Raw genomic sequence first — 126,716 nt, 5'->3', positions numbered from 1 at the left:
TTGTGTGAGTGGTTGGTTTGGTGACAAGCGACAAGGATATGTTTCACATCTCAGTCTGTGCTCTTGGATAAGGAACTACACCCGTGGGATGGTGGGAGAGTCCCTGAAGTAAACCAGTTCATGGGAACCAGAAGCAACCGTGAGAACATATGATCCTGCAAAGAAGTCTTCTTCTTCTTTTTTTTTTTTTTTCTGAGACAGTCTCGCTCTGTTGCCCAGGCTGGAGTGCAATGGTGCGATCTCGGCTCACTGCAACCTCCGTTTCCCAGGTTCAAGCAATTCTGCTGCCTCAGCCTCTTGAATAGTGGGGATTACAGGCACCTGCCACCATGCCTGGCTAATTTTTGTATTTTTAGTAAAGGTAGGGTTTCACCATGTTGGTCAGGCTGGTCTCGAACTCCTGACCTCAAGTGATCCACCCACCTTGTCCTGCGAAAGTGCTGGGCTTACAAGTGTGCACCACTGCACCCAGCCTCAAAGAAGTCTTTCAAACAGGGTTTAAGTAACAGTGTCTAGATCTATAAGGGCCAAAGAAGCCCCCTGCTGTATCTAAACCATATTTACATAGTTGCCTCTGGGGTTCTCTAAAACTGAGTTGGTTCAATCTGGGAGGTACACCAATGGGAGGAGGTAGCTGGGTTCCTCCAGTCCAATAGAACACTGGGTCATCTACAGAGGGAGACACATTATTTGGAACAGGATGGAGAGTATTCAAGAGGCAGTCAACCATTGTGCAGAGAAGCACTCTTTGTCACTGAATGGTCAGGGCCTTGTAGGGTAACAAAACATGCTTCCTGAAACAGTTACAGCTATTTTTGGCCCACCCTTCTCTGTCTTAGAAATACTTTCTTCTGAGAGGCTGAGGCAGGAAGATTGCTTGAGGGCAGGAGTTGGAGGCCTCAGTGAGCTATGACAGCTTCAATACACTCCAGCCCGGACAACAGAGTAAGACCCTGTCTTTAAAATAAAAAACAGCCGGGTGTGGTGGAGGGTACCTGTAATCCCAGCTGCCTCCCCTTGGCAGGAAATGGCACTGCTGAATACCTAGTTGCTTCAGTCAAAACCTGGCATGTTTGATTTCTTCCCTTGCCTCCTTTACCATATTCATCTGTCAGCAAGTTCTATGGGTTCTAACTCCAATTACAACTCTAATATATCCACTTCTGTCATTTCCAACTCTACGACCTGGGTCCAGGCCATCATCAACACCTGCTGTACTAGTTTAATCGCTCCTAACGCCAGGTGTGGTGGCTCACACCTGTAATCCCAGCATTTTGGGAAGCCGAAGCAGGGGGATCACAAGGTCAAGAGATCGAGACCATCCTGGCCAACATGGTGAAACCCCATCTCTACTAAAAATACAAAAATTAGCTGGGCATTGTGGCACGTGACTGTAGTCCCAGCTACGTGGGAGGCTGAGGCAGGAGAATTGCTTGAACCCAGGAGGCGGAGGTTGCAGTGAGCCGAGATCATGCCACTGCACTTCAGCCTGGCGACAGAGCGAGACTCTGTCTCAAAACAAACAAACAAACTGAAACAAAAACAACCACAAAGGCTGGGCACAGTGGCTCATGCCTGTAATCCCAGCACTTTGGTAGGCCAAGGCAGGTGGATCATGAGGTCAGGAGTTCAAGACCAGCCTGGCTGAGATGGTGAAACGCCGTCTCTACTAAAAATCCAAAAATTAGCCAGGCATCGTGGTGGGCGCCTGTAATCCCAGCTACTCGGGAGGCTGAGGCAGGAGAATCACTTGAACCCAGGAGGTGGAGGTTGCAGTGAGCCAAGATCGTGCCATTGCACTCCAGCCTGGGCGACAGACCAAGACTCCATCTAAAAAAAAAAAATAGCTCCTAACTAGACCCCTGCTTCTTCTCTAGCTCCCTATTATCCAGATTCCACCTCGTAGCCAGAAGGTCTTTCCACACCAGAAGTCAGGTCATGACCTTCCCCTGCATGAACTCCTTAAATGGCATTCCATCATACTTCAACTAAAATCCCACGTCACTGTGGTATACTGGTAGTCTATTACTGCATAATAAACTGACTGGGAATTTGGTGCTCTAAACAATACAAATCTGGGCCAGGCACGATGGTTCATGCCTGTAATCCCAGCACTTTGGGAGGCTGAGGCGGGTGGATTATCTGAGGTCAGGAGTTCCAGACCACCCTGGCAAACATGATGAAACCTCATCTCTACAAAAAATACAAAAATTAGCTGGGCGTGGTGGCACATGCCTGTAGTCCCAGCTACTTGGGAGGTTGAAGTTGGAGGATTGTTTGGGCCGGGAGGTGGAAGTTACAGTGAACCTACATTGCGCCACTGCATTCCAGCCTGGGTAACAGAGTGAGATCCTGTCTAAAACAAAAACAAAAACAAAAAACAACACGTATCTTTGTTTCCTGACTTACAGGAAAAGCAAAGGGAAAAAAAAATTTAAAGAGAGAGAGTTAAAAAAAAAAATTATACATCTATTATTTCAGACCGTTTCTGTAGGTCAGGAATCTGGGAGCAGCTCCGATGGCCTGGCTCTGGGGTCATGAGGTTAAAGTCAAGATCTCAGCTCAGTCATCGGAAGGCTTAGCTGGGGCTAGGACACCCAAGGTGCCTCACTCACATGAAAAGTTAATGCTGGGTGTTGACAGGAGGGCTCAGTTCCCCACCACGTGGACTCTCCACTGGGCTGTTTGTCCTCAGGACATGGCTTCCGGCTTCCTCCAGAGCAAATGATCCAAGCAAGAACAAGGAGGAGGCCTCAATGTTTCCTAGGATCTATCCCTGGAAGTCACACCCCATTATCTCTTTTTTTTTTTTTTAAACAGAGTCTCGCTCTGTCACCCAGACTGAAGTGCAGTGACGCAGTCTCGGCTCACTGCAAGCTGCGCCTCCTGGGTTCACGCCATTCTCCTGCCTCAGCCTCCTGAATAGCTGGGACTACAGCTGCAAGCTCTGCCTCCTGGGTTCACGCCATTCTTCTGCCTCAGCCTCCCAAGTAGCTGGGACTACAGGCGCCCGCCAACACACCCAGCTAATTTTTTTGTATTTTTAGTAGAGATGGGGTTTCCCCGTGGTGGCCAGGATGGTCTTGATCTCCTGACCTCGTGATCCGCCCACCTCCGCCTCCCAAAGTGCTGGGATTACAGGCGTAAGCCACCGCACCTGGCCACACCCCATCATTTCTCTAATATCCTATTGGACACAGGACAGCCCTGTTCAATGTGGAGGGACCACGCAGGGAGTTAACACCAAGAGGCAGGGATTGGCTGGGCATGGTGGCTCATGCCTGTAATCCCAGCACTTTGGGAGGCCGAGACGGGTGGATCATTTGAGATCAGGAGATCGAGACCAGCCTGGCCAACATAGTGAAACACCATCTCTACTAAAAATACAAAAATTAGCTGGGCGGTAGTGGCGCGCACCTGTATTCCCAGCTACTTGGGAAGCTGAGGCAGAAGAATTGCTTGAACCCGGGAGGCAGAAGTTGCAGTGAGCCGAGATCACTCCACTGCACTCCAGCCTGGGTGACAAAGTGAGATTCTGTCTTCAAAAAACAAATAAACAAATAATTAAAATAAGGCAGGGATCACCGGAGGCCCTCGTGGAATCAGCTGTCACATATGACCTGCAGGCCCTTCCTATGTTTTCATCCTTACTTCCCACCACTCCTTGCCTCCAAGCTCAACACATTCTAGCCACACTGGCCTTCTCTCTTTTCCTGCCACATACCTGGTGTGTTCCTGCTTCAGGACCTTTGCAGCAGCTATTCCCACAGCCAGAATGCCCTTCCCCAAGAGGTTTTCAGGACCAGAATGTCCCCTTCTCTGAGGGGACTTCCTCGACTCTCAACCTAATGTGCTCCCCGGTTTCCATCATACTAACTTTTTGTTTTTTCAGAATACTGATCCCTGCCTGCTCCAATTTTTTGTTTGTTTATTTGTTCATTTCCAGTCTTCCTCTACTAAGATAAAAGCTTCATACCAGCAGGAAATTGTGTCTATTTTAGTCATTGTTGTTTTCCCAGCACTGAGAGCAGTGCCTGGCACATATTCATATAACTGATGGATAAGCAAATGAAGGGCTTTCCAAGGTCTAATGCAGTATCCCACAAGGACATCCACGTACTTCTGACTTCATGCTTTCTAAGCATTCTTTTGACTCAGCTTCTTGAGTGCCTTAAAACCAGCTAAGGGGTGTCCTAGGAGACACATATTAGTAAAAATAATATCAGTAATACTTAACCCTTATGTAGGGCTTACTATGTACTACACACTGTTCTGAGTGCTTTACATAACAACTATCATCTCCATTTCAGAGATTAAAAAACTGAGGCCAGAATCTTTTTCTTTTTTTTTTTGAGACGGAGTCTCGCTCTGTCACCCAGGCTGGAGTGCAGTGGCTGGATCTCAGCTCACTGCAAGCTCCGCCTCCCGGATTTATGCCATTCTCCTGCCTCAGCCTCCCGAGTAGCTGGGACTACAGGCGCCCGCCACCTCGCCCAGCTAGTTTTTTTTGTTTTTGTATTTTTTAGTAGAGATGGGGTTTCACCGGGTTAGCCAGGATGGTCTCGATCTCCTGAGCTCGTGATCCGCCCGTCTTGGCCTCCCAAAGTGCTGGGATTACAGGCTTGAGCCACCGCGCCCAGCCCAGAATCTTTTTTTTTTTTTTTTTTTTGAGACAGAGTCTTGCTCTGTGGCCCAGGCTGGAGTGCAGTGGCCGGATCTCAGCTCACTGCAAGCTCCGCCTCCCGGGTTTACGCCATTCTCCTGCCTCAGCCTCCCGAGTAGCTGGGACTACAGGCACCCGCCACCTCACCGGGCTAGTTTTTTGTATTTTTTAGTAGAGATGGGGTTTCACAGGGTTAGCCAGGATGGTCTTGATCTCCTGACCTCGTGATCCGCCCGTCTCGGCCTCCCAAAGTGCTGGGATTACAGGCTTGAGCCACCGCGCCCGGCCCAGAATCTTTTTTTTTTTTAACCCTTTTCCCGTTTAGTAGAAAAAAGTGCAGCTCGCCGCCAGCGCTCATTTAATTTTACATAAACATGATCTTTGAGGCTGAAGGAAATCTGAATTTTTTTTTTTTTTTTTTTTTTTTTTTTTTTGAGATGGAGTCTAGCTCTGTCGCCCAGGCTGGAGTGCAGTGGCGCAATCTCAGCTCACTGCAACCTCCACCTCCCAGGTTCAAGTGATTCTCCTGCCTCAGCCTCCCGAGTAGCTGGGATTACAGGCACCCACCACCACGCCCAGCTGATTTTTGTATTTTTAATAGAGACAGAGTTTCACTATGTTGGCCAGGCTGGTCTCAAACTCCTGAACTTGTGATCCGCCTGCCTCGGCCTCCCAAAGTGCTGGGATTACAAGCGTGAGCCACCGTGCCCAGCCATCTGATTGATTTTCAATGTGAAAATAAAATATAAAAACTGTTCTTGGATTTATTTCTAAACAGAACTAGCATCAGAACTGTCTGAATCATCCGAATCATCTATTTCAGAAAAATCAAATCCATCAAATGAATCTTTGGCCAACAACTGTTTGAGAACATGTTAACATCACTTGTAGGAATGCTGTTTTCTAGGATTTGACATTTTCAGCGATCGAGTATTACTATATTTTGTAAAGGAAATACCACTACTAAAACCAGAATGCTGTAAATAGAACGATGGCTTTTGTTTCTAATGTCAATATACTAGAGTGATATGAAAATAATAATAAAAGTGAGATATTTCATTGTAACATTGTCTCAGGGTAAACACTACAGCTGCAAACATCACCAAGTATTCTCTAGGCAAACGGGAAAAGGGTTAAACAGCTTTGTTGAAATACAATCCACATACCATACAACTCATCCATTTAAAGTGTGCCCGTCTGGCCAGGTGCAGTGGCTCACACTTGTAATCCTAGCGCTTCAGTAGGCCAACGTGGGTAGATTGCATGAACTCAAGGGTTTGAGACCAGCCCGAGCAACATGGCAAAACCCCGTCTCTACCAAAAATACAAAAAAACTAGCCAGGCATGGTGGTACACGCCTGAAGTCCCAGCTCTCAGGAGGCTGAGGTGGGAGGATCGCTTGAGCCCAGGAGGCAGAGGTTGCAGTGAGCCAAGGTTACGCCACTGCACTTCTTGTCTCAAATAAAATAAAATAAAGTATACCAGTCAATGAGACTTAGTATATTCACAAAGTTAGGCAACCATCACCACAACCAATTTCAGAATGTATCACCTCAAAAAAGAAACCCTGCGCCCCTAAGCAGTCATTTCTATTTCCCGTCACTGCCTCCCCTAGCCCAGGCCATCACTAGTCTACTTTCTGTCTTTGTGGATGTTTCTATTTATTTATTTACTTTTCGAGATGGAGTTTCTCTCTTCTTGTCCATGCTGGAGTGCAATGGCGCGACGTCAGCTCACTGCAACCTCTGCCTCCCAGGTTCAAGCAATCCTCCTGCCTCAGCCTCCCAAGTAGCTGGGATTACAGGCACCTGCCACCAAGCCTGGCTAATTTTTTGTATTTAGTAGAGACAAGGTTTTGCCATGTTGGCGAGGCTGGTCTCGAACTCCTTACCTCAGGTGATTCGCCTACCTCGGCCTCCCAAAGCGCTGGGATTACAGGCATGAGATACCATGCCCAGCCATGGATTTTTCTATTTAGGACATTTCATGTAAATTGAATCATATACTATGTGGACTTTTGCACCTGGCTTCTGTCACTTAGCATGATGTTTTCAAGGTTCATCCATGTTGTAACATGTATCAGTATTCCATTCCTCTTTAGGGCTGAACACTATTCTAGTATATGGATATACCACACTTGTTTTCCCATTCTTCAGTTAGTTGATGAACATTTAGATTGTTTCCTTTTGTTTTTTCTTTTTGGCTATTATGAGTAATGCTGCTATGAACATTCATGGAAGAGCTTTTGTGTGGACATGTATTTTCCATTCTCTTGGATAGATGCCCAGGAGTGCCACTGATGGGTCATGTGGGTACAGAGCTGGGTTCTTCACTGCTTTGCTATACCTCCTCCTCTAGTGAGGGAATTCATCATCCATTTAGTTCATACATCAGTATTTATTTATTTATTTATTTATTTATTTATTTATTTTATTGAGAGGCAGTCTCATTCTGTTGCCCAGGCTGGAGTGCAACAGCGCAATCTCTGCTCACTGCAACCTCCGCCTCCCAGGTTCAAGAGATTCTCCTGCCTCAGCCTCCCGAGCGGCTGGGATTACAAGCATGTGCCACAACGCCTGGCTAATGTTTGTATTTTTAAGGTGGAGACGGGGTTTCGCCATGTTGGCCATCCTGCTCTCCAACTCCTAACCTCAGGCGATTTGCCAGTCTCAGCCTCTCGAGTAGCTGGGATTACAGGTGCCCACCATCATACCCAGCTAATTTTTGTATTTTTAGTAGAGACAGGGTTTCACCATGTTGGTTAGGCTGGTCTTGAACTCCTGACCTCAGGTGATTTGCCTGCCTCGGCCTCCCAAAGTACTGGGATTACAGGCATGAACCACCATGCCTGACATAGTATTGTTTTGTTTTTGAGACAGGGTTTTGGCTCTGTCACTCAGGCTGGAGTGTAGTGACACAATTGTGACTCCACAGCAGCCTCCAGCTCCTGGGCTCAAGCAATCCTCCCACCTCAGCCTCCCCAGTAACTGGGACTACAGGGAGGTGCCACCATGCCCGGCTAATTTTTTAATGTTTTATTATTTATTTATTTAGAGACAAAGTCTTGCTCTGTTGCCCAGGCTAGAGTGCAGTGGCACAATTATGGCTCACTGCAGCCTTAACCGTCCAGGCTCAGGTGCTCCTCCTACCTCAGCCTCCCAAGTAGTTGGGATTACAGGTGCAAGCCGCCACACTCAACTAACTCTTCTTTTAGTTTTTGTAAGAGATGGGGTTTCACCACATTGCCCAGACTGGTCTCAAACTCCTGGCCTCAAGCAATACGCCCTCCTTAGCCTCCCGAAGTGCTGGGATTACAGGCATGAGCCCTTGTGCCCAGCCTCGTGCATCAGTCTTAAGATTCCTGGTTAGCACAGTTAGCACCTGCCTGACCCAGTGGCCTGATCACTTCTGAGTACACACAAATCTGAGAGGTGATGAGTTGCCCCTGAGAAGGAAGATGCCCCCAGAGGAATAACTGTTGCCTTTGCACTTCCTTATGGAAGGTCATTTCCCCATATGGTTGCTCCTCCTTGTGTAAGGGGAGTGATGTGTTTGTATCAATTCACCTGCAACTTTTTGCCCAGGATCCTTTCTGATCAAGGGCAGGAATTTGCAGTGTGGCTGGTTGGTATCTGGCGGTGCTGTCACTATCTGGGAATATAATATTCCTATTCAAAACAATTGGTCAGGCCAGGTGCGGTGGCTCACACCTGTGGATCACCTGAGGTCAGGAGTTCAAGACCAGCCTGGCCAACATGGTGAAACCCTGTCTCTACTAAAACATTTTTTTAGGCCGGGTGCGGTGGCTTATGCACTTTGGGAGGCTGAGGCAGCAGAATCACTTGAACCTGAGAGGCGGATATCGCAGTCAGCTGAGATCGTGCTATTGTACTCCAGCCTAGGCAAAAAGAGCGGACCTGTCTCAAAAATAATAATAATAATAATAAATAATTTTTTTAATGTAGAGGTTTAGTAGCTTTTGTTTGTTTGTTTTTTGAGACAGAGTCTTGCTCTGTTGTCCAGGCTGGAATGCAGTGGTGCTATCTCGGCTCACTGCAACCTCCACCTCCTGGGTTCAAGAGATTCTCCTGCCTCAGCCTCCCGAGTAGCTGGGACTACAGGCGCCCACCACCATGCCTGGCTAATTTTGTATTTTTAGTAGAGACGGGGTTTCACCATTTTGGCCAGGCTGGTCTCCAACTCCTGATCTCAGGTGATACGCCCACCTTAGCCTCACAAAGTGCTGGGATTACAGGTGGGAGCCACCACACCCGGCCACTGCTTAGCTTTTGACAGTCCCTTGCCAGGTTGGTGGTGTCAGATATCCAAGTTGTCACTATTCCTTTTTTACCACTTTCTCCGGGTGAGGGGATGGGGTCAGGGGCCAGTTGGCACAGCAATGACTGTGAGCGATGTCAGCTAATAAATGCAGATGCTCTCTCTGGGAAAGCAGTCCTCTTGTTCTCAGGAAGAGACAACCCTGTGGCTGGGCAGTTTGTCTTGGAAGAGAAGGCCAAGGGACACAAGTTGTTGCCTTGGTTTTGTTTTGATTTTATCATGGGGTGCGGTTAGCATGTGGTTTAGAAGCTAATGAACTTTATAACTCCTTGGGGCCAGGCGCCGTGGCTCACGGGCCAGGCACAGTGGCTCATGCCTGTAATCCCAATACTTTGGGACGCCAAGGTGGGTGGATCATCTGAGGTCAGCCTGGTAAACATGGTGAAAACCCGTCTCTACTAAAAAAAAAAACGGGCCGGCCGCGGTGGCTCAAGCCTGTAATCCCAGCACTTTGGGAGGCCGAGGCGGGCGGATCACAAGGTCAGGAGATCGAGACCACAGTGAAACCCCGTCTCTACTAAAAAATACAAAAAATTAGCCGGGCGCGGTGGCGGGCGCCTGTAGTCCCAGCTACTCAGGAGGCTGAGGCAGGAGAATGGCGGGAACCCGGGAGGCGGAGCTTGCAGTGAGCCGAGATCGCGCCACTGCACTCCAGCCTGGGCAACAGCGTGAGACTCCGTCTCAAAAAAAAAAAAAAAAAAAAAAAAAAATACGAACATCATCCAGGCCTGGTGGCATGCACCTGTAATCCTGGCTACTCAGGAGACAGAGGCAGGATAATCTCTTGAACCCAGGAAGTGGAAGTTGCAGGGACCTGAGATGGCACCACTGCACTCCAGCCTGGGTGACAGTGCGATAGTCCATCTCAAAAAAAAAAAAAAAAAAAACTGCCAGGCTCAGTGGCTCACGCCTGTAATCCCAGCACTTTGGGAGGCTGAGGCGGGCAGATTGCAAGGTCAGGAATTCAAGACCAGACTGACCAACGTGGTGAAACCCCGTCTCTATTAAAAATACAAAAAATTAGCCAGGCATGGTGGTGCGTGCCTGTAATCCCAGCTACTCGGGAGGCTGAGGCAGGAGAATCGCTTGAACTCGGGAGGCGGAGGTTGCAGTGAGCTGAGATCACGCCACTACACTCCAGCCTGGGCGACGGAGTGAGAGTCCATTTCAAAGAAAAAAAAAGAAAAAGAAAAAAATAGAACTCCTTGGATGTCTTTTTTTTTTTTTTTTGAGACGGAGTCTCGTTCTGTCGCCCAGGCTGGAGTGTAGTGGCGCGATCTCGGCTCACTGCAAGCTCCGCCTCCCGGGTTCACGCCATTCTCCTGCCTCAGCCTCCTGAGTAGCTGGGACTACAGGCGCCCGCCACCACGCCCATCTAATTTTTTGTATTTTCAGTAGAGACGGGGTTTCACCGTGGTCTCGATCTCCTGACCTTGTGGTCCGCCCGCCTCGGCCTCCCAAAGTGCTGGGATTACAGGCATGAGCCACCGCGCCTGGCCCCTTGGATGTCTTTATTAGACAGAAGTTCAGATCTATTTGCCTTTCTAGTAATAAACCCTTGAATTCCCACACATTTTTTTTGAGTACTCGCAGGGCTTTCTACCACTGACCTCTCTTCCTCTTAAGACATCCCTGCAGATGTATCAACACCATATCCATGTTCTGGAAGGCAGAAATGTGGGACAACCAGGATAAGTGGTTTTACTCAGGATCACACAATAAATGGACTGTGGGTGGACACTGAAAATAAACCCTAAGCTTCTCATTCATCACACCCTTTCCACAGTGGGAGACATTAGGCTGACTTTCCATTGCTGTCTGAGTTTGCAAGAGGATAGGGCACGTTATTTAGGGAGCAGATGCTTGCAGATGCTTGCTTCACACATCCCTGGTGACCCCAGCGAATTTCAACATGTCATTCCAGCTTCTAGACCAAAAGGGAAAATCCGAGCTTAACTTGAAGGTACAGTACGCAACCTTGCTTTCTTTGTCCTTAATAGACAACCTGGTTAGCCAGGCGTGGTGGCTCACGCCTTTGGGAGGCTGAGGCGGGTGGATCATGAGGTCAGGAGTTCAAGACCAGCCTGGCCAAGATGGTGAAATCTCATGGTGGTGGGCACCTGTAATCCCAGCTACTCTGGAGGCTGAGGCAGAGAATTGCTTGAACCCGGGAGGCAGAGTTTGCAGTGAGCTGAAATTGCGCCACTGCACTCCAGCCTGGGTGACAGAGCGAGACACCATCATAAATAAATAAATAAATAAATAAATAAATAAATAAATAAAAACAACCAGGCTATTCAAGGGTTGCAGAGGAACAACTTGGTCAAAGATGTTTTAAAGGCCGGGCGCGGTGGCTCAAGCCTGTAATCCCAGCACTTTGGGAGGCCGAGATGGGCGGATCACGAGGTCAGGAGATCGAGACCATCCTGGCTAACACGGTGAAACCCCGTCTCTACTAAAAAATACAAAAAACTAGCCGGGCGCGGTGGTGGGCGCCTGTAGTCCCAGCTACTCGGGAGGCTGAGGCAGAGCGAGACTCCGTCTCAAAAAAAAAAAAAAAAAAAAGATGTTTTAAAATCTGTGGTCCACAAGTGAGGGTAATGGTGACTCAGTGTCGGCACTGAAGCAAAATGTCAGAGATTTCTCCCACCCTCTCTTTAAAGTTTGCATTCATCATGCTCTTGAAATGAGCCAGGCACAAACATGAGCATCCAGCAGATGATAAAGAGCAAATTTATCTAATTTGAAAAAAAACCCAAATTTTTAAAACATAAAAACATACACAACAGACTTCCTTCCTAGCATTGTAATACCAGCATGTAATACTAGGAAAAACATTACATTCCTAAAAAATAAACATTTGGCCGGGTGCAGTGGCTCACGCCTATAATCCCAGCATTTTGAGAGGCTGAGGTGGGAGGATCACTTGAGCCCAGGAGTTGAATGTCTCTATTTATTTTAAAAATAAAGCTGGGTGCGGTGGCTCACGCCTGCAATCCCAGCACTTTGGGAGGCCGAGGTGAGCGGATCACGAGGTCAACAGATTGAGACCATCCTGGCCAACACAGTGAAACCCTGTCTCTATTAAAAATACAAAAATTAGCTGGGTGTGGTGGTGTGCACCTGTAGTCCCAGCTACTTGGGAGGCTGAGGCAGGATAATTGCTTGAACCCAGGAAGCGGAGGTTGCAGTGAGTCAAGATTGTGCCACTGCACTCCAGCCTGGCAACAGAGTGAGACTCTGCCTCAAAAATAAATAAATAAATAAATAAATAAATAAATAAATAAATAGGCCGGGCACAGTGGCTCACACCTGTAATCCCAACACTTAGGGAGACCGAGGGGGGCGATCACTTGAGGTCAGGAGTTTGAGACCAGCCTGGCCAACATGGTGAAATCCCGTCTCTACTTAAAATACAAAAATTAGCTGGGTTTGGTGATACATGCCTGTAATCCCAGCTATTCCGGAGGCTGAGGCACGAGAATTGCTTGAACCCTGGAGGTGGAGGCTGCAGTGAGCTAAGATTGTGCCACTATACTCTAGCCCAGACAGCAGAGTGAAACTCCATCTCAAAAAAAAAAAGGGCATTATGGATGCAAACTTTGAAGGTGGGAGAAATCTCTCCTACATTTTGTTCTAGTGCCAACACTGAATCGCCATGACCCTCATTGTTTGAAATCAAGTCTATGTCCCCAGATGTTCTACCCTGGTCAGAGCCTACAGACTTAGAACCCTTGCTGCTGCCTTCCAGGGGCTGCTATTCCAAGGCAGCCCACATCACTTGGTTATTTGTTGGGGCATGTAGAGAGAGAGGGTATTGGATACCAGCACTGGAGGAAGACAGGATCCTTGCTCACTCAGATGAAATCATGCACATGGAGACACTTTTTTTTTTTTTTTTTTTTTGAGACGGAGTCTTGCTCTGTCGCCCAGGCTGGAGCTCAGTGGCGCGCCATCTCGGCTCACTGCAAGCTCCACCTCCCGGGTTCATGCCATTCTCCTGTCTCAGCCTCCCGAGTAGCTGGGACTACAGATGCCTGCCACCACGCCTGGCTAATTTTTTTGTATTTTTAGTAGAGATGGGGTTTCACCGTGTTAGCCAGGATGGTCTCGATCTCCTGACATCGGCCTCCCAAAGTGCTGGGATTACAGGCGTGAGCCACTGTGCCCGGCATGGAGATACTTTTGAACTGCAAAGCCTATCAAGAATATGCTTATAAAGCCTCCCTCTATCAGTGGGCATAAGCTCCATAAGGAAGGCAGCTTTATTTAAGAATGATTACCAGATCCCTGCCTTGATTTTCACCACAAAAAGTTGGAGTAATTGATGGCTGTTTGTCAAACCCCTTTTCTATCTTTGGATGACAGTGGCTTTGTACGAGTGTGTGTGTGATATATTATCAGCTGTTATTCCACCTGGCCTTCTGCAGCCTCCTCTTGAATTGCGGGTTGCTTGGTTAGTTTTCATTGCAATCCTGTCCTTTCTTCTTGTGTCCATAGAAACTACTAGTAATGCAGGGGTTTGTCCTTTAATGGGGCCTCTAAGATTCTCGCAGCTTTGCTCTGAACCCAAGAGCATTTCCCCTTAAACCAAGAAATAGGGCTGGTGTGTCTGTTGGTGATGTCTTCTAACTCAAACCAAAATGTTTCCCTTTCTTTTTGTTTTGAGATAGAGTTTCGCTCTTGTTGCCCAGGCTGGAGTGCAGTGGTGTGGACTCAGCTCACTGCAACCTCCGCCTCCCAGGATCAGGCAATTCTCCTGCCTCAGCCCCCAAGTAGCTGGGATTACAGGCACCCTCCACCATGCCCGGCTAATTTTGTATTTTTAGTAGAGATGGGGTTTCACCATGTTGGTCAGGCTGGTCTTGATCCTGATCTGCCTGCCTCGGCCTCCCAAAGTGCTGGGATTCAAGGCATGAGCCACTGCGCCTGGCCAAGGTTTCCCTTTCCATTTGAATGCTGTTTACGATGTGTCCCACTAAGAGGGACCTTGCTCAGGATTTGGTTGTAGGGGACCAGAGAGAGACCTCATACTTTGGTAAACTGGCTAGCCAGTAATCCTGCAGAAATAGTTTATGTCTCCAATATGAAAAGACGTGTACTGAAAACCCAGCTTTGTTGCCAAAGAGCATGCATTAAATGTGCTTCATTACTTTAGTGTCTTTTAGAGCTTGATATTTTATTTTACTTTATTTTATTTTGTTGTTGAGACGGAGTCTCTCTCTTGTTGCCCAGGCTGGAGCGCAGTGGTGTGATCTCGGCTCACTGCAACCTTGGCCTCCCAGGTTCAAGCTTCTCCTGCCACAGCCTCCTGAGTAGCTGGGATTACAGGCACATGCCACGACGCCTGGCTAATTTTTGTGTTTTTAGTAGAGGTGGGGTTTTGCCACGTTGGCCATGCTGGTCTCAAACTCCTGACCTTGGGTGATCTGTCCGCCTCAGCCTCCCAAAGTGCTGGGATTACAGGCATGAGCCACCACACCCAGCCCATTTATTTATTTTTAAAGGTTAGTCAAGTGAAGCAGTGGGATTGGAGAAGGAACATAAAAATCTGTAACTGGTTGTGATCAACTAGCCGTAAACACCACTGCACTGGGACAAGCCAGGAAATTGGTTGACTAAGGAACGTGTGAGAAAATTTCTAATGTGTTTGATGCAGTTTAATACTTCAGTGTTCTTACAGCTACTGAGGCAGTAGGTGTGCGGGTTACAAACTGTGCCTAGTCAGACAGACCCAAGTTTGAATTCTAGATCTGATACTTCACTGACAAAGGAACTTCTTTCTAAGCCTCAGTTTCCTCGTCTGTAGAAATTGAAGAATGATGGAACTTTCTCGTTGGCTTGTTAAATGAGATCATGAACAGAAGATGTGGAGGAAGTGGTCAGCAAAAGGTAGATGAGGTTGTTGTGATGATTAGTTAAATTCAGAGCTAAAAAAAGAGAGAGAAATAAACTCCTGAATTGCAAGAGAAGGAGCTAAGTTAAATTCCACACAGTATTTTACAAGCCTTAGGTTTAAATTTTTTTTCCTTTTTTTTTTTTTTTTGAGATGGAGTCTTGCCCTGTTACCCAGGCTAGAGTACAGTGGCGCGATCTTGGCTCACTGCAACCTCCACCTCCCGGGTTCAAGCGATTCTCCTGCCTTAGCCTCCTGAGTAGCTGGGATTAGAGGTGTGTGCCTCCACGCTCAGCTAATATTTGTATTTTTGGTAGAGATGGGGTTTCACCACATTGGCCAGGCTGGTCTCAAACTCCTGACCTCGTGATCCACCCACCTTGACCTCCCAAAGTGCTGGGATTACAGGCTTGAGCCACCGTGCCTGGCCCAGGTTTAAAATTTATTTTGGAAGGCCAGGTGTTGTGGCTCACGCCTGTAATCCCAGCACTTTGGGAGGCTAAGATGGGTGGATCACGAGGTCAGGTTTTCAAGACCAGCCTGGCCAACATGGTAAAACCCCGTCTCTACAAAAATACAAAAATTAGCCAGGCTTGGTGGTGCGCACCTATAATCCCACCTATTGGGGAGGCTGAGGCAGGAGAATCACTTGAACCCAGGAGGCGGAGGTTGCATTGAGCTGAGATAGCGCCATTGCACTCCAGCCTGGGCGACAGGGCAGGACTGCCTCAAAAAAAAAAAAAAAAAAAAGACATCAAAAGACATAAAGAAGTATACAGTGAAAAATACGTCTCTCTCCCACCCCTGTCTCCTACCTCTTAGGTTTCCTACTCTGAGGCAACTAATATATGAGTATCCTCCCAGAAATTCTCTTTAACTTAAAAACTACCTCCAAGGGAAATTCATGCTGAAGAGCACCGCGATGGGAGCATTCTCACAAATATTTTGCTAAGTATTAAGCAGAACAGTGTGATAATAAAGACAGCTGCCTGTGTGGTCTTGTTGGACCCCGAGTTTAGGGAGTATTTAGACAACATATTTAGTTCTCTGCAGCCTGAGCCAGACTGGATGAAGTCTTTCTAGCTATATTAAGACACGTGGGCTCAGAAAAGCAACATGATTCACAAGCAGAATTTACAGCTCCCAAAGCAGAGAGCCCCTCTCCAGGAGCCGCTTCGCTTCATCTTTCATGAAGGATATCAGGGCGGGGCGAGCCACGCTGGGCTATCTGAACCGTGGACTGTGGTCTCATTCCCGGCATTCCCCGTTTGCCGAGCCCACATTGCCGACATTCCCCTAGGGTTTACATTCTTTTCTTCCCTCCTGGACAGACATACTTGGGGTCACATAGCTTTGCCTTCAGCTGCTAGAGGGTCGCAAGGACAGGGTGGAAGAGACGGTGATCAGAGATTATGTGAAAAGATCAAGGATTCCTTCCTGCATTCTCCCCCTGGCTGCTGGAGTCTAGCTTCTGTTCTGTAAAATGTACAGATCTTATATTTATCTACGATCAACTTGACAAATTTAAACTCGTTGAAGTCCTAGGCACACCTGTTTATTGGATAAACAGGGCTATTTGTGCCACACTGTTAATAGGGTAACTATGTTTATTTATTTATTTTTTGAGACAGGGTCTCACTTTGTCGCCCAGGCTGGAGTCCAGTGACATGATCTCGGCTCACTGAAACCTCTGCCTCCCGGGCTCAAATGATCCTCCTACTTTAGCCTCCCAAGTAGCTAGGACCACAGGCACCACCATGCCTGGCTAATTTTTCTCCTTTTTGTAGAGACAGGATTTCGCCATGTTGCCCAGGCTGGTCTCAAACTCCTGGGCTCAAGCGATCTTCCCGCCTCGGCCTCCCAAAGTGCTGGGATTACAGGCGTGAGCTACCACATCTGGCCACTATGTATTATTATAGATTTACAGAGCTTAGATATAATACATTAAATATATTTAGAGAGCTTAGCGAATTCACTGCCTTGCCTCCGACCTCATGCCAAAAAAACAGGTACCTAATCACCTCAACTGAAAGACATTCTGCAACCTCAGCAACACATTCCAGTATTTAATTCTTACGTCAAAAAGGTCCCACTTGATCTAACCTGAATTTGCTAAGCTAGAATTTGTCTGGTTTCTTTTTTTTTTTTTTCTTTTTTTTTTTTTTTTTTGAGACGGAGTCTCGCTGTGTCGCCCAGGCTGGAGTGCAGTGGCTGGATCTCAGCTCACTGCAAGCTCTGCCTCCCGGGTTTTTACGCCATTCTCCTGCCTCAGCCTCCCGAGTAGCCGGGACTACAGGTGCCCGCCACCTCGCCCGGCTAGTTTTTTGTATTTTTTAGTAGAGACGGTGTTTCACCGTGTTAGCCAGGATGGTCTCGAACTCCTGACCTCGTGATCCGCCCGTCTCGGCCTCCCAAAGTGCTGGGATTACAGGCTTGAGCCACCGCGCCCGGCCCTGGTTTCCAATAAATAGGGAAAGCAACAGTGGTTGTCTTTCATCACAGTTTGTACTTTAAGATGATCACTAAGCCTTTGTCCCTTTAATACTAAATGAAAGTGCATTTAAGTTCTTTCATCTTCTATTTGTGTTTTTTTTTTTTTTTTTGAGACAGTGTCTCGCTCTGTTACCCAGGTTGGAGTGCAGTGGCATGGTCTCGGCTCACTGCAACCTCTGCCTCCCGGGTCCTAGCAATTATCATACCTCAGCCTCCCAAGTAGCTTGAGATTACACATGCGCGCCACCACACCTGGCTAATTTTCGTATTTTTAGTAGATATGGGGTTTTGCCATGTTGGCCAGGCTGATCTCAAACTCCTGGCCTCAAGTGATCTGCCCACCTCAGCCTCCCAAAGTGCTGGGATTACAGGCATGAGCCACCGTGCCCGGCCTCTATTTGTGTTCAATTTCTAAGTCCTCAGTTACACGGAGGCCTGTGGTTCAGGCCCCTCCTTTCATGGCCTCCAAACCAGGACAGAATCTGGTGAAGAATTTTCTCTGCACAGAATATCATGAAGGATCCCTCCTGTCTTTCACTCTATTTTCACTTCCCTTGCATCCTACAGGCATTTGGAGCGGCTTCCCTGATTCATCTTCAGCCTGGGTGTATGTAAGCACAGCTATATAAAGCAAAAGGTTTTCCCCATCTGACACAGCTAAATATCAGAGAGAATGAGTAATGACATCCGTTCTGGTTGCTAGGCAGTTCTGGTATTTATAATGATCTTAGCTCAGGATACTTATAGAGATTTAATTTTCCTAAAGACCAAACGCTCATGCTAATTTGGGAGAGGATGGAGATTCGATTTCTTGAGCTGGGCCAAAGATTCAGGAACGGGTTGATGGTTAGCCCCAGAGAAGCTGCCAGCAGAACTTTGAAGCAAGTTGCTTGATTTCTTTGGAGCTCAGAACAGAACAGAACAGAACAGAACAGAACAGAACAGAGGCGGTATTGGTAAACTTCCGGGGGCTTTGTGACTGAGTGAAGTCTCATAAAACACTCAGCTAGGCCAAAAAAGAGAAGGGATTGGAAAAGCAGAAAGCCTTGGAATTGATTTGCAAGCACTCCTATCTTGTTTGCAAATGAAACAAGCCTCTAGAAAGCAGGAAAATGGACATTCTCAATTACTTCTCACACACCTTACATTATTATAGATGAGGACTCTGAGGTTTGCAGAAGTTAGTTGAGAAATGATGCCAAGTGTCCAGCACAGGGCCCGAAAACATAGTCAGTATTCTGTACGAGTTAGTTCTCCTCCTAATTTAATTGCTTGTAATAAGAAGGGTTAAAGACAGGCTTAATGGAGTGGACATTCTAGTTGCCAATTAAAACCCTTAGCTATACTGTCACATAAAACAGCCAGTAAACAGTGTCTGTTACTACCAAAACTATTGGTTTTCATTATGCCACGCTACTTCACCTTCTCCTGTGGTCAGACTGCTCAGGGAGGGGGTTGTTCCCAGTGACAGCCTGGTTCAGGGTGCCCAGATGCCTTGGGGTTGGGGGCTTGGGGTAGGCTTGCATCCTTGCAACCAATCTTGTTCCTCTAGGTTCTAACTGGCAATTAGTGTCATGATCCAGACATACAATAATAATAGCAGTAGTAGTAGTAACTAACCTTTTTTTTAAATTTGAGACTGAGTCTTGTTCTGTTGCCCAGGCTGGAGTGCAACGCTGCAATCTAGGCTCACTGCAGTCTCCACCTTCTAGGTTCAAGCAATTCTCCTGCCTTAACCTCCCAAGTAGCTGGGATTACAGGTGCCTGCCACCACGCATGGCTAATTTTTGTATTTTTCGTAGAGACGGGGTTTCTTTTTTTTTTTTTTGAGACGGAGTCTCGCTCTGTCGCCCAGGCTGGAGTGCAGTGGTACGATCTCGGCTCACTGCAAGCTCCGCCTCCCGGGTTCCCGCCATTCTCCTGGCTCAGCCTCCCGAGTAGCTGGGACTACAGGCGCCCACAACCGCGCCCGGCTAATTTTTTGTATTTTTAGTAGAGACGGGGTTTCACCGTGGTCTCGATCTCCTGACCTTGTGATCCGCCCACCTCAGCCTCCCAAAGTGCTGGGATTACAAGACGGGGTTTCATCATGGTAGCCAGGCTGGTCTCGAACTCCTGACCTCAAGTGATCCGCCCGCCTTGGCCTCCCAAAGTGCTGGGATTACAGGCATGAGCCACTGTGCCCCACTGTAGCTAACATTTAAGAACTCGCTGAGGGTTAGACTCTGAGCTAAACACACTGTGTGCATTATTTCCTTTTTGCTCTTAAGACAAAATGTCCATACGTTCAGGATCCTAACCAGAGAGGAAGACATCAGACTTTGCCACTGAGCAATCTAAGTCTGAAAACGTTTTAGAAGTGAAAAGAGAATAAATTCCACAACTTTCTGCCCTTGAGCCATAAAACCAAAAAACAGTCTAGCAGAAAGGGAAGATAAGTTTCATAGAAGGCAGAGAAAATGCAGCTTCTGAGTTTATTAAATAAATGGGAAAACATTATTTCTGTTCTCTTGTAACCACAAAGAATTGAAACTTGTGGTTGACCGGGCGCGGTGGCTCACACCTGTAATCCCAGCACTTTGGGAGGCCGAGGTGGGCGGATCACCAGGTCAGGAGATCGAGATCATCCTGGCTAACATGGTGAAACCTTGTCTCTAGTAAAAATACAAAAAATTAGCCGGGCGTGGTGGCAGGCGCCTGTAGTCCCAGCTACTCGGGAGGCTGAGGCAGGAGAATGGCTTGATACCGGGAGGCGGAGCTCCCAGTGAGCCGAGATCGCGCCACTGCACTCCAGCCTGGGCGACAGAGCAAGACTCCATCTAAAAAAAAAAAAAGAAACTTGTGGTTAACAGAGATTTAGGAGTTGGCGGGGGAGGGAGAGAGCAGTCTTGTTGGGTCCTGAATTCTGTTTTGGTTCCAGGGAAATAGGGTTTCCATTGCATTGGTGCAACAGGATATTTCCTCCACGCTCCATCAAACAACGTTTCCTGGCACTCCTAGTGCGGCGAGTCCGGGCAGCAAGGTCGAATCCATTTTTGGAGCCAAAGTACTGCATTCCTTTACAGTTAGTTAGTTTTACAACCGCCTCTGAAGAAGCGCTTGCCTGTCTCGAGTGACATCTAATGGCAACCAAGGGAAGTGCCCGCTTTTCCATCCTATGTAAGGATCACCCTAGAAATGCCACACTCCTCGTCACAACAGAAGCCTCTTGATCCTTTCCCTCACTAATTACCCTGTAGTTGATGACGACACGTAGGGCTGACAACATGAGCAAGTAGAAGTTATTCCACTTGCTAATTAGAACTGTGAAGTATGCTTTCATGTAAAATGCGAAACCACCGACTTACATTTGAAAGCTCCCAAATCCCAGCCTCAGCAGTGATCGTCCTGGGTAAGTCACTTGTCCACCAGGGGTACACCTGCTTAGCTACAGGCTGGAGTGGAATGTTTTCTCTCTAAAGGGGCCTTAAAACATTTTTTTTCTTTTTCTTTTTCTTTTTTTTTTTTTGAGAGAGAGTCCCCCTCTGTCACCCAGGGTGGAGTGCAATGGTGCGATATCAGCTCACTGCAACCTCTGCCTCCCAGGTTCAAGTGATTCTCCTGCCTCAGCCTCCCCAGTAGCTGGGATTACAGGTACCCGCCACAACATCCAGCTAATTTTTGTATTTTTAGTAGAGACGGGGTTTTACCATATTGGCCAGGCTGGTCTTGAACTCCTGACCTTGTGATCCACCCACTTCAGCCTCCCAAAGTGCTGGGATTACAGGCGTGAGCCACTGCTCTGGACCATTACTTTTTCTTTTCTTTTCTTTTTTTGGGGGACAGAGTTTCACTCTTGTTGCCCAGGCTGGAGTGCAGTGGCGCCATCTCAACTCACCGCAACCTCCGCCTCCTGGGTTCAAGTGATTCTCCTGCCTCAGCCTTCCAAGTAGCTGGGATTACAGGCATGTGCCACCACGCCCGGCTGTATTTTTAGTAGAGACAGGGTTTCTCCATGTTGGCCAGGCTGGTCTCGAACTCCTGACCTCAGGTAATCTGCCTGCCTTGGCCTCCCAAAGTGCTGAGATTACAGGTGTGAGCCACTGTGCCTGGCCTGCCATTATTTTTTCCATAAAGCTTTAAGGCACTGGTCACAGTGCCTTAATCCCAACACTGTAATCCCAACATTTTGTGAAGCCAAGGTGGGCAGATCCCTTGAGCCTAGGAGTTCGAGACCAGCCTGGGCAACATGGATAAACCCCGTCTTTAATAAAAATACAAAAATTAGCAGGGCGTGGTCATGAGCACCTGTTGTCCCAGCTACTAAGGAGGGTAAGGCAGGTGACAGAGGGAGACCCTGTCTCAAAAAAATATAAGAAGAAGAATAAAATAAATAATGGCCATAATCTACAAAGTGTTTTGAGATCATTGGGTGACTGGGAACACAGTTACGCTCAGGAGAGAACAGCTAAAAGATACTGTCTGAGAAGCTTTTAATAACTATAAGAATGGTGGATCCAAGTGGAATCGTTAAGACGAAGAAAGGGAAAATTGAGAGAAGAATGTCTAAAAGGTAATAATTAAGAAAAAAAAATTTTCTGAGATGGAGTTTCACTCTTGTTGCCCAGGCTGGGGTGCAATGGCGGGATCTCAGCTCACCGCAACCTCCGCCTCCCGGGTTCAACTTACTCTCCTGCCCCAGTCTCCCAAGTAGCTGGGATTACAGGCATGTGCCACCACACCTGGCTAATTTTGTATTTTTAGTCGAGATGGGGTTTCTCCATGTTGGTCAAGCTGGTCTCGAACTCCCGAACTCAGATGATCTGCCCGCCTCAGCCTCCTAAAGTGCTGGGATTACAGATGTGAGTTACCACACCTGGTCAATTAAGAAACATTTTACACTTTTGATATGCATAATCTTTTTTTTTTTTTTTTTTTGAGAAATGGGATCTCACTGCGTTGCCCAGACTGGTCTCAAATTTTTGGGCTCAAGAGATCCTCCTGCTTTGACCTCCCAAAGTGCAGGGATTACAGGTGTGAGTCACCACGCCCAGCCAATATGCATTGTCTTATTTTGTTTCATTTTCATGTCAACTCTGTTTTGAGATTTATTATTATTATTATTGTTATTATTTTGAGATGAAGTCTCACTCTGTTGCCTAGGCTGGACTGCATTGGCGTGATCTTGGCCCACTGCAATCTCCATCTCCTAGGTTCAAAGGATTCTCCTGCCTCAACCTCCCAAGTAGCTGAAATTACAGGTGCCCACCACCACGCCCAACTAATTTTTTTGTATTTGTAGTAGAGACAGGGCTTCACCATGTTGGCACCACGTTGGCCAGGCTGGTGTCAAACCCCTGACCTCAAGTGATCCACCCTCCTTAGCCTCCCAAAGTGCTGGGATTACAGGCATGAGCCACTGTGCCCGGACTGTTTTGAGATATACTATTATTGACACTTTTCTTTTTTTTTTTGAGACGGAGTCTTGCTCTGTCGCCCAGGCTGGAGTGCAGTGGCCGGATCTCAGTTCACTGCAAGGTCCGCCTCCTGGGTTCACGCCATTCTCCTGCCTCAGCCTCCCAAGTAGCTGGGACTACAGGCGCCCGCCACCTCCCCCGGCTAGTGTTTTGTATTTTTTTTTTTTTTAGTAGAGACGGGGTTTCACCAGGTTAGCCAGGATGGTCTCGATCTCCTGACCTTGTGATCCGCCCATCTCGGCCTCCCAAAGTGCTGGGATTACAGGCTTGAGCCACCACGCCCGGCCATTGACACTTTTCTAGATGAAGAAATTAAGTCACAAACAAGTGACAAGACATGTCACAAATTCCTTAGTCAGCACTGGGAACCAGCTGGCTGGCACTGGAAGCATCTCTCCTACATTAAATCCTGTTCTTATTTCACTGTGTCTCTCTGGTCGGTCCTCCAGTGCTCAAGCTGTAAACCTGGATGTCGTCCTGCTTCTCACTCGCTCCCACTCACCTCTCACTTCCAACCCTGCTGCCTGTGTTTTCTCCCTCCAGTAATATCTCAGGTCCACCCATCCCATGGCATCTCCAATGCCTCCGACGGAGATCAAGGTGGATCTCTAATCCACCTTCTTGGTTCAAGTCCACTTAGATGGTTAAAACAGGCTTCTAAATTTGTAATTAGGCCGAGTGTCGTGACTCACTCCTGTAATCCTATCACTTTGCGAGGCCGAGGTGGGTGGATCACCTGAAGTCAGGAGCTCGAGACCAGACTGGCCAACCTGGTGAAACCCCGTCTCTACTAAAAATACAAAAATTAGCTGGGCATGGTGGTGGGTGCCTGTAGTCCCAGCTACTCAGGAGGCTGAGGCAGGAGAATCACTTGAACCCAGGAGGCAGAGGTTGCAGTGAGCTGAGACTGTGCCATTGCACTCTAGCCTGGGCCACAGAGCGAGACTCCATCTCAAAAAAAAAAAAAAAAAAAAGTCATTAAATCATATTTGTTGGCCGGGCGCGGTGGCTCAAGCCTGTAATTCCAGCACTTTGGGAGGCCAAGGCGGGTGGATCACGAGGTCAGGAGATCGAGACTATCCTGGCTAACATGGTGAAACCCCGTCTCTACTAAAAATACAAAAAACTAGCCGGGCGTGGTGGCGGGCGCCTGTAGTCTCAGCTACTTGGGAGGCTGAGGCGGGAGAATGGCGTGCACCCAGGAGGCGGAGCTTGCAGTGAGCCGAGATCACGCCACTGCACTCCAGCCTGGGAGACACAGAGAGATTCCGTCTCAAAAAAAAAAAAAAAAAAAAAAAATCATATTTGTTTACTAGCTTGTTGTTCACCTTTCCTCATATGATTGTAAGCTCCGAGAGGGCAGGAACCCTGTCCTTTTATTTATTTTTTTATTTATTAGATAGGGTCTCACTCTGTTGCCCAGGCTGGAGTGCAGTGGTGCAATTTTCGCTCACTGCAACCTTGACCTCCAGGGCTCAAGCAGTCCTCCTACCTTGGCCTCCTGAGTAGCTGCAACTACAGGTACGCACCACCATACTTGGCTAATTTTTGTGTTTTTAGTAGAGATGGGGTTTCACCATGTTGCCCAGGCTGGTCTCAAACTCTTGAGCTCAAGGGATCCACCCACCTCGGCCTCCCAAAGTGCTGAGATTACAGGCGGAGTCACTGCGCCCTGGCCCAACTCTGTCCTTTTTAATTCACTCATGCATCCCTAGTGCCTGGTGGTGTGCCTGGCTCATAATGCACATTCAGTATATGTTTGTTGAATGAATGAGTGAGAGAAAATGTACTAATTCAGCAATTCCATAGTCTATTAAAATACTGATGCTGAGGGTGTGATAGCTCATGCCTATAATTTCAGCTACACAGGAAGCTGAGATGGGAGGATTGCAAGACCAGCTTGAGCAACATAGTGAGACCGTGTTTCTAAAAATAAAAATAAAATGAATTAGTTGGGTGTGATGGTGCACTCTTGTAGTCCTAGCTACTCGGGAGGTTAAGATGGGAGGATCATTTGAGCCCAGGAGTTAGAGGCTTCAGTGAGCTATGATTACGCCACTGCACTCCAGCTTGGCTACAGAGCAAGACATTGTCTCCAAAAATAAAAAATAAAATACTGATGTTTAGGCTCCAACCCCAGAGATTCTGATTTATCTGAGATGGGGCCAGATATCAATATTTTTTTAAATTTAATATTGGCTGGTCGTGGTGCCTCACACCTGGAATCCCAGCACTTTGGGAGGCCAAGGCAGGTGGATCATTTGAGCTCAGGAGTTCAAGACTAGCCTGGGAAATATGGCAAAACCTCATTTCTACAAAAATTACAAAATGATGAGCGGGGCATGATGGCATGAGCCTGTAGGAGGCTACTTAGCTACCCAGCTACTTAGGAGGTTAAAATGGAAGGATCACCTGAGCCTAGGAGTTCAAGGCTACATTGAGCCATGATTGCAGCACTAAACTCCAGCACACGCAGTAGAATGAGGCCCTGTCTCAAAAACAATTTTTAGGTTTTTTGGGTTTTTTTGGGCTTTTTTTTGAGACAGAGTTTTGCCCTTGTTGCCCAGGCTGGAGTACAGTGACGTGATCTCGGCTCACTGCAACCTCCACCTCCTTCATTCAAGCGATTCTCCTCCCTCAGCCTCCCAAGTAGCTGGGATTACATCACCCACCACCATGCCCAGCTAATTTTGTGTATTTTTAGTAGAGACAGGGTTTCATCATGTTGGCTAAGCTGGTCTTAAACTCCTAACCTCAGGTGATCCACCTGCCTCGGCCTCTAAAAGTGCTGGGATTATAGGCGTGAGCAACTGCACCTGGCCATCAAAACCAAATTTTTTAAAATTTTAATATTTTTGGGATTTTTTTTGAGACAGAGCCTTGCTGTGTCGCCCAGGCTGAGTGCAGTGACACGATCTCCACTCACTGCAAACTCTGCCACCTGGGTTCAGGAGATTCTCCTGCCTCAGCCTCCTGAGTAGCTGGGATTACAGGCACGTGCCACCACGCCTGGCTAATTTTTTGTATTTTTAGTGGAGACATGCCTGTAATCTCAGCACTTGGGGAGGCTGAGGTGGGCAGATCACTTGAGCCCAGGAGTTTGAGACCTGTAGGAGGCGGCTCCTGAGTTGAGTGGTGAAGGACAGAGAGGAGCCAGCTAAAGATGGGGAAGGCAAGGAGAGGAGGCATTCGAGCCCAAAGGAGTAGTCTACACACAGTAAACGAGTTATAGAGCTATTCGAGAAACTGTAAATAGTTCAAAAGAGCGGGGACAAAGAATTCAAAAGGTGGTTAGGCTAAGAGTTGAGGCCACTTGTAGAAGATATTTACAACTTTTAGAAAAAGGGGTTGAGGCTGGAGTTTTCATCAGGGGCCAGCCATGGAGGGACATATGGGGCATGCTGAGGACTTTGGACCTTATCTGTGACCTCCATCCCCATTCTATTTGTGTTTTAGGAAGTCCGCTCTGGTTCCAATGTAGAGGGGACCAGGATGATTGGAGGGGACCAGGATGATTAGTTAGCAGGTTAGAGCAGCCACCCAAGAAGGATGGTGGCATGGGTTAGGTCAGGTGACGGAAATGGGGCCAGGAGGCCGGGCGCAGTGGCTCCTGTAATCCCAGCACTTTGGGAGACTGAAGTGGGAGGACTGTTTGCGGCCAGGAATTCAAGACCAGCCTGGGCAACATGGCGAAAGCCCATCTCTACAAAAAATACAAAAATTAGCCACATGTGGTGCTGCACACTTGTAGTCCCAGCTATTGTCGGGGGCTTAGGTGGAAGGATCACCTGAGCCCAGGGAAGGTTGAGGATGCAGTGAGGCAAGATTGTCCCACTGTAATCCTGCCTGGGAAACAGCGTGAGGCTATGAGAAAAGAAAGAAGAGAAGAAAAAAAAGAAAGAAAGAAAGAAAGAAAGAAAGAAAGAAAGAAAGAAAGAAAGAAAGAAAGAAAGAAAGAAAGAAAGAAAGAAAGAAAGAGAGAGAGAGAGAGAGAGAGAGAGAGAGAGAGAGAGAGGGAGGGAGGGAGGGAGGGAGGGAAGGAGGGAGGAAGGAAGGAAGGAAGGAGAAAGAAAAAAGAGAGAAGGAAGAAGGGGAAGGGAGGAAGGGAAGGAAGGAAGGAAAAGAAAGAGAAAGAAAAGGGAGGGAAGGAGGGAGGGAAGGAAGGAGGGAGTGGGGGAAGGAAGGAAGGAAGGAAAAGAAACAAAGAAAGAAAAAGAAAGAAGAGAAAAGAAAAGAAAAAAAGAGGTCAAGAAAGAAGGCCAGGTGCAGTGGCTCACGCCTGTAATCCCAGCACTTTGGGCAGCCGAGGCAGGTGGATCACCTGAGGTCAGGAGTTCGAGACCAGCCTGGCCAACACGGCGAAACCTCGTCTCTACCAAAAAATACACAAATTAGGGGCCGGGTGCGGTGGCTCATGCCTGTAATCCCAGCACTTTGGGAGGCCGAGGCAAGTGGATCACCTGAGATTGGGAGTTCGGAATCAGCCTGACCAAAATGGAGAAACCCCGTTTCTACTAAATATAAAAAATTAGCCAGGCATGGTGGTGCATGCCTGTAATCCCAGCTACTCAGGAGGCTGAAGCAGGAGAATCGCTTGAATCCAGGAGGCAGAGATTGTGGCGAAGTGGGTTCAAGCCATTGCACTCCAGCATGGGCAACAAGAGTGAAACTGCATCCCAAAAAATAATAATAATAATACACAAATTAGCTGGGTGTGATGGCGGGCACCTGCAATCCCAGCTACTTGGGAGGCTGAGGCAGGAGAATCACTTGAACCCAGGAGGCAGAAGTTGCAGTGAGCTGAGATTGTGCCATTGCACTCCAGCCTGGGCAACAGAGCAGGACTCTGTCTGACAGAGAGAGAGAGAGAGAAAGATAAAGAGAGAGAGAGGAAGGAAAGAAGGGAAAGAAAGGAAGAAAGGAGAAAAGAGGAAGAGAGAGAGAAAGAAAGAAAAAGAAAGAAAGAGGGAGGGAGGGAAGGAAGGAAGGAAGGGAGGGAGGGAGGGAGGGAGGAAGGAAGGAAGGAAAAGGTGGCCAGGATGTTGAAGAGGGGTCACAGCACTTGGTCTCATTGGTAAGCTCAGCATCAGAGGGAACACTGGAAGCCTGAGAAGAGTACACAGCCTTGGCTCACAACTTAAGTGAAGGAAATTCTAGATGAGAACCTCCAAGATCAATTGGGCAAGGGAGCATAGAATTTCAAATGCCCAATTTTAGGCTGTCACTGGCTGTTACTGGGTACCTAGTGCTTTCCCACTAAAGAGAAGCTTGGAAATATGGGCTCAGGATGACCCTGAGAGGGTCTTGAGCCAGGTTTTAAGGGAGGGAGGCTTACTGTCAGGCCGGGTTTGTATCCAAGGTTAGGTAAATTTCAGGGCAATGTCCAGATTTTACCTGCAGGTGGCAGCCCCGTAACTCACTGAAAACAAAGCCTGACGCCCTTTCCGACGACTAAAAACCCCCAAGGAAAACAGACTTTTTTGGTAATTTTGTGCATTATGAAGCTACTGATGCAGTCCGTTTGTAATTAGCAAGTTTCGCTACAGTGACAACAGGTTTTCATACCAGGGTGTGACTTTCACTTTACAACTTGCCTCTTGTTCCGATTTCTTTCCATTATTTAACACTAGCCATACACATATTCAAAACACTGCTGCCTCTAATATGTTTTTTTCTCGGTGTAGAATGATCTTGGGCAATGTTGTCTCAAGTTTCTGAGTCTGTGTCTGTGAGAAAAAAAATTTATCAAAAAGACAACATAACAAATGTTGACTTCAAAAAAAAAAGTCACCCACGAGCCTACCATTTCAACACATATTATTTTTACATTTAAATGTTCCCTTCCAAATCTGGTTCCCATGCATATGCTTTTACACGGACATACTCAATGTCTGTTTTTATCAATGCTGTATTTTAAAAGGAAATACATAACTTTTTTTTTTTTTCCTGTTCTCTTAGGCATCTACTCTTTTCTGAGATCTCACCCACTTCCTTAGCTTTAAATATCACCATGGCACAGAAAAGCAGCTACATTTCAGTCTCTGGTCAGCCTGTATTATTCATTCATCTGTCCATCCATTTATTCACTGCATACACTGTGCTGGGTACCGGGAATACAAATGTGAAAAAGTGGCCCTGTCTGTTTGGGAGCTTGTAGACCACTGTGGGGAGAAGTGCTGGGGGAGAATGGGTGAATGATTCATGATGCAATGAAATTGGAGGTATGGTGGGAATTTTTTTTTTTTTTTTTTTTTGAGACAGGGTCTTGTTCTGTCACCCAGGCTGAATGCAGTGACACAATCATGCCTCACTGTAGCCGCCACCTCCCAGGCTCAGATGATCCTCCTACCTCAGCCTCCTGAGTAGCTCCCAGCTACAGGTGTTCGCCACCCTGCCCAGCTAATTTTTGTATTTTTAGTAGAGGTGGGGTTTCACCATGTTGCCCAGGTTGGTCTTGAACTCCTGCGCTCAACTGATCCACCTACCTCCACCTCCTAAAGTGAGATGTGAGCCACCGTGCCCAACCTACTGTGGAAATTTTGAAGAAGAAAACTAACTTAGGGACCTAGAGGAAGGGGAGAAGGCCGACTGAACAGAGGAAATTGCATGTGTAAAGATATGGACACTCAAAGGATCATGGTACCTTCCGGAAACCACAAGTGGGTTACTATTGGTGGAGTGTGTGTTGCTGGAGACTGAGAAGGTGGCACTGGCTGGAAGGGCCAGATCTTTAAGGGCCTTGTAAGGGACTTGAGACAGTAGGTGGTAAATGTCTTAGTTCCAATTGGTTTTCTACTCTGCAGCCAGAGTGACGAAATACGTGGAAGATAAATATTTGACCATGGCCGGCTCCTGCTTCAGTGTTCCATAGAGTCAAGTCTCAAGTCTTTAGCAATAATGGAAAGGTAGGCGCAGTGGCTCATGCCTGTAATCCCAGCACTTTAGGATGCTGAGGTGGGAGGATCAAGAGTTCAAGACCAGGCTAGCAACAAAGTGAGACTCCTCTTTTCTACAAAAAATAAAAAAATTAGTCTGGGCACGGTGGCTCATGCCTGTAATCCCAGCACTGTGGGAGGCCAATGTGTGTGGATCACTTGAAGTCAGGAGTTCGAGACCAGCCTGGGCAACATGGTGATACACCATCTCTACTGAAAATATGAAAATTATCCGGGCGTGGTAGCAGGCGCCTGTAGTCCCAGCTACTGGGGAGATTGAGGCAGGAGAATTGCTTCAACCTGGGAGGTGGAGGTTGCAGTGAGCCAAGATGGTGCCACTCCATTCCAGCCTGGGTGACAGCAAGACTCTGTCTCAAACAACAACAACAACAAAAATGAGTCAGGCATGGTGATGGTGCATGCCTATGGTCCCAGCTACATGGGAGGAGGTTTTTTTGTTTTTTTTTTTTGAGACGGAGTCTTGCTCTGTCGCCCAGGCTAGAGTGCGGTGGCACGATCTTGGCTCACTGCAAGCTCTGCCTCCTGGGTTCATGCCATTCTCCTGCCTCAGCCTCCCCAGTAGCTGGGACTACAGGCGCCCGCCACCATGCCTGGCTAATTTTTTGTATTTTTAGTAGAGACGGGGTTTCACTGTGTTAGCCACGATGGTCTCAATCTCCTGACCTTGTGATCCACCCTCCTTGGCCTCCCAAAGTGCTGGGATTATAGGCGTGAGCCACCGCGCCCAGCCGAGGATTGAGTTCAGGAGGTTGAGGCTGGCTGCAGTGAGTTGTGATCACACCACTGTACTTCAGCCTGGACAACACAGCAAGATCTTATCTCAAAAAAAAAAAGAAAGAAAGAAAGAAAGAAAAGCAAAGGCCCTTCATGAGCCTCTTCAGCTGCTTCACCCATATGCCACATCCTTCCTTGTCCCAGCTATTGGCTTCCTTTTGTCCTTGCTTACTGTCTGGCCTTCACACTTGCTGCTCCTTTCTTCCTCTTAGGCTAACCAGGGTCTCAGCTTAAAGTCCACTTCCTCTGCCTTCCCTCATAGTGGATGAGGTCAGGTCCCCTGCTGTACGCTCCCAAAGTCACCAGCACTATCCTGGTCAAATTCTCAGAGACATGTCTTCCCCTTCAGGCTGCAGACTCTGTGAAAGGTTGTCCTCCTCTCTAGAGAGTAGATGCTTTAGGCTGGGCGTGGTGGCTCACACTTGTAATCCTAGCACTTTGGGAGGCCAAGGCGGGCAGACTGCCTGAGCCCAGGAGTATCACCAACCTAAGCAACATGGTGATACCTGTCTCTACTAAAAACACAAAAATTGAGCCAGGCGTGGTGGTGTGTGCCGGGTACTGGGGGGCTGAGGCAGGAGGATCTCCTGAGGCTAGGAGGTTGAGGTTGCAGTGAGCCCTGATCGTGCCACTGCACTCCAGCCTGGGCAACAGAGTGAGACCCTGTCTCAATAAATAAACAAATACATATACACATATATACATACATAACACAAAAAATTAGCTGGGCATGGCGGCACATGCCTGTAGTCCTGGCTACTCGGGAGGCTCAGGTGGGAGTATTACCTGAGCCTGGGAAGTCAAGGCTGCAGTGAGCTGAGGTCACTCACTCCAGCCTGGGTGACAAGAGTGAGACCCTGTCTCAAAAACAATAAAACAAACAAAGACAGTAGAAGCTTAGTTAATATTAGTGAAGAAAAGGAATGAATCCATCAAGCTTTTCTTTTCTTTTTTTGAGACAGAGTCTAGCTCTGTCACCCAGGTTGGAGTACAGTGGCATGATCTTGGCTCACTGCAACCTCTGCCTTCTGGGTTCAAGCGATTCTCCTGCCTCAGCCTCCTGAGTAGCTGGGATTATAGGCACGTGCCACCACGCCCAGCTAATTTTTGTATTTTTAGTAGAGATGAGGTTTCACCATGTTGGCCAGGCTGGTCTCGAACTCCTGACTTCAAGTGATCCACCTGCCTTGGCCTCCCAAAATGCTGGGATTACAGGCGAGAACCACTGCGCCTGGCTTATCAAGCTTTTCAACAGCATACTGGATATTTCCACCTGCATGTCTCCTGGAATGCTGAATTCTGCATTTCCAAAAATGAGTCATCATCATGTTGGGGCTCAGAGAATGATACCCCAAAGTATGCTCCTCTGGCATTCTGAGCACTTTTGAATGAAAAAAAATTGGAAGGACTTACAAGCTGCCTCAGAACCAAGGACTTTTTAAACTCTCGTTTCACCACCCCACGTGCATGCAGGGGCTGAAAGTTCCCTTAACTGACCAAGAAACCAAAAGAAATTCAATTGTGTACTTCTTTGGGAGCACATATACTAAAATTGGAATGATACAGAGATTAGCATAGCCCCTGAGCAAGAAGACATGCAAATCTGTGAAGGAATCCATTTAAAAAAAAAAAAAGAGCGGGTACGGTGGCTCACACCTGTAATCCCAGCAGTTTGGGAGGCCAAGGCGGGCGGATCACCTGAGGTCGGGAGTTCGAGACCAGCCTGACCAACAGGATAAGCCCCATCTTTACTAAAAATACAAAATTAGCCAGGCGTGGTGGCACATGCCTGTAATCCCAGCTACTCAGGAGGCTGAGGCAGGAGCATCACTTGAACCTGGGAGGCGGAGGTTGCGGTGAGCCAAGATCGCGCCATTGCACTCCAGCCTGGGCAACAAGAGCAAAACTCCATCTCAAAAAAAAATAGATGCAACTGTCTTAAAATTTCCTCCCTAGGACTCTCATCAAATAACCAGGAAATATTAACTACCAGAGAATAGACAATACTAAAAGTTGTCACCACATAAAAAGTTGTCACCACATGCAAACAGACATGTCCTCTCCTGAGGACATCTCCTCTCCTGAGGACAGCTGAGATTATCTAGGAGACTTTATCTGCATAGTAAGACAACCTTCAGGAAGGTGCACCTCACCTTCCTGAAATTTGTCACAACCTCCAGCTCCCAGAGCTCAGAGGAACTTTGTCCTAGGCCATTGTCTGGGCTCATTCCTTTTACCTAAAAATCACTGACTACCTCGCAGTATTGCTGACCTCCCCTCATCTCCCTCTCCTCTATAAAGATGGTGCTCTTTAAGCTTCAGTCACCTGGCTCTTCTCTGAGTCTCATATTCTGTATGGCAACCATGCACACTGCATGTCAGTAAATTTGTATGTGCCTTTTCCTGTCAATCTATTTCCAGTTTATTTCAGCAGACTCAAACTGTAAGAGGGGAAGGGAAAAATTCCCTTCACCCCTACAATCATCTCCTCACCTGCCCTTCCCTGTTCTCTGTGCCCGCGCCCTCCAGTCAGCTATGCCTCTTGACTGGCAAATTTCTGTGTTCTGCCCGTTACCCAGGCCCACTCAAAACAAAAAACTGCAACTCTTCCCTCACGTCTTCCTCTCTGCTTAGCAGCCAAGTCCCTCCCTTCCATTTCTATTTTTTTCTGGCTGCTATTTTAGAACAAAGTGGCATAGTGGGGGAAAAAAACATGGATTTTAGAACAAGACAGGCCTTAGTCCAAATCTTAGGTCTACTATATTTTGGTTTCCTTGGGTAAATTACTAACCTCGCTAAGGCTTAGTTTCCAAGTCTATAAAATGGGCATATTGCCCACCCTGTGGAGGTGCTATGATTTAAGTATGCATCAAGTGGTAAATAGAGGGTCCTTTTGTTATTTTCACCTCATATCAGACATCTCCTGCTCACAAACCTTCAGAGGTTGCCCATCACTTGACTATGACACCTGAGCTATAGATTTTGCATTTTGGCCCTCTCTCTCATTACTCTTCCCCCCAGTTCCTGGGCTCAGACTAATCAAAAACATTGGTTGATGGCCAGGAGTGGTGGCTCACACCTGTAATCCTAGCAGTTTGGGAGGCCGAGGCAGGTGGATCACTTGAGGTCAGGAGTCGTAGACCAGCCTGGCCAACATGGCGAAACCCCGTCTCTACTAAAAATACAAAAATTAGCCAGGTGTGGTGGTGGGCTGCTGTAATCTCAGTTACTTGAGAGGCTGAGATGGGAGAAGGTGGAGCTTGCAGTGAGCCAAGATTGCGTGCCATTGCACTCCAGCCTGGGCAACAAGAGCGAAACTCTGTCTCAAAAAAAAAAAAAAAAGTGACTGATTCCATTACTCTTTCCTCTTTCCTCCCCGTTTTCACTTTGCCGTTCAAACCAAATCCTTCTTGATTAGTTCATCACCAAGTACTGGCTCCCTCCTCAGCCATCTCTGTGTAGTTCAGTGGCACTTGGGGCCAAACTACCTGTCTTACAGATTAGGCAACTCCAGATTACAAAGCACTGAAAGCAGGGGCTTTATCTGGTTGGCCTTTTACCCTCGAGCCCCTTGCACACACGTGATGCTCAATAAATACTTGGTGAAAGAACAATTCATTTTCTGTGTTTCAATGGGCTTGTTTTCTCTATAGAATCAGATGCTTGGTTATTCTCATCTCAGCGCTATTTTGTTGGCTTCCAGAAGGCACATTAACACTAGGTGTGTTCTGTTCTATCCTTTAATTGGAAGAGCTTTGGGAACTGAAAAACAAGAATTATTTCTCCAAGCCTCATCTTCTGCCACTCCCCCGTACTCACCGGCCTCATACAGGAATTGAACTACTTAGCACTGCACAGAACACGACTTTCTCTTTCACGCCTCCGTTCCTCTGTACTTAGCCTCTGTACTTACGTGCCATTCCCTTTCCCTGAAATGCCCTTACTCTGGCTTCTCTGCCTGGCAAATTCCTACTCATCCTCCAAGACTCAGCTCAGACATCGCCGCATCACGTCTGTGAAGGCTCTTCTGCAATGGGCAGTGTAGCAGTCCCTCCTCCATCCTTTTAGCTTCCTCAGCAACTCCAAATAATTATAACAGTACTTATGGCATTATTTGTTAATTTTTCTTCGACTTCCCTAGACAGTGAATTCCTTAAGGGCCAAGATTTCTGTTCTATACCCAGCACAGTGTTCAGTCTCTATTAGGCACACGATTCAATCAATGAGCAAACAAACTCACCAATCATTCCACACTGCAGAGTTTGTACGGACCGGATTCTCAAACACTTCAAGACCTGGTCCTCTATGTGGAGCGCTTCATGCTGGAAGATCTCTTCCTCCCCTCAGCCCTTATCCATCCAACTGCCTCGGTTTGGTAGAAGAGGAAAAGAAAGTGATTAGACGGGGGAAGAGTCCTTCAGGGCCAAGTTGTCATTTACCTGTTCTGGCACCGAGAGGGTTACGGCGACCCGGGGGCGGAGCCGTGCCAAGGCCACCTGCTGCGGGGCGGTCTAGCGCATGCGCCCTGGCAGCTAGCTGGTCCCCACCTGTAGGGGCCCGGCCGAGAAGGAGCGCCTGCGCTCTGGGCCTTTTCCGCTGGGGGAAGTCTCGCGGGGGCGGAGCGGGGCGGGGCCTCGTGGAGAAGTTCTCGCGGGATACCGACGGGGAGCGGAAGCGAGAAGGCACTAGTGCTTCGGCGACCGGGCGGCTGCGGCGTCTGTGTCAGAGGCTGTGGCTGTGCCTGTGTCTGTGGCGGTGACGGCGGCGGGAGCAAGCGCTGCCCTCGCGGAGCAGCCTCTGGGTCGCAGGCCGCTCGCAGCGTTGTGGAGGGGCGGGCCGGACGCTGAGCGGAGCAGCTGCGCCACGGTGAGTGCGGGAGGCTGCGCTCGGCGCGGCTCTGGTGCCTCTTCCTCACCGGTCTGCAGCGGGAGTGGGCCCCGGGGGAACCGGGACCGGCCCCGGGGTTCGGGTCGGGGCGGCGAGGCTCGGGACGTGGAGCGGAATCCCCGGGGCTCCGGACTCTACGTTTTCCCTTTTGGGGCGCTTCCTTCCTGGGGACCGTCCTCCTCCGGCTCTCGGCTCTGGGCAGTCCGGGAGTCCAGGGGAAGAGGTCGGGGCTCCCTGGCGAAGTCCCCTGCCTTCATCGGGAGGGTTTGCACGGAAGATGCCCGGGAAGCCCAGGCGGGCAGAACGCCGGCTGAGTCAGTCCGCCCGAGTCCGGTGGCGGGGGACTTGGTGTGGGTTGCAGCTGTGGTGATTGATGTGCTTTCGACCTGCACGGCAACCACGTCACCATCTCTTGGCGTCTTTGGGCTTAATTTTGTGCGGGAATCTACCTTGGGGTAGAACGTTTGCTGCTGGAGCCGGGGGAGATACCTTTATTCTGACACTTAAAAAAAAAAAAACTATTTGAAAAATGTTTGTCAAGAAAAATTCAATAGCAGCAGGTTGGACTGCACCGAGGAAGGATTGCGGCGAGAGCGGGCGCTGGTAATTTTCATTTGCAGCGCGCCGTCTCTGCGATTGTAAGCCACATGTGAGTTATGGCTTGTTTAGAAAGTTTTTCAAGGCTAGCTTCAAACGCTATGAAAGTGCGGTTTTCAGGGGACTGAAGTGCACTTGAGGTCTATCTCCTCTTGATGTTGTTTACTTTCAGAAATGTCAGACACATGAGAGAAATTAGCATTAGTCTCTTTTGACTTTCTTACCTCTCTTTCACTTAGTACTTCTCCTGTTATGTCCTTCCTTCTCTGCTTCTGTCCATTCCAATAGGGACACGAAATGCTTGTGTAATGCAAGTCATTTGTCCCTTCCTCCCCCCATCACCCCCTTTTTTTTTCTCTTATCTACTTCCCCTTCCTCCTTGTAGTCCCCACTCTGGCGTAATTTTCCGAGGTTTCTTCCCTTTCGTGCTGTTCGTTTTCTCTCAATTCAATATTACATCTTTTTTCTCGGGAAGAGACTCTCTTTCCTGTTTTCGTTCCTTTACTTTTGCGCGTTCCCTGCAGTCAGCCAGAAGGGTTGCTAGAGAGCTGTGGGAGGCTGAAGTCCCCTCTCTGAGAACAGGGAGGCTCAAAAGATTGAATTAATCCCTAAGAAATCAATCCTGCCACTAGGTCACAAGTGTGGTTTGCTTGTGTTATTTTTGTCTTTTAGTCTTTTTCTTTTAAGATTATGCTTTTGTGCCTGCTTATGCCTTCTTCTAGTATGTCTTTATAATAGTAAGGAAGATTGGGTCGGCTCAGGGCTTACGTGACTTTTTTTTTTTTTTTTTTTTTTTTTTAAAGGCAGAGTTTCGCTCTGTCTAGGCTGGAGTGCAATGGTGTGATCTCGGCTCACTGCAACCTCCACCACCTGGGTTAAAGTGATTGTCCTGCCTCAGCCCCCTGAGTAGCTGGGATCATAGGCGCTCACCACCACACCCAGCTAATTTTGTATTTTTAGTAGAGATGGGGGTTTCACTATGTTGTCCAGGCTGGTCCTGAACTCCCGACCTCAGGTGATCCACCTGCCTTGGCCTCCCAAAGTGTTGGGATTACAGGCGTGGGTCACTGCGCCTGGCCAGAGTTAATTCTTATAATCAGCTTTCTCCTACTAAACACAAGCATTTATTTATTTATTTTATTTTATTTTATTTTATTTATTTATTTATTTATTTTTTTTGAGATGGAGTCTCGCTCTGTCACCCAGGCTGGAGTGCAGTGGCTGGATCTCAGCTCACTGCAAGCTCCGCCTCCCGGGTTTACGCCATTCTCCCGCCTCAGCCTCCCTAGTAGCTGGGACTACAGGCGCCTGCCACCTCGCCCGGCTAAGTTTTTGTATTTTTAGTAGAGACGGGGTTTCACTGTGTTAGCCAGGATGGTCTCGATCTCCTGACTTCGTGATCCGCCCATCTCGGCCTCCCAAAGTGCTGGGATTACAGGCTTGAGCCACCGCGCCCGGCCTTAATTTTATTTTTTTGAGACGGAGTCTTGCTCTGTCGCCCAGGCTGGAGTGCAGTGGTGCTATTTCGGCTCACTGCAGCCTCCACCTCCTGGGTTCAAGCGATTATCCTGCGTCACCCTCCCGAGTAGCTGGGATTACAGGTGCTCGCCACCAAGCCCGGCTAGTTTTTGTATTTTGGTACAGACAGAGTTTCACCATGTTGGCCGGGCTGGTCTCGAACTCCTGACCTCAAGTGATCTGCCCACCTCAGCCTTGGGATTACAGACGTGAGCCACTGTGCCCTCTATAAACTCAAACATTTAAATGTTTGAGGTACTTTACTCCGTCAGCAAGTTACTCAGATTTGAGAGGCTTGCTGGGTTTTAAATACTACTGGTTGATGGTACTTAGAGATTCTTCTCAGTAATTGCTGTTATCACGTCGCATGTTGTGCATCAGAGTTCTAATTATTACACATACAACAGAAGAGGAATGGATTTTGGAGAAATGAAGTGGTACAGAATAGAGAGTCACCATGCCCTCCGGAGAGAAATTAATACTTACTTGCTTAATTCAGAGGAACTGTCCACCATTACTGAACGGCTTTTGAAAGTCTTTTTTTTTTTTTTTTTTTTTTTTTGGTCAAAGTTGCCTTTTTCCTAGTGGTACCAAGTGAATATGCATTATTTTCTTTTTTTTTTTTTGAGACGGAGTCTTGCTCAGTCGCCCAGGCTGGACTGCAGTGGCGCCATCTTGGCTTACTGCAAGCTCCGCCTCCCGGGTTCACGCCATTCTCCTGCCTCAGCCTTCCAAGTAGCTGGGAATACAGGCGCCCGCCCCTAAGCCCGGCTAATTTTTGCATTTTTAGTAGAGACGGGGTTTCACCGTGTTAGCCAGGATGGTCTCGATCTCCTAACCTCGTGATCCGCCCGCCTCGGCCTCCCAAAGTGCTAGGATTACAGGCGTGAGCCACTGTGCCGGTGCATTATTTTCTTTCTTTTTTTTTTTTTTTTTTTTTTGAGACAGATTCTCGCTCTTGTTGCCCAGGCTGGAGTGCAATGGCACGATCTCGGGTCGCCGCAATTTCCGCCTCCTGGGTTCAAGCAATTCTCCTGCCTCAGCCTCCCAAGTAGCTGGGATTACAGACATGCGCCACCACGCCTGGCTAATTGTGTATTTTTAGTAGAGACAGGATTTCTCCATGTTGGTCAGGCCGCTCTCGAACTCCCGACCTCAGGTGATCCATTCACTTCAGCCTCCCAAAGTGCTGGGATTACAGGTGTGAGCCACCGCACCCTGCCAGTATGCATTATTTTCATTTCATGCAAGGACATTGTACTGCATTATCTGGAATGCAAATTTTAAAATCTGGTTAAGGCATCCTTATGGTATAGCAATGATGTAAAATTTAGTATCCATAAAAATCACTGGGGGATCTTTTTAAAATTAGGTTCTGGTAGAACTCCAGGATGTACCCCACAGTGAATCAGTCTCTGAATGGGCAGATTTTGATACAGATGGTCTAAGGATCAAAACTGTTGTTACCGAATGTAGCCATAAATAATAAGACCGCTGTGTGGTTTTAAGTTATTCAAGCTAAAATTACATTTTTCTGTGTGTACACAAAGTGAGTATTTAGAATAGCCTAATGGAATGAGTGACTATAACCATGATTCATTTTTACATGTGTAAATTTTTTAGCATTCTTAGTACTGTGATGTAGAGTGATTTAACTTGAAATTTATACTTAATAGGGTCATTAATTTGCCTACCAGAGAATTCTTCTGAGTCTGTAGACTCAGACTACAGATTTTCCAACTTTACAGTGGTGTGAAAGCAATAGCACTCAGTAAAAACTGTACTTCTAGTATCCATATAACTGTTTTGTTTTTCACTCAGTACAGTAGTCAGTAAAGTACAGGAGATATTCATCACTTTGTTATAGAATGGGCTTTGTGTTAGATGATTTTGCTCAACTGTAGGCTGATGTGTTTGGAGCACTTTTTTTTTTTTTTTTTTTTTTTTTTTGAGACAGAGTCTTGCTCTGTCGCTCAGGCTGGAGTGCAGTGGCCGGATCTCAGCTCACTGCAAGCTCCGCCTCCCGGATTTACGCCATTCTCCTGCCTCAGCCTCTCGAGTAGCTGGGACCACAGGCGCCAGCCACCTCGCCCGGCTAGTTTTTTTGTATTTTTTCCTAGAGACGGGGTTTCACCGTGTTAGCCGGATGGTCTCGATCTCCTGACCTCGTGATCCGCCCGTCTCAGCCTCCCAAAGTGCTGGGATTACAGACTTGAGCCACCGCGCCCGGCCTTGGAGCACATTTAAGGTAAGGTAGGCTAGGCTAAGCAATGGTGTTTGGTAGGTTAGGTGTATTAAAATGCATTTTCAGTGTTAACGATATTTTCTTTTCTTTCTTTTTTTTTTTTTTTTTTTGAGACAGAGTCTCGCTCTGTCGCCCAGGCCTGAGTGCAGTGGCCGGATCTCAGCTCACTGCAAGCTCCGCCTCCCGGGTTTACGCCATTCTCCTGCCTCAGCCTCTCGAGTAGCTGGGACTACAGGCGCCCGCCATCTTGCCCGGCTAGTTTTTTGTGTTTTTTAGTAGAGACGGGGTTTCACCGTGTTAGCCAGGATGGTCTTGATCTCCTGACCTCGTGATCCGCCCGTCTCGGCCTCCCAAAGTGCTGGGATTACAGGCTTGAGCCACCGCACCCGGCGTTGGAGCACATTTAAGGTAAGATAGGCTAGACTAAGTATGGTGTTTGGTAGGTTAGGTGTATTAAAATGCATTTTCAGTGTTAACGATATTTTCTTTTCTTTCTTTCTTTTTTTTTTTTTTTGAGACAGAGTCTTGCTCTGTCGCCCAGGCTGGAGTGCAGTGGCCGGATCTCAGCTCACTGCAAGCTCCGCCTTCCGGGTTTACGCCATTCTCCTGCCTCAGCCTCTCGAGTAGCTGGGACTACAGGCGCCCGCCATCTTGCCTGGCTAGTTTTTTGTATTTTTTAGTAGAGACGGGGTTTCACCGTGTTAGCCAGGATGGTCTCGATCTCCTGATCTCGTGATCCGCCCGTCTCGGCCTCCCAAAGTGCTGGGATTACAGGCTTGAGCCACCGCGCCCGGCGATATTTTCAATTTATGATGGCTTCATCAGGATATCTGCCTATGCAGATGGACGCTCCAGATTTACTTTAGAACATGTAGGCTAGTATTTGAAAATACTAGTTAATATAGTATAGTATATTAAATAATAATAAATAATAACTAGTACTGAAAATAATATAAACTAGACTGAAAATACTAGTTAAGGTCTCTAGCTTATACGAGATTATAATAATAAAATCATCACAGCCCACACTATAGTGGATAATTAGTTAGCTCAGTCTTTTGGAGAGAGCCAGAGACTTCTGCCAAGCAGTTTACCACCATTATCTCTTTTAATTATCAAAATGACTTTATAAGATAGTTGCTGCTATTATTCCCGTTTTCCAGTTGAGGGATACTAGGGATTACAGAATGTGAGTTATTTCTCCAGTGTCCCCTCGTTATTAAGTGGAAAAGTTACATTTGAATCCAAGTCTAACTCCAGAGCGTCAGTAAACTTTTTGGTTTGTGTTCTAACTACAAAAGTAACATATGCGTATTGTAAGAATAATGAAAATACAATTGAGGTGTATCATGCAGAAAGTAAAAGTGTTCTGTGATCTGGCTAGCAGAGATAAGCATTGTTAGCCTTTTTTTTTTAAGCACATACTGATATATTATTTTGCCTTACAGAAATAGGATAAACTATAATTTTTCTGCAGCTTTAAAAATTTGAGGAGAATGGCTTGAACCTAGGAGGTGGAGGTTGCTTTGAGCAGAGATCACACCACTGCACTCTAGCCTGGGCGACAGAGCAAGACTCCAGTCTCAAAAAAAAAACAAACCAAAATCGATAACATATCGTGGTGTTTATGTAGATACTCCATACACAAGCTCATGGATATTGATCAAGGGTGTGTGTGTATATGTGTATGTTGCACATTGTGTTTTGTCTCATTGTTTCAGTGAGATGAATCTGGGAAGTGGAACTGCTTGGTCAAGAAGATGTATTGGTCGGGCACAGTGGCTCATGCCTGTCACCCCAGAACTTTGGGAGGCTGAGGTGGGCGGATCACTTCGGGTTGGAGACCAGGCTGGCCAACATGGTGAAACCTCATCTCTATTTGAAAATACAAACATTAAAAACACATACACACACAAAAAAAGAAAATACAAAAATTATGTGGTGGTGACACACCTGGAATCCCATCTACTTGGGAGGCTGAGGCAGGAGAATCGCTTGAACCCAGGAGGCGGAGGTTGCAGTGAGATGAGATCATGCCACTGCATTCCAGCCTGGGCAACAGAGCGAGACACTGTCTCAAAAGAAAAAAGGGGCCGGGCGCGGTGGCTCAAGCCTGTAATCCCAGCACTTTGGGAGGCCGAGACGGGCGGATCACGAGGTCAGGAGATCGAGACCATCCTGGTTAATACGGTGAAACCCCGTCTCTACTAAAAAGTACAAAAAACTAGCCGGGCGAGGTGGCGGGCGCCTGTAGTCCCAGCTACTTGGGAGGCTGAGGCAGGAGAATGGCGTGAACCCGGGAGGCGGAGCTTGCAGTGAGCTGAGATCCGGCCACTGCACTCCAGCCTGGGCGACAGAGCGAGACTCTGTCTCAAAAAAAAACAAAAAAAAAGAAAAAAGGGAGCATGAGGCCGAGTATGGTGGTATACATGTAATCCCAGCACTTTGAGAGGCCAAGGCCAGTGGATCACCTGAAGTCAGGAGTTCGAGATCAGCCTAGCCAACATAGCAAAAGCCCGTCTCTACTAATAATACAAAAATTAGTCAGGCATGGTGGTGTACGCCTACAGTCCCAACTACTTGGGAGGCTGAGGCAGGGGAATTGCTGGAACTCAGGAGGCAGAGATTGCAGTGAGCTGAGATTGTGCCATGGCACTCCAGCCTGGGTGACAGAGCGAGATTCCATCTCTAAAAAAGGAGTATGTATTTACAAAAATTAGCCAGGTGTGGTGACACACACCTGTAGTCGCAGCTCCTTGGGAAGCTGAGGTGGGAGGATGGCATGAGCCTGGGAGGTCAAGGCTGCAGTGAGCCAAGATGGCACCCACCACACTCCAGACTGGGTGACAGAGCAAGACCCTGTCTCAAAAAAAGGGTATGTACGAATATTTCAAAATTGTTGGTCAGGGCCGGGCACGGTGGCTCATGCCTGTAATCCCAGCACTTTGGGAGGCCAAGGCGGGCGGATCACAAGGTCAGGAGATCAAGACCATACCGGCTAACACGGTGAAACCACATCTCTACTAAAAATACCAAAAAAATTACCCGGACCTTTAGTGGCAGGCACCTGTAGTCCCAGCTACTCGGGAGGCTGAGGCAGAAGAATGGCGGGAACCTGGGAGGTGGAGCTTGCAGTGAGCCAAGATCGCGTCACTACACTCCAGCCTGGGCGACAGAGCGAGACTCTGTCTCAAAAAATAAATAAATAAATAAATAAATTGTTGGTCGGGCATGGTGGCTCATGCCTGTAATCCCAGCACTTTGGGAGGCCAAGGCGAGTGGATCACAAGGTCAGGAGTTTAAGACCAGCCTGACAAGCATGGTGAAACCCCGTCTCTACTAAAAATACAAAAGTTAGCCGATTGTGGTTGTGGGGGCCTGTAATCCCAGCTACTCAGGAGGCTGAGGCAGGAGAATGGCTTGAACCTGGGAGATGGAGGTTGCGGTGAGCCAAGATCACGCCACTGCATTCCAGCCTGGGTGACAAAGCGAGACACTGTCTCAAAAAAAAAAAAAAAAATTGTCAAAGCCAGGTGTGGTGGCTCACACCTGGAATCCCAGATCCCAGCACTTGGGGAGGCTGAGATGGGGAGGATCACTTGAGGCCAGGAGTTTGAGATCAGCTTGGGCAACATGGTGAGACCCAGTCACTACAAAAAAAAAAAAATGAGCCAGGCATGGTGGTGTGCACATGTACTTGGGAGGCTAAGGCAGGAGGATGGCTTGAGCCAAGAAGTTTGAGGCTGAAATGAACCATGATTGCACCACTGCACTTCAGCCTGGGCAATAGAGCGAGACTCTGTCTCAAATAATATAAGTAAATAGGCCGGGCACCGTGGCTCATGCCTGTAATCTCAGCACTTTGGGAGGGTGAGATGGGTGAATCACCTGAGGTCAGGAGTTCAAGACCAGCCTGGGCAACATGGCGAAACCCTGTCTCTACTAAAAATACAAAAATTAGCTGGTCATGGTTGCAGGCACTTGTAATCCCAGCTACTTGGGAGGCTGAGGCAGGAGAATTGCTTGAACCCAGGATGTGGAGGTTGCAGTGAGCAGAGATCACACCACTGAACTCCAGCCTGGAGGATAGAGCAAGACTGTGTCTCTGAAAAATAAATAAATAAAAATAAATAAAAATTGTCAATAGATTACCAAATAACTCACCAAAAAGATTGAGCTGAGCTCATTAATTCCTTGCTGTAGTGTGGGTTCTGTGGTGATTTTATTGTTATAATGTAACACCAGGCCACATTGTCAGTAACTTCTCAAAATGTTGGATGAATGGACACCTGGTAGGGTAAAAAGTCTGCCTGGTGCGGTGGCTCATACCTGTAATCCCAGCACTTTGGGAGGCCAAGGCAGGCAGATCTGTTGAACTTAGGCGTTTGAGACCAGCCTGGGCAGCATAGGGAGACCCTGTCTCTACAAAAAGAATGAGCAGGGTGTGGTGGCTGGTGTCTGTAGTCCCCACTAAGGAGGCTGAGGTGGGAGGATCCCTTGAGCCCAGGAGGTGGAGGTTGCAGTGAGCCAAGATCACACCACTGCACTCCAGCCTTTGCTGCAGAGTGAGACCCTGTCTGAAAAAATAAAGTCTGTTTAGTCGAAGTATTGCAGATTGGATATTATAAATCTTTTTAAAATTTGCCAATTAGTATATGAGTATATGAAAGAACTCTGTTTTAATTTGCATTTCTTTTCGTATGTTTTAAGTAGAGTAACATTTTAAATTTCTTTTGAAGGCTGGGCGCAGTGGCTCATGCCTATAATCCCAGCACTTTGGGAGGCTGAGGTGGGAGTTTGAGACCAGCCTGGCCAACATGGCGAAACCCAATCTCTACTAAAAATACCAAAATTAGCCAGGCATGGTGGTGCACACCTGTAGTCCCAGCTACTTGGAAGGCTGAGGCAGGAGAATTGCTTGAGCCTGGGAGGCAGAGGTTGCAGTGAGCTGAGATCGTGACACTGCAGTCCAGCCTGGGCGACAGCTAGATGCTGTCTCAAAAAAATAAATAAATAAAAATAAATAAATTTATTTTGAGTCATTATTACATGTCAGGCTCTATCCAAAGCATTTAATGTATATTATCTATGTTGTCTAATTTAATCCTCAGTGGCTCTCATATGGTAGATATTATTCTCATTCTACAGATGAGAAAACTGGAACTTGTTTCACAACTTTGCCCAAAACTGTAGCTGTAAGTGTGAGGGGCCTGCCTCTAGACACCATGAAGATGCAACACTAAGCTATACTGGACTGGGGTCATGTATTTTATTTTCTGTGAATTTGGGGAAGAAGAGAGTTAAATGGAAGAAAGAAAAAAAACTTACAAATACTTTTAGGATAGTAGTTTTTTGGATACAGTTGGTATTGTTTGAAATGAATGATTAAAGCTGTACTTCTTAAAATTCACTGCTTAGGATGGGCTGGTAATAGTTTTGAGGTTACTCTCATTAGGCTTCAGTGTATAGTACACTACACCCCATTTTCTTGGGAAATGAACCGCAACATCTACTCTGTTAAAATCATTATACATTGTGTCTGCTTTCAGATTTCTTCCTTTTAGTAATTAGTGTTGTGTATGTGTTAGAATTTTTTTCTGTCTTTACTGAAACACACCCTTTGGAATTCCTTTAGCGAATACACTCTTTTGGGTGGATAACCTAATAAGCTTTCCTCTTCGAGTTTTCAGTTTTTTAACTCAGCACAGCCTTGGAAGTAGGGATTTAATTTTCTGTCAAGCTGTGCATCTCACAAAGCAATAGTTACTCAAAACACGATTTTCAAGAAGGTTATTCTTTTTAAGCTTTCAGCAGATGAGTTGAGTAGCAGTAGGAAAGCAGGTATGGAGAACTGTCTTGATTTTTTGGTACTGCTATTGAATAACATTGCAGCTGTCTTAAATCCTGAATGACACAGAAGCTTATGGCTGGTCTTACTACATAGCACCTTGATAGTGACAGGGCTTTTCGTTTCTATCTGATTTCTGTTTTTCAAAAATAAAACTCCTTATTTTTTTCCTATCATTTTAAGTATTCTTCAGCTTCCTATCACTAATACGTAGTCTCAGCAATAGAGACCAGTTAAACAGGCTGAGGAAAATGTTGATAGCATGTAGGAGAGATTTTGGAGCATTTGTTAAAAGTAAACGTAGGGCTGGGCATGGTGGCTCACTCTCCCTTGTAACCCCAGCACTTTGGGAGGCCGAGGCAGGCAGATTGCTTGAGGCCAGGAGTTTGAGACCAGCCTGGGTCTTAAAAGGTAGATATTATTCTTGTTTTACATATGAGAAAACCGGAGCTTGTTTCAAAAGTTTGCCCAAAATTGTAGCTGTTAGTGTGAGGGGCCTGCCTCTAGAGACCATGCAAATTCAACACTAAGCTATACTGGACTGGTCTCACATAGTGAGACCCTGTCTCTACAAAAAGTAGAAAAAGTAGCCGGGCATAGTGGCCCACACCTGTAGGTCCAGCTACTTGGGAAGCGGAGGCGTGAGGATTGCTTGAGCCAAGGAGTAAGCCGTGACATGCCACTGCACTTGTGCCTGGACAACAGAGCAAGACCCCGTCTCAAAAAAAAAAAGAAAAGAAAAAGTAAAAGTAGATACACAGGGAACTAGCCAAGTAAAAAATAGAACACTAAGCAGTTACTAATGCTGGGGAAAATTGAAGGATTGTACAAAAAAGTATCATTGGGTCAGGCACAGCCACTGATGCCTGTAATCCCAGCACCTGGGGAGGCCAAGGTGGGCGGATCACTTGAGGCGCCAGGAGTTCAATACCAGCCTAGCCAACATGGCGAAACCCCGTCTCTACTAAAAATATCAAAAGTAGCCAGGCTTGTTGGCATGTGCCTGTAGTCCCAACTACAGGCCAAGGTAGGAGGATTGCTTGAACCTGGGAGGTGGAGGTTGCAATGAGCCGAGATTATGCCACTGCACTCCAGCCTGGGCAATCTTAGACTCTATCTCAAAAAAAAAAAAGTATGATTGGTTTTAGTGCATTATTTAAATTATCAGTGAGTAGTATATCATGATATACTACTGATTAAACCAGAATATGTGATATTATTGGTATAGGGCAGGGGGAAACTAAATCTTCACCTTGCAGACAATAGATAATGGCTGGAATAAACTAAGAAAGCAGTAAAAGCACATTCTTTAGAAATACTGTATCCATTTTGTGCATTGACCACAAGATTTAAAAACAGAAAAATACTCTAAATACAAAGAGAAAGCAAAAAACAAAATTGAGAGTGATCGCCTGTGGGTGTTGGTAGGGAGCTGCTCTTTTTCATAAGCCTTTTAAAACTCTTACTTTTAAAATTATGTACATGGGTTAGTTTGATCAAAATAACTACAGAGAGTGTAAGTGAAGGGCATTTAAGGATACACAAAAATAAATACTCTCAGATCAACCTCTGCATTTTTTAATATTTGCTGGGATTCTTTCTTTACTTCCCCTGTTACAGCCAGCGGCGCCACATGGAATATCTTAGGTATGGCCTGAAGGAATAAACGTTGATTTGGTTTATTAGTTACCTGCAGCAGAATGTTTGGCTTTCAGAATTTGACTGAAGGACTTATTATCAGACGATTTATTTTCCTTTTTTTTTTTTTTTTTTTTTTTTTGAGACGGAGTCTCGCTCTGTCACCCAGGCTGGAGTGCAGTGGCCGGATCTCAGCTCACTGCAAGCTCTGCCTCCCGGGTTTACGCCATTCTCCGGCCCCAGCCTCCCGAGTAGCTGGGACTACAGGCGCCCGCCACCTCGCCCGGCTAGTTTTTTGTATTTCTTAATAGAGACGGGGTTTCACCGTGTTAGCCAGGATGGTCTCGATCTCCTGACCTCGTGATCCGCCCGTCTCGGCCTCCCAAAGTGCTGGGATTACAGGCTTGAGCCACCGCGCCCGGCCAGATTTATTTTCTTTTTGAAAATACTTATCTCGGTCTAATCTTAATATTCCCCACTGGCTCACTACTTGGTCCATTTGCAGCTATGCTTGATTAGTGCCCCAATTGTCAACTTTATTTATTTATTTATTTATTTTTGAGACGGAGTCTCGCTCTGTCGCCCAGGCTGGAGTGCAGTGGCCGGATCTCAGCTCACTGCAAGCTCCGCCTCCCGGGTTCATGCCATTCTCCTGCCTCAGCCTCCCGAGTAGCTGGGACTACAGGCGCCCACCACCTCGCCCGGCTATTTTTTTGTATTTTTTTAGTAGAGACGGGGTTTCACCGTGTTAGCCAGGATGGTCTCGATCTCCTGACCTTGTGATCCACCCGTCTCGGCCTCCCAAAGTGCTGGGATTACAGGCTTGAGCCACCGCGCCCGGCCGTCAACTTTAGAACAAAGGAATAATAATCACTTGTGCCCCTCAAATGAGCTACTAGGTCATAATTATCCAAGAAAGGTGTCACTATAAATAATCTGTCCCAGTTCTGTTGTTTTCTGCTTTTTAGCAAGTATGAAAACAGTGACCGAGCTAACCAGAACAAGGCTTTATTTTTCTTTAGTTATCCACAGATCTAGGTTGTGTCCTATATTCATGGCTGGAGACGCTTCACTACACCAGTGATTGTACTACTGCCAGTTCATCATCACCTGATACAGTATCTCAGGGTTCTCACAGAATCTTTTACCTGCAACATGCAGTTTGCATCAGTTTTATACTCTGCTTGCTCTAAGAAGCTGTGTGCAAGGTGACTGAGAGAGAGACTTCACTTTAACTTTCTTTGGGCACCATCTCCCTGCACTTTCTTTCCCAAACAAGATAGTTGGCAGCTCAGATTCTGAAAAAGGGATTCCTTTCAAGTGTAGATTAGGACTTCAGCTCTGCTCCTTAGATTAGTTAGAAATAATGTGGAGCTATTTCTGGAGTGCTGAGCCTTGGTCATTTATTTCATTCCTGGTGGGGACCCCAGAGTCTTGGGGATCTGCAGGGGAAAGAGCCTTATGCAAGAGCGTCATCCCCACTATTTCCACCGTACGCGGCTCGGAGCTGTGATCTTTCTCTGGTTACCTGAACTTGCCGATCACAACATGGGAGTGCTGGGGGAAAGCCGCCAGTGCTTGTAGCAGTAAATGGATTGAAAAAGCAGTTCCTACGTTTACTTACTCCTGCTCTCCTGGGAGCAGACCATGGTTTAGTTTCGAGATGAGTGCACCAGCTCGAGACCAAAGAGTCTTGCTTTGCTTGCTCTTGACTGTGGAATAGGGAAGCCAGCATTCTCAGAAGACCAGAAGGGAAGGTGGGGGGAAGGGAGGGAGACAGGCCTGTTTAACCGAGAAGAGACAGGTGCCATCCCCAGGGTGAGGCCTTCCTTTCAGTGGACCGTATTTGGTGCTGGAGAAGAGCCTGTGAGGAGTGAAGGAGGAAAGGCGGAGACTGAGCGGGACTCCAGCCGGTTCCTGCACGCAGTGCACACCCAGCGGAAAGGAAGAGGAAGTGTGTTCAGGAATAGCTCAGGCAGCTGTGCCATTGGCCGACAGGCCTGTCAGTCGCCTGGGGGCTGAGGCTGAAAAGAGGAAGAAGTGGGGGGGGCCGTTGCCTGGAAGGGAGGGAGGAGGGCTGAGCCAGGCCGAGCCAGGGGGCGTGGGGGCTGGGACAGCAGGCCGATTGGCAGGGCGGGGTTGCCTTCAATCCTGGCCACTTCTCTTAATCGTCCCTCTCCTGCTTCAGGGTGGCATTGTGTGTCCCAGAGTGCCGGAGCGAGTCCCAGAAGAGAGGCGAGGCTAAGCCCAGAGCGCTGGGTTGCTTCAGCAGGGAAGACTCCCTTCCCCCTGCTTCAGGCTGCTGAGCACTGAGCAGCGCTCAGAATGGAAGCCATCGCCAAATATGACTTCAAAGCTACTGCAGACGACGAGCTGAGCTTCAAAAGGGGGGACATCCTCAAGGTAAGTGCTGATGCTGAGCACAATGCTGAGATCGCTTTCCTTGTGCTCACTCACCTTCTTTCGCCCTGATTACACACAAATAAGCTGTGTTTTTCATTGTAGACTTTCAACATTTACCATCATATTTGATCTGGAGAGCTTGAGATAGATGCTGAGTAGAATATTAAATATGACTTAAGTGAGTTGGTGTGATGTGTGGTCTTTAACTGCCTTTGTGTGAATGCTTCAAGTATTTGTCTGTTGATACTGGTAATATTTCAAGTAAAGTCAAAATAGTGTGATTGTAGAAAGGAAGTATATGAGTAGATTGATTTGCCCTGTAGAGTTTTATTTTAAAAATAGCATTTTTTAAAAAGACCTAGACTTGAAGTATTTATGTAAAAGCATTCAGTTAGTCTTATATAGTCAAAAGATTTTGCTTTCTAGAATATGATTTTGGTAGGTTAGAAATTAATTTTCCCAATTTAGAGAGGTTGTTAGAAGTGCATACCAAAACTCATTAAAGAACCTCAGTGTATTTTTATTCTTTGTGAAAAAACAAATGGAGTTCAAAATAATAAGGTGCAACCTGCTATTGTACAAGTCAGATTTCCACTTTCTTAAAAGAAACTTGAGGAGCAATTACCCCATATTAAACTCTAATTGCACGAAAACAAACCTGCTGACAGTTTAAAAATCAGCTTCTATACCGTGTGCAGCTTATTTTGAGCCCCACTATTTATGTGAGGATTTGCTCTCCCCCAGCACATGTTAATTATGTTGTTTACCCAATTGACGAGAGCAGTTTGCCCTTTTGGATGTGTAATTTATTTTAACGAGGATGAGTGTTATCAAAGAGTATGTTAATTTTAAAGGAGGAAAGTCTGAAGCTTAATGTTTGAGTGTTTCCTGTGTCTCAAGTTTTGACATTTTTCCTTCAGAGCCTTAGACTGATTGTTGGAATTTGCTACCTCATTTGTTTACTACTCCTGAATGAAATTCTTAGAGTTTTGTAAAGAGAAAGCAAGTGGAGATGTAGAAATACAGTTCTTTATAAAAGGACATGCAGTTTTTTTACTTTTAAGTTATGTGGACTTATTGATAGTCTATTTTTTTTTTTTTTTAATTTTTTTTTTTTTGAGACGGAGTCTCGCTCCGTCGCCCAGGCTGGAGTGCAGTGGCCAGATCTCAGCTCACTGCAAGCTCCGCCTCCCGGGTTCCCGCCATTCTCCTGCCTCAGCCTCCCGAGTAGCTGGGACCACAGGCGCCGCCACCTCGCCCGGCTAATTTTTTGTGTTTTTAGTAGAGACGGGGTTTCGCCATGTTAGCCGGGATGGTCTCGATCTCCTGACCTTGTGATCCGCCCGTCTCGGCCTCCCAAAGTGCTGGGATTACAGGCTTGAGCCACCGCGCCCGGCCTTGATAGTCTATTTTGCCCTCATTGCCCCAAGTGTAGAGTTCTACTCTGAAGTTAACTGCCCAGGAATTTCTTAATGTTAGAAACATAGGTTGAGCCTCATAGAAGGTGATGCTGCAGAGCCGGTTAAAGAGAAGAAAGCTCTGTGTCTGTGTGTTCATTTCAAAGCTGTGTTTGTGGCTTTTCGGGGATATTCTCAAAGTCAGCACTCAATTGTCAGGAAGCAGAAGGAACCAGCTCTAGGTTTCTATTTTCTTGGACTAGAGAAAATATGCCGAGCTAGAGATCAGGGCAAAGTTAACTTAGACTACAAAATTGCTCAGTTTTCATTGGTGTATGGGAGAGGAAATTTGATGTTTCTGTGGGTGATTACTGTTTTCCGCAGATAACCTACTTGTGATGGTATAAGACAGGCTACTCAAATGCCGCCATTTATAACCTGTACAAAAACCCTTTTGGGCCAGTGTTTTTTGTTTGTGATATAAACTTAGATTTCATAAGTTTATCTTAGAAACTTGAACCTAGGAGGCTGGTAGTTCATATTTTTCTCCAAATCTGTCCCATTGCACATTAAGCACTGAAGCAACAAATTAAAACAAAACTAGGGACATGCGGTCTCTTTTTAAGAATTTTTTTTTTTTTTTTTGAGACAGACTCTCGCTCTGTCACCCAGGCTGGAGTGTGGTGGTAAGATCTGGGCTCACTGCAGGCTTCACCTCCCAGGTTCACACCATTCTCCTGCCTCAGCCTCCCGAGTAGCTGGGACTACAGGCGCCTGCCACCACGCCCAGCTAATTTTTTGTATTTTTAGTGGAGACGGGGTTTCTCTGTGTTAGCCAGGATGGTCTCGATCTCCTGACCTCGTGATCTGCCCTCCTCAGCCTCCCAGAGTGCTGGGATTACAGGCGTGAGCCACCGCACCCAGCCTCTTTTTAAGAATTTTTAAACAAGAACTTTCCCTGATTTCTGTCTTTGAAGTTTGTCCTAGACCTAGACCATGAACATTTTATAAATTCTTTAACTTAAATTAGTAAACTCAGGAACAAGTGTAAAAACCTTCTCTCGGCCGGGCGCGGTGGCTCAAGCCTGTAATCCCAGCACTTTGGGAGGCCGAGACGGGCGGATCACAAGGTCAGGAGATCGAGACCAGCCTGGCTAATACGGTGAAACCCCGTCTCTACTAAAAACAAAAAACTAGCCGGGTGAGGTGGCGGGCGCCTGTAGTCCCAGCTACTCGGGAGGCTGAGGCAGGAGAATGGCGTAGACCCGGGAGGCGGAGCTTGCAGTGAGCTGAGATCCGGCCACTGCACTCCAGCCTGGGGACAGAGCGAGACTCGTCTCAAAAAAAAACCAAAAACCAAAAAAAAACAAAAACAAAAAAAAAAACTTCTCTCCCATCCTTTTATTAGGGAAGAAGATACTGTTTAACGATCCCTCAGAAATTTTTATTATGGAGGAGAAAGTAAATCAGAATATTCATGTTCACTTTCAGATTTTCTTTGAGGAGACAGAAAAATACATATATGTGGTTCTTTTCAATTTGGTAGATAACTGAGATATGAAGTCATAATGCCATTATTGCTTTTGAACTGTGGCCATTAGCTGTTTGTTGGTAATGTTGTGGCTTTACTCCAAAAGAAAAAAAAAAGAGTGACGATACAGTAGTTGCCCTTTGTCTCATAACTGTGTGAAATGGCTGGGTGAAGAGGTGGAACATGCTTTCTTAAAAGCTATTAGTTAAAAAAACAGAGTTTTTCTCATTTGATTCTTCCTTTGGATAGCTTTGATTTGGTAAGTCTTGAGGGTATTTATTGTAAGCCAAAACATGTTTTAAAAGTTGCTGGAATAGCATTGACCAATTTAACTTTCATTGAAATAGGCATATATATGCATGCCTCTCTTGATAAAGGAGATGTGCATATGGATATTGAATAAGTTTCATTTCAAGATAATGAAATAGAAAGGCACTTAGCCTTCACCCTCTGACTATAGTTCAGAAGGATCACATCTTCTCGTGTCTTGGAGTTCCTGGTTAACTTTTAGTTAAAAATGGTGACTCCTTTCCTCCAGCACACCCCTTCCCTACTTTCTGTCTACACATTGACCTGTTACTGTCCTGAGAAAAAGAGGAAAAAATAAAAGCATTTTCCTAAAATAGAGTTGAATGGTTCAATATGTCTGCCTTTGTTTCTCTGTCTTACAAAAGCTTGTGTTTTTCTTGGCTGGGGGAGGGAGAGGACACTGAGATGTAAAATAGAAGGAATTGCCCTTCCTCTGTAGGTTTCAGGCCTGGTGTGGTTGGAATAAATCAGAATTCCTCCCACCATTGTAGGGCAGACTTGAGACAGTCCCGGAGGTTCTCCACTGACAAGACCCCTAAGTAGTCTACACTAGAGCACATAAAACTGGATGAGCTTACCTAGGAGCTGCAGCTGCCATTGAGGGGCTTATGTATACTTACTTCAAATTGTGTTGCATAGGAATTAAGAGACCATTTTGAGCTCTCAAATCTGTGCTCATTCCGTTCTAGAGCCAGCTTCTTGCTTCCTTCAACTCTAGTGGAGAGCCAGCCCTGGGTCATCTAGTTGTATTCTACCTTCTCTGGCACTAACTACCTTTACTAGTTTCTTAAACTACTTTAAAAACAGGTCTTGAGTTCACATTGAGATCTTCAAACCATCCTCTGTTTTGGTAGCACTGCCTGGCCTATTTCAGTGTCACACTCACTAAGCATCTCTTGAGCCAGATACTGGGATAAGTTGCTTTGAGAGTTGGGAGAGAAATATAAGATGTTCTTAGTCCCTTCAGAAGCTCCAAAGTCTCAAGAGAACTGAGATTAATATGTGAAACTGTACAAGATGGTATATAAAAATTTTTTTAGAAAAGGGAACGATCTTTTAAAATTTCTTAAGTTAGATTTACTATTTTACAGATGAGGAAATGGTGGCCCATAGAGTTAAATGATCTATCCAAGATCACACAACTGTCATTCTTAGTAGTGATTTGTAGTAGTGATTCTTAGGAGTATTTGATGGTATGCACACTGTAACTGCTAGAGTCATTCAGGAAAGATGAGACTGGCAAGCGCTGACATCAGTCAGGTGTGTGCAGAGTTGTGACTTGAACTGAACCTTGTAAGGAGAACAAGACGTGTAGGTTAAGAGAAGGAGCACATTTCAAGGGAGACAGAAGTTGTGCTTGTTGTGTTTGAGATAGGAAGGCTGGAATAAGAAGCTAGACTGACAAAGTGGAAAATAAGGTAGAGTTGGAGCGAGGTAAGAAAAGCCTAGTTAAGAGTTTGATCTGGTCCTTAAGAAGCTTCGGAAGGTTTTTAGCGATGAAGAGCGTTGTCTGTGTGTAAAGAATTGCAAGGGGGCAAGTCTGGGATCCCAAGCCTGGATGGTGTCAAGTAATCTCTATCAACCTGGGATACTAGAAATGAAGGAGGGGAGTGGTTTGAAAGATACTGAAAGGAAAAATCACAGGATTTCTGCCTGTCAGATAGAGGCATTTGAGTAAGTCTCCTAAGAAAGAAATGCCCTTTGATTATGATCCTCAATGGAGAAGATCAGTGAAGAGCCAAACCCTAGTTTGCTTGGTTAGAGTTTTCACAAGTTGTAAGTCCTGTGTTTCAGTGCACAAGTCCTATTTCAGGGGTTCGAATTACCTAATCTAAATAAAAAACCAGGTATGCTAGTACAAGCCTGAAGGCCCCACCTGCTCATGAAGCTGAGAGAGGAAGATGGCTTGAGCCCAGGAGTTGGAGCCCAACCTGGGCAACAAAGCGAGACCCCATCTCCAAATTAAAAAAAAAAAAAGAAAAAAGGAGGTTCCCCCCACCCACTATTTTAAAGTCCTAGTATCAGTATGCTCTGTAGAAGCATTAATTTTTTCTCCCAAAGTGCTGGAATTACAAGTGTGAGCCATTGTACCCAGCCTTTGCCTTTTGGTAAGAATTCTTATCAATCTTGTTGACTGAACCAGAATATTGCATTTAATCTTTAAGAAGGAGGTTAGTTTGTGGCCAGGTGCGGTGGCCCATGCCTGAATCCCAACACTTTGGGGAGGCCGAGGCGCATGGATCATTTAAGGTCAGGAGTTCGAGACCAGCCTGGCCAACATGGTGAAACTCTGTCTCTACTAAAAATACAAAAAACAGCTGGGCCCGGTGGTGTGGGTGCATACCTGTAATCCCAGCTACTCAGGAGGGTGAGGCAGGAGAATCACTTGAACCTGGGATGTGGAGGTTGCAGTGAGCTAAGATTGTGCCACTGCGCTCCAGCCTGGGCAACTGAGAGAGACTCCATCTCAAAAAAACAAACAAACAAAAAAAGGAAGGGGGCAGTTTGTTGTTTGAGTGTTCTTAAAGCAAATAATCTGCTTGCTTTTTATTATATTCATTTTGTCAGCTGAATCGTCTATTTCCACATAGGTGCTGAGAATGAACTTTCAGTTCCTATATAAATAAGACTCTTTGGGAGACTGGCTGAAGAGGATTCTTCCCCCTGGTTGGAAAAGGAAATGAGTAAGGAAATGTAGTATTCCTTCAGAATCTCTCAGTTTCACCTCTAAACCATATGGTTGAATAGCTAGTAAGTTGTTGGGGTTTTTTTGTGTTTATTTTTTTGGCGAAGTCTTGCTCTGTCGCCCAGGCTGGAGTGCAATCGCGCAATCTCGGCTCACTACAGCCTTTACCTCCTGGGTTCAAGCGATTGTCCTGTCTCAGCCTCCCGAGTAGGTGGGATTATAGGCGCCTGCTACCACACCTGGCTAATGTTTTGTGTTTTTAGTAGAGATGTGGTTTCACAATGTTGGCCAGGCTCGTCTTAAACTCCTGACCTCAAGTGATCCACCCGCCTTGGCCTCCCAAAGTGCTGGGATTACAGGTGTGAGCCACCAGGCCCGGCCTACTAAGTTATAGGTTATTCCTAATCTTGAGTCCTGAAAGATTGGCTTTTTTTTTTTTTTTTTTTTTTTTTTAAAGACAGTCTCCCTCTGTCACCAAGGCTAGAATGCAGTGGTGCCGTCATAGCTCACTGCAACCTCGGTCTCCCAGGCTCAAGTGATCCTCCCACCTCAGCCTATAGCTGGGACTACAAGCGTGTGCTACCACACCCTGCTAATTTTTGTACTTTTAGTAGAGATGGGTTTCACCAGGTTGGCCAGGTTGCTCTCGAACTCCTAGCCTCAAAATATCCACCCGCCTTGGCTAGGATTACAGGCTTGAGTCACCATGCTGGGTGAGATTGGCATTCTTTTTTTTTTTTTTTTTTTTGAGACTGAGTCTGGCTCTGTCGCCCAGGCTGGAGTGCAGTGGCCGGATCTCAGCTCACTGCAAGCTCCGCCTCCCGGGTTCCCGCCATTCTCCTGCCTCAGCCTCCGGAGTAGCTGGGACCACAGGCGCCCGCCACCTCACCCGGCTAGTTTTTTGTATTTTTTAGTAGAGACGGGGTTTCACCGTGTTAGCCAGGATGGTCTCGATCTCCTGACCTTGTGATCCGCCCGTCTCAGCCTCCCAAAGTGCTGGGATTACAGGCTTGAGCCACCGCGCCCGGCTGAGATTGGCATTCTTAACCCCATTTTATGGGTGCAGAAACAGGCTCAAAGCTTAAGAAACTTGCTCAGATTCACACATCTGGCAAGTGACAGAGATGGAGTCTGATCTTAGAACTTGCTGTGGTGTACCCGTCACAATACATGGATACCCCTCTTAACTGTCCCAGTATTAGCAAACTAGAAAGGTTAGGGTATCAGTAGTCTTGCTTTGTTCAACTGCCCGGCATTGCTTCCATGAGTGATTTATTGGACTTCCTGTCTAGACTAAGTTTGTCATTTTGTATGTCAGATTACCAGATATGACAAAGATTGACCCCATCCTCTGTTGACTGCAGTGTGAAGAAATGGGTACCACCATCCCATGTCTCTGGAGATTTTTACCAATGTTGTCTTTCTCACTGGTGGCTTGATAATAGGTATCAGAACATAAAATGATCCAGCAATTATAATTTTAAGAATTTGTTCTGAGGCTGAGCACAGTGGCTCATGCCTATAATCCCAGCACTTTGGGAGGCCAAAGCAGGCAGATCACTTGAGGTCAGAGTTTGAGACCAGCCCGGCCAACATGGTGAAATCCCGTCTCTACTAAAAATACAAAAATTAGCCGGTCGTGGTGATGTTTGCCTCTAGTCCCAAGTACTCAGGAGGCTAAGGCATGAGAATCGCTTGAACTCGGGAGGCAGAGGTTACAGTGAGCCAAGATCATGCCACTTGACTCCAGCCTGGGCTACAGAGTCTCCAAAAAAAAAAAAAAAAAAAAGAATTTATTCTAAGAACCTCTTAAGGCCGGGCACGGTGGCTCAAGCCTGTAATCCCAGCACTTTGGGAGGCCGAGACGGGCGGATCACAAGGTCAGGAGATCGAGACCATCCTGGCTAACACAGTGAAACCCCATCTCTACTAAAAAATAAAAAAAACTAGCCGGGCGAGGTGGCGGGCGCCTGTAGTCCCAGCTACTCGGGAGGCTGAGGCAGGAGAATGGCGGGAACCCGGGAGGCGAAGCTTGCAGTGAGCTGAGATTCGGCCACTGCACTCCAGCCTGGGCAACACAGCAAGACTCTGTCTCAAAAAAAAAAAAAAAAAAAAAAAAAAAAAAGAACCTCTTAAACAAGTTTTTTAAAGATGAAGACATAAGGATGTTTATTTCAATTATCTATGTGCCACCTAGAAAAAATTTTTTCTGCCAATACTATCAATTGTAAGATGCATTTTAGAGATGTTAAGACACGTAAAAGTGGCATGCATCTTCCAGTTGATGACATTGCCATACTAGACAAAAAACAAAACCAATTAGTGGGGTTTACAGAAGTAGATAATGGCACCTATTAAGTGGAATACCATGAAGGTGTTAATGTTGATCTATATCAACACAGAATAATGCCTACACTTGCACAGAGAAATGTTTAAATGGATCCTGTTTTAATAAGTAATAATATAACTAACATATTAAATACTTAGCATGCCCTTGCACTAAGCTAAGTATTCAACTTCCCTTCTTTTTTAATCTCACACAAATCCTGTAAAGGCAGATGCTGTTATCCTCATTTTACTGACAAAAAAATCTGAGGCTTAGATTGAATAGTTTGCCCAAATTCACAAGTTAGGATTCAGATCCAGTCTGTTTTAGTCCTAATTTTATGTTCTTTTTTTCTTTCTTTCTTTCTTTCTTTTTTATTTTTTAATTTTTTTTTATTTTTGAGACGGAGTTTCACTCTTATTGCTCAGGCTGGAGTGCAATGGCACGATCTCAGCTCACTGCAACCTCTGCCTCTGTGGTTCAAGTGATTCTCCTGCCTCAGCCTCCTGAGTAGTTGGGATTACAAGCATCTGCCACCATGCCCAGCTAATTTTTGTATTTTTAGTAGAGACAAGGTTTCACCATGTTGGCCAGGCTGGTTTCAAACTCCTGACCTCAGGTGATCTGCCTGCCTTAGCCTCCCAAAGTGCTGGGATTACAGATGTGAGCCATCACGGCTGGCCTTATTTTCATTTTTGAAACAGTCTTGCTCTGTCACCCAGGCTGGAATGCAGTGGCATGATCTTGACTCACTGCAACCTGAGCCTCTCGGGCTGAAGGAATCCTCCTACCTCAGCCTCCTGAATAGGTGGGACTACAGGTGTACAGGTGTGCACTACCACACCTGGATAATTTAAATTTTTTGTTTGTTTGCCTTTTTTTTTTTTTTGTAGAGCCAGGAGGTCTCACTGTGTTGCCGAGGCTGGTCTCGAACTCCTGGGCTCAAGCGATCCGCCTGCCTCCCAAAGTGCTGGGATTACTGATATGAGCTACTGCACCCAGCCTCTGTAAATAAAGCCTTTCTGTACACAAATGAGGTCAAACTAGAGAGAGAGGCCATTTAGGAAAAAATGCTGTCTTTTCCTCTTTGTTTATTATGTACGTAGATCTCTTTCTGAATGCTCTCCCAAGAAGTAACTGATTTTCAGGTGATTTTTACTCTTTATTCTCTTTTGAATTACTTAACATATGTATCAGTTTTATTATTTATTTTATTTTATGTTATTTTGATACAAGAGTCTCTGTTGCCCAGGCTGGAGTACAGTGGCGCGATCTCAGCTCACCGCAGCCTCCCCCTCCTGGGTTTAAGCGATTCTCCTTCCTCAGCCTCTTGAGTAGCTGGGATTACAGGCACACGCCACCACACCTGGCTGATTTTTTGTATTTTTAGTAGAGATGGGATTTTACCATGTTGGCCAGGCTGGTCTCAAACTCCCAACCTCAGGTGATCCACCTGCCTCGGCCTCCCAAAGTGCTGGGATTACAGGCGTGAGCCACCCTGCCCAGCTATCAGTTTTATTAAAACAAAAAAGTTACATTCAGATAGTAAGCAGTTTACATTCTGCATCTAGTTTACCTCGAAGGATATTCTAGGAAGGTGAAGTGCTCTGCTGAGGAGTGGTTTTGTTTTTTAAGGGTTGAGGTTTAACCTGATTTTAAATCTTTCAGGCCGCAGATCACTGTGACTGTGCTCAGTGTCATAAAACTTTGAGACATTTGAAAAAGTGACCCAAAATGACTTTTTGAGGAAAATCTTTGTCCTTTTGGCAGCTACTCCCTTAATTTTACCTCCTTCTGGATGTGGAATGAGAGACATCTGAAGTATTGTAAAGAATACTGGCTCTAGGCGAGACCTGCCTGCTTGGAATCCCAGCTCTGTCACAGGCAGATCTGGCATTGCGATGTTGGGCAATTTACTTGGGCAATTTACGGGATGGCTTTGTGTTTTGGTTCTGACATCTGCAAAATGGGAACAATAGTCACCTACCTTCCTGGGGTCATAGTGAATATTAAAAGAGCCAATATGTTGGTGTTTTTTGTTGTTTTCTTTTTGGGAAGGAGTCTCGGCTCTGTCACCCAGGCTGTAGTGCAGTGGCGCTATCCTGGCTCACTGCAACCTCTGCCTCCTGGGTTCAGGCAGTCTTCTGCTTCAGCCTCTTGAGTAGCCGGGACTACGGGAGTACGCCACCACACCCAGCTAATTTTTGTATTTTTAGTAGATGGGGTTTCACCATATTGGCCAGGCTGGTCTCGAACTCCTGACGTTGTGATCCGCCTGCCTCAGCCTCCCAAAGTGTTGGGATTACAGGCATGAGCCATGTGCCCAGCCTATGTTGGTGTTTTTAAAGCAGTAACTAGCATAAAGTCAACAGTAATTGCTAGCTTTTAGTTTTATTAATGCTATTCAGGTATACAACATTGATAAGAGGTGATTAGTCCAGACCCCGGGTTCAGGAAACTATTGAGTCACATGACTCTACCCATAAAACTGGCCAAAGGTTACCTGCTATTACCTCAGACTCAGAACTGTTCCAACCCTGTCCCAGAGCTTAGCTGAAAGCACTGTATTGTTGGAGGGGTTTTCTCTGTTCTTACACATCTATAACAAATAGATGGATACCTATGCTGTGTCTTATTGGGGGCCTCTTTTATAAGTTTCTTTAGTTTACCGAAGCTTTGGGATTGTGCAATTGCCTAACAGTAAGGAATGTTTGAAAAAACAGCCTTGGGGAAAACTCATACTATTTACTGTAAGGATATTAAGGACGATTTCATTATCTCTAACTGCCCTCAATGAGAAGCCATGGGTAAACATTCTCTGTAGTCTCAATAGTGAGAATAGATGTATTTTTCCCAAACAACTTTAAAAAAATCTTAAGGATGCTATAGATAATGCTTAATATTTCCTTCTTTATTAGAAAGTTTAGCCCACCTTGGTCCAGTTTCTAGCAGTAGTTCTTATACTTTTTGTCCTAACATTTTTATCAAAAGAACTACATATTGAGTGTCCCTAATCCAAAGATCTGAAATCTGAAACTTTTTTGAGTGCCAACATGGCACTCAAAGGAAGTACTTATTGGAGCATTTTAGATTTTCAGATTTAGGGATGCAGAACCCATATAAATGCAAATATTCCAAAATCCAGAAAACTCTGAAATGCCTCTGGTCCCTTATTTCAGGTAAGGGATATACAACCTGTATTAATTATTAGCAGTAAAATATTGAAAGTTTTTTTCCTCATTTTAACAGTGGCTTTTATTTTCAACTAATTTATTCTTTAGTTTAACAGTGGAGTTTTTATTCCTTTTTTTTGAAGGACTTTTTTTTTTTTTTTTTTTTTTGGAGACGGCATCTCGCTCTGTCGCCAGGCTGGTGCAGTGACGTGATCTCGGCTTACCACAACCTCTGCCTCCCAGGTTCAAGCGATTTTCCTGCCTCAGCCTCCTGAGTAGCTGGGACTACAGGCAGGCGCCTCCACGCCCAACTAATTTTTGTATTTTTAGTAGAGACGGGGTTTCACCATGTTGGCCAGGATGGTCTCGATCTCTTGACACTGTAATCCACCCGCCTCAGCCTCCCAAAGTGCTGGGATTACAGGAACCCAGGACTTTTAAAATCTAGGTTTAACAAAATGGCAAAAGCCCTTGGTAAATTTGAAAAATACAAGAGCATCAGTTTTAGTTATGCAGTGAAAAAGATGTATTTTGGACCTAAAACTGTAGGATTCACTGAGAACAAGAAAGGGGTATGTGTTTTGGGAAATTTTGATCATTTCATGTCTCATCACTGTCACCAGGGCTAGAATGCAATGGCGTGATCTTGGCTCATTGCAACTTCCGCCTCCCGGGTTCAAGCAATTCTTCTGCCTCAGCCTCCCGAGTAGCTGGGATTTCGGGTGCCCGCCACCATGCCTGGCTAATTTTTTTGTATTTTTGGTAGAGACGAAGGTTTCACTGTGTTGGCCAGGCTGGTCTTGAACTTCTGACCTTGTGATCTGCCCACCTCCGCCTCCCAAAGTGCTGGGATGAGCCACTACACCTGGCGTATCTTTATTTTCATAGGTAACTATGAAGAGGAGTTTGAAAAGGAATGCTGGGGAAAAAGAATATATTTAGATTATTTTATTAGCAATATTTCCACTTCACTGTAACATTTAAAGTTACTTTAGCATACATTAATAGATAGGAAACTCAAAATTCTGCATAAGTCCCTCTATTCCAGTATTTTTACTATTTCAGATTTCTCTTAAGCTTTATCACTATGTATACATTTTTATAATCCTGTAATTGTAGTGAATTTAAAATGTTACCATTTTCCATATTAGTTTTACTAATTATTTTCAGTGGCTGTATAACATATCAGGTTAATGTTCTGTAATTGACTTAACTATTTCCCTATTGCTATACATTTCACTTGTTTCTGTTAATAATTTAGTTCATAATCTCAAGGGAGGTTTTGATATATGTATTGTCCTATTGTCTGAATGGCTGAACAAATGATTACCTACTTAAGATGACCTTAAATGAGAATGGCCCATAATCCCTAGCCAGAATACATAATAATAGCACAGCTAACGTTTGCTTCATTCTCTAGTCTCCTTTAACAATAGAACATTATTTCAAAGTTTGACAGTGTTTTATAGGACTATGTTAACCAGATTTGTGAGATGGTTAAACATCTTTCCCTCAGCATGTAAGATGCTTGACACAGTTTTTGGCCGCATGTTTTATTTTATGCTATTTTTTTAGGTGGTTAATTTCCTTTTTCTATAGCTTTGTCAGGTTAAATTCATAAGTGATTATGATAGCAGAGAAATCTGGCATGTATTCATAATTTAATTTGTCTTTGCACTAAATGAATATTTCCTAGAGGGAGACCATCCATCCTAACTCATGCTTGGAACAAGACGGGAAGACAGACAAACCAGTCTTTGTTTAGTTTGTGTTGCAAATGTTTAGCTTTAAGCCAGGAGGCCCTGCTGAGAACTTTTGAGAAGAAAGTATTGTAACTTAATGCAACATCCTCACTCACATATACTGCAATATAAAGAAAAAAGAAGAGTGTGATGTTGGGTAACAGTTGGTTTTCTCTGGATGTAGGGATTATGGAGAACTTTAACTTTCTGTATTGTGCATTTCTATAATAGTGTTTTTTTTTTTTTTTAAACTACAAGCTAGGCCGGGCGCGGTGGCTCAAGCCTGTAATCCCAGCACTTTGGGAGGCCGAGACGGGCGGATCACAAGGTCAGGAGATCGAGACCATCCTGGCTAACATGGTGAAACCCCGTCTCTACTAAAAATACAAAAAACTAGCCGGGCGAGGTGGCGGGCGCCTGTAGTCCCAGCTACTCCGGAGGCTGAGGCAGGAGAATGGCGTGAACCCGGGAGGCGGAGCTTGCAGTGAGCTGAGACCCGGCCACTGCACTCCAGCCTGGGCGACAGAGCGAGACTCCGTCTCAAAAAAAAAAAATAAATAAATAAATAAACTACAAGCTATTAGTTTTGTAATCAGAAAAAGCAGTAAAAAAAGCACTACAGTAGTTTCAGTAGTTTTCCAGATGTCAGTTTGCAGGTCAACAAATATTTTAGGGCCATTTTGCTGTCTAACAAGGAAAGAAAAAATCACTGTGCACAGCTTCATGGAGCAAATTCGTTTCCTACTAAAACTCTTCTTGGTGTAGACAGTACCTCATCTTCCACACTATATGAGGTTATTACATAGAAATTTTGTAGCATCTAAAATGATAAACTAGAAACATGACATGTTCAGCTGTTTTCTCTACGAATAAACAGATTGGCCCTAAAACTGGTCTTGCTATCTAGATTTCTAGTTATATCTCAATTATCTTTTCCCCACATGGGATGTGAAAGTAATGTTACATGCTTTCTTGTATACGTACTTTTGATTTAGGTCAGTCTCCACACTGCATTAAAATTACTAATGAAACAAATTGCAGTTTTCCAGAGGTTCATGTTTCCGTTTCTCCTTCCTTGGCTTTCCTGCATTTTTAGCCCCAGTCAAAATTCTATTTATTATGTATCAACTTTTATAAAATGCTTGACTTTGAAAAGTATAATTAAAAGACAAAGATATGAAATTAATAGTGGGTTTTAGCTATCTATCATTCATTAAGAAATCAAGTGACCAGGTAAGGTGGCCTGTAATCCTAGCACTTTGGGAGGCTGAAATGGGAGGACAACTTGAGCTCAGGAGTTCGAGACCAGCCTGGGCAACATGCAAGACCTTGTCTGTACTAAAAATCAAAAAAATTAGCCAGGTGTGGTGGTGCATGCCTGTAGTCCCAGCTACTTGGGAGGCTAAGGTGGGAAGACTGCTTGAGCCCAGGAGGCAGAGACTACAGTGAGCTATGTTTGCCCCACTGTATTGCCCCACTGTACTCCAGCCTGGGTGACAGTGTGTGACCCTGTCTTTCTTTTTTTAATGGAAATCAAATGTCTTCTTTATTTAATTCTTTTAAAATTTTTATTAGACTCATTTAATAGAAAAAGCATAAAAGAAATTAGGTCATAATTCCCTCCTGATGCCCAGATAACAATTTTGAAATTAAATAAGCAAATAAATGTCTCACTCATCATTAGAAAATTTATATGACAAACCTTCTTCCCAAAGAAAATCACTATTCAGATTTTCTGTAACCTTTCAGAAAAAACATTTAATGCATATAGCCATAGTTACTTTTATTGCAGTTCGTTGGTACAATAAAACATAACAGTGAAACCATATTCAGAATTTTACAATGAAAGTAAGCAGATACTTCATCTTTGGAGAGAAGAATGGCATTTCTGTTGAAGTGTACCTCTTTAGAAAATGGTAGTAGCTCAGAGGATTTCTATACCAGGCTCTTAGAGAAGATACAATGATTAAGACTTTTCTTAGCCAGGCACGGTGGCTCACGCCTGCAATCGCAGCACTCTGGGAGGCGGAGGCAGGCGGATCACAAGGTCAGGAGATCAAGACCATCCTGGCTAACACGATGAAACCCCGTCTCTACTAAAAATACAAAAAAAAAAATTAGCCGGGCGTGGTGGCGGCACCTGTAGTCCCAGCTATTCGGGAGGCTGAGGCAGGAGAATGGTGTGAACCTGGGAGGCGGAGCTTGCAGTGAGCTGAGATCGTGCCACTGCACTCCAGCCTGGGAGACAGCGAGACTCTGCCTCAAAAAAAAAAAAAAAGAAAAAGAAAATCGCATTAAAACTAAGTCAGAATAGATTGTGAACCGAAATTTGTGTGAATTTTCCAAAACATTGTGCTGAAGTAGTCCACGTCATATATCCCAGTGAATTTGTAACTAATGGCCTCATTTAATGCTAGAAGTGAGAATTGGTAGACTCTACAAGCCTTCCCTTAATTAATTGGTCTCCTTCTATACTTAGGTTACCAGTACAGAAGAACTAATACTTTAGTGTTCGTAAACTTGGAGAAAGTCACACTGTATCTGCTCAGAGGCCTGTCATCTGCCTTCTTTAAGCTTGTAATAGAATTACACCCACCTGAACAGTTGTTATCTTTAAAGTTCTTAGTAGTAATTTTCATGTTTAGCTATGAATTTTTTAGTGTTATATGTTCACATGTGAAATTTCTATATTTTTCTCTCACTTCATCCCTTCCCTGTTAGATATTAAAGGCCTGGCAAAAAGGATATGCCTCTCACCTGCATATCCTCAGGTGACCTCATGAAAAATTATTCTTGTATAACTTGCTTTTGGGTTTGGGTGTTTGTTTGTTTGAGACAGTCTCACTCTGTTACCCAGGCTAGAATGCAGTGGCTAAATCTCGGCTCACTACAACCTCCGCCCTCCTTGGATTCTCCTCCCTCAGCCTCCCAAGTAGCTGGGATTACAGGTGCCCACCACCACGCTCAACTAATTTTTGTATTTTTAGTAGAGATGGTGTTTCATCATGTTGGCCAGGCTGGCTTGAACTCCTGACTGCAGGTGATCCCCCCCGACCTCCACCTCCCAAAGTGCTGGAATTACAGGCGTGAGCCACTGCACCTGGCCCAGGTTTGGGTTTTATGTTGTCAACTGAAACTAAGGCTGTTGGGGCAGAAATGATTTCATAAAGGTTTATTGGAAGGCCTGGCAAATGAGAATCGACGTGGGAAGACACACCAGCAGACTTGGGGGTGGTTCTGAAGCCTGTCCCAAGGTGAAAGATTTTTTTTGTTTTGCTGTTTGTTTCTTCGTAGGTTGTTTTCTTTTTTAGAGTTTTGGTCTCTCGTCCAGGCTAGAGTGTAGTGGCGTGATCTTGGCTCAATGCAACCTCTGCCTCCCAGGTTCAAGCAGTTCTCCCACCTCAGCCTCCCTAGTAGCTGGGACTACAGGCGGGTGCCATCACACCCAGCTAATTTTTGTACTTTTAGTAGAGACAGAGTTTCACCATGTTGGCCGGGCTGGTCTGTAACTCCAGACCTCAAGTGATCCACCTGCCTCAGCCTCCCAAAGTACTGGGATTACAGGTGTGAGCCACCACATCCGGCCTTTTTTTTTTTTTTTTTTTTGGAGACAGGGTCTCGCTCTGTTGCCTGGGCTGGAGTGCAGCCTCAACTTCCTAGGCTCAAGCAATTCACCTACCTCAGCCTCCTGAGTAGCTGGGACAACAGGTGAGCACCACCATGCCCAGCTAACTTTTTGTATTTTGTAGAAACAAGATCCCGCCATGTTGCCCAGGCTGGTCTCGAACTCATGGCCTCAAGCAGTCCTCCCGCCTTGACCTCACAAAGTGTTGGGATTGCAGGCATGAACCACTGCGCCTGGCCGCTTTTTGTTTGTAATAGAAATGGGGCCTCATTCTGTCACCCCAGACTGAAGTGCAGTGGCCCCACCATAGCTCATTGCAGCCTCGAACTCCTGGGCTCAGGTGATCGTCTCACTTCAGCCTCCTGAGTAGCTGGGACTACAGATGTGCACCACCGCACCCTGTATTTGAAAACTGTAACTTTTAATATATATATATTTTTTTTTGGTAGAGAGGGGGTCACTATGTTTCCCAGGCTGGTCTTGAGTGATCCTCCCACCTCAGCCTCCCAAGTAGCTGAGATTATAGATGTGAGTCATTGGGCCCAGCTGTGAAGGTCTGTTTTATGTTTTTGAGACAGGATCTGGCTCTGTTACCCAGGCTGGAGTGCAGTGGTACAGTCATGGCTCAGTACAGCCCCAACATTCTAGGCTAGTTGATCTTCCCACCCTAGTCTCTGGAACTACAGGTGTCCACCCCCATGCCCAACTCTTTTTTTTTTTTTTTTGTAGGGATGGAGTCTCATTATGTTGCCCAGGCTTGTCTCAAACTTCTGGACTCAAGCCGTCCTCTCACCTTGGCCTCCCAAAGCGCTGGGATTACAGATTACAGGTGTGAGCCACCTTGCCTGGCCTGTGAAAGGTTTTTAGGAAAGTTTAAAAGAAGGGAGGATACTCCTGAAACCAGAGTTGTCTTATTTCCATTGGATAGTAAATATGTAAGTTATAATCATTGGTTACAGATTATGTCACACAGGCTAAAAATGTCTATGTGCAAGACAATCGGTAGAAGTTCATGCTTCGGCTAATCTTTTTTGTTTTGTTTTTTGAGACAGAGTCTCGCTTGCTCTGTTTCTCAGGCTGAAATGCAGCAGTGCAGTCTCAGCTCACTGCAGCCTCCACCTCCCGCATTCAAGAGATTTTCTTGCCTCAACCTCCCGAGTAGCTGGGGTTACCGGGGCATGCCACCAGGCCCGGGTAATTTTTTATTTTATTATTATTATTATTATTATTATTATTATTATTTTTGAGATGCAGTCTCTTTCTGTCACCCAGACTGGAGTGCAGTGGCACGATCTCGGCTCACTGCAACCTCCGCTTCCCAGGTTCAAGCAATTCTCCTGCCTCAGCCTCCCAAGTACCTGGGACTATAGGCACATGCCGCCACGCCTGGCTAATTTCTTGTGTTTTAGTAGAGATGGGGTTTAACCATGTTGTCCAGGCTGGTCTCGAACTCCTGAGCTCAGCCAATCTGCCTGCCTCGGCCTCCCAAAGTGCTGGGATTACAGGCCTGAGCCATTGCACCCATCCAGGCCCAGGTAATTTTTGTATTTTTTGTAGAGATGAGGTTTCACCATATTTGCCAAGATGGTCTCAAACTCCTGACCTCAGGTAATCTGCCTGCCTCAGCCTCCCAAAGTGTTGGGATTACAGATGTGAGCCACTGTGCCGGCTGATTTCTATTTTCATTGTAGTTGTAGAACATACTTTTGTATGATTTTAATCCTTTCAGATTTATTGGGGCTCGTTTTATGGCCTACCATCTGGTTTTTCCTGGAGAATGTTCTCCTACGCGCTTGAGATAGATTTTTATTCTGCTGTTGTTGGGTAGAGTCTTCTATAGTTGTTGTTAGATCTCTTGGTTAATACTTTCTCTTTTTTTTTTTTTTTTAAAGTTGTTTTCAAATGGATTTAACTACAATGAAATTCATCATAATTCATAATCAGCAATTATAGGAAAGAATAACGTGAGCTTTTGTGGACTTATATCCAATTGAGAACATGAAAGATCAGACATAGAATGTGATGTGATGATTGGCATGAGAAGTATAGTGATAGAATTATGTAGGTCAGGCTAGCTGGCTCACATCTGTATTCCTAGCACTTTGGGAGGCTGAGGCAGGAATACCCCTTAAAGCCAGGAGTTTGAGACCAGCCTGGGCAACAAAGTGAGACCCCTATGTCTTCCAAAAAAAAAAAAAGCAAATAGTTTAAATTAGTCAATCGTGGTGGCATACATCTGCAGTCCCAGCTACTCAGGAGGCTGAGGCAGGAGGATGACTTGAGTTCAGGAGTTTGAGGCTGCAGTGAACCGTGATCTCACCACTCTACTGTAGCCTGAGCGACTGAATGAGGCCCCTTATCTCAAAAAAGAAAAAGAAACAGAATTATTTAAATGCATGAATCCAAATGCTGTGCAGAGAGCATATGCCATGTAGAGTTATTTGAGAATGTCATGATAGTAGTAGCTTTTTTTTTTCTTCTTTTCTTGAGACAGAGTCTTGCTCTGTCGCCCAGGTTGGGAGTGCAGTGGCGTGATCGTGGCTCACTGCAGCCTCAATCTGCTGGGCTCCAGCAGTCTTCCCACATCAGCCTCCTGAGTAGCTGGGACTACAGGTATGTGCCACCACACTTGGCTTTTTTTTTTTTTTTTTTGTAGCGATAGGATTTTCCCATGTTGCCAGGCTAATCTCAAACTCCTGAGCTCAAGTGGTCCACCCACCTTGGCCTCCCAAAATGCTGGGATTACAGGTGTCAGCTACTGTGCCCAGCCAAATGTAGCATTTTGAGGAACTTTTTTTTTTTTTTTTTTTTTTGAGATGGAGTTTTACTCTGTCTCCCAAGCTGGGGTGCATGCAGTGGCGTGATCTCGGCTCACTGCAACCTCCTCGCTCAGATTCCAGCGATTCTCCTGCCTCAGCCTCCTGAGTAGCTGGAATTACAGATGCCCAGCACTATGTCTAGCTAATTTGTGTATTTTTAGAAGAGATAGGGTTTCACCATAATGGCTGGGCTGGTCTCAAACTCCTGACCTCAGGTGATCTGCCTGCCTCGGCCTCCCAGAGTGCTGGGGTTACAAACGTGAGCCACTGCACCCGGCCTTAATGAATTCTTAAGAATACCAGTACCTTGATTAATTATAGCAACAAATTATTGAGTATCTCCTAAGCAAAGGGTACTGTGTTTAGTGCTAAGGTTGATACTAAGAGCAGAATTACAGATGTGAAATTTAATAAATACACTGTTTTAAGAGCTTTGCTAAAGATGTGTATGTAATGTTCTGAATGAAACAGACTTAGTAAGACGTGAGTGTTGAAAAGTTTTCTCAGCTAATTTAGCAGCACTCAGGACTGCTTTGTCCATGCAGATATGGCTGACTTACTGAGGACTTTCGTTTCTAACATTAGCCAAGATTACTGTCAACTCTGAAGAGATGTTGGAGTTGTCCTAGAACACTTAAACTTGGAAGTTAAATTGCCATTCAGTGTGTTTGGCAGAGTTATAAAAGTAGACATGAGCCATATTGATAGCGGCACGGCATATGAAGAGCTTCAGAATACTTATGACACTTCTTTGACATTCTGTGAAAGGCTGTAGATAAGTACCTCCAAACTTCATGCCTCCAGCCTCACTCTTGCTTAAGGAAATACTCTATGAAAGTAGATTTTTTCTTTTCTTTTCTCTTCTTTTCTTTTTTTTTTTTTTTTGAGACAGAGTCTCTCTGTCCCCCAGGCTGGAGTGCAGTGGCATGATCTTAGTTTACTGCAGCCTCTGCCTCCCGGGTTCAACCGATTCTCCTTCCTCAGCCTCCCGAGTAGCTGGGTTTACAGGTGCCCGCCACCACGCCTGGCTAATTTTTGTTCTTGTAGTAGAGACGGGGATTTGGTTGCACCATGTTGGCCAGGCTGGTCTCAAACTCCTGACCTCAAATGATCCGCCCATCTCAGCCTCCCAGAGTGCTGGGATTACAGGCATGAGTTACTGTGCCCAGCTAAATATCTGTTCTTTTAGCACTTTATTAGTTCCTATGTAGTGACAAATTATTTTCTAAAAGCTAATAAATTGGTGTTTCTGTGGAAGATATTTCTCATTGCATGCATATTAATAGTGTTTTAAGGTGACACCACAAAGTATTTGTCTTCCATGTGTTTGATACTTACATAGTACTCTAAGCTGCACTGTGGAGTACTGTGGCCCCTAGCTTATATGGCTGTCATTTATATTAGGCTAAAAATTCACCAGTGCAGCCGTATTTCAAGTTATCGGTGGCTGTGAGTGGATAGAGACTCTACTGTATTGGACAGTGCAGATACAGGACATATGCAGAAAGTGTTACTGGACAACCCTGCTGTAGAACGTCACCAGTGTTTCTGGAATCACTTTTCGTGGCTTGAAGTATTTTGTGTTCCACTTTCAAATGCTAGAAATCGTGTCTTCCCTTCTCGTTATAAACTCCTGGTGATTATTGTGGTCTTTGGAGGTGAGGCCCTTGGGCAGAATTGGGATGGGAGTGGAAAGTAAACTGCTTTGCTGTGGACTTGAAGTAGAATTGGGGTGAGGTGTTCCCGTTCTCATGAGTCACTTGCCTGTCTGCACTGTTCCCTTTCCTTGTGAACCTTTTATTTCCCAAACCCCTTCTTCACCTTTTCCGCCTCCAGCCTGTGCAGAGGCAGATAGATACTGGGAACCTGTTGCACCTAGTTCTACATCTTCACTAGTGGAAATAAAAGAGTTCTTCTCTTAGGCTCACTGCTCGGGGGTGGCCTGTAAGATGTTCTTGAGTCTAGTGCTTTCTCTTCTAATTTGGGTGCCTTGTGTCATTGGATGTGTAATGTGGTCTTGAGCTAAATGTGCAGACAGCAGCATCTGAGACATATCCAGAGAGCAGAGGCAGCATTTCTTTGAATTCAGCATAACCATAATTACTGTGTTTTCTTTTCAGAACTCTGTTTTACGCAAATAATCTTCGGCACAGTCTTACTCTTATTGTAGATACTCATTTTAATTCTTTGTGTTAACTTGCACCACAATTTTGCATAATTTACCATCCTCATCCAGAAAGCTCTACAGTGTTCCGTTGGTCAACATTTTTGCCAGTAATGTCAGAAATAATGGGTTGGGTGATCTTAGTTTCTATATTTAAACAAAATTTTGTCAATTTTCGGTTAGTTGCTTGTTTTCCCTGACCACTGGGCTATCTCACATTTCTAGTCTTCAGTCATGTTGTTCCTTTTGTCTGGTGTAACCTTTAGAATTTACATGCCTTGGCCACCCCTCGTTGCTTAGAACAGACCCAATCTCCAGAAGGTTTTCTGGGTGTTCTTCTCTTCCGTCAGGTTACCCTCCACTGCCCCTGAGCACCCTTGTGTACCTCTTGCCACCAGTGTGCTTTTGTTTTTCCAGTTCACAGTAGGTTCCTCTATCAGCATCTTGCACAGTTGCCTAGCAACATAGTTTAATGTGTTGGAGGCAAGAAGGGAGGAGATTCACACCATGTTCATCCTACTCAGTGTGAACCGAGTCTATAGTTGATATCCTCTTTGTGTCACTCAGTGTTGTCCTGCCGGAGTTCAGGCTTGAGTCTTATTTTGCCGCAGCTCTTTTGCCTTTATTTAGACAACAGACCAGAAATAGGAACCCTTGAATTTTTTTTTTATTCCTTTATTTTTCTTTTTTTTTTTTTTTTTTTTTTTTTGAGACGGAGTCTCGCTCAGCCGCCCAGGCTGGAGTGCAGTGGCCGGATCTCAGCTCACTGCAAGCTCCGCCTCCCGGGTTTACGCCATTCTCCTGCCTCAGCCTCCCGAGTAGCTGGGACTACAGGCACCCGCCACCACGCCCGGCTAGTTTTTTTTGTATTTTTAGTAGAGACGGGGTTTCACTGTGTTAGCCAGGATGGTCTCGATCTCCTGACCTCGTGATCCGCCCGTCTCGGCCTCCCAAAGTGCTGGGATTACAGGCTTGAGCCACCGCGCCCGGCCTATTCCTTTATTTTTCTTGCCAGAACCTTGGTTAGGTTTCTTAACTACTTTTCTTTGAGTCATTGTAAAGTATAATTACACTTTACTGTAATCTAAAGAATACTTAATCCGTGTTATTTTTTATTTTTATGTTTCATTTTTGTATTGATGAGGTCTCTTCATGTTGCCCAGACTGGTCTCGGGCGCCGGGACTCAGGCAGTCCTCCCACCATGGCCTCCCAAAGTGCTGGGATTAAGGGCATGAGCCACCACACTTGGCCTCACTTTTATTTCTTAAAGCCACTGCCCAATAAACATTCCAAGTTTCCACTGGCTTTTGTTTTTGGACATTTGTTCCATCCAACATCGTGGTGGCATTATACTTTAGTAGATTGTCCAAACATGGGTAAGAAATATCAGCTATGAAAGGAGGCATCGAACACATTGGCTTTCCCACCTGAATTTGTTCTTTATTCTTTGGAGGTATAAAAACAAGAATAAAACTCACAGGGAGAGTTTGAAGGAACTGTGATGATTCGTTCTAATTTACATAGTTTACACAACCCATAGGCCTAGGGAAAGTGCCAAAGAACAGCTTTGCAGAGGACTGAAGTCCTCCTGGGAAGAAGAATCCCTTTGTATCAGATGGCTCTCTGGAGTTTACTTTGCTGCTACAAAAGTGAGCTGGATTGAGGGGGAAGGTTTTCTTTTTTTCAAGCTGTGCCAGAACACTTGGCTTAACAAACAGCTGTTTGAAGTCTTAATTGTGTCTCTGTATTTCCAGGGATGCGTTCTGACCTCTTATTAGCAACACAGCTAGGGCTGCCTGGCATGCCTTATGGTGCCAAACATAGCTGTAGCCAGCCTGGAAGGTGTCCAAACCGAACAAGATATTGAAGTTAGAAGGAACAAGTGGTACAAATTCTCTCTTAGTCAGAGTTTGGAAAGCCTTCGTATTGAAATTCATGCGGACAGATTTGACACACTTCTGAAAATTTTTTTCATCCACTGACATTTCAGTTCTTCCAGGCCCGGAATAGTGGGTTTCAGTCAACAAGGCACCAATATCTCTTTTTAAATTTGCCCATAGTAGCCAGCTCTTGGAATGTATGAATATTAGTCGCAAACTTGGAGCTTGAATGTTGCATCAGTGACCTCTGTTAACATGCTAACCATATGATATCCACAAAATAATGAATTTGCATTTCTCATGGGACCTGGCTTTAGCCATTGCCTCCAGAGTCAGTCTGAGCATCACTTTTAAGCATTCATTCATTGAGTGTCCCTACCTCTTCATTAGTACTGTGATGGTCCATGTTTTGAGTTAGTAATGCCATCCTTCAAGGAAAGTAACATGTATGCTTTGAGTTGTTTTTCTAGTAGTGGTAGGTACGTTTGCATCAGAGTCAGTAAGTTCTTAAATACTATCAGTCAGAGTCAAAAACAGTGGTTGTTGTTGTTTTCTGAGATGGAGTCTCCGTTGCCCAGACTGGAGTGCGGTGGGACGATCTCGGCTCACTGCAACCTCTGCCTCCCTGGTTCAAGCGATTCTCCTGCCTCGGCCTCCTGAGTAGCTGGGGACTACAGGCATGCACCCCCACACCTGGCTTTTTTTTTTTTTTTTTTTTTGGTGGAGATGGGGTTTCACCATGTTGCCCAGACTGGTCTTAAACTCTTGTCCTCAAGTGATCAGCCCGCCTTGGCCTTCCAAAGTGCTGGGATTACAGGCGTGAGCTACTGCACCCGGCCCAGAAACAGTTTTTAACCAGTGCAACTCATACCCATCCATCCAAAGTCCTTGTCTCAGTCTCAACATTCTGATTTAACAGCTGAGCTCAGAGCAGCAAAGGAATAAATTGGAGTTTTTCTCAATATAAGGTTGACTTTGTATTCTTATATTTTGCCTTCGTAAATTTTCATATCTTTGACTCATGGACTGTGGTGTAAAGAAATCCTTCAGTTTTCTTAGAATATTGTGCTGCTACTCCTGTTCCAGCTTAAAATCATTTAAATACATTACTTTTGATATATCCCATTATGAACTCCTAGGTTAGTAATATCTAGTGGTAAGTTCATGTAAAATGAGGACGATCATTAATTTTTAAATTTCTAAGATGTTATATTTATATACCACAGCTGTGTTTTAGAAAGATGCCTTTGAGTAGTGTGAATTGAAGTAGGGAAGAGGCCAGATACAGAGGACCCAGGCTGGAGCCAGATTATCTGGGTTCAAACTTTGGCTGTGCCATTTGCCATGATCATGATGTTGGGCAAGTTTTGTTCTTTTTTTTAAACTTATTTGTGTCAAAATTTCCTCATTGGAAAAATGGGTTCTTGACTCACTAGATATTGTGAGGATTAAACTAACTGAAATATGGAAGCACTTGAAATAGCAAGTATATAAGAAGCAGTTTTGTTTCAGGCAAGCTGATGGAGTATGTTAGTGGAAATGGAAGAGTCATATTATCTGGGTGCAATGGCTCACACCTATAATCCCAGCACTTTGGGAGACCGAGGCAGGAGAATCATTTGAGCCAAGTTCAAGACCAGCCTGGGCAACACAGTGAGACTCCATTTCTACAAAAAAATAAAAATAAAAAATGAGCTGAGTATGGTGGCATGCGCCTGTAGTCCCAGCTACTAGGAGGCTTAGGTGGGAGGATCTGGGAGGATCACTTGAGCCCAGGAGGTTGAGACTGCAGTGAGCTATGATCTCACCACTGCACTCAAGCCTGAGTGACAGAGCAAGATACTATCTTTAAAAACAAAAGGGGCCGGGCACGGTGGCTCACGCCTGTAATCCCAGCACTTTGGGAGGCCGAGGCGGGCGGATCACAAGGTCAGGAGATCGAGACCACGGTGAAACCCCGTCTCTACTAAAAATACAAAAAAAAAATTAGCCGGGCGCGGTTGTGGGCGCCTGTAGTCCCAGCTACTCGGGAGGCTGAGGCAGGAGAATGGCGTGAACCCGGGAGGCGGAGCTTGCAGTGAGCCGAGATCGCGCCACTGCACTCCAGCCTGGGCGACAGAGCGAGACTCCGTCTCAAAAAAAAAAAAAAAAAAGGCCGGGCGCGGTGGCTCAAGCCTGTAATCCCAGCACTTTGGGAGGCCGAGGCGGGCGGATCACGAGGTCAGGAGATCGAGGCCATCCTGGCTAACACGGTGAAACCCCGTCTCTACTAAAAAATACAAAAAACTAGCCGGGCGAGGTGGCGGCGCCTGTAGTCCCAGCTACTCGGGAGGCTGAGGCAGGAGAATGGCGTAAACCCGGGAGGCGGAGCTTGCAGTGAGCTGAGATCCGGCCACCGCACTCCAGCCTGGGCGACAGAGCCAGACTCCGTCTCAAAAAAATTAAAAAATTTAAAAAAAAAAAAAAAAAAAAAAAAAAAAAGGCTGAGCGCAGTGGCTCACGCATATAATCCCAGCACTTTGGGAGGCTGAGGTGGGTAGATCACGAGGTCAAGAGTTCGAGACCAGCCTGGCCAAGATGGTGAAACCCCATCTCTGCTAAGAGTTAAAAATAAAAAAAGCTGGGCATGGTGGCGGGCACCTGTAATCCCACCTACTTGGGAGGCTGAGGCAGGAGAATCACTTGACCCCTGGAGGCGGAGGTTGCAGTGAGCTGAGATTGCATCACTGCACTCTAGCCTGGGTGACAGAGCAAGAGACTCTGTTTCAAAAAAAAAGGCAAAAAAAGGCTGCTGAGCGCAGTGGCTCGTGTCTTTAATCCCAGCACTTTGGGAGGCCAAGGCGAGCAGATCACCTGAGGTCAGGGGTTTGAGACCAGCCTGGCCAACATGGCAAAACTCCATCTCTACAAAAAGTACAAAAATTAGCCAAGCGTGTGGTGGGTGCCTGTAATCCCAGCTGCTCCAGAGACTGAGGCACGAGAATCTCTTGAACCTGGGAGACTGAGGCATGAGAATCGCTTGAACTTAGGAGGCAGGGGTTGCAGTGAGCTGACATCACGCCACTGCACTCCAGCCTGAGTTACAGAGTGAGACTCCATCTCAAAACAACAAAACAAAAAATCTAAAGGGTATTTTAAGAGAAGAAGTAACAGGATTTAATGATTAGATGAGACATTCTGTTTAGCCAGAGGATTCCAGGGCTTTGAGGCTGAGGAAATATTGGTGTCATTAACAGAAATGAGTAAGTTAGGCATTATCTAATTGGGGAAAGTAAGAGACTGAATGCTAAAACCATAGGAAAAAGTTCGACTAAAAATACTGTGGATAGGAGATTGAGGCCATCCTCGCTAACACGGTGAAACCCTGTTTCTACTAAAAATACAAAAAATTAGCCGGGCGTGGTAGCGGACGCCTGTAGTCCCACCTACTCAGGAGGCTGAGGCAGGAGAATGGTGTGAACCCGGGAGGAGGAGCTTGCAGTGAGCCGAGATTGTGCTACTGCACTCCAGCCTGGGCGATAGAGCGAGACTCCATCTCAAAAAAAAAAAAAATACTGTGGATAGTTTAGAATCTTTGCCCACTACTGTATCAAGTAAACAATAAAGGGCTGAACTCATCTTTCACAAGGTAACTTCTTTATGCATATTTCCCAGCAAGAAGCAGCCTTAACCTTGAGAAACATGAGTCACTTCTGAGACTTCACTGCTCTAGGCAGTTTCTACCTCATGATCTCCCTTAAAAAGAGGGTAACGGCCCAGCTCAGTGGCTCATGCCTCTAATCCCACCACTTTGAGAGACCCAGCTCGGTGGCTCATGCCTCTACTCCCACCGCTTTGGGAGACTGAGATGGGAGGATCACTTGAGCCCAGGAGTTCAAGACCAGCCTGAGCAACACAGTAAAACTCTTACCTCTACAAAAAGTTTTTTTAAAAATTAGCTGGGTGTGGTGGTGCACACCTGTAGTCCCAACTACTACAGAGGCTGAGGTGGGAGGATCGCTTGAGTCTGGGAGGTCGGAGCTACTGTGAGCCATAATCATGCTACAGCACTTCAGCCTGGGTGACAGAGTAAGACCCTGTCCTGAATAGGGGTAAAAAAAGGAGCAATGGGTCTGATTATGATCTTTGTGACAAACACTAGATCCCATTACCATAGACTTTCTGAATTGGTTATAGTAAGCCTTAATTTTATTTGTGCCTCATAAGAATAGTGTGGCCCTATAAATGATAGATTCGAGTGAGAATTCCCACATCTAAATGGTAAGACCCTCATGTACTGAAGCCTTACATATTTTTTTTCCTTTTTTTTCTTTTTTGAGTTTTTATTAGTATGTATCACAGGAAATTTTACCTGGGAACCTTAAGCTTATTGGTGAACTAGTTATTTGAGATTTAAGAAGTATTTTTCATTTTCATTGGCTTATTTCAGGGAAAAAAAAATATTTGTTGGATTACTTTCTTGTTTTTTTGAGCCAGAGTCTCACTCTGACACCCAGACTGAAGTGCAGTGATGCGATCATGGCTCACTGCAACCTCCACCTCCTGGGCTCAGAGGTGATCCTCCCACCTCAGCCTCCCAAGTAGCTACAGGCATGCACTACCACACCCAGCTAATTTTTGTTTGTTTTTTTGTAGAGATGGGGTTTTTGCCATGTTTCCCAGGCTGGTTTTGAACTCCTGGGCTCAAGTGATCCGCCTGCCTCAGCCTCCCAAAGTGCTGGGATTACAGTGTGAGCCACTGCACCCGGCCTTTTTATTTTTATTGATTGATTGATTGATTGATTGTATTTTTGGAAGCTGATCTCAAACTCCTCTGTGCCAGACTCCCGAAGTGCTGAGTTTTCAGGTGTGAACCACCATGCCTGTCCTGGGCATTTTAAAAGTAGAGTTCATACTGTGTATAACTTGCCTTTTTGAAAAATAAACATTTTCCCATTGTGTTAAGCCACTGTTATTTGTCGATAACAGAATGTGTTATACTGGCCTACACAATCGAGTTATGTGTGTATTGGCTCACATAATCAAAAAGTTGAAAGGTAGCATAGAGATCAGATAAAGTTTGATCAGGGCTCAAGCTCAGCATCTCCATGATTTTTTTTTCAAGTTCTGCCCTGAAATTTTTAATGGGTGCAGGGTATTTCATTCTATGAATGCACTGTAATTTATTTAACTGTTCTACTGGACATTGTAGGAGTTTCCTTTCTGCCTCCCACTATTAAAATAATGCTTAGGTAAACATCCTTGTTATGTTTACATGTGTTTTAAAGGAAGAATAAAACTTGATACATGATTAGGTACAACTATGAAAGAGAGGAAAGAGGAGAAATAGTATGAAAAGTGATATTTCTACAGATAGAAATGGACAATTTCAATAGAAGGGAGACAGGGGCAACTGATGGATTGGGCTGGGCATGCTGAGTGTGAGTCCATTCCTCTAGCCGTTCTGTTCATCTTTTTGGTGCTCCCGAGCAACTGTGGGCACCCACTGGTTATTAATTGCTTCTAATCACTTCTGTTTTATCTTTTAATGACTAATTGTACTGACGGTGATTTTTTTTCTCTTTCACTCATTTTCTTTCTATCCCCCATAGTTCCATTGTACTTTCTTTTTTCTTTGTTGTACTTTAATTTGAACTTTTTCGCTTTGGTATAGATTGTTAACAGATGTTTCTTTATCAAGTTAAACCAAGCAATCCATTACTACCACAGTTACATAAAGTGAACCTTTTAAGTCATCTTCTTACTAGAATAACCTGTCCCCATCCAGTCTTCTGTGTTTCACTTTTATTAAAAATGCAAAACTGATTTATTCTGAGTAAAAGAATAGCTTACTTTTCTGTACCATTATTTATAGCAAAGTAGAATTCATTAAAGTAGGATTTAGAAATTCTTGGATATAAGGTTCTGTCCAGGAAGATTTAAATGATTCTAATTTAGAGGTTTCAGGGGTTTTGTTTTTTGTTTTGTTTTGAGAAAGTTAACCGTAGGAGATCTAGTGTAAGATGAGCCGTTCCTTTCTGCCCCCTTGATGGACTTTTCCTATTGTAAACATAAGCCTCTGGGTGGGCAGCAGATGGAGCTGCAGTGGGGTTGGTGTCGGACACCTGCCAGCTTGTGGCGCTCACATATTCTCATTATAGCAATCATTTGATACTGGAACTGCCAGAGAATGTCCTAAAAATAAAGATGGCCAGTACAAGATTCGTTTGATTTTACTTTTCATGGTCTGCCATGAGAAGTTTGGGTATTAGGCTCAAAACTACCAAATAAAAACAATTTTGATGTTTTCACATTGCTCTGTCTTCTGAAAAATGAGAGACCTTTTTCCCTTTGAGAATTAACCTAAGTAAATAAGTAGTAAGTAGGCCGGGCGCGGTGGCTCAAGCCTGTAATCCCAGCACTTTGGGAGGCTGAGGCGGGCGGATCACAAGGTCAGGAGATCGAGACCACAGTGAAACCCCGTCTCTACTAAAAATACAAAAAATTAGCCTGGCGCGGTGGCGGGCGCCTGTAGTCCCAGCTACTCAGGAGGCTGAGGCAGGAGAATGGCGTGAACCCAGGAGGCGGAGCTTGCAGTGAGCCGAGATCGCGCCACTGCACTCCAGCCTGGGCAACAGCGTGAGACTCTGTCTCAAAAAAAAAAAAAAGTAGTAAGTAGATTTTTTTCCTAAGTGGATCTCAAAACATTGCCTTTTTGTGTTTGGCTGCGTTTTTATGTTTGTATAGAATGGAGAGATTAGATTGGGTACTAGATACTTGTCTGTGAAGTAGTTCAGAGTAATCTTGTTCTTCTGAGTTCATTGTTCATAACAGTCTTAAATCTGAAATACCTTCATTCCCTACAGCTGCAGAAAATAGACCACCCTAATAGAAACCTATTAGATGACTGATTACAGGAGGTACTGGTCAGAAATAGTATGGACAAGGGTCTTTGGGTGTCCACTAAAGACGATACAAAACAACACAGGGAGGGACGTTTACATAGTGGTTACAAACATGGACTCTGGAATTGGTCAGTCCTGGGTTCCAATCCTGCCTCTTCCACTTGTAAGCTCTGTCTCCTTGGGCAAGGTATCTGGTCTTTCTGGGTGAACCTTAGATTCTTCATCTGTAAAATGGTTATAATACCTATACACCTTACGGAGTTGTGAGGATGAAATGGCCTAATTTGTCATGAATTCTGGTACATAATACATCTTTACTAAATGTAAGCTACTGTTTATTAAAGGAGAGACTAACTCATTTCTCAAACATGTTGAGCATCTATATAGGTATGTGGTAAAACCACAGCCACTACTGTGAAGGATATGGGCTGGCGATTTAAGCCCAGTTGGTTTGAGTTCACTAGTAGAGGCAATGTACAAGGCAGCTTGGTGGCTGTGGGTACTATTAATTGGGCAAGATAATATGGGAGATATAATATTTTTTGGAATGCGAAACTTTTAAAGAGGAGCCTGCAGTGAGCCACGCCGTGGAAGTAGTCCTGCTGCTTCTGAAGCCAGAAGAGGCCTTTGTAAAACTTTACCGGGAATATCCACTGACTTTTTGGTGCACACACACTGGCTGTATCTTTATGTTCTTTAGCTAGTTTGCTGTTAAGCTCAGCAAAAATTCAGAGTTGTGATTTAATAAGCGTGAGACTTAGTAAAGCATTTTGCAAATAGAGTATAACATTAATTTGTTGTGCTTTTGGGTTCCTGAAATAATAGACAATATATCTATCACTGTCCTCCCCACAACCCACATAGCTTTCCAGAGTGGAAAAGATACTCCATGGAGAAAGTTTAGAAGCAGAAAATGAAATGAGAATGAGTGGAAATAAAAGTAGCCTATCCTCTGTAACTGATTTTGGAGGTGACCTGTGACCTGGCAGTTCCTTATCTATGGGTGGGTACAGGGCACACATTGACCAAAGAAGATAATTTAGGTGAGATGCTGCCCTATCTATGAGAATGGGACTCTTGGCTCTTAAAATTAGAAACCAGGAGATCTATAGGATGGAAAATAGCCTTCCCTTTCCCCCCAAATCAAACAGATACACATCCTTTGTGACAGGAATAGGTCGTGAAATATGGTGTCCAGAACAAACTGTCTGCTGGGCTTTTAAAAGGGTTTTATACTTTCTGCTGGGCACCTAGAGCAGTTACTGTCCATTCTGTCTCCTTTTATTACCCACCTCAAACAGTCATAATTTTTTTCCTTTCCATTCCCTAAACTTACCCTTCTTCCTTCCTCTACCCCCAAAATGGGAAAGCCTTTAGCATTTAACTGTAGTACTTTATTTGGCTGTCAGTATTTGTCACATTAGTAATTGGGTGAGTTTGGCTGGAGGTGGGGGGCTGTTCTGCCCTTTTTAAGATTGGCCCACACACCATTGTACTTAGGTACCCACACAGGAGCAGAGCAAGCTGCCTAGATTTTGAACACAAAAACATGATATTGTGGGTGGGAGCATGTATAGTTTTAGATTTTTTTTTTTTTTTTTTTTGAGACGGAGTCTTGCTCTGTTGCCCAGGCTGGAGTGCAGTGGCACGATCTCGGCTCACTGCAAGCTCCGCCTCCCAGGTTCACACCATTCTCCTGACTCAACCTGCCGAGTAGCTGGGACAATAGGTGCCCGCCAACACGCCTGGCTAATTTTTTTCTGTATATTTAGTAGAGATGGGGTTTCACCATGTTAACTAGGATGGTCTCGATCTCCTGACCTCATGATCCGCCCGCCTCGGCCTTCCAAAGTGCTGGGATTACAGGCGTGAGCCACCGCGCCCAGCCCTAGTTTTAGAATTTTTTTTTTTTTCTTTTTTGAGACGGAGTCTCGCTCTGTCGCCCAGGCTAGAGTGCAGTGGCCGGATCTCAGCTCACTGCAAGCTCCGCCTCCCAGGTTCGGGCCATTCTCCTGTCTCAGCCTCCTGAGTAGCTGGGACCACAGGCGCCCGCCACCTCGCCCGGCTAGTTTTTTGTATTTTTTAGTAGAGACGGGGTTTCACCGTGTTAGCCAGGATGGTCTCGATCTCCTGACCTAGTGATCCGCCCATCTCGGCCTCCCAAAGTGCTGGGATTACAGGCTTGAGCCACCGCGCCCGGCCTAGAATTTTTAAAGTAAGACAAAAGCCATGTACCTAATGAGGCCAGTGGAATAAACTGTATTTACAACAGATAGAACTTTTGTTTCTGTTTAACACCTAGTAATTAAAAATACTAAGAACAGGGATAAAGTGAAAAAAATTTTTTTTTTTTTTTTTTTTTTTTTTTTTTTGAGACAGAGTCTTGCTCTGTCGCCCAGGCTGGAGCGCAGTAGCCGGATCTCGGCTCACTGCAAGCTCCACCTCCCGGGTTTACGCCATTCTCCTGCCTCAGCCTCCCGAGTAGCTGGGACTACAGGCGCCCGCCACCTCGCCCGGCTAGTTTTTTGTATTTTTTAGTAGAGACGGGGTTTCACTGTGTTAGCCAGGATGGTCTCGATCTCCTGACCTCGTGATCCGCCCGTCTCGGCCTCCCAAAGTGCTGGGATTACAGGCTTGAGCCACCGCACCCGGCCAAAGTGAAAATTATTAAGTCTTTGTGTCTATTGCTTATTGGTAAAACCAGCACATCAAAAAATATCTGTTGGCTCCCAAATTGTTAATAGTTTCTGACTTAATGTGTGTTCTGAGTGATTTGGTGGAGTGAATGAGCTAGATCTTGACTTTTCCCTCAAAGGATTGAAATTTGATTCTTGAAGGTTGAAAAAACAAAACTCAACTCTATGCATAAAGCACAGATAAACAGTACAGTACATGAATATATATGTATTTTATCTGTGGTATCAAAATTTCATGAGAAGTGGTAATTAAGGAAAAAATGTCTACAAAGGTATGGCGGAGGCGATGACGATTAAGAAGAAGACTGAGACAGGTGGGGCTCTCCCCTTTGAGGACCTGTAGGACCTAAGTATCTGTGTCTTGGAGAGGCTAGTGCCGCTTCTTTATTTTTCTCCTCTCTAAAACTGGCCTGAGGGTGATGAATGGTGTCACTACCTGAAGTGCTTCAGGAATGCCAGTGGGTACTTTTAGGATTATTATAGCACAATATAAGTGATTCTGACACTTACCAGGAATACAAGCAGTGCTTTATATACATCCTTTATATTGGAGAGCCTAGCGGTTGCATTAAACATGAGGGGAAAATATCTGAAAAATACCAAGGGTGAGAAGAAATGAATATTTTAATAATCCTTTTTTTTTTTTTTTTTTTTTTTTTTGAGACGGAGTCTCGCTCTGTCACCCAGCCTGGAAGTGCAGTGGCCGGATCTCAGCTCACTGCAAGCTCAGCCTACCGAGTAGCTGGGACTACAGGCGCCCACCACCTCGCCCGGCTACTTTTTTGTATTTTTTAGTAAAGACGGGGTTTCACCGGGTTAGCCAGGATGGTCTCGATCTCCTGACCTCGTGATCCGCCCGTCTTGGCCTCCCAAAGTGCTGGGATTACAGGCTTGAGCCACTGTGCCCAGCTCTTTTTTTTTTTTTAAATAGAGACATAGTCTCACTACGTTGCCCAGGCTGGTCTCGAACTCCTGGCCTCAAGCAATCCTCCCATCTCTCATTTTAATAGAGTTGCTCAGTTAGTAATGGCTGTGTAATGAGCGTAATATATTTTGCTCATGAAATCGTAATGTTTTCAGGGATATTAAAACTTAGTAAATTGGGAAGCTTTCCCCGCCTAGTTTGGTGGGGAGTTTATTGCCCTGCGTGCATCACCCTCTCCCCACCCCGTGATTTTTTTTTTTTTTTTTTTTTTTTTTTTTTTGAGACGGAGTCTCGCTCTGTCGCCCAGGCTGGAGTGCAGTGGCCAGATCTCAGCTCACTGCAAGCTCCGCCTCCCGGGTTTATGCCATTCTCCTGCCTCAGCCTCCCGAGTAGCTGGGACTACAGGCGCCCGCCACCTCGCCCGGCTAGTTTTTTGTATTTTTAGTAGAGACGGGGTTTCACCATGTTAGCCAGGATGGTCTCGATCTCCTGACCTTGTGATCCGCCCGTCTCGGCCTCCCAAAGTGCTGGGATTACAGGCTTGAGCCACCGCGCCCGGCCCACCCCGTGATTTTTAAGATGGCTCCTCAGACTCTGTGTATGACTATTTCCCTCATACCATGTTTGGTATTTTGCAAGTAGATAACTTGGTACCTTTGTAATATGATAAGCCTAGATATCTGAGGGGAATAGTGTTTCCTGATAAATTACGCAGTTAGTTGGTAAGGAGACGATAAGATTTATGATGACTTTTAAAGAGTCAAGTGTTTGGACCCATTTTTCTGAGGATTTCCCTATCCTTCCCACAGCATAGGAGATTATCTTGACCTATTTTTCTGTCCTTATACTGCCTGAAGGAAAGACGTGCATTTGGATCTTTGCCACTCTGTAGTTTAGTTTCTTCCCTTTTCCCCGTTTAAGACAGGTTAGCAAAATGTTTTTGAGAACAACACAGACCTGAATTTGAATTGAATTGCAATTTTTCTTTTTATTGGATGTGTTTGTGTCCAAGACACCTGACCTGTTTGAGCTCTGGTTTGCTCATCTGTAAAATAAAAGTACTCTCTCTGTTAAGGAAGTGTAACAGGTACACAATATAGTGTACCTTTTAAAAGTTTGACTTTAGGTTAGGCATAGTGGCTGATGACTGAAATCCCAGCACATTGGAAGGCTAAGGTGGGAGGATCGCTTAAGGCCGGGAGTTTGACACCAGCCTGATCAATAGAGCAAGACCCCATGTCTACAAAAAAAAAATAAAATTAGCTGGGCGTGGCAGCACACGCCTGTAGTCCTAAACTGCTCCAGAAGCTGAGGTGGGAGTTCAAGGCTGTAGTGAGCTGTGTTCACGCCACTGCACTCCAGTCTGGGTGAAAGAGCAAGAGCCCTGTCTCAGAAAAAAATTGAAAAAGGTTTAAAGTAAAAAAGAACATAGCATTATAGGACTCTTAATTTTACAAGAGGATTTATCTGAGGCCCAGAGAAGCCAAGTGGCCAGAGAGCAAGGTGAGCAGGAGCAGTTGGGCCCATGCCACAAGGTCCCTGTGTGTCCTTTTTGCCCCACAAACCTTGCATTTGTATTAGATCACTCCTTACTGTACAGATACACGTGGTAATGGTGCTGGTGTGCTGTCCTGTGTGAACTAGTGTTGGCTTTGACCTCAGTTGAATCAGTAGGGGATCACATTTCTGTGAGTTTTGTGGAAGCCTTCTAAAATCAGAGAATTACTTTGCCTGTATTTGTGACTTCAGTTACTAGGCTTTATGATAGGAATATGGATGGGAAAATCCTCTAAAATGCCATCTGGTCCTTTGATTTTTGTGTGTCAAGGGCTTACAATTACCAGGAATTGTTCCAGACCAGAAAACTAGTTCCTGTTGTCCAGAATTATGTTTCTAAGATAGTAATGGGGGGACTAAACTTGTAATCTGCTGAAAACATGTTTTTGAGATTTAAGTTATTGAAGCATTTGCTTATTGTGAATTAAAAGAAAACAGAAAAATCATTATAATCACATTTCCTCCTTTATGTTTGGGGGATTGTTTATCATTTTTTAAATTTTAATGTTTAAGTATATTAGAGACAGGGTCTTACCATGTTGCCCTGGCATGTCTCTAACCCCTGGCCTCAAGCAGTCCTGTCCCCCCAGCCTCCTAAATTTCTGAGATTACAAGCATGAGCCACCATGCCCAGTCTGTCTTTTTTTTTTTTTTTTTAAAGACAGAAAGAACATACCATTTTTTCCAACAACACTTATCTTTCCAGGACAAGTCAAAAACTTAACTGAATGCCCTTGAGTATATACTCAAGATTAATAGCTGAGGATACTACCCGCGAGTAGTTGGATTTAGTAGAGAAAAGAGTATATTGAGACAGGAAACAAGGTTCAGTGGTGGAAAGAAAGTGATTCTTAAATTAGGTCTTGAGTTTGCCATTTTAGGCAGAGAGAACAACATATACAAGTGTGAAAATCATAAAACATTCTGGCAGTTGGGAAACCACAGGTAGCTTTCGTGTTGTTGAAACTTGGAGTTCAAGGCAGGAATGCAGGAGATGACAGGGACTGGCAGATGAAGACTGGGGAGTTAGGCAAGGTGTGGGCCGTGGAGAGCTTTGTCTTCAGTGCTGTACTACTCACACCAATCTCAAATCACTTTTTTTATTTTAATTTGAGACAGGGCCTCACTCTGTCACCCAGGCTGGAGTGCAGTGGCATGATCATAGCTCACTGAAACCTCGAACTCCTGGACTCAAGTGACCCTCCTGCCTCAGCCTCCCAAGTAGCTAGGATTATAGGCATGTGCCACCGTGCCTGGCTAATTTGTGTATTTTTTGTAGACATAGGTCTCACTTCTGTTGCCCAGGCTGGTGTTGAGCCCTTGGCTTCAAGCAGTCCTCCTGTCTTGGCCTCCCAATGTGCTAGATTACATGTATGAGCCATCAGCTGTTTGGAGACAATTTAACCAAAGTGGTATTGTCTATTATTCCTTTTTTTTTTTTTTTGAGATGGAGTCTCACTCTGTGACCCAGGCTGGAGTGCAGTAGCATGATCTTGCTCACCGCAACTTCTGCCTCCTGGGTTTAAAAAATTCTCCTGCCTCAGCCTCCCAAGTAGCTGGGATTACAGGCATGTGCCACCACACCCAGCTAATTTTTGCATTTCTTAAATAGAGACAGAATTTAACTATATTGGTGAGGCTAGTCTTGAACTCCTGACCTCAGGTAATCTGTCCACCTTGGCCTCCCAAAGTGCTGGGATTACAGGTGTGAGCCACTGGCCTATTTTTATTTATTTTTATTATTTATTTATTTATTTATTTATTTTATTTTATTTTATTTTTTTTGAGACAGAGTCTTGCCCTGTCACCATGCTGGAGTGCAGTGGCGCAGTCTCATCTCACTGCAACCTCCGCCTCCTGGGTTCAGGTGATTCTCATGCATCAGCCTCTGGAGCAGCTGGGATTACAGGCATGTGCCACCACACCCAGCTATATTTTTTTTTTTTTTTTTGTAAGTAGAGACAGGATTTCACCATGTTGGCCAGGATGGTCTTGATCTCCTGACCTCGTGATCCGCCCGCCTCAGCCTCCCAAAAGTGCTGGGATTACAGGCGTGAGCCACGACAGCCAGCCCTGTCTATTACTCTTAATGAACTTAATGACACCTCTGTCAGTGTTAACATGTTTCTCCCTTTTAGGATAATGCCATGAATATGCAGAACTAACTGCTCAGCAAACACTCAAAGGTAATGGGAAATGAGCATGCCACAGATAAACAATGGAGAGAGGCTAGAATGCAACTTAAATTGGAATTTAAAACACAAAAACACACTCCACTCATAGTGTAGGAGATATTTAGTAACATGAATTGCAGTTTTAAAACTCTAGTCAAAATGTTAAATATTTGAATTTTTTTCTAACAATTTAGGTGAAATGCAATTTGGAATAATTTTAACAGGCCTTGTGGCCACCTTTTCGGTTTAAATATTTGTTTACTTAGCTATTTTCTTCCTCTTTACTTGTGTGGGCAGTGAACCTAATAATTAGGTTAAAGAATTTTAAAAATCAATTCTAGAGAGCTCACCTTTGACTAACATAGCAAATACCATCATTTAGATTAAATCAATAGTAATTTCAGGCTAGACATGGCAGCTCATGCATGTTGTCTGCAACCTCCAACTCCCGGGTTCAAGCGAGTCTCTTGCCTCAGCCTCCTGAGTAGCTGGGACTACAGGCGTGCGCCACCATGCCCAGCTAATTTTTGGTTTTTGTTTTTTTGAGACAGAGTCTCACTGTGTCGACTAGGCTGGAGTGCAGTGGTGCGATCTCGGCTCACTACAACCTCTGCCGCTCAGATTCAAGTGATTCTCCTGCCTCAGCCTCTCGAGTAGCTGGGATTACAGGCGCCCGCCACCACACCCAGCTAATTTTTATATTTTTAGTAGAGACAAGGTTTCACCATGTTGGCCAGGCTGGTCTCGAACCTGTCACCTCAGGTAATTTACCCACCTTGGCCTCCCAAATTGCTAGGATTATAGGCGTGCACCACTGCGCCTGGCCTGCCTCAGTTTTAAGCATGAACAGACCAACAGACCATCAACGAGCACCAGACATTTGAGGAATGGAATATTTGGGCCATTGAAGGATTTTCTTTTTTCTTTTTTTTTTTTTGAGATGGAGTCTCGCTCTGTCGCCCAGGCTGGAGTGCAGTGGCGCGACGATCTCAGCTCACTGCAAGCTCTGCCTCCCGGGTTCACGCCATTCTCCTGCCTCAGCCTCCCGAGTAGCTGGGACTACAGGCACCTGCAACCACGCCCGGCTAATTTTTTGTATTTTTAGTAGAGACAGGGTTTCACCATGTTAGCCAGGATGGTCTCGATTTCCTGACCTCGTGATCCGCCCGCCTTGGCCTCCCAAAGTGCTGGGATTACAGGCGTGAGCCACCGTGCCCAGCCCCATTGAAAGACTTTAAGTCAAATGACCTGACAGTCCAACTTTAAAAGAACACAACTTTATTTTTTCAAAGAACAATTTTAGATTGATAGAGAAGTTGTACAAAGAGTTCTCATATGGCCCACATTCACTTTCACCTGTAACTAACATTATTATGGTGTATTTACTTTGATTGAGCCAATATTGATACGTTATCATTAACTAAAGTTCATACTTTATTCAGTATTTCCTTAGTTTTTCCCAGTGTCCTTTTCTGTTCTAGGGTCCCATCCAGGACACCACATTATACCTAGTCATCATGTCTCTCCAGACTCCTCTTGGCTGTGACATTTCTGACTTAACAACGTCAGTGTAGAGTAAGAAAATAAAAATTAAAAAGAAAAAAACCTCAACCATTTCTGGCTTACATTTTAATGATGCTAATTCTGATTGCAGGATTCAGAAGATTCTGATGGTGGCAAAGTGAAAGCAGTGAGACAGGTTAGGAAGCCACTGCAGTAATCCAAGGCAAAAATGATAGGTTGGATCAGAGTGATGGTGGTAAAAGTGAAGTGTTCCATTTGGGGATGTTATAAAAGCCATGAGCCTGGATGGGGAAACTAAAGGAATGAGTATAGAGGAGAAGAAAAGAGTTCCAGGGATGGAACCCTTGGGGCACTTGAATGTTTAAAAGTTAGTGAGATAAAAAACTAGCAAAGGAGACTCAACAGGAAGTGGCCAGTTAGGTAGGAAGAAAAGCTGGGAAATGATGCATCTTGGAAGCCAAGAAAGTGTTTCAAGGTGAAGGAAATGATCCCTTCTGTTTTGCCCTGCTTATAGGCCAAGTCAGATAAGGGCAGGGAATTGACTTTTGCATTTCGCAGTAGGAGCTGATTGGTGACCTTGAGCAGTTTCAGTAGAGTGGTAGGAGCGGAACCGTGCTTGGAGCTCGTTCAGAGAGGATGGGTATGCACAAGGAAAGCTGCACGAGGAAACTTGCTGTGGTGATAGATGTGTTCTTTCTCTCAAAAGTAGAGGATATGTAAATTATACATGCAAACTAATATTTATGAGTGAACCAATGATAGGGTCTTACTCTGTCACCTAGGCTGAAATACAGTGATGCGATCATGACTCACTGCAGCCTCGACCTCCTGGGCTCAAGTGATCCTCCTGCCTCAGCCTCCCAAGTAGCTGGGACCACAGGCACACACCACCACACCTAATTAATTTTTAAGTTTTTTGTAGAGAACAGGGTTTCACCATGTTGCCTAGGCTGGTCTTGAGCTCCTGGGCTCCAGCGAACGTCTTGCCTCGGCTTCCCAAAGTGTTGGAATTACAGGCATGAACTACTGTACCCGGCCCAAATATTTAGCCAAAGGTAATAATATGTATACTGAAGTATTTAGGGGAAAATGTACTCATATCTGTAACTTTGAAACGCATTAAAAATTAAGATGGATAGGGCCAGGTGCAGTGGCTCACATCTGTAATCTTAGCACTTTGGGAGGCCAAGGCAGGTGGATTACCTGAGCTCAGGAGTTCAACACCAGCCTGGGCAACACGGTGACACCCTGACTCTATCTACTGAAATACAAAAAAAAGTTAGCCAGGCGTGGCGGCGTGCGCCTGTAGTCCCAGCTACTTGGGAGGCTGAGGCAGGAGAATCGCTTGAACCTGGGAGGTGGAGGTTGTTGCGGTGAGCAGAGATCACGCCACTGCACTGCAGCCTGGGCGACAAGAGTGAAACTCCATCTCCCAAAAAAAAAAAAAAAAAAAAACCAGACTGTGAATAAACTTTGCTTGTACAACTCTGAATACCAGAAAACAGTGTCTCTTCCAAGTTCTGAGGGAAAATGCTGTTCAGCCCAGGATTCTGTTGAAATCTATACCCAACTGAGCTAGCCTTCAAGTATAAACATAGAATCAAGACATTTCCAGACATGCAAGGACTCAAAACATTTGCCCCTCAAGCACATTTTCTGTGTCGCGCATTCTGGAGTGCAATGGCATGTGATCCCAACTCACTGCACCCTCCACCTCCCGGGTCCAAGCGATTCTTCTGCCTTAGCCTCCCAAGTAGCTGGGATTACAGGCACGCACCACCACGCCCGGCTAATTTTTTGTATTTTTAGTAGAGACGGGGTTTCTCCATGTTGGCCAGGCTGGTCTTGAACTCCCGATCTCAGGTGATCCACTTGCCTCAGCCTCCCAAAGTGCTGGGATTACAGACATGAGCCACTGTACATGGCCAGAATTTTTTTTTTTTTTTTTTTTTTTTTTTTTTTTTTTTTTTTTGAGATGGAGTTTCGCTCTTGTTGCCCAGGCTGGAATGCAATGGCGCAATCTCGGCTCACTGCAACCTCTGCCTCCCGGGTTCGAGCGGTTCTCCTGCCTCAGCCTCCTCAGTAGCTGGGATTACAGGCATGTGCCACCACGCCTGGCTAATTTTTGTATTTTTAGCAGAGATGGGATTTCACCATGTTCGTCAGGCTGGTCTTGAACCCCTGACCTCATGATCTGCCTGCCTCGGCCTCCCAAAGTGCTGGAATTACAGGTGTGAGCCACCGCGCCCGGCAAAAATGTGTTGTTTTTTTTTTTTTTTTAAAGTCATGGAAACTTGAGGAAATGCAGAAGGCCATCAGTAAAGGAAGTACAGTTGACCCTTGAGCAACAGAGGTTTGAGCTGCGTGGTTCCACTTATACAATGGATTTTTTCAATCTACATGTGCATCAAAAAGACAATGTTCGTAGGATGCACAGCCCACTTACACAGAGGGCCAGCTGTGCGACTTGAGTGTGCACAGACTTTTGTATATGCGGGGGTCCTGGAACCAGTCCCCCACGAATACAAGGCACAGCTGTGTCTTTTTTTAAAAAACCAAGTTAGGCCGGGCGTGGTGGCTCACTCCTGTAATCCCAGCACTTTGGGAGGCTGAGGCAGGCGGATCACGAGGTCAGCACATCGAGGCTATCCTGGCTAACATGGTGAAACCCCGTCTCTACTAAAAAAAAAATACAAAAAAATTAGCCGGGTGTGGTGGCTGGGCGCCTGTAGTCCCAGCTATTCGGGAGGCTGAGAGAGGAGAATGTTGTGAACCCGGGAGGCGGAGCTTGCAGTGAGCTGAGATCGTGCCACTGCACTCCAGCCTGGGCAACAGAGCGAGACTCCATCTCAAAACAAAACAAAAAAACCAAGCTGGCCGGGCGCAGTGGCTCAAGCCTGTAATCCCAGCACTTTGGGAGGCCGAGACGGGCGGATCACGAGGTCAGGAGATCGAGACCATCCTGGCTAACACGGTGAAACCCCGTCTCTACTAAAAAATACAAAAAACTAGCCGGGCGAAGTGGCGGGCGCCTGTAGTCCCAGCTACTGGGGAGGCTGAGGCAGGAGAATGGCGTGAACCCGAGAGGAGGAGCTTGCAGTGAGCTGAGATCCGGCCACTGCACTCCAGCCTGGGTGACAGAGCAAGACTCTGTCTCAAAAAAAAAAAACAAAAAAAAAACAAAAAAACCAAGCTAACTTTTTTTCCCAGAGGGTGGTCTTGTGAGCTTGATGATGAAAATTCAACTGGAGAAAACTGGAAATTTTGGTTCTAGTCAGTTCAGAGTTGATAGCCTTAATCATTACAGATTTATACATAGACATTCATGACATTAAAACACTTCTACTGCATAGAGGGGATCATAAAGGCTGAATACCAGGCTGTAGCTGCAAACAGTAGGCATATCTTAGTTGTCATGTAATATGTCTGATCGCTTTTCTCCTTTGGAAAACTACTTGTTATTGTGGGCAGGAGAGTGAACTGTTTATGCCTGGTCACCCTTCCATTTCCAGGGAGCATGGATGTTCTGTTGGTACTGGGAGCTGACCCAGAATCATGGGATGGTACACACGTTTCTCCTTTAAGTGTAACATGAAATCAGGAAGTTGTTCTTGTAACACGGAGTTGCGGGTCTGACAAGCCTGTTGTTTGTGTTAATACATCCTATCATTTAGCCCTCTTAGTCCCTCTCTTCTCTGCAGGTTGTGACAGTTCTGTGGGACGAAAATGCTGATTTTTCACATGGAGCAGCGTGTAGGTGCTTAGAGAGATCTAGAGGCGGAGCAAGGCTGGGCTTGTCTCTTGGTGATGGTGCCTGCCAAGAGCAGGGGCTGTGCTGCGGCTGCCCTGCCCCCCAGCCCTCACAGCGAACCTGAACCTGCTCTTCCTGAGCCGTGCAGCTGCCTGAAGGAGGCCAGGACCGGGCTAATTACTTACTAGAGAAGCCTCTGGTCCAGCAGCAAAAGGAGGTAGTTAATTTAGCCTGCCTGTTAACAACAGTTATATTTGTCTCCAATTCCATTAGAGATGCTTAGGAAAAGGTTGTTACACCCTGAACCCTGATGTCCATTTTTTTTTTTTTTTTTTTTTTGAGACGGAGTCTTGCTCTGTCACCCAGGCTGGAGTGCAGTGGCCGGATCTCAGCTCACTGCAAGCTCCGCCTCCCGGGTTTACGCCGTTCTCCTGCCTCAGCCTCCCGAGTAGCTGGGACTACAGGCGCCCGCCACCTCGCCCGGCTAGTTTTTTTGTATTTTTTAGTAGAGACGGGGTTTCACCGTGTTAGCCGGGATCGTCTCTCGATCTCCTGGCCTCGTGATCCGCCCGTCTCGGCCTCCCAAAGTGCTGGGATTACAGGCTTGAGCCACCGCGCCCGGCCGATGTCCATTTTCTTAATGCAAGGGCCTGTACTTGGGGTCTTGAAAGCCCCCTAATGTCAGTCTTTGAAGTGAAGTAACTATACGTGATAAGTGAATAAAATGTGTCAGAGTGTACTAGTTAGAATTTTCATAGATTACAAAGATTTTCTGTATATTTATTTGAATTGGTAATTGGTTATGAGTAGTTTTGTGTAGCTGTTTTTAATTGTACCACAATTAAGATATCACTTACATTATCGAAGAATGGGATCATTCCTTCTAGGTGAGGGAGTATCCCTTTTATATATTTTCTTTCTCTTTTTCTTTGTTTATGGTGGAGAATAATTAAACTTCCTTTTTTTTTTTTTTTTTTTCTCTGAGGTAGGTCTTGCTCTGTCACCCAGATTGGGGTGCAGTGGCATGATCATAACTTACTGCAGCCTCCACCTTCCAGGTTCAACTGATCCTCCCACTGTAGCCTCAGAGTAGCTGGGACTACAGCTGCACACCACTACACCCAGCTATTTTTTTTTTTTTTTTTTTTTAACTTTTGTAGAGACAGGTATTGGCTATATCCCTCAGCCTGGTCTTGATCTCCTGGGTTCAAGTTATTCTTCTGCCTCAGCCTCTGAAAGTGCTGGGATTACAGGTGTCAGCCACCAGCACTTGACCATCTTTCTCTAATTTTTAATTTTGTCACCTTGAGAAGCCTATGATACAACATGGAATTTGATGTCTCATCCTGTATGGTCCTGTGCACCCTGTTCCTACAAAAGTACAGAGGGAATCTTTTGGGAGGGTGGGATAAACTTAGATTCTTAAAATAATGCGTGTGGGTTTTTTAGTGTTCATTTTAGATTCTCTTCAAGACAGTCAGAAGCCCCCCTACCCTAATCTCAGTTCCTGTTTGCTGCTCCCTCCTGGCTCCCTGCAGTAGCCCCTTCTCCACCTGATCTTCCTGCTGCTGCTCTTTGTCCCCTCAGAGCTGTGTGAACACACAAGCCCGAACCACCATCCTAATGAGCAAATTCCCTGAGTCCTTACTCTACCCTGCACAGTCGGGCTCAGTTCTCTGTCCCTGATCTCCCCTAGACTATGCCACATCCCTTCCTGCCTGAGAACGTTTGCACCTGCCCCTGCCTGTGCCTGGAATGTTTCTTGCTCTCATTTGTGTCCTCCATGCCCACCCCCAAGACTCACTACAGCCTACTTACACTCAGGGTTTCCATTTAAATATTACTGCCCGGCCGGGCGCGGTGGCTCAAGCCTGTAATCCCAGCACTTTGGGAGGCGGAGACGGGTGGATCACGAGGTCAGGAGATCAAGACCATCCTGGCTAACACGGTGAAACCCCGTCTCTACTAAAAAAAAATACAAAAAACTAGCTGGGCGATGTGGCGGACGCCTGTAGTCCCAGCTACTCGGGAGGCTGAGGCAGGAGAATGGCATGAACCCGGGAGGCAGAGCTTGCAGTGAGCTGAGATCCGGCCACTGCACTCCAGCCTGGGCGACAGAGCGAGACTCCGTCTCAAAAAATAAATAAATAAATAAATATTACTGCCCAAGTGGCCGGGCGCGGTGGCCCATGCCTGTAATCCCAGCACTTTGGGAGGCCGAGGTGGGTGGATCACGAGGTCAGGAGATGGAGACCATCCTGGCTAACATGGTGAAACCCTGTCTCTACTAAAAATACAAAAAAAATTTTAGCTGGGTGTGGTGGCAGGCGCCTGTAGTCCTAGCTACTGGGGAAGCTGAGGCAGGAGAATGGCGTGAACCTAGGGGGCGGAGCTTGCAGTGAGCTGAGATCCGGCCACTGCACTCCAGCCTGGGCGACAGAGCGAGACTCCGTCTCAAATAAATAAATAAATAAATAAATATTACCGCCCAAGTGAGCTTTCCTTGACTCCCATCTGTGCATTGATTAGATTCGGTCTCTACGATGTGCTGTCATACAGAGCACCCTGGACTCATAGAACTTAAACCTGAAGTTGTAGTGAACTTGCTTCCCCTACTGTCAGCTCTTTGAAAGTAAGGCTCATTTTTAAAATTGTATCCCAGGACCTAGCATAGTTCCTAACTCAAAATAGGCACTCACTCACACTTGTTTACTCAGTCTTTTTTTTTTTTTCCTCCCTCCCCCCAGTGATGAGATCTTGCTATATTGCCCAGGCCAGAGTGCCGTGGCTTTTCACAGGTGCGGTCATAGCATACTACAGCCTCAAACTGCTGGGCTTAAGGGATCCTCCCAGGTAGCTGGGACTACAGGCACATGCCACTGTGCCCGTCTTGACTATGTATTTTTTTTTTTTTGGTTGTTTTATTAGGATAGAGTCCTAAGAATGGCATTACTGGGTTAATAGGTATGAACATTAGATCTTTAATACATACAGTCGAATTGCTTTTCATAAAGCCATATACCTTTTTATACTCCCACCAATAATATCGCTATCACTGAGTATTAAATTATTTTAGTCTTTGCCAATATGATCATCCAAAGTGAGGCAGTGTGTGGCTATCAAATGTCTGAGTCAGCTGGGCACGGTGGCTCACACCTGTAATCCCAGCACTTTGGGAGGCCGAGGTGGGTGGGTCACCTGAGGTCAGCAGTTCGAGACCAGCCTGGCAAAAATGGTGAAACCTCGTCTCAACTTAAAATACAAAAATTAGCCAGGCGTGGTGGCAGGCGCCTGCAATCCTAGCTACTCAGGAGGCTGAGGCAGGAGAATCTCTTGAACCTGGGAGGCGGAGGTTGTGGTGGGCCAAGATCACACCATTGCAGTCCAGCCTGGGCAACAGAGTAAGACTCCATCTCAAAAAAAAAAAAAAAAAAAAAGTCTGAGTTATGCAAACAGAAGGCTTGAACAAGCCCGTTGATCTGGTTATCCCAGCAAGCCTACATGTGTCCTTGAAGGTTTCTGGGCTCTCAGGTTTTGCAGCCTTAGCAGGCTGAAGGCAACAGGGAAGACCGCTTGTGTTATCTGTTAGGCAGTAGTTTTAGTAACATGGTCAGCATGGTTACCTGTAAGAGATGACCCTGCTTGATTGAGCCATATCCAGCTGTCCAAATGTATGAAATTACCATTTATCGCCGGGCGCGGTGGCTCAAGCCTGTAATCCCAACACTTTGGGAGGCCGAGACGGGCGGATCACAAGGTCAGGAGATCGAGACCATCCTGGCTAACATGGTGAAACCCCGTCTCTACTAAAAAATACAAAAAAAAACTAGCCGGGCGAGGTGGCGCGGGCGCCTGTAGTCCCAGCTACTCGGGAGGCTGAGGCAGGAGAATGGTGTGAACCCCGGAGGCGGAGCTTGCAGTGAGCTGAGATCTGGCCACTGCACTCCAGCCTGGGCGACAGAGCAAGACTCCGTCTCAAAAAAAAAGAAATTACCATTTATCATTTAAACATATGACAGCTCCATCAACAGAGGGCAATGTATAGTCTGGCAGAGGACAGAGTGGGATTAAACAAGAATGGCTGCTTCTTTTATTTAAACTCAAATGGAAGTACAAGAAGGAAAATTACTTTGTTTACCATACCCTCTCACCTGTTATAAGCTGTTCTACCTTTAGGTTCTTGCCCTATTCCTAGACTATTTGAAGTTGTCCTTTATTGTAGAACCTTCATACATGAGTTGAATTTTCCATGTCAGCCATGGAGCTAATTTAGAAACATGTTGCTGGGTTAGGCACAGTGGCTCATGCCTGAAACCCCAGCATTCCCCAGCATTTTGGGAGGCTGAGGTGGGTGGATTGCTTGAACTCAGGAGTTCAAAAGCAGCCTGGACAACATGGCAAAACCCCGTCTCTACAAAAAATAGCCAGGCATGGCAGCATGTGCCTGTAGTCCCAGCTACTCAGGAGGCTGAGGTGGGAAGTTCACTTGGCCTGGGAGGCAGGGGCTGCAGTGAGCAGAGATGGTGCCGCTGCACTGTCCAGCCTGGGTGACAGAGTGAGACCCTGTCTCCAAAACTAAAAAGTAAATAGAAACATGTAGCTGTCAATTCTGTGTCCAACTCACAATCAGCAATTAACCTTATCTCACTTTTTTACTTATTTCTTCTTTATTTACACACATAGCTCCCATAGCTCATAAACATTTCTGAGGGCAGAGACCATGCCTTTTATTCTTATTCCCTTTTCAGCTTCCTAACACAATGCTTTCAGTGTAGTAGACACTTGAACATTAACTTAAGTGCAATTCAAAGGGGACAGCTACTGCAAGTCATTATGACAGTCTAGTAAAATGGTCAGGTTACAGATCTCAGATTTTATACCTTCACCCCCTTTCTCAGCTTTTAATAGTAAACAGAATAGGGGTGGGCATTGTGGCTCATACCTATAGTTCCAGCACTTTGGGAGGCTGAGATGGGAGGATACCTCCTGCCTCCACAAAAAATTGTAAAAGTAGCGAACTATAGTGACTCGCACCTGTAGTCCCAGCTGTTTATGGGAAGATCTGAGGCGGGAGGATCACTTGAGTCCGGGAGGTTGAGGCTGCATTCAGCTGTGATTGTGCCTCTGCACTCCAGCCTGGGCCACAGAGCAAGACCCTGTCTCAAATTTTGAAAAAGTAGTTAACAGAACAGAATTGTTTAACTCTTTTATGGTTTTCTTCTCCCAAGTAGTTGGTAGAATTTGGACACTTTCTGCTCCATAACGAATGTCACTTTATATAAAGGAGCATCTCCTTAATGCATTCCAAAGGACGTATACAACTGATTTTAAGCTAATTTCAGTCTGAGATCTGGTAGAGAACACCTGACACACTTAAATTGAGGGGATTTTAATAATGAGACTATTTGCAAGGTGTTGACCCCAGCTGAGGACCTCCACACTCAGCCCACCCAGGCTAAGTCTTGCTTGTGCACCAGCTCAGCTCATGGCTGGGCCAGGTATGCCCCAGCTCACCTGTGTTATAGCTTGTACCCATGTTCAGCAGTTCCCAAGGTCTTGTCCCGTGTCCGAGAAGAATGAGGATACACTGACAATTTAAGGGTGAGGAGGGTGGAGAAGAATTTTATTGAGCGGTGAACAGCTTTCAGGAGGGGAGGTGGTGGTTCCCAACCCCTGAAGTCTGGTGGTTTCTCTCCCAGTGTGGCTGGGTCAGGGCTTTTATGGACTCACAATAGGGGCATCCATGCTGAATGGTTTGTGGGCATGCAAAGAAAGGCTAAAGCAAAGGCACCACTCAAAGGTGGGCACGGCAGTGTAGAAAATCAATTAGGAAAGAGTAGGTAGATGTAAAATAGGTTAAGGGTGGGGATCAATCAGGAAAGCCTACCAAATGGGAAGATGGGTTCTTGGTCCGGTCCCTGGATTTGACTTGTAGTGTGGCTTTCAGGCTTTCAATTGTCTTTGGTTTAGAGGTGGGGTTTCACTGGGGACCTGCCCCTGTGAGGCGTTTGTCTGCCTCCTGCCGCTATCAGTGTGGGCAAAGTTTCTCTAGAAACCACAGGGATGATGCAGCGTCCACAGCTGGTAATCAGGTTACCACCATGAGGCCTAAGACGGGGAGAAGGAAGGGGCAGGAGTTGCCCAAACCTGGAGAAGGAAAGGACTTACTTTCAATTGAGAGTCCAAGACTGTCCACAGACACTCCCAGGGTGGGAGCTGGTAGAATGAATGCCCTGAGCTGTCCCTCCCTTCCTCTCACCTTCTGCAGGCCTCCCCATTGATTCACAGCACTGGGAGCCAGAGAGTGAGGGAGCCTGTTGATGTAGTCCTTACAGATCCAAAAAGTCAGAGCAGGCTGGGCACAGTGGCTCATGCCTGTAATCCCAGCACTTTGGGAGGCCAAGGTGGGTGGGTCACTTGAGGTCAGGAGTTTGACACTAGCCTGGCCAACATGGTGAAACCCCGTCTCTACTAAAAAATGCAAAAATTAGCCAGGTATGGTCATCCCAGCTACTTGGGAGGCTAAGGCAGGGGAATCACTTGAACCTGGGAGGTGGAGGTTGCAGTGAGCCAAGATTGCACCACTGCACTCCTGCCTGGGCGAAGAGTGCGACTCTGTCTCAAAAAAAAAAAAAAGGAAGAAAAGCAAGTTGTTAGCTGGATCTGGAGAGACAGATGGAGGATACCAGCACAAGATTGATACCTGTCTTTGTTTTTTGGAGACGAGTCTCACTCTACCACCCAGGCTGGAATGCAGTGACGCAGTCTTGGCTCACTGCAACTTCTGCCTCCCAGATTCAAGCGATTCTCCTGCCTCAGCCTCCCGAGTATCTGGGACCACAGGCGCCCGCCACCATGCCCGGATGATTTTTTGTATTTTGTAGTAGAGACAGGGTTTCACCATGTTGGTCAGGCGGGTCTTGAACTCCTGACCTCAACTGATCCGCCCGCCTTGGCCTCCCAAAGTGCTGGGATTACAGGCATCAGCCACTGTGCCCAGCCAATATAGCAGTTTTTCTAAAACACTTTTCAGAAAGAAAAAAAAAATCAGTAACCGAGAGGAAGACCACTGAGCAGCATCTCATCACCAAGTCCTTTTGATTCTACCTCCAGAAATACCTCGACTCTCTCCTCTTTACCTCACTGCCCCACCCACCTGTACCTCCTTGCAGTTCATCTCACAGTCAGCAGAGGAGCTTTTGAAAAATGCAAACCTGGCCGGGCGCGGTGGCTCAAGCCTGTAATCCCAGCACTTTGGGAGGCCGAGACGGGCGGATCACGAGGTCAGGAGATCGAGACCATCCTGGCTAATACGGTGAAACCCCGTCTCTACTAAAAAAAAAAATACAAAAAACTAGCCGGGCGAGGTGGCGGGCGCCTGTAGTCCCAGCTACTCGGGAGGCTGAGGCAGGAGAATGGCGCAAAACTCGGGAGGCGGAGCTTGCAGTGAGCTGAGATCCGGCCACTGCACTCCAGCCTGGGTGACAAAGCGAGACTCTGTCTCAACAAAAAAAAAAAAAAAAAAAAAGAAAAATGCAAACCTGAATGTCACTCTCAGTGACTTCTGATGATTGTAACATATAAGCTTGAGCTTCTTAATTTGCATACTGTGGTCTTCTGCCAGACCACCCACAGGAGAGCCTTTGATCTCCCTTCAGATGTCACTGGCTTGGGGAGGCTTTCTCTGACAGCCCCTACCCCCAAACTAGTTTAGGTCCCTGTGTTTTCTGCTCCCTGACCCTGTCCACTAGCTGGAATCCACATTTGCCGTTTGTATTGTCATTACCTGTTGAACTCTCTGCATTCGCCTCCACCCTGAGGGTGGGGGTGGGGTGGGGACTCACCACTCTACCCCAGTTCCTCTTCGTCTGTCATGTGATTATAGCAAGCCTTTCCCGATTTGGAACTAGATTAACTGCTTCAGAAGTAGAAAATGCATTTGGAACTAACTTTTTGAGTTGGAAATTAACGGCGTCCTGGTGGAAGGACCCCAGCCTTGAGTTTTTCAGTCTATCCTTATGCACATGTTGGTGAATAGCTCTGTGACCAACATTGCTTTTTCTTCTTTCAGTAACATCCTCTGAGGTGGCTCTTGAGTCACAGAACGACTGTAAATCGATCAGTCCTTTCATTGACCTCTTGAATCGTAAAGTCTTACGGAATTAAACAAACTCTGTTGTCATTAATTTTCAGGGTGGAGGTCTGAGCTCCTGTTTTCTGCTCTATGCTGAGGCAGTGGGATGTGAGTAGAGACCTTAGAGGGTGGTACTGATACACAGGAGTGGTTTGTCTGTTAGCATCACAAAACATGAGTAATGGCTGCTGCCCCAGGCTGGGGGCTTTGTGTTTTATTTTTTTGAAGAGAGGAGTGTAGGATTTCATGTAAGATTAAAAACCTTCTTCTGTTTTAATGAAAGGATGAAAAGGACACTTGCTAAATATGTGTCATTGAAGTACAGAATTAGCTACAGTTGAGGCCGGGCGCGCACGCGGTGGCTCAACACCTGTAAATCCCAGCACTTTGGGAGGCCGAGGCAGGCAGGTCACTTGAACTCAGGAGTTCGACATCAGCCTGGCCAACTTGGTGAAATCCTGTCTGTACTGAAAATATAGAAATTAGCCAGCTTGGTGGCAGGCATCTGTAATCCCAGCTACTCAGGAGGTTGAGGCAGGAAAATCGCTTGAACCCGGGAGGTGGAGGTTGCAATGAGCCGAGATTGCGCCATTGCACTCCAGCCTAGGCAACGAAAGCAAGACTGTCCGGGAAAAAAAAAAAAAAAAATCAGCTACAGTTGAGATTATTTGGGTTATTTCCAGTTAGAAGTTCTGATACCATTAATAAAGATTTTACTTTTAAGCTAAAAGAAGCTTAACCAGTCTTTTAGTTAATAGCAGCCAAATCTGGCCAAGAGAACAATCTATCCCTCTGTTTGCAAGTTGCAGAGTCTGCCGTGTTCCTTCCACTCATAATCCAAACAGACTCAGCAGAGCTAATGATGCAGACAGGGAATAACCAAGTTCACAGTTCATCTGGCATGTTTTCCTGATACCACCTAAACTGGAGTTAAGTCATCGTGTTTGGTGTTTGGAAGTCAGATATTTTCTGTTGAATTGATGCCTGCCATAGTACCCATAACTCCCCGTTCCTGACATCCATCACACTGTGATGTGCCTGGCAGCTTTCTAGTCCCTGAGCTCCTTGGGAGGGGTGTCCATTTTATCCTCAGTTCACCGAGCTCAGAGCTTGGTCTTTGTCTAGTACAGGTCATCATATGATTGTTGAATTTTTCAAATACACAGATTTTTCTTGAAACCTCGGGATCTCTGTGTGTCTACGTAGGTCTCTTTCTACCCCCTCCCTTCCTCTCCTCTCTTCTCCCTACTCCTGCAGTTGAAATTCTGACATTCCAAAAGCATTTCAGCTCCACCAAATAGGACTTGCACGTGTGACAAAACGCAAAACAGTTATTTTGAATGGAAACTTTTTGTACCCCTTCGGTAGAAGTTTATTTTGGGGTATTGTCTATGCGTTTAGGTTTCGCTGCCTCCAGATTTATCTGGGTGGAGTAATATCACATAAGTGTGAACTACCTTCCTGTTTTGTTAAAAATGAGCAATTTCTCGCCGGGTGCGGTGGCTCAAACCTGTAATCCCAGCACTTTGGGAGGCCGAGACGGGCGGATCATGAAGTCAGGAGATCGAGACCATCCTGGCTAACACCGTGAAACCCCGTCTCTACTAAAAATACAAAAAACTAGCCGGGCGAGGTGGCGGGCGCCTGTAGTCCCAGCTACTCGGGAGGCTGAGGCAGGAGAATAGCGTAAACCCGGGAGGCGGAGCTTGCAGTGAGCTGAGATCCGGCCACTGCACTCCAGCCCGGGCTACAGAGCAAGACTCCGTCTCAAAAAAAAAAAAAAGAGCAATTTCTCTTGATGATAAGAGGTCAGCTGAAGAGGTTGATGAGTATAACCTAATTATCTTTTGAACTAAAATATTTCTCAGAGAAAGAAATATCCTGTAATTTGGTTAGTCGTCTTAATTGTTCATCTTCTAACGTGTGAACATTATGAAGAAATTTTTTTAATGCATGAATAGTCCTGGTCTGTTAATGTGATCGTTTTTCTCCATCAACCTAGTTGCTGGTCAGTGGGTGAATCAAAAAGTCCAAGGTCTTCCAGACTGTTTCATACAAATTTTGCTGGAAGAGTTGTAGCTATTAAAATTACCACCCTGCAAAAGTCTGTGACAAGTCAGACAGGCAGACCAAATCAGAATTAGACATCACATTGCCAGGAAGCGCCCCATCCTGAGAGGGATTAGTAGGACATGTGTAGAAACACTTACACCTCCTCTCTCCCTAGTCCAGCCCCCTTTATCCCTGTCATACTGAAAGTTCCCTTCTCTCTCCACCCACCCCCACTCCTTCCCAAGCTTATACCTTTTTTTTTTTTTTTTTGAGACAGGGTTTCTCTCTGTCACCCCAGCTAGAGTACAGTGGTGCAATCACAGCTCACTGCAGGCCTGGACCTCCCAGGCTCAAGCAATCCTCCCACCTCCACCTCCTGAGTAGTTGGGACTACAGGTGCACACCACCATGCCAGCCTAATTGTTTAATATTTTGTAGAAACAGGGTCTCCCTGTACCCTCTAGGCTGGACTCAAACTCCGAGGCTCAAGACATCCTCCCACCTTGGCTTCTTGGAGTGCTGAAATTACAGGTGTGAGCCACCGCACCCGGCCTACATCTTTTTATCTTAGACAAAGAAGTAGGTGGCCTTGTGGAAAGGTACTCCACATAGCCTTTAGGCAGGGTGCTTAAGTTACAGGAAGACTGATTGTCTAATTCTGTTACCTCCTTTACCTCTCCTTGCTTGGATCAACAAACTCATGACAATCAGTCTTTCTAGGATCTATTTAAGAGGTTCTTGTTTATCACCAAGAATGTACAAATTGACTGGGCGTGGTGGCTCATTCCTGTATTCCCAGCACTTTGGGAGGCTGAGGTGGGAGGATCGCTTGAGCCTAGGAATTGGAAAACAGCCTGGCATCATATCAAGACCCTCGTCTCAAGTTTTTATTAAAAAGGTAGAGAGAGAATGTATAAATTATTGTAGACCCAGCTTGCTCTAGGGCCCTGAACGTATTACTTAGAACATTTAGAACAAAGCCCCCACATGTAAGTCAGTTCCCCAAAATATGCTAGATACCATACTAAGAGCTGTGAGGAAGACAAATGAGAACTGGATATGGAGCCAGCTTCACTGCTTGCGGGTTAGTTTGGGAGGGGGCCAAGTCATAGCAGCACATGGTACAAAATAGTGATAGACGAGATACCATAAGGGGATTATATTGTTGACAGTAATCCTCCATTAAATACTATAAGATTGAAGCAGAGAGAAACGTGACCAGGGTGGTTGTAAGCTCTGAACTGAATTTTGAAAGATTTCAATAGACAAGGAAAAGTACAGACAAGCGGTGGGGAGGAGTACAGTGTGTTTCGAGGTCGGTGAGTTGACTAGCTGACTGCATGACAGGGCTCATTTGGAGAAGCAATGGATGATCAGAGCAGATAGTTGGTGATGGCCAAATTATGAAAACCGGAATGCCAGGCTATATTTGCACTTGTAGAAGGATACTTAAGGCTTTTTAACAGAAAAATGGCAGTGGTTAACTTTGGGGGCACTTAAGCCTTGTTGCCTGGACATTTGGTGGGTTCCCATCTCCTGACTCGCCGATGTTCCCCTTTCACACTGATCCTCACTTTGAGCAGCTACTTTTCAGAAAGGTAGCAGTTGGAAAGAAAGCAGTATTCATGGGGCATGACTCCTTCCTTCGTAGGCAGAGGGAAGTATAAAGTAATGAATGATTTTTACCATGGAAAGTTGGAGTTTGGGGACTTTGTCCTCTTGCCTGTCTTTCCTTCCTCCTCCCCTCTTTTTTCTTCCTTTCCTTTAAAAACGTTTAAAAGGTGCTAAGTCAGAACCTCTCATCATTCCATCACCAGGGGTCAGGAGGTGTACTTGACTAACAAATACCCTTTGTTTTTCTTTTGTGATTTTTTTTTTTTTTTTTTAAATGGAGTCACTCTGTCACCCAGGCTGGAGTGCAATGGCATGATCTCAGTTCACTGCAACCTGTGCCTCCTGGCTTCAAGCGATTCTCCTGCCTCAGCCTCCTGAGTAGCTGGGATTACAGGCGCCCACCACCACACCCAGCAGATTTTTTATATTTTTACTAGAGACGGGGTTTCACCATGTTGGCCAGGCTGATCTCAAACTCCTGACCTCAGGTGATCCACTCGCCTCAGCCTCCCAAAGTGCTGGGATTACAGGCGTGAGGCACCGCGCCCGGCCAGGAGAGTTTTAAAACTTCATAAATGCATTTCATTTCTTCTCAACTTTCTGGTTGTTAAAAGTCAAGTACCTATCACCTGGCCTGGTTGGCGAAGATGCTTTTCAGATTTTTGTTGAGCCGTGGCCTTGCTGTAGTTGCAGTCATTCCAAATGGAGACTGATCTGCTCGGCAAATGTGAGAAGTGTTCTCTCTGTGTTCCTGGGTGAACAATTCAAGCTCTCTGTGGGACTGGGAACCTTAATTATTGAACTACCTTTGCTGGTTATCTCATCACTAAAATTCTTAATAGTTTATCTGCACTGTGGGTGTTTTTCATGATTTGGCACACAGCATAGCAGGCAGCATTGCCAAGATGTTTTTCATGTTGCAGAAAAACTGTAACAGATGGAGGTGGTGATTGTAAAGCACTTATTTAAAGTGTTAGTAATGAATCACTATAGCTTGAAACTGAGTCAGTTAGCCATACTAAGGGAAGTTGAAGAGCATTCTAATAGCTTCTAATAAAATATGTAATCAGGCACCTGAAGAGAACTGACTTTGAGTGGCTTCCCAGTACTGTTACCCCCGCCAGGGCCCTTAGAATTTGTTCCTAGGGGTTAAAGTCTTTTAAAAGCATGCGTGCATGTGTGTTTTCTCTTTTCTAGGAACTTGAAATTATGTAGTAGATACCACTAGAATTCTTGAAATTTGTCTTCAAGTCATAGCAGAATTTCAGTATTGCTCCTTTGGGATTGACTGAGTGATACTCAGGAGTTAGACTAGTTTTACCTGGGTTCTTTGAATAACTGGGGACACCGCACTGGCTTATGTTGAATTTCTGCACTGCAGGGACCAGCTATAAATAGTGTTTTTGGTTTTTTACATGTTAAGAGCTTGAAAATGTAATTCTTCCCATCATTCATGCACAAATGCTCTCACACAAATTGCTTCACAGATTGATAAAACTTTGAATAATTTTTCCCTGAAGAAATGTTGAACTTTCTGCAAGCTGTTGCAACTGGAGTGCTTGTTGAAAGGCTTGATGGGACCATAAATGTACAGCTTATTTCTTTTTAAAAAAAAAATGATTTCGGCCGGGCGCGGTGGCTCAAGCCTGTAATCCCAGCACTTTGGGAGGCCGAGACGGGCGGATCACGAGGTCAGGAGATCGAGACCATCCTGGCTAACACGGTGAAACCCCGTCTCTACTAAAAAATACAAAAAACTAGCCGGGCGAGGTGGCTGGCGCCTGTAGTCCCAGCTACTCGGGAGGCTGAGGCAGGAGAATAGCGTAAACCCGGGAGGCGGAGCTTGCAGTGAGCTGAGATCCGGCCACTGCACTCCAGTCTGGGCGACAGAGCGAGACTCCGTCTCAAAAAAAAAAAAAAAAAAAAAGGCCGGGCGCGGTGGCTCAAGCCTGTAATCCCAGCACTTTGGGAGGCCGAGATGGGCGGATCACGAGGTCAGGAGATCGAGAGACGATCCCGGCTAACACGGTTAAACCCCGTCTCTACTAAAAAATACAAAAAAATAGCCGGGCGAGGTGGCGGGCGCCTGTAGTCCCAGCTACTCGGGAGGCTGAGGCAGGAGAATGGCGTAAACCCGGGAGGCGGAGCTTGCAGTGAGCTGAGATCCGGCCACTGCACTCCAGCCTGGGTGACAGAGCAAGACTCCGTCTCAAAAAAAAAAAAAAAAAAAAAAAAAAGATTTCTATTTTTTATTCATTTTCAGATGACTGAATATGTTCAGGCTAGAAAATATCCCCTTATTTCAAAATGCAGCAATCTATAAACAAAATACTTGCCATTTTTCTAAATGACACCTTTTTCTATAATTTGTATAGAAAATTAATTGCAAGGACCGGGTGCTGTGGCTGACGCCTGTAATTCCAACACTTTGGGAGGCCGAGGTGGGTGGATCCCTTGAGGTCAGGAGTTTGAGACCACCCTGGCCAATATGGCGAAACTCCATTTCTACTAAAAATACAAAAACATTAGCCACGTGTGGTAGCTGGCGCCTGTAATCCTAGCTACTTGGGAGGCTGAGGCACGAGAATTACTTGAACCCAGGAAGCAGAGATGGCAGTGAGCTGAGATGGCGCCATTGCACTCCAGCCTGGGTAACAAGAGCAAAACTCCGTCTCAAAAAAAAAAAAAAAAAGGAAAAGAAAAATTTATATATCATTATAGTTAAGTGAATTTTCACAAACAAAACACACCCAGGTCAGGAAATGTGAGATAAACAGCACCTCCGGAGTTCCTTCATGTCCCCTTCCATTGACTTGTACATATATATATATTTTTTTTGAAGTGAACATAAACTCAAGATTTTATTGTCTTCATAATAAAACAAAAGATTACACTTAGAACTGGACCACTTGGCCCTTTCTCTTCTTATCTTCTCCCAGTTCAAAATGCTTGCATCTTTTAATAGCCAGCATTCTCTTAGATCTGCAGTTGGGCTCAACGCACTCAAGCCTTAGCACAGTCTTTGTGGTTTCAGCCTTTTTCCGGAAAATCAGCTTAGTCTGCCCACCGTAGCCACTCTGCTTCCTGTCATAACGCCGCTTTCCCTGGGCATACAGAGAATCCTTGCCCCTCTTGTACTGTGTCACTTCGTGGGGTTGGTGCTTGCCACACTTCTTACAGAGAGTCCAGCGAGTTGTAGGAACGTTGACCGTTTGCGTGAGTGTTATCAGCACAGAAAGGACTTGTATATTTTTAATTCCTCTGTAGAAAGCTCACCTCATTCCTCATCTCTTAAATTTCTTCCTGATTTGGGCTCTTAACATTATTTTCAGTCTCTTTGCAAAAAAAAGAACTCTCTTCACTGAAACTTGTCTCTTCCTCCTTTCATAATCTCATCTCTTGATCAATCTGCTTCCGTTAAACCAAAGTGTCTTGTGTGGCTACAAAGTCGTAACTCGAGGGAATATGGGGGTTGGAATAGAAAATGCAGCTGTGGGGTAGTAGCTAAAAACATTCCTTAGAGATTTTAAAGCTGAAGGAAACTTTTTTTGTGAACTCACCCATGGATTTGTGCAGAGGGAGTGAATAAGCAAGTGAAGACACGGTGATGGGAGCAGCTTGCTCATGCTCAGGAGTCTGAGTAGGCCTTTAAAAATTATTTGTGGCCAAGCACGGTGGCTCCTTTCTATAATCCCAGCACTTTGGGAAGCCAAGGTGGGCAGATCACCTGAGGCCAGGAGTTTGAGACCAGCCTGGCCAACATGGTGAAACCTTGTCTCTACTAGAAATACAAAAATTAGCTGGGTATGGTGGCGCACACCTGTAATCCCAGCTGCTTGGGAGGCTGAGGCCCTTGAATCGCTTGAACCCGGGAGGTGGAGGTTGCAGTGAGCTGAGATCATGCCACTCCACTCCAGCCTGGGTGACAGAGCAACAGAGCAAGACTTTCTCAAAAAAAAAAAAAAAAAAAAAAATTACATTTTTAAAAACATTAATTCCATGTTTTCCTGCTTTCTGGGGGAGAAAAACATACTAAACACCAAGTAATAATTTTTATTCTGTAGACAGCCATAGTTCTAAGTTGATGTCAAATCTGGGAGTTGCCCTGGAGTTGTGTTTATTGGGGGAGGGGACACTTTTTAGGGAGATTTGCCTCTGTCTTGGTGAAGGTGACAAGAAGACAGTGTAGCTCTATGAACTCCTGGCAGGTAAATAGTTAGCTTTTTCTGCAAAGTTATTGGTCACAAACCGAAAGTGTCCCTTTCTAATGATTACTTTGTTCTGTTTTGATGCACAAATAGGTTACAAGCAGCTCTTTGTCAGTCTGACTCTCGTCTGTCTTCCAAGAACAAGTGTATACAGTAAAAGTAGACATACCTCACCATTTCAGGAGTTAAGACATTTTCAAAAACTCCTCATAGCTGGTATGGTTGCACGCACCTGTAGTCCCAGCTACTCCAGCCTGAGCAACATAGTGAAACTCTGTCTCTGAAATGAAATAATAAATATTGTTTATAAGCCTGTGGGGTTTTTATTATTACTATAGGATGATGCTTTATAAGATCATTATTAGACCACATTTTCCTTCTAGACCTTATTTTTGGTAGATCACAGAATCCTGGCCTTAAATAACTTTTAAAGTAGCTCCTTTTCTCAAAGGCTATTCAGAGTTTTCTGTGCTGCCAGTACAGGGGCAGGTGGTGGTGGCCTGGCAGGATTGAAGCGCACTTTCCCTCCTCAAACTTGTCCTTGGTGTGTACTTTATAATTGTCTATCAATGCAGCACCATTGCTGGCCGCAGCGCAATGCAGTGGTTTTAAAATGAAGATTTTAAAATTATGAGTGTATCTTGCATATATTGTTTTATCTCATTCCAGTGTTTAATGTAATTTAAGAGAAATGAAATGACGACTAAAAGATTTTCATCAATACTCTTAATGTGTGTGTGACTCTTGGAAACTTTGAATATGCTGGGATTTACCAGTAGCTAATTTTTTTGAGAGTTTGCTACACATATTTATTAGCTCTTGCAGGATTTACCACCTTATCCTAAGCATTGAAACCCAGTGTCTGGCACCTGCAGCCAGAGTTTGGCAAGCATAGCAGATAAGCACCAGCATTGCAAAGCTCTGCAGGGCATACCCTCTATTAAGAAAGAAATTAGCCTAGAGTAGTCATTAAGGCAGCCTGGCCAGTTGTTGATTATCTGTCATTCTTATCTACCCTTTCTATTGCATCTCACTTTGAATGGCAGTACACAGACAGCACTCACTTTAGAGCAATCCAGCTTCTAATTGGCTCTGAGTACAGCATTCATTGTTCAACATCTTGAATAAATCGTTTTGTAAAGAATTTTACCAGTTTCCTCTCAGAACTTTGTTATGTAGTGTAGATTACCACTGTACTAGCCAACATTTTCCTGGGCCCACCATTTTGGGGTTGTATTCACATTTCTGTTTTATCTTTTACCAACCTTATGCCTTCCGCCCTTTGCCTTTCGTTGTAAGTCTAGAATTCATAGGGTGGCTTTCACACTGTACCTGATTCTGTTCTGCGCTGTATATACTAGTCCCCCCTTACCTGCGGCCAGTTGCAGTCCAACATATATATAATATATTTCGGCCAAGCGCAGCGGCTCACACCTGTAATTTCAACACTTAGGTAAGCTGAAGCAGGAGGATACTTGAACCCAGGAGTTCAAGACCAGCCTGGGCAACATGGCAAGTGCCTGTAGTCCCAGGTACTCAGGAGGCTGAGATGGGAGGATCGCTTGAACCCAGGAAATTGAGATGCCATGAGTCGTGATGGGGCCACTGTACTCCAGCGTGGGCAGCAGAGCAAGACCCTGACTCAAAAGCAGAAAAAAATATATTTTGAGAGAGAACACATTCACATAAATTTTTATTACAGTATATTGTTACAACTTTTCTTTTACACTTTTTAAATATAAAGACAGGGTTTCACTATGTTGCCCAGGCTGGTCCCAAACTCCTGGGCTAAAGCAGTCTTCCCACCTTAGCCTTCCAGACTGCCAGGATTAATTATAGGTAGGACTGGCATGGTGGCTCACACCTGTAATTCTAGCACTTTGGGAGGCTGAGGCAGGAGAATCCCTTGAGTATAGGAGTTCAAGAATAGCCTGGGCAAAATAAATAAATAAATCTAAAAATCTAAAAAATAATAATAAACTTATAGGTATGTGTATAGTGTAGGAAAAAGCGTAGCATATCTAGAGTCCTGTACTATCCATGGTTTCAGGCACCCACTGGAGGTCTTGAAACGTGTCCATCATGATAAGGAGGACTACTGTATTACTGTACACATTACAGTGTCATGGCCTGGCCTATCTGTGCAATTCGAGAGGCAGCATTGGAGAGAACGGTCATTGGGAATACGAAAGTCTGGACGTGATGTTAGCTCTCTGGGGTCACTACCTCATAACCTGGGGTGGCCATTGGTCTGTTTTTTTACATCTGTAGAATGCAGTGGTTCAGTTACAGGATTTCCAAGGCGTTTGCCTGAATTGTGCTGGTTGATACACATTCAGCACTATCTGACTTTAATACAGTGTGGCATTTGGGTTATTGAACTGAGTAGGATTTGCCATGCTTTTTCCTTAAAATAGTTGTCCCATACGAGGGCATATGGTTGTCCTCAGAAGCAGCAGTGTTGTGGAGCTGTTTGGTGGTGACCCATACTTGCAGTAACCAAGAGAAGCCATGAGGGGATCAGGACTTTATCACTGTAGATTCTGGAGGTCGGTTGGAAGATCTCTAGAGGAGTCTAATAAAAGGTTCTGTAGATGCTCAGTTCTACTGTGTCACCTGTCTCTCCCAGAGAGCAGACTTTGTCTTCGTCAGGCTCCCTTATTCTCCTTTGTGTTTGCCATTTTCCAGAACCTCCTCTCCAGGTTTCTCTCTTAGAAAAAACAAACAAAACAAAAAAACTGGCCGGGCACAGTGGCTCACACCTGTAATCCCAGCAGTTTGAGAGGCCAAGGTGGTCAGATCACCTGAGGCCAGGAGTTCAAGACCAACCTGGCCAACGTGGTGAAACCCCGTCTCTTCTAAAAATACAAAAATTAGCTGGGCAATGTGGCATGCACCTGTAATCCCAGCTATTGGGAGGCTGTGGCAGGAGAATCACCTGAACCCAGGAGGTAGAGGTTGCAGTGAGCCGAGATCGCGCCACTGCACTTCAACCTGGGCAACAGAGCGAGACTCCATCTGAAAAAAGAAAGAAAACTAACTCTTGCCATTCTTCTTTCTCCTTCCTTACTGAGGGTTTCATTCCAGATGTTTGGGAGCCTGACTTTTCATTTTCAGAGATAATTTCTGTTTCATTTTGACAGAGTTTAACATAATGCCGGTTGTTTGAAGTTACAAGGAGTCTTATATCCATATAACTGATAATACTTTGAATGAAACCGTTCACAAACCTAAAAGGCAGCATAATTGTAACTACCTTTTTAAAGGGAAAAGGAAATGATTGGGGTTTTTTGTTGTCTTATTTCTTTTCAGGTTTTGAATGAAGAATGTGATCAGAACTGGTACAAGGCAGAGCTTAATGGAAAAGACGGCTTCATTCCCAAGAACTACATAGAAATGAAACCACATCCGTGAGTTGAGTTCCATTAGTCTTGCAAGGGTTGGAGCCACCTCCTTGTTTCAAACACTCTTCTTAAAACTGAGATCACTGGGATGGATGTCATACTTTTTATTCACGTTTCTAGGGAATTAACAAAGGATATTGATCGTATATGTTAACAGTATATAATAATACATAATAGTCAATAATATTATATGTTTTAGATCGATAATTTAAAGCTTTCCGTGATCTTCAAAAATAAAACAATAGTTGTGCGGGTCCGTAATTCTTTTTCTGTTCAACATGTCTCAGGGCCAGATATGTTTCATAATTCTGCATTTTTTTTGAGTTTTGGAAAAGGTACTTAGATGATTTTGTGTTTATATGTGCTAATCCTGTGGGACAGTATCTTAATATCTTTGTATCCCCAGAGCACAGTGCTTGGCCTCTAATAGTTCTCAATAATTGTTTATCCTAGTGTTCCTACTTCTGAGAGAACAAAATAGGCTGTCCTCCAGGCTGCTGGGAGCAGTCAATATTTTTAATTTTTTTCAGAAGCTACCCCTGCCACGATTTTATTGATAACGCAACATAGTGGAACCCCAGGAGCTCCTGCAGACCACTGGCCTCCCATCCTCACCTACCCCTCATTCACGGGCCCTGCTGCTAGCACAGAAGCAGTTGTTGGCTTGCCTTGCAAGTGTGTCAGGGGAGCCGAGGCTTTCCACGCTTAGACTAGAATGCCATTGGACATTGTCCGCTTGCTTTTACACCAGCTGGTGGCGGAGACTTTCAGGTGGCTTGTTGCATCTTGAGTGAGAGGGGCCTGTTGGATCACAGCACATCCTCCCCAGGTCTCATATAAGTCACATAATTTATGAACTTCTGTTTTCTTCAGTCATCCTGAAAAGAAACTGTAGGTCAAGGTTTGGCTAAACTTTTTCTGTGAAGAGCCAGATAGCAAGTAATTTGGGCTTTGTGGGCTGCATACAATCCTGTCAAATATTCCTCGTAAAAATTTTCTTTTAACAATCGAGTAGAAATTTTAAAAACAGTCTTAGATTATGGGCAGATTTCGGCCAAAGGCCATTGTTTGCTGGCTCCTTCATTAGATCCAAACACAACATCGACTTCAGTTCCCTTTTATTTTCATGTGTTCAGATTGAAAGGGAATTCAACAGAACATCATACTATACTTCTTATATGACATGCCTGTGGCTCAGAATTCTTATTTTGCTTCAGTGTTTCGGGTAACACAGGCATTTAAATCTGACTATTGAGGAAAGATAGGAAAGGCTACCTTCCTTGGAAAGTTGTAGTTACTGCCAGGCTGACTGGGACAGTCACTCCCTTGCCTTGACCTTTTGCCCCCACTATGAAGAACTTTAGAAGAATTGATTGAGAAGCGTCCAGCACAGGCTCAGCTGTGTTGTTATTTTCAGACTCTGGCCAAAGGTTGGGCAGTGCTTAGCCACTCTGAGCTCTGAAAAGGCAACTAGCAACTGAAAAACCCTTATTTATTCAGGTCTACCATATTGCTGACAAAGAGCATGCTTGTGCCTGTGTAGGGTGCGGCCTTGCAGACGCGGTTGCTGTTGTATAGGGCTGCTCTGTGACTGGATGCTTGTGTGTATAGGGTCAGGGTCCGCACCAGGCCTTCTCCCCATCCTACCACCTCCTGGTTTTTTTGGGTTTTTTGGGGGGGGTTGGGGGGCAGGGGTTATGGAGGAAGAGGGAAGCATAAAATGGAACACCATGTCAATTAATACAGCATTCAAGTTAACAAATTAGACACAGACCACAAAATGATTGTTGGCATTAGTGCTGCAGCGTGAGTTGTATATGCTTGAGGGGTGGATCCAAATATGTGCTTTTCACGTTAAATGCATGTGGATGGGAGCCTATAGGATGTAGTAAAGAATTATATTGGAAAATTAGCCTTCTCCCCCCACCCCCTTAGCTCTCGCCCTTGCTATTTCTGTTGTGTAAGCCCACTTTTTTCTGGTTGTTTGTTGTTGTTGTTGTTGTTGTTGTTCTTTTTATGAGACGGAGTCTTGCTCTGTCGCGCAGGCTGGAGTGCAGTGGCACCATCTCAGCTCACCACAACCTCCGCCTGCTGGGTTCAAGTGGTTCTCATGCCTCAGCCTCCCGAGTAGCTGGGACTACAGGCAAGTGCCTCCACTCCCAGCAGATTTTTGTATTTTTAGTAGAAATGGGGTTTCACCGTGTTGGCCAGGCTGATCTCAAAGTCTTGGCCTCAAGTGCTGGGATTACAGATGTGAGCCACTGCACCCTGCCAAAGCCCATCTTTTTTTTTTTTTTGAGACGGAGTCTTGCTCTGTCGCCAGGCTAGAGTGCTGTGACACGATCTTGGCTCACTGCAACCTCCAACTCCCTGGTTCAAGGGATTCTCCTGCCTCTGCCTTCTGAGTAGCTGGAATTACAGGCATGTGCCACCATACTAGTTTTGTATTTTTTAATAGAGATGGGGTTTCTCCATGTTGGTAAGGATGGTCTCGAACTCCTGACCTCAGGTGATCCACCCACCTCAGCCTCCCAAAGTGCTGGAATTGCAGGCATGAGCCACCGCACCCAGCCTCCTATTTATTTATTTATTTATTTATTGAGACAGACTCTCACTCTGTTGCCCAGGCTGGAGTGCAGTGGCGCAGTCTTGGCTCACTACAACCTCCGCCTCCCAGGTTCAAGTGATTCTCCTGCCTCAGCCTCCCGAGTAGCTGGGATTACAGGTGCCCGTCTAATTTTTCTATTTTTGGTAGAAACCGGGTTTCACCATGTTGGCCAGGCTGGTCTCAAACTCCTGACCTCAAGTGATTCGCCCCACCTCAGCCTCCCAAAGTGTTGGGATTACAGGTGTGAGCCACGGGCGCCCAACCTGTCCTTTTCTATTTAGAGAGCATTCTATTATAGTGATACGTGATTTCTCTTGTGTGGCCTGATTTCCAGGCACTGCAGGCCCTATCCTTGAGTTATTTGCAGAAGCAGGAGGATCTATTATCCCAGCTCCTCAGCAGCCTGGCAGTAGAGTATGCAAAATGAGAAAGACTCCAGCAGGTAGATGTCAGACTATTCATAGTTACTAAGGGTCCCTAGAGGCTGACACACACACACAAGGACAAAGTTACTAAGGGAGGCTTCTAAATGCATCCTTCCTAGCAGTTCACATCTTTCTGTTTGAATTTGAGTATAGTATATTATTTTAGGGACATCTTCCAATATGGTTGCTTATAAGTAAGATATGTAAGTTAGTCGGGCGCAGTGGCTCACGACTGTAATCCCAGCAGGTTGGGAGGCCGAGGCAGGCAGATCTTGAGGTTGGGAATTCAAGACCAGCCTGGCCAATATGGTGAAACCCCGTCTCTACTAAAAATACAAAAATTAGCCGGGCATGGTGGTAACCACCTGTAATCCCAGCTACTGGGGAAGCTGAGGCAGAATTGCTTGAACCCAGGAGTTGAAGGTTACAGTTAGCCAAGATCGTGCCACTGCACTCCAGCCTGGGTGACAGAGTGAGACTCTGTCTTAAAAAAAAAAAAAAAAAAAAAACGGCCAGACGCGGTGGCTCACACCTGTTGTAATCCCAGCACTTTGGGAGGCCAAGGCAGGCGGATCAACAAGGTTAGGAGATCGAGACCATCCTGGCTAACATGGTGAAACCCCATCTTTACTAAAAATACAAAATATTAGCTGGGCATGGTGGCGGGCCCCTATAGTCCCAGCTACTCAGCTGCTTAGGAGGCTGAGACAGGAGAATGGCATGAACCCGGGAGGCAGAGCTTGTAGTGAGCCGAGATCACGCCACTGCGCTCCAGCCTGGGCGACAGAGTGAGATTCCTTCTCAAAAAAAATAAATAAATAAAAGATACATAAGTCAGATTTACAACTTTAATGGACTAGCTGGTCCATTAAAAGGACTTTCCATATCAAATTAGCATATTAAATGAATGCCAGTTTCCATGTAAATAGGTCTTTATTTGATATAACTTTTGCTTTTAAAATTGATAACTAAAGACAATTTTAAGAGAACATGGTTTTCACAGTTTCTCCTTCCTAATTAGTTATAGTTTTCATTTGAAATAGCTGGGCAGCTTGACTTTAAGCTCTTGTAGAAGTGTTCCTCTCCTCTTCCTCTTGATAAGCCACAGCCAGTTGCTTCACAGTTTTTCATGAATTTAGCCACTTTTTCTTCTGGCCAAGGTGAATCAGCAATTGGGAACAAAAGAGTCTGCAACTTGCCTCAAAAATCTGAATTTTGCAGCTAACTACTGCACATATGGTAAATTACAATATTCCTAGTGGCTTCTGAAAGCTGAACTCTGAGCAGTGACCACAAAGGCAGGCCTTGAGAGGAATGCTGACCTTAGTTACTGGTAGAGGCACCCTCATACCGTCTGAACCTTTTGCCTTTGGGCTGTTAGCAGAAGTAACCCTGCCTCCAGCTCCTGGCCCTCCAGCTTTCCTCCCCACTTTCCCTTAGTCCCACTGTGGTGAAGCCAGGACCTTATCACATGGCTGCAGGAAGGGGCCAGTCTCTCCTTGGCCAGTTCATCCCGTACACCAAACCCAAAGGCCTGGGCTTTTCCCCAGACACCTTTGTCATGAGTCAGTAGGGAGTCCAGGGCGCTTTGACCTGGAAGACCCATTTTCAAATGTCTTCCTCTATAGAAAGAGTGACCCCATGATTAGTGCCTTGGGTGAGTCGCTTTCTGGGAAATGGAGTAGGGTAAAGACCTTTGAAGGTCCATCTCTGGGGACCTGACCCAATGTCGATCTTGGGCACTGTGAGGCTGGAGGATGAGGAGGGAGGCCCCTTCCTCTGGCAAGGAGTGTTGTGTTACTCAAATTTCGAAGGCTGGATATCCCGTTTCTTTGTGGGGAAGCAGATGTTGACCAGCTTGCCTTCCTTCCTTAGGTGGTTTTTTGGCAAAATCCCCAGAGCCAAGGCAGAAGAAATGCTTAGCAAACAGCGGCACGATGGGGCCTTTCTTATCCGAGAGAGTGAGAGCGCTCCTGGGGACTTCTCCCTCTCTGTCAAGTAAGTATTTCCTGCTGCAGTTGCCTGGAATCCTGTCTCTGACTGATCCAAATTGTGAAGCCATCGGTCAGGTGCCTGGCTACACACAAAATGGTGGAGGCTTAGCCTAAACAGTATCTTCATTTCACATTAAAATCCTAATTTCTGGCTCCTCTCAAAATGAGTTCTAGAAGCACTGGATGTAGATTCCCATGTGGACACAGCCTTCAGGAGGTGAGGAGCACACCTGCAGCCAGCTGGAGCCTGCCAGTTTTCCCTAGTGCCCAGCACTCCTGAGCTTCTGCCCTCTGAGGGATTCCCGCAGTTCTCTCAAATGGAATAGTGGTGCGCCTGTCGGCTGCCTTGGCTTGCCTTGCTCAGATCCCCTGGCTTAAATCCACCAGCCCCATCCTAGGCCCTCACAGTCACTTAAGAAGGCTGCTGCAGGGGATTTGGGGCTCGCATTTCCCGGTGGAAAGTTGAGGTGTGAAAGGGAGCAGGTAAGCAGGGAATGGAGAAGACAAGAAGTTCTGTCGCCATGGAGAATTGTGGAGAATAGAAATCAGCACTTGAAGATTCTCAACAATTCGCACCTCATCTGTGAAGTCAGGATTTTGAATTAAATTGTTATTTCTATATGTTTTTTGCTTTCAGTTCTTTTCTAGTTAATGTATTATCATAAGACCCTCCCCAGGAGTCTGACAGATCACTTCATCACTTATATATAAAGAAGTGATTAGGTTCAACATTCAGATCACTACTTAATTTACATTACATTAAGATTGTTTTTGAGGCCGGGCCTGGGTGGCTCAAGCCTGTAATCCCAGCACTTTGGGAGGCCGAGACGGGCGGATCACGAGGTCAGGAGATCGAGACCATCCTGGCTAACACGGTGAAACCTCGTCTCTACTAAAAAATAAAAAAAACTAGCCAGGTGAGGTGGCAGGCGCCTGTAGTCCCAGCTACTCGGGGGGCTGAGGCAGGAGAATGGCGTAAACCCGGGAGGCGGAGCTTGCAGTGAGCTGAGATCCGGCCACTGCACTCCAGCCTGGGCAACAGAGCCAGACTCTGTCTCAAAAAAAAAAAAAAAAAATGAACTGACCAGCCTGGCCAACATGGTGAAACCCTGTCTCTACTAAAAATAGAAAATAACGCAGGCATAGTGGCACACACCCGTAGGCCCAGCAACTCAGGAGGTTAAAGCCAGAGAATCAGTCGAATCCAGGAGGCGGAGGTTGTAGTGAGGCGAGATGGCGCCACTGCACTTCAGCCTGGGCGACGAGCAAAACTCTGTCTCAAAAAATTTTTAAAAAGCTGGGGACAGTGGCTCACACCTGTAATCCTAGCACTTTGGGAGGCCAAGGCAGGCGGATCACCTGAGGTCAGGAGTTCGAGACCAGCCTGGCCAACATGGTGAAACCCTGTCTCTACTAAAAAAAAATACAAAAATGGCCTGGACTTGGTGGCATGCATGTGCCTGTAATCCCAGCTACTCAGGAGGCTGAGACAGGAGAATCACTTGAACCCGGGAGGAGGATGAGCCAAGATCACGCCACTACACTCCAGCCTGAGTGACAGAGCAAGACTATGTCTCAAAAAAAAGAATAAATGAATGAACTGAGTATCTTATTTGGTTTTAGAATCACTTAATGTGTGATTAAAATGTAGATTTTTTTTTGAAATGTAGATTTTAAATTTATAGTTGTGGCCCAGCATGGTGGCTTAAGCCTGTAATTCCAGCACTTTGGGAGGCAGAGGCGGGTGGATTGCCTGAGCTCAGGAGTTCGCTACCAGCCTGAGCAACATGGCAAAACCCCATCTCTGCAAAAATCGAAAATTAGCCAGGCATGGTGGCTCTTGCCCTGTAGTCTCAGCTATTTTGGGGACTGAGGTGGGAGGATTGCTTGAGCCTCGGAGGTCGAGGCTGCAGTGAGCCAAGATCATACCATTGCACTCCAGCCTGGGTAAAAGAGCAAGACTCCATCTTTAAAAAAGAAAAGAAAAACTGTCACCTGTCTTCTTTAGTTTTATGCTGACCCAAATGTAACTGAAACCATATAAAATGAGGGGAACAAGCAATAAATCACTGGGTGGTGGCCAAAACCACGGGGGCAGCCACGTGCTCGGCTGGAGGCTGCCTGTTTGCTCAGCAGAAGCTCTCAAACTTCCATTTTCTCAAGTAGAATCTTTTAAGGATTTAATGCATTTATTGTTTTAGAAGCAAAACAGGTGTCATGACTCTCTTTAACAACAGACACACCCCTTTGCAAAAGAGGTTCAAGAATCAACAGTCTTCAGATGTTTCTTAGTTTTAGGATGTTTTGAGCCTGTGATTTGAAACACAGTAGTTAGCATGCTGCTCATTATTGGGGCCCTGGGCTTTTTTAGAAACCACCTGCATTGCATGGGTGGAAGTAGGCCTCTGTGGGGCCAGAAGTGCCGTGGGATATACCCTTGCTAATGAAGCTTTCACCTTTCACATTTTGTCTTACATGTAAAGCAGTATTTTTTCCAAATGCGGGGCATCTTGTGCTCACTGGCTTCCTTGAAGCTCAGTGCTGCCACCTGCTGGATTGATTTTCTGACGCCTCTAGTTTCCGTCAGCTGAAAGACTAAAGGACTGAAGGAGAGGAGGGACTCCATTCATTGAAAAAGCACTCTCGGAGAATGCCCTTTTTTTTTTTTTGAGACGGAGTCTCGTTTGTCACCCAGGCTGGAGTACAGTGTCCCAATCTCGGCTCACTGCAAGCTCTGCCTCCTGGGTGCAAGCGATTCTCCTGCCTCAGCCTCCTGAGTAGCTGGGACTACAGGCACATGCACATGCCACCACACCTGGCTAAATTTTTGTATTTTTAGTAGAGACGGGGTTTCACCGTGTTAGCCAAGATGGTCTCAATCTCCTGACCTTGTGATCCGCCCACCTTGGCCTCCCAAAGTGCTGGGATTACAGGCGTGAGCCACCGCGCCTGGCCGAGAATGCCTTTTTGAGCGCCTGGCCAGGTGAACAGGACAGGCAGAAGCGCCCTCGCTGGGCTGGTGTTCTAGCCAAATATCCTGTGACAGACCCTGTGAGCTAGTACCAGCCAGCCACACTGTTGCTGGTTTTGCTAGCCAGTGTAAAAGGGTGTGATCTGGTGATGGAGAAGCTTTTGGGTTTCGAAGCCTGGGCCTCTTTTATTGTGCCAGTGTGTCCTTTCATTCAGAGACCTTTTCCCCGTGAGTGGATCTAAAATTCCTGAATGGAAAACATGACTTGGAACTATTCCCAGTTACGAGAGAATTGTTGAAAGTATTTCCAGCCCTCCTCACCTTCTTCCTGCATATAACATTTTAATTATTTTTTTATTCAAAGGAAGTTAAGTCACACTTCTTTGTCTTAAGTAAGGCTGTTTTATTTGTTAGGGTTCAGGGCACATGGACTGTTTTTTTCTTTTTTTTTGAGACAGAGTTTCACTCTTGTTACCCAGGCTGGAGTGCAGTGGCGCAATCTCAGCTCACTGCAACCTCCGCCTCCTGGGTTCAAGTGATTCTCCTGCCTTGGTGTCCCGAGTAGCCGGGATTACAGGCATGCACCACCACGCCCAGCTACTTTTGTATTTTTAGTAGAGATGGGGTTTCTCCATGTTGATCAGGCTGGTCTCAAAATCCCAACCTCAAGTGATCTGCCCGCCTTGGCCTCCAAAGTGTTGGGATTACAGGTGTGAGCCACCGTGCCCAGCCTGGACTCTTTATCTTACAAACATCTTCAGAATGAGAGTGACTGATGGCCTGTCCCTGTCTGGTTTCTTCATGTTGTCCTGGTGCCCATCAGTCATAGGGAGGGGTCTGTTCCAGGGACACGCAGTGAGGAAACTTGTTACTCTGCAGTCCCTGAGGAGTGCTGCCGGGACAGTGGTTCTCTCAAGATATCGCTTATATGGGCAGATAGCCTTCGATTTGCCAGGTTAGAGCCTTTAGCCGGTCCATGTGCTCTCTGTCCCTCCCAGGTTTGGAAACGATGTGCAGCACTTCAAGGTGCTCCGAGACGGAGCCGGCAAGTACTTCCTCTGGGTGGTGAAGTTCAATTCTTTGAATGAGCTGGTGGATTATCACAGATCTACATCTGTCTCCAGAAACCAGCAGATATTCCTGCGGGACATAGAACAGGTGCCACAGGTAAGCCTCATCAGGGTGAGATGGGATCATTTTAGAAATTAAGAATAGCTCCTCAGTGTGCATTCCTGTGGGAAAGGGGAGGTGACCCTCAATCAACATGCAGGCGCCCTTCAGGGATTGCCACTGGGGCTTCTGTGCTCGTTACTGAACACGTTACCTTCCATTCACACTAAAAATTTCTTGTTTCTGGCCCAGCGTAGTAGCTCATGCCAGTAATCCCAGCACTTTGGGAGGCTGAGGCAGGCAGATCACTTGAGGTCAGGAGCTTGAGACTAGCCTGGCCAACATGGTGAAACCTTGTCTCTACTAAAAATACAAAAATTAGCCAGATGTGGTGGCACCCACCTGCGCTTGGGAAGCTGAGATGGAAAAATCGCTTGAACCCAGGAGGTGGAGGTCACAGTGAGCTGAGATTGTACCACTGCACTCCAACCTGGGTGACAGAGGGAGACTCCATCTCAAAAAAAAAAAAAAAAAAAAAGAAAAAGAAACATTTGTTGTTTTAAATATAGGATTTTTGCTTTTCCAGAGGCAGTGTGTAGCCAGCTTGCCAGTCTCTCTAGGGAGATGGTCTTTAACACACCCACCCAAAGATCCTGTCCCTGGAGGCAAATTATGAGGAAAACTATGCTTGTGAGGGAGTGAGGTCGGCACCGTTCCTGTCCCTCGAGCCCTGGTCATAAGTTACAGTTAGAGTCCCTTATGTTATGCGAGCTCCAGAATTTTAGGCTCTAATATCTTAAGGGTGTGGTAGAAGGGATTTGCAGATTCTGGGCCCACAGCCTAAACACAGACGGCTGTTTCTGAAGAACTTTCCCCTCCAAGCACTGCCTGCCCTCTACTTGATAATATGGCACAGTTGGCCACCCTCCTCTGGGAGACATACTCTAGCATTTTCTGAGCACTGGGAAAGATCACACTAAACCCGTTTGGCCTGTAAACTTAGAAGAGGTAAGAATAAATGGGGGGTTGGGAGATGGGAGGTGAGTTTAGAAAACATGGAGAATTTGGCACGCATTCGTTTCCCCCTGGAACCCGTCTGGCCTTGGAGGTGGCCGGCCACAGACCAGGAATGCAATATGGGTTTTTCCTGCTCCTGTTTTGCAGCAGCCGACATACGTCCAGGCCCTCTTTGACTTTGATCCTCAGGAGGATGGAGAGCTGGGCTTCCGCCGGGGAGATTTTATCCATGTCATGGATAACTCAGACCCCAACTGGTGGAAAGGAGCTTGCCACGGGCAGACCGGCATGTTTCCCCGCAATTACGTCACCCCCGTGAACCGGAACGTCTAAGAATCAAGAAGCAATTATTTAAAGAAAGTGAAAAATGTAAAACACATACAAAAGAATTAAACCCACAAGCTGCCACTAACAGCAGCCTGTGAGGGAGTGCAGAACACCTGGCCGGGTCACCCTGTGACCCTCTCACTTTGGTTGGAACTTTAGGGGGTGGGAGGGGGCGTTGGATTTAAAAATGCCAAAACTTACCTATAAATTAAGAGTTTTTATTACAAATTTTCACTGCTGCTCCTCTTTCCCCTCCTTTGCCCTTTTTTTCATCCTTTTTTCTCTTCTGTCCATCAGTGCATGACGTTTAAGGCCACGTATAGTCCTAGCTGACGCCAATAATAAAAGACAAGAAACCAAGTGGGCTGGTATTCTCTCTATGCAAAATGTCTGTTTTAGTTGGAATGACTGAAAGAAGAACCACTGTTTCTGTGTTCTTCATATATACACACAAAAAGGAGCGGGCAGGGCAGCTCGACGCCTTTGCTGTTTAACTTCCTCCAGAGGAGGGGGCTTGTAGGAATCTGCCTTCCAGCCCAGACCCCCAGTGTATTTTGTCCAAGTTGGCAGTAGAGTGGGGTAGAAGGAAAGCATGTCGCTGCCTCCATGGCTTCCCTAGAAAGCCTGCCTGGGCCGGGCAGCGTGGTGGCTCACGCCTGTAATCCCAGCACTTTGGGAGGCCAAGGTGGGTGGATCACAAAGTCAGGAGTTCGAGACCAACCTAGCCAACATGGCAAAACCCTGTCTGTACTAAAAATACAAAAATTAGCTGGGTGTGGTGGCATGCGCCTGTAATCCCAGCTACTCGGGAGCCTGAGGCAGGAGAATCACTTGAACCTGGGAGGTGGAGGTTGCAGTGAGCCGAGACCATGCCATTGTACTCCAGCCTGGGTGACAGAGCGAGGCTCCATCTCAAAAAAAAAAAAAAAGCCCTCCCAACAGCCTGTCTCTTTCCACTTTGTTGGCCCTTCCAGTGGGATTATCGAGCATGTTGTTTTTTCATAGTGCCTTTTTCCTTATTTCGAGGGTTGCTTCTGAGTGGTGGTGGTTTTTGTTTTTGTTTTTGTTTTTAATTTGTTTTGTTTTAAAATAAGTTAAAGACAGTCCAGAGCTTTTCAGCCAATTTGTCTCCTACTCTGTGTAAATATTTTTCCCTTGGGGCAGGGTAGAGCAAGGGAGACAAGCAGGAGTAGAAGGTGAGGCATTCTCCTGCTTGTACTAAGCCAGGAGGCTTTAAGCTCCAGCTTTAAGGTGTGTGAGCCCCTTGGGGGTTCAGGGAACTGCTTGTCCAGGTTGCAGTGTGAGTGTGACGGGCCACCGGGGCAAGAGGGAAGGTGACCACCCAGCTCTCCCACATCCCACTGGATCTGGCTTACAGGGGGTTGGAAGCCTGTCCTCACTGTCTCGGGGGTTGTGGCCCCCACCCCATCACTATATGCACCCCTGGAACCAGCAAGCCCCAGACAAGGAGAGCGAAGGAGGAAGTCATGGGAACGCAGCCTCCAGTTGTAGCAGGTTTCACCTTATTCCTGTGCTGGAGTGCACAATGAGAGTACTCACTTCTCACCTGTCTTCCTCTTAGATTGGGCTGTGGCTTTCATCCTGTGTCCCCTGACCTGTCCAGATGAGCATGAGGGCAGCATTGGGAAGCCAGAGTGCTGCTTGTGCCTCCCTTGCCAGTGGGCTGTGTTGACTGCTGCTCCCCACCCCTACAGATGGTCCCAGGAAGCAGGGAGAGTTGGGGAAGGCAAGATTGGAAAGACCAAGGCCTCGGCAGAGATCTCTGTCTTCTCTCCACTTCTGGTCCCCTGTAGTGATGTGCCTGTAATCTTTTTCTCCACCCACTCCCCTTTCCACGACAAAAACAAGGCTGCCTCCCTATCTCCGGAGAGTTGGTGACAGTTGGTCCTCTCGGTCCCAAAGCGGCTGATGGGAGTCTCCCTCCGACTCTGAATATGAACAGGGCCTGGGCCTGGAGCGTTCGCTGTGCCAGGAGGCGGCAGCCCTTCTGGGCAGAGCCTGTCCCTGCCTTCCCTCACTCCTCATTCTGCTTCTCCTTTCCTCGCTGATGATAAAAGGAATCTGGCATTCTGCACCTGGACCATTTGATTGTTTTATTTTGGAATTGGTGTATATCATGAAGCCTTGCTGAACTAAGTTTTGTGTGTATATATTTAAAAAAAAAAATCAGTGTTTAAAGAAAGACCTATGTACTTAATCCTTTAACTCTGCGGATAGCATTTGGTAGGTAGTGATTAACTGTGAATAATAAACATACAATGAATTCTTCACTTGGTATCTTTTTTTCCCCTTGTCTGCCTTAAAAATTTAAAAACCGCCTTGGGAGTCAGGAATCTTGGGTCCTTATTTCAGACTCCCAGCTTACATCCCCCTAGGGGAGCATGTGGGGCTCACAGGCCCTCCTGGGAGCGATGCCCATAGTTAGCTGTCAGGAACTCCTGGGGAGCCTATTAATAGTACAGAATTGCAAACCGCCCCCCATCCTTGGACATTAACTTTGAGGACACAGACATGCCCCGCTGTTTCTGATGTAGAGAAACCACTGACCACGCTTTGGGGACTCTGGTCTAGACCAAGGACTTTGGGAGGATAAAGAGCTTGGCTTATTTCGTTCTCCTGTTCTCTGTGTTAAACAAGGAGAAGGACAGAAACACCTATGAAGAAATGATTCTGATGTGCTAAGTAACTAAAACCTACTTGTTTGCTCAATAGGCTGCTTTTAGGGTGAGACGAGGCATGTTTACACACACGTTGGCTACAGAGGCAAAGAATACTTAACAAAAAAGCAATGAGGGCTAGCCATGGTAGCTCATGCCTGTAATCCCAGCACTTTGGGAGGTCAAAGTGGGGGATCACTTGAGCCCAGGAGTTTGAGACCAATCTGGACAGCATAGGGAGACTCCCCGCCTCTCTACAAAAAGCAAATTAGCCAGATGCAGTGGCACACGCCTGTAGTTACAATTACTTGGGAGGCTGAGGTGGATCACTGGAGCCCAGGAGGTCAAGGCCACAGTGAGCTGTGGTTGCACCACTGCACTCCATCCTGGGCATCAGGGTGAGACCTTGTCTCAAAAAAGTAATAAAAAAGGGCCAGGCATGGTGGCTCACGCCTGTAATCCCAGCGCTTTCGGAGACTGAGGCGGGTGGATCAGGAGGTCAGGAGTTCAAGACCAGCCTAGCCAACATAGTGAAACCCCATCTATACTAAAAATTAAAAACTTAGCGAGGCATGGTGGCGGGCACCTGTAATCCCAGCTACTCGGGAGGCTGAAGCAGGAGAATCGCTTGAACCCAGAAGGTGGAGGTTACAGTGAGCCAAGATCGTGCCACTGCACTCCAGCCTGGGTGACAGAGCAAGATTCCGTCTCAAAAAAAGGTAGTAAGGGCCAGGCTCAGTGGCTTACACCTGTAATCCCAACACTGAGAGGCCGAGGCAGGTGGATTGCTTGAGCTCAAGGATGCCAGACCAGCCTAGGCAACATGGTGAAAGCCCATGTCTACCAAAAATGACCTGAGTGTGGTGATGCACACCTGTGGTCTCAGCTACTCAGGAGGCTGAGGTGGAGGTTGCAGTGAGCTGAGGTCGTGCCACAGCACTCCAGCCTGAGAGACCTATCACCAAAAAAAAAAAAAAAATACCCAAGAAATCCTGACTTGAATTCTTGGTTTAACCACACTGAGCAGGGGAGGTCTGTGGGTCATTTTGTTTTGTGACAGGGTCTTTATCTGCCACCCAGGCTGGAGTGCCGTGGTGCGATCATAACTCACTGCAGACTCAATCTCCTGGGCTCAAGTGATCGTTTCAGCCTCCCAGGTAGCTGGGACTACAGGCATACGCTACTGCACCCGGCTCATTTCATTCTTTTGTACAGTGGGGTCTGTGTTTCCCAGGCTGATCTCAGACTCCTGGGCTCAAGATATCCCCCAACCCTTGGCTTCTCAAAGTGCTGGGAAT

General features: G+C 45.8%; 2 protein-coding genes, 1 long non-coding RNA gene and 1 other non-coding gene across 6 annotated transcripts; 2 read left to right on the top strand and 2 right to left on the bottom strand.

Moving 5' to 3' along the window:
* The first annotated feature begins 32,099 nt into the window (after nucleotides 1-32,099).
* LOC112424533 (U6 spliceosomal RNA) lies at nucleotides 32,100-32,201 on the top strand. Its single transcript, XR_003015313.2, has one exon. It is a non-coding gene; the product is annotated as a U6 spliceosomal RNA (small nuclear RNA).
* A 3,047-nt stretch (nucleotides 32,202-35,248) lies between these two features.
* On the top strand, nucleotides 35,249-125,031 carry LOC105469160 (growth factor receptor bound protein 2). Of its 3 annotated transcripts, XM_071083582.1 has the most exons (7): nucleotides 35,303-35,442; nucleotides 39,699-39,826; nucleotides 49,498-49,712; nucleotides 112,197-112,294; nucleotides 117,197-117,319; nucleotides 121,285-121,453; nucleotides 122,561-125,031. In XM_071083582.1, exons 3-7 carry the CDS (start codon nucleotides 49,635-49,637, stop codon nucleotides 122,744-122,746), a joined length of 654 nt encoding a protein of 217 aa, XP_070939683.1. In that variant the 5' UTR covers nucleotides 35,303-35,442; nucleotides 39,699-39,826; nucleotides 49,498-49,634; the 3' UTR covers nucleotides 122,747-125,031. The 3 variants fall into 3 exon arrangements, with proteins under 3 accessions (XP_011718118.1, XP_070939683.1, XP_070939682.1); XM_011719816.3 differs by lacking the exon at nucleotides 39,699-39,826 and having other exon boundaries at nucleotides 35,249-35,442; XM_071083581.1 differs by lacking the exons at nucleotides 35,303-35,442; nucleotides 39,699-39,826 and adding an exon at nucleotides 40,109-40,231.
* LOC139359685 (uncharacterized) lies at nucleotides 61,926-98,525 on the bottom strand. Its single transcript, XR_011616015.1, has 4 exons — nucleotides 98,391-98,525; nucleotides 97,911-98,032; nucleotides 83,456-83,534; nucleotides 61,926-62,053 (listed from the first exon to the last, which is right to left on the bottom strand). It is a non-coding gene; the product is annotated as an uncharacterized lncRNA (long non-coding RNA).
* On the bottom strand, nucleotides 107,364-109,061 carry LOC105469366 (large ribosomal subunit protein eL42-like). Its single transcript, XM_071082040.1, has 2 exons — nucleotides 109,054-109,061; nucleotides 107,364-107,937 (listed from the first exon to the last, which is right to left on the bottom strand). Exons 1-2 carry the CDS (start codon nucleotides 109,059-109,061, stop codon nucleotides 107,571-107,573), a joined length of 375 nt encoding a protein of 124 aa, XP_070938141.1. The 3' UTR covers nucleotides 107,364-107,570.
* Nucleotides 125,032-126,716: the final 1,685 nt, after the last annotated feature.

This window comes from Macaca nemestrina, chromosome 17 (genome assembly GCF_043159975.1).
Source record: "Macaca nemestrina isolate mMacNem1 chromosome 17, mMacNem.hap1, whole genome shotgun sequence".
NCBI lineage: Eukaryota > Metazoa > Chordata > Mammalia > Primates > Cercopithecidae > Macaca > Macaca nemestrina.
Note: the sequence above shows the minus strand (reverse complement) of the source record. Positions and strands in the feature narration are given on the sequence as shown.

Bases quoted from the DNA above. Each gene is read 5' to 3' on its own strand.
- LOC105469160 (XM_011719816.3), top strand. From the start codon at position 49,635: ATGGAAGCCATCGCCAAATATGACTTCAAAGCTACTGCAGACGACGAG. The intron at 112,295-117,196 runs GTGAGTTGAGTT...TTCCTTCCTTAG, and splicing joins ATAGAAATGAAACCACATCC to GTGGTTTTTTGGCAAAATCC. The intron at 121,454-122,560 runs GTAAGCCTCATC...CCTGTTTTGCAG, and splicing joins ACATAGAACAGGTGCCACAG to CAGCCGACATACGTCCAGGC.